Here is a 144,179-nt window from a genome sequence, read left to right as displayed (position 1 = left end):
CCCTCCATGAGGACTTCAGGTAAAGCCCTCTCTGGGGTTACTTCCCTTCTCTGTCTTTTAATGCCACTAGGACCAGCTTGAGTTACTGGATCCCTGTCTCACAAAATAACTGTCCACAGTCCTCTGTTTCTGGTGCCTATTTAACATTTCCCTAAAATAGGACATGATTCTGTCAATGAATTGGTTCCAGGAGTTTTCTGTACCAGATCGGCATGCAACTTCCTTGCCTTTTCGCAAATAATCATCTCTGAAACACTATCACCTGCCATCTCTTTATCCTTGATCCACACCAGCAACAACTTCTCAACCTCTTCAACTATTTGCGGTCTTTTTTTTGGTTAGCACATTAACACCTTTCACAACATCAGCTTCCCTGATTTGTTCTTTCTTTGCCAGTCTCACATCACTCTCATACTTCTGTATTATTTCCTTCTTCACATCTATGGTGTTTCTCACTTTCTTTACCACAGGAGTACCACTAGGAAGTTTCTTTGGGCCCATGGTAGCTTATTTCACAGTCCGACAAGCACTAAACACAATGAAATAATTGTAAAATGTTTGAATGAGAGCGCAGGTTAGTGTTCACTCAAGCATCAACAAAGCCAGACTGGCTCACTGTGCCTGCGCAGGAATGCGGACAGAGCGGGCTGGCAGACAGGTCCGGTACCCGGCAGTCCGAAAATAGGGGCGCGTTCGATAATAGGGACAAAATTGGTTCAAAAAAAGGGTTCTATTTTTGAAATGTTCGATAAGTGAAACGTTCGAAATTTGAGGTTCCACTGTATCTATAATTAAGCCTTAAGAAAATTGTAAATATTAAACCTATGGTTCTTGACAGTCTTTTTGAAACAAATGTGAGCTTTCTATACATGTAAAAAATAAACATTCACAAAGTATGAATTCACATGGTAAAAACTAACCAAGGAAAAAATATTTAAATATTAATCTATATTTCTTGACCAATCTTTAACAAAAAATATATGGTCTATGTGCTCAGTACATACATATAATGAACATGCACAAAGTAATGAATTTGTTAAAAAAGCTAAGAAAAAAATTATTTTAAATAATTCACGTTTGAATATTTACCAGGAGTATGACTGCAAATCAATGCTGATAAGTATTGTTAGGTTGATTTTAGTTCAGAATTAAAAGACTGAATGTCACGTTAATTCATACGAATATTTCTAACACAAGATAAAAAAAAATAGATATATAAACAGACTCCTCACTTACTGACGTACTTGTTTACCGACACCTTGCACTTATGATGGGATCTCTGACCAGTATGCATACCTAAATAATGTATATTAGAGCTGATTTCCTCTATTTTGTTTATTACAATATACAGTACACTACTGTATAAACATTTAAGAATATACCAGAAATATTATAAATGGTACAAAGGTGACACTTAAACAATATCAAAGATGGCTGACACAAACTCACTACCATTATAGTATGCTCCTCACTTAGCGATGAATTTGTTTATCTATGTGGTCTTAGGAATGGAACTCCATCGTTAAGTGAGGAGAGGCTGTACAGTAAAACCTCTTATTAATAGATTTCAATAATTTTGGACAAAATAATTAGCGTGACAAAAGCTCTAATTATCAGACAAAAGACAAAAGTCCATAATATTGTATTTTGTCCATTGTGATAGCATCTAGTTGTCTTCTCGTGTACTGAGCCACTAACTCCAACGTTTATCTGGTATGGGCAAATAAAGAGGAGTTTTACAGTTCCTCTTTATCAGCTAACTATATGAAAACCACCTGTTCTCTTTTTTGAATCGTGAACACTTCCAAAACAAAATAGACTTACTCTCGATATCTGTAATTCTCCCTATTTCACACTTATACTCGCCCAAATGACTGTAAACATAAAATTCCTAATACTGTATAGTTATTGCCTGATTAATCTTAAGTTAGTCCAAAGTTTGCCAGAATACTCTACCAATATAGGAGCTTTTATAAATTCAGTGTATCATGTCGAGATAAAACCATTCCCATTAATAACTAATACTGTTGTATGTTTTGTACTACCCCACTATTATCAATCTAATTAATGATAATCACTTCAATTACCTAACTTTCACATCAGTATACAATAACGTATATTAAAATGTACTACACCATAACCTGAGCCAATACAGAGTAAGAATTAGGATTAGTCTGCCCAAAATGCCTAGGCATGCTAGTGGCTTTCCTTGTAATTATATTTTATAATATGTAAACCACGCATTGTAAGCTTTGCAAGGAAATAAACATTTTCATTTTCATTTTCACCATTATCAATCATGACAGTTTACCCCTCATCTCTCCTCCATGAAAATGTAAGTAAAATTACTGCAAATTATCTAGAACACCCCCTTCTGTTGATTAGTCTGTTAATAAGAGGTTCCCTTGTATTTTAAGTTTGGTGTGATCTAAGTATATTAAAACAGCTGAACAAACTCACTTTGCCCTCTGTTGTGGGTATGCTGTGTGGATGTATAGTCAGGTAATGAAGCTTCCGACGTTTTTCTAATATTTTGGCTCCAACATCTGCCCAAGTCCTACACACAGACCGAAATCTTGATACCTCTCGGAAACTTAGGTTCTCAAAAATGTTCTTAAAAGAAAGATCATAGATAAAATCTTATAAGTATATGCATACTTGCAAGAGATAACTGCAGTAATATAGCTATAATAACTTAAGAGTGTAAAGAACAAAAAGGCACAATATCTTGACTGGAACAATACACAAATAACCCAAATATAAGAGAGAAGATTACTATGACATTTCAATCCAACTTGGACCATTTACAAATTCACACCAGTATATATAGGTGAGGGAGACAGGGATGAGACTAAGAGAGGAAGAAAAGTAGTGGTGGTAGTGGTAAGATGGGTGGTGGTGGTGGTATAGTAGTAGTATAGCAGTAGTAGTAACAGTAGTAGTAATAGTATAGTAGTAGTAGTAATAGTATAGTAGTAGGATAGTAGTTTTAGTAGTATAGTAGTGGTATAGTAATAGTATAGTAGTAATAGTATAGTAGTAGTATAGTAGTAGTATAATAGTAGTCGTATAGTAGTAGTATAATAGTAGTAGTATAGTAATAGTAGTGTAGTAGTAGTAATAGTAGTGTAGTAGTAGTAATAGTAGTATAGTAGTAATAGTATAGTAGCAGTAGTAGTATAGTAGCAGTAGTAGTATAGTAGTATAGTAGTAGTAGTAGTAGTAGTATAGTAGTAGTAGTAGTATAGTAGTAGTATAGTAGTAGTAGTAGTAGTATAGTAGTAGTAGTATAGTAGTAGTAGTAGTAGTAGTAGTATAGTAGTAGTAGTAGTAGTAGTATAGTAGTAGTAGTAGTATAGTAGTAGTTGTATAGTAGTAGTACAGTAGTAGTATAGTATTAGTACAGTAGTAGTATAGTATTAGTACAGTAGTAGTAGTAGTAGTATAGTAGTACAGTAGTATAGTAGTACAGTAGTAGTATAGTAGTAGTACAGTAGTAGTATAGTAGTACAGTAGTAGTATAGTAGTACAGTAGTACAGTAGTAGTAGAAAAAGTGAGGGTTATTTGCATACTGGGTAATTAGAATGTGCCTACTTTAAAAAGGAAACTGAACAAATACAGTAAGTTTTAGTAACCTGAGTCTTATAGCAATAATCATAAACTATTGTTTTATTAAAATAGTACAGCTGTATAGTAATAATTAACAAGACATTACATTATTGTTTAATTAAGAAAGTAACATAGTAATACCTAACTGTACCTAACTTATAAATTGTTTACTACCTCACTGTCAAGATTAAAGGACTACAATGGAACAAGATTAAAGTACCACAATGGAACACGATTAAAGTACCACAATGGAACACGATTAAAGTACCACAATGGAACACTATTAAAGTACCACAATGGAACAAGATTAAAGTACCACAATGGAACACGATTAAAGTACCACAATGGAACAAGATTAAAGTACCACAATGGAACACGATTAAAGTACCACAATGGAACAAGATTAAAGTGCCACAATGGAACACGATTAAAGTACCACAATGGAACACGATTAAAGTACCACAATGGAACACGATTAAAGTACCACAATGGAACAAGATTAAAGTACCACAATGGAACACTATTAAAGTACCACAATGGAACACGATTAAAGTACCACAATGGAACACGATTAAAGTACCACAATGGAACACGATTAAAGTACCACAATGGAACACGATTAAAGTACCACAATGGAACACGATTAAAGTACCACAATGGAACACGATTAAAGTACCACAATGGAACACGATTAAAGTACCACAATGGAACACGATTAAAGGACCACAATGGAACAAGATTAAAGGACCACAATGGAACACGATTAAAGGACCACAATGGAACACGATTAAAGGACCACAATGGAACAAGATTAAAGGACCACAATGGAACAAGATTAAAGGACCACAATGGAACAAGATTAAAGTACCACATTGGAACACGATTAAAGTACCACAATGGAACAAGATTAAAGTACCACAATGGAACAAGATTAAAGTACCACAATGGAACATGATTAAAGTACCACAATGGAACACGATTAAAGTACCACAATGGAACACGATTAAAGTACCACAATGGAACAAGATTAAAGGACCACAATGGAACAAGATTAAAGGACCACAATGGAACAAGATTAAAGTACTACAATGGAACAAGATTAAAGGACCACAATGGAAATAAGACAGACAGTCCTAATTGACAGACTTTTTTAGGTTATCCTGGGAGGTTAACCTTCCTCCAGGTTAAAAATTCCAAGAAAATCTTATCTTGCCTTGCATACTTCACATACATTAAAACCATGGAGAAGCACTAAACCCAAAAGTTATAAAGTGCTGCCCTGCTTGAAAATTATTATTATTATTATTATAATGGGGAAGCACTAAACCCATAGGATTATACAGCACCTGTGGGAGGGGGGAATGGAAGGTATTCAGGCTTAATGCAGGGAACTGGAGCACAGATCCAATTCCCTAGATCAAGAGCCCCTCACCAGCATCAAGGAACCCCCTTTGAGGGGTTGAAAATTAGTAACACTAACTACTTGTTCTCGACTTGCATATTTATCTCCTGAAGATATAAGAGTAATAAGTCAAAACACTGGCATTTTTTCCCTTAAGTTTATTTAGGCACAGGTACACTAAGTACAATTATCATATAGTGCAGATTACCAAGAATAACCCCAAAAAATGTCAAAGTGACTTATTTTGAATTTGTGCATGGGGCTCAACAACAATTAACCATCTCAGACCACTAATCACCCAACAAAAGGCTGCAGTCAGAATGATAAATTCCCACTACAGACAGCACTCCACCAATATTCAAAACTCTAAACCTACTCACCATACAAAACATCCATACTTATTACTGCACCTACTACATACATAGAACACTTAACTCTGACATAAACCCTCCCCTCAAACATCTCCTTACCAACCTCAACAGAACACATGACCATAACACAAGGCACAGATCACTCTTTAATGTTCCTCGTGTCCATCTCACACTATGCAAAAACTCAATGCACATAAAAGGCCCTAAAATCTGGAATTCATTACCTGTGAATATAAAAGAATCACTGTGTTTATAAATTCAAGTCTCTTCTCAAAAACCACTTACTCACCCACAACTAAATAAATACTGATTAACTGTATCTCAAACTATGTTTTTTGTAATTACATTACCATTCTACTGAATGCTCAGTAACTCATCAAATATGCTACAAATTTGTACAACTATAATGTCTCTTATTTGAAATATTCATTTGTACTTCATGTTGTAATTTGTTTACTGTAATTTTTCCACTGAATATATCATTGCTTAGTTAATCTTAAGTTAATTTTAAGCCTGACCATAATGCTCTGCATACAAGGGACTTTTGCCATGTACACTCAACCACTGTATTCTTTTGTACAACTATGTATCATGTCCAAATAATAAATAAATAATAAATTAAATAAATAAACAAATTTCCACTGGGGTCCTTTCCACTTAGCGTCGTGTAATTTTAATATACAATGTGCGAGTTTACTGAGACTTTTTTTATATTTACAACATACCTGAGTGAGTTCCCATGATCCTGAGAGTAAATTACCAATCTGACAAGAACTGTCTGAAAAAGATGTTGCAGAATTCATGATTGTCAGCAACAACATGCACAACACCTTGTTATTGTTGTGGGTTATAGGGCCACTTCAACCAACGTTGTATTGGCTCATCTTTATGGGAATCAAATATTGCTTAAATCTGGGTGTTAATTGCAAAGGTAAAGTAGTTCTCATGAAAATAAATACGGGAACAATTGTTTTCAATTAGGTTAGGTGGATCTTTCGTCTAAATTCTGGTAAAGCCGAATAACTTTACTCTCTCTGAGTGAGTAACCGGCCTCTCCTATGTCATAGAAACCTAAAAAAAAATGGAGTTGAAGAATGATTCTGCGCCCTTTTGTGTGTCCAGATATTAAATGCAAATTGAGTAGACAAAGTCAGGGCCATACACTGGAACAATGTATCTTAGAGTATATTAATATAATATCTTCATTTATTACAAGTACATGTACAAGGTACACAGTCCTAGCTGACATCAATGACGTACTACTATATATAAAGCCTCTTGTTATGCTGAGCATTTCAGGCAAATTAGGTCAGTTTTGTCCCCAGGATGCGACCCACACCAGTCCACTAACACCCAGGTACACATTTTACTAATGGGTGAACATGGACAACCAGTGTAAGGAAACACGCCCAGTGTTTCTACCTTTGCCGGGAATCGAACCCGGTCGGTACCCTCAGCGTGTGAAGCTAGAACTTTTACCACCAGGCCACGGGCTTTAATTAATTATACCGCCTGAGCGGCTGTTAACTGTGTACCCGGAGCAGTTTATGATGTCAGTGGTATCACAGAAGACTATTACAAAGGTCACAAAGGGTCTTATTGGACAACACTGAACATAGTTACATCACAATAAACTATACTACAGTCAATTTATTTATTGCATTTTCTTCGTTTAAATAATGTACACAATACAGTATGAAGATTAAAAAAATATCCTAATACCGCTAAAAAAAATAGTCAATATTGGGTTTAGAACAAAATCGAGAACAACGTCCAGTATTGGGCCCCTACTTAAACAAGATGGGTCCTACACAGATGACAGCAAGGAAATGAGTGAGCTACTCAAGTCCCAATATGACTCAGTTTTTAGCAAGCCGCTAACCAGACTGAGAGTCGAAGATCAAAATGAATTTTTTATGAGAGAGCCACAAAATTTGATTAACACAAGCCTATCCGATGTTATCCTGACGCCAAATGACTTCGAACAGGCGATAAATGACATGCCCATGCACTCTGCCCCAGGGCCAGACTCATGGAACTCTGTGTTCATCAAGAACTGCAAGAAGCCCCTATCACGAGCCTTTTCCATCCTATGGAGAGGGAGCATGGACACGGGGGTCGTCCCTCAGTTACTAAAAACAACAGACATAGCCCCACTCCACAAAGGGGGCAGTAAAGCAATAGCAAAGAACTACAGACCAATAGCACTAACATCCCATATCATAAAAATCTTTGAAAGGGTCCTAAGAAGCAAGATCACCACCCATCTAGAAACCCATCAGTTACACAACCCAGGGCAACATGGGTTTAGAACAGGTCGCTCCTGTCTGTCTCAACTATTGGATCACTACGACAAGGTCCTAAATGCACTAGAAGACAAAAAGAATGCAGATGTAATATATACAGACTTTGCAAAAGCCTTCGACAAGTGTGACCATGGCGTAATAGCGCACAAAATGCGTGCTAAAGGAATAACAGGAAAAGTCGGTCGATGGATCTATAATTTCCTCACTAACAGAACACAGAGAGTAGTCGTCAACAGAGTAAAGTCCGAGGCAGCTACGGTGAAAAGCTCTGTTCCACAAGGCACAGTACTAGCTCCCATCTTGTTCCTCATCCTCATATCCGATATAGACAAGGATGTCAGCCACAGCACCGTGTCTTCCTTTGCAGATGACACCCGAATCTGCATGACAGTGTCTTCCATTGCAGACACTGCAAGGCTCCAGGCGGACATCAACCAAATCTTTCAGTGGGCTGCAGAAAACAATATGAAGTTCAACGATGAGAAATTTCAATTACTCAGATATGGTAAACATGAGGAAATTAAATCTTCATCAGAGTACAAAACAAATTCTGGCCACAAAATAGAGCGAAACGTCAAAGACCTGGGAGTGATTATGTCGGAGGATCTCACCTTCAAGGACCATAACATTGTATCAATCGCATCTGCTAGAAAAATGACAGGATGGATAATGAGAACCTTCAAAACTAGGGAGGCCAAGCCCATGATGACACTCTTCAGGTCACTTGTTCTATCTAGGCTGGAATATTGCTGCACTCTAACAGCACCTTTCAAGGCAGGTGAAATTGCTGACCTAGGAAATGTACAGAGAACTTTCACGGCGCGCATAACGGAGATAAAACACCTCAATTACTGGGAGCGCTTGAGGTTTCTAAACCTGTATTCCCTGGAATGCAGGAGGGAGAGATACATGATTATATACACCTGGAAAATCCTAGAGGGACTAGTACCGAACTTGCACACGAAAATCACTCACTACGAAAGCAAAAGACTTGGCAGACGATGCACCATCCCCCCAATGAAAAGCAGGGGTGTCACTAGCACGTTAAGAGACCATACAATAAGTGTCAGGGGCCCGAGACTGTTCAACTGCCTCCCAGCACACATAAGGGGGATTACCAACAGACCCCTGGCAGTCTTCAAGCTGGCACTGGACAAGCACCTAAAGTCAGTTCCTGATCAGCCGGGCTGTGGCTCGTACGTTGGTTTGCGTGCAGCCAGCAGCAACAGCCTGGTTGATCAGGGGCTGATCCACCAGGAGGCCTGGTCACAGACCGGGCCGCGGGGGCGTTGAACCCCGAAACTCTCTCCAGGTAAACTCCAGGTAGTCTCTTGAAAATCAATTCAGTCATCAATTCGACGCAAAATATGGATACAATCTAAAGATTTCAGATATCATATTATTGACAATGAAGTGCATTGTCATATCGTGTAAGGTCTGCATGGAGGTGTCTGACAGGTTAGGTACAGTGTACCAGTATATGGCCGCTTCTGCCCACGCATTACATTGGTATCTATATAAACCGGAATGCCAAAGATACTTATAGCTTAACCTAAGCCTAGCAGTATCAACATCCTGAAATCTTCTATAACTTATTCTATAGATATTTTCAGCCTGACACATTTCATTATGATGATCCCTTTTCTAATAATTTGTGTATATCTGTGCCTTCTTTGTAATAAGTATTTTATAATATGTAATAATATCTTACAATATGTAAACCCCACATTATAATATTAACAGAGAAATAAAGAATTTTAATTTTTAATTTTTAATTTTAACAGGAGAAAAAGGCGCCGTCTGGTTGAATCCTTTATACACAACTTTTCTTGTATGAATCTTAGTCGTGGCTTCGTCTCTGTAGATACCTTCCTTTCCCACTACATTGTTAACTGCTCCAAACAATAATACCCAGCCCAAAAGTGTTTGCATGTGTACTCATCTATATGTGGGTGCAGGGGTTGAGTCCTACCTCATGGCCCCTCCCTTCAGCTTGCCAGATTCACTCCCTTCTAGCCTCATGGGTCCTATCGTACCTACTCTTAAAACTATGTCTGGAGCATGTGTGTGTACTCACCTATATATGATTGTAGAGGTAAAGTCTCAGCTCCTGGGCCCACCTCTTCGCTGGTCGCTGCAAGGTTCCCTCTCCACCTATGTATAGATCCTTCCTCTACCACTTCATTTTCCAGATCGTTCCATTTCAGTTTCCTTCTTGTCAGGTAGGCTTTGATCTATTGTAGTGTTTTCTCCTGTTCCTGCTGTTCTCCTGTTATCAAAAGAGAGGGATGGGTAGATGCTATCTACCCATCCCTCTCTCTCCAGTCTGACTTCTGTTACCTTGTCGTAGAGCTCCATTAGGTTTGTGAAACAGAATTTACCGTCCCTTAAGCCGTGCTAGTTGTGTATGAGCCCACTTCTTTCTAGGTGCTCCATCATTCTTCTCTTGATAATCTTACCAATAATTTTTGCATTATGCATGTCAGTGACACTTTTTTGTAGTTTAACGGGACCTGTCTGTCCTCTTTCTTGAAAAATGAGACATTTGCCGACTCCCGCACCTCTTGCAGTTGGACGTGTTGAAGGTTGTTGCTAGAGGCACAACCAGTACCTCTGATCCCTCTCTCGTGACCTACGTGTGTGGGTCACCTATTTGTGTACTCGCCTGTGTATGGATGCAGGGGTTGATTCTCAGTTCCTGGCCTTGCCTCTTAACTTACCTCTTCACTCCCTCTTAGCGTCGTGGGCCCTGTCGTACTTACTCTTAAAAATTATGTTTGGAGCCTGACTCCACCACTTCCCTCACCAAGATCATTCCACTTCCCGACCACTCTGAGGCTGAAGAAATACTTCCTAACATCCCTATTACAACCCAGGAGTCCAAATGGCCTGTTATCCTGGATGTAAAGGGAGCAAAATAAACACAGCAGAATTTTTTTGACTTGTATTATCCTTCACCAATTTAGAACAGAAGTATGTACACTATATACACTATGTACAGCGATAGGTATTATTGCACTCCACGGTAAGCAAGGCAGAACAGAAGCCACTAGAGAGCAGACCGTGCTTCAACCAGCTCTAGAATGGGAATAACAAGGGCAGACAGGAGAGTGGTATCCACATAACCTCTGCGATTGCCAAAACCATCTTATTGGCTGGAACCTGGGTACTGGTTGAACGACGGGGCCCCATCGTCAACCCTCAGTTCCCTGGTTCGCTGGCTGGGGGAGATAGCCTGTAAACGAGGGTGTGTACATCCGCCGAATAAAGGTTATGTACTCTTTGCATGCCACAATCCCTGTAGCTCATCTGTGCCTTTAACTTCCAACAGTCACCGAGTTTCCACTTTTCACCTCTCAACCTCCCACGTCTCAAACAGCCTCTTACCTTTCAAACAACCTCTCACCTCTCAAACAACCTCTCACCTCTCAAACAACCTCTCACCTCTCAAACAACCTCTCATTTCTCAACCTCTGGCCTCTCAAACAACCTCTCACCTCTCAACTTTCATTAGTTATCACTGTCACTGTGACTTTATTACAGTTTCTCACAATATCGTTTATTTAATATCTCTGTTATGTACCCCATACCCATCCTGTAGGTGGTAGTCAAAACGTTACAGATGTACATAATGGGTCCAGGGACTGTGCCTCAACATTACAGAGGTACATAATGGGTCCAGGGACTGTGCCTCAACATTACAGAGGTACATAATGGGTCCAGGGACTGTGCCTCAACATTACAGAGGTACATAATGGGTCCAGGGACTGGACCCCAAAGTTTTTATAGCTAAACCAGTTACATTGGTAATGAACTATTTACTTGTTTATGTTTGGTTACAATCAGTCATAAAAACTGAGAGTAACTTACATGTGGTTTTGAATTATTTATATTACTTTTTATTTTAGCTAGGAAAATGATAGGATGGGTAATGAGAACCTTCAAAACTAGGGACGCCAAGCCCATGATGGTTCTCTTCAAATCACTCGTTCTCTCTAGGCTGGAATAATGTTGTACACTAACTGCCCCCTTCAAGGCTGGCGAAATTGCTGACCTGGAGAGTGTACGAAGAACTTTCACGGCACACATAAGTACGATAAGGCACCTAAATTACTGGGAACGGTTGAAGGCCCTTGATCTGTATTCCGTGGAACGCAGGCAAGAGAGATACATGATAATATACACTTGGAAAATCCAAGAGGGATTAGTACCACACTTGAACACGAAAATCACAGGTAAACTCCTATGAAAGCCAAAGACTCGGCAGGAGATGCAACATTTTCCCAGTGAAAAGCAGGGGCGCCACTAGTACACTGAGAGACAACACAGTAAGTGTTCGGGGCCTAAGACTGTCCAACTGCCTCCCAGCATACATGAGGGGGATTACCACTAGACCCCTGGCTGTCATCAAGAAGGCACTAGACAGGCACCTAAAGTCAGTACCTGACCAGCCGGGCTGTGGTTCGTCCGTCAGTTTGCGTGCGGCCAGCTGTAACAGCCTGGTTGACCAGACGAGGCCTGATCTCAGACCGAGCCGCGGGGGCGTTGACCCCCGAAACCCTGTTCAGGTATACTTCAGATAGATCTACCTGGAGTTCATTACCTTGTACCTTGTTCATCTATCAAAATTTTGGGGTACAGTCCCTGGACCCATTATGTACCTCTGTAATCCTTTGACTGCTACCCACGGGATGGGTATAGGGTGGAATATAAATATATTAAACTAACTAGCTTACTGTTCCGTTCATTTTGCAAGTAGGTACCTGGGTGTTAAGGGACTGGTGTGGGTCGCATCCTGGGGAACAAGATTAAAGGCCCACAATGGAAATAAGACGGACAGTCCTCAATGACGCAGTCTTTCTTGGGTTATCCTAGATGGCTAACCGTCCGGGGTTAAAAATCCTAACAAACGCTTATCTTAATATTGCTGCTGAGTGTAAAGACGTTAAGAGACAATACAATAAGTGTCAGGGGCCCGAGACTGTTCAACTGCCTCCCAGCATACATAAGGGGGATTACTAATAGACCCCTGGCAGTCTTCAAGCTGGCACTGGACAAGCACCTAAAGTCGGTACCTGACCAGCCGGGCTGTGGCTTGTACGTTTGATTGCGCGCAGCCAGCAGTAACAGCTTAGTTGATCAGGCTCTGATCCACTAGGAGGCCTGGTCACAGACCGGGCCGCGGGGGCGTTGATCCCCGGAACTCTCTCCAGGTAAACTCCAGGTATATATTACAATACTCTGAGGTAACAGTTCTAGTTCCGTTGATTCTCCCTCTCAGGTTCCTGCAGGAGTTAGGTTAGGTAAAGTTCGTCAGGAAACAGGACAAGTGTTTCCTGACGCGGGTCTTAGTTATGTGATGAACCACAGCCGGAGCTTTTGCTCATCTACCCGAGGCCTTCTACTGGCTTACCGGTCCAGCAGGAGTGTGCAGTATTTTTATTTAAGGACACAGTATACAATCTACATGTTGTTATACATAAAACTTAACAAAAAAACCTCAACACTGAGAAAAAACAAGCCTAACTAGGAATGAAACAGAAGAACCTACACCTGAGCATTCCTTAACAAAAAAAGCTACATAACAAAACCTGTTACACTTATGCATATTTTGTACAAAACTTTATATACAAAACATTAAGTATACACCAAAACATTTCTCATACAATTATTTTGTATAGTAACATATTACGTACATAGATTCTCGAAAACTAAAATCTCCTGACAATGTTTTCGAGGAGACTAAATCGTACTCCCCACACCCCATATAACCCAAATACACATCATATTGAACTTTGCATACTCTAGAATAAATGATAAACAAGAAATTTTTTCTAAGATGTGTGCCTCCTCCCATCACCCACCAGGTACACAGTATGAACAGGTGAAATATACCCTTAATCCGTGTGTATATACGTTCCTACCTCATTAACTTCCCAACAGGAAGGAATACTGAATAGGGCAATGTACAATGCCCACTCTCGTACACAGAACATCTAACATTGACAAAGTTAAATATACAGGAAATACATGAGCCTGATGCACGCAGGCACCTCGCCCGTACTACAGTTGTTAAATAGGATAGGAATCCTAACAATAGTCTCTGGGGCAACAAAAACAAACCCCGCATCTTTTACAACAAATAATTCTTCGCTCATTATTTCCTTAAAAATTTTGTTTGGTCCGTCTTTGAAAAGTATCGAAAGGACGCCTTGGCGAACCCACAGAATCAAGAAAATCTTACCAAAAACCTCCACCTCTCTCACAGAAGCCCCATTTCAATAACCGAACACCCCACCCACACACACAGACTCTCACACAGACACGCACACACACACCACACACACACACACCACACGCAACAACACACACACTCAACACACACACTCAACACACACTCAACACACACACTCAACACACATACACACACACACACACACACGCCTGACGACACTCAACCACAAATAGGTGACAAATAGGTGAGTACACACACAAACAACACAACACAAACACACACACACACACACACACACACACACAAACACACACACACACACACACACACACACACACACACACACACACACACACACACATACAACACACACATGTGCCTAGGACACACACACACACACACACACACACACACACACACACACACACACACACACACACAAAGGCCTTCACACAGACAGGCCTTACATCATGTTATCTCACATACACCACTGGAGCATCCACCATCTCTTCTCTTCCTTACTACAATCATCTCCAAGTACTCATCACTCACCTCCGGAAGCCAACCCCTTGCTGCCTTTCCCCGGCACCAACTGTAGTAGTCGTGCCACAGTCAGTCCCCGATAACTCTCCGGAAAAAGAGCAACCCACTGACCCCCATATAAGCTCCTATTCCTACCCACCGACCTATAAAAACTCGCCGCTAAGGCCTTGATCCTGACATTACCCCCCACCTCCCTCATTCCCCAAGAAACATACAAAAAATCAACCATTATATACCTTAACGCCCTCGCTACCTCATTAGACACTCCTCCCACGTCTAAAAGTAAAGCCCTAAGGACCCCCACCCTTCCCCCTTCCAATAATCCAAAAACACCCCTCAACCACACCCTTACATTTTCCAAAAAAGGACAAAAGTACACCACATGGAAAGCATTTTCCACGTCGCCACAATGCACACATGAAGCATCACTCACATATCCCATCTGCCTCAACACCTGTTTTGACGCCAATGTCCCCATGAGGAATCTGTAGACCACTTCTCTCACCCTTGCTGGCATTCTTAGCTTTCGAAATTCCTCCCATATTACCCTCCAATTATATGTGGGGAAGACAGCCACCCCTTGCAGCGTCTCCCGATGATACTCTACTCCCACCAGCCTCCCTATTCGCAAATGACGCACATCTCGCACTCTTAACATATACCTCAACATATCCTCACACACCTCCAGGTCCCTCCCACTCCACCAACAACGTAAGTCCCGCATCACCTCCCCCACACGCCGCCCCCTGACCCCCCCCCCGCACTGAGGTATCTCACCTTGACGTATAATGCCCTCACCCTGGGCCCCAATGCCAACAAACTCAATCTCCCCTGATGCACCCTAGTCATTACTATATCACGTCCCAACCACGCCCTCCCATAACCCCATATATACCTTAATGCCCTCCTCTGTATGTCTGTTACATCACAATTTCTCAAGGGATATACTGCCGCCGCTCCCCAAACCTTACTGTATACCGACGAATTCACAATCACAGCCCTTTGGTGCAACGTAACATCTCTGGCCCGAAGGCCACGTAGCCTACCCACTGCCCTGTCCCTAACTGCCTCTGAATTAATCTTTCTACTTTCCTGCCTGTCCGCTGTGTACCAAATCCCACAAATCTTAATCCGTTCTACTACATTCCATCCAAACTCCTGACCCAATCTCCCGCCTACGAAGGTGCTCACCTCTAACAACATCGACTTGCTTTTGTTTACCCTCATTCCTGTTACGGCCCCAAACTTCTCGATGACTCTAGCCACCCTTGAAAAATCCTCCCTTCCACTAAGCCACTAAGTAAGATCGTCGTATCATCAACGTAACCCACAACCCCCCCATCATTCCCCTCAACCCCCTCCCCACACAACTCTCGGTCTACAAGCTCATAAAATGGGTTCTGAACACAAGCAAATAATAGCTGTGAAAGTGGGCAACCCTGCCGCAAACCCCTCTCCATACGAATCCCAGAACCCAACCTACCGTTCACCTGCACACGCATGATCGCCCCCGCATACAATGCATCCACCCACCCTACCACCCTGGCACCAAAACCCAAATCACACAAACTCTCACGCAAAAACACCCTGTCCACACAATCATACGCATTCTCCCAATCAACCCCTAGAACCCCCCCCCCTCCACAGCCCTCTAAGAAATCCCTTATGCGCCCGTGTCCATCCCGCATACTCCTCCTTGGAATCCCAAACTGACCTCTGTGTAAAAGCGCTCCGAGAACTGCCTTCATTCTATTCCCTAGAATCTTTGCGAATACCTTATAGTCTGCGCACATTAAGGAAATTGCCCGGAAAGCACTCAGTGCCCACGCCCCTTCCTTCTTTGGTACTAATACTACTATGCCTGTACGTTGTGACTCACCCATTCTCTTTCCATCTAGCATATTTTTCAAAACCCCAACTAAACAATGCCTCATGCACCCCCAATGAGCCCTATAAAAGTCAATAGGCAAACCGTCAATGCCTGGCGCCTTACCCGTATTCATGCTGAAGACCGCATCTGCCACCTCAGCCTCACTAATATCAGCCTCCAACCCCACCCTATCCTTTTCTCCTATAGCCTTATGAACCCCCCTACCGAAAGACGCCTGCCAGGCGCCCCGCCTCCCACCTTCTCTCCATTTTCTCCTGAGCCATTCACCTGCATAAATGCTCATACTCTCAGTGGAGATGAGGACCTCACCTTCCGGGTAATCCCCCACTCCCGCACTAGTCTCTAACTGCAATAACGTGGTCACTCTCCTACGCTCCCTAAACTTACGCAGCACATACCCAGTCGGTTTATCCCCCCACAACACATCGTCCAACCCTGAACGAAAACGTATCGCGTCAAAACGTTCATTATGAATCTCCTCAATCCTACCTCGAAGCAGTGCTATATCTTCCCCCTCCCCACCCCCCCTCCCGTAACATGCCTGCAACTGTCCCTCCAAATAATTCTGCAAACCATATCTCCATCTCGCTTCCTCACGGCCCTTGACTCTATAAAAATTCGCGATCCCAGGTTTCGCCCGCAACTCCCACCATTCTACAAGCTCCATAGCCCGATCCCTATCTCCCCAAAACCCATTCCACCACTCATCAAATCCCATTCCCCCCCCCCTTCCCCCCGAGCAGCCGCACATTCAACTTCCAATAGCCGGGGTAAATATGCACGGCACCTTCCCACGACAGATCCACTATCACTGCCCTATGGTCCGAGAAACCCACATCAAAAGTCTGCACCCTCCCGACCTCCAAACCCTTCATGACGTAAATCCTGTCTAGTCTTGCAGCATACCCCTTGCGAATGAACGTGTGCTCCACCATATAACCTCCTCCCCCTGCAACATCTACGACACCCACGTCCCTCAACACATCCCTCAGAACACGTAATACACAACCCGCCCCCCTCGGTTCAACATCCTGGCCCCGAATTACACAATTCCAATCCCCACCAATAATCGTGATGGCAGGCAATCCCCGCAGATGGTACAATAAGTCTTCCCTCACAAAATCCGCTTTTACTCGTGTATTGCTCGACGCCGGCACATACACTCCTATGAAACATGCCCTTCTATCACCCCATACACCATCTACCCGCACAACCCTCCCCCCTGCCTCCTCCCAACCCGTGACACGCAAGGGGCTGGTCTCCTTAATCGCTATCGCCACCCCCCCTTTCAACTGCCAAGCACAACTAACGTACAACTTATACCCATGCAACAACAACTCACTACCAATCTTATGATTGTGTTCCTGCAAGAAACACACATCCACCTGGAACCTACGTAAGAACCATACTAACCACACAGTTTTGATCTCAGCCTTGAGACCGTTCACATTTAGAGTGACACACCTGAAATTTATAAGAACGGCGGCTTCCCTCTATGCCTCTGTGGCTTGCCTACCATCCCTTTTCCTGTGCGTCGACCCGACGCCTCACCAGACTTTCCCCTGGCTCCCTCCCCACCTTTTACCCTTTCACTACAGAAATCAGGATCCACTAGATCCTTTTGGTCCAGCAACTCCTCATCCTTTGCCCAAGCTTTTTTGCCCGGCCTCTGCCCCGGCGTGAGTACCTCCTCGGCCTCAACCGTGCCAGCAGGCCTTTTCCTAGAACCACTACCCACACACATGTCTTCATCCGACAAATGCTCCTGATGGACCTCCACCTCCACCACTTGCTCTAAGCGAGTTCCACACAATGTTTGTACCACAGACTGCTGTTCCTCCCTCACATCAGCCTCGGCAGCACTTAAGGTGGAGGTCCCCGACCCGTCCAAAAAACCTCTCAACACGTCCTCCAGTAAATCTTCCTGAGGACCATCTTTCCTTCCTGATGGAGCCCCCGACGGTCCTGTCTGCTCCCCCGAGCCTACCGGGAGTGTAACACAGGTACCGACCGTCGGTACTTCCCGATCAACCTCTTCACTCCAACGACCACTCGTCCCTGCTTCCTCCTCTCCCAACTCAGGCATCAACTCACAAGGCCGCTGCTCCACTGCCAACGTACCAGGAGCCCTGGTAGGCTGCCTCCTAGGACACTGTGCTGCCATATGGTCGTAGGAGCTACATAATCGACAGGTCCTTCTCTGGCCGGCATAGTGTACAAAGACCTGCGTCCTGGAATCCACTAGCATGACGTAGGACGGTATAGGCCTAGCCAACGTCATTTTGAGGGTATAAGAACCCTCAGGTCGTCCCTCATATGGCCCATCTTTCCATACTCCCATCGTAGCCGAATGAACTTTACCATAACTGTTGAAGACCTCCTGTATACTATACGCAGTCGCCTCGAAAGGGACGTTTCTCACCTTCACCCACGTATAGTACCTAGATACGTCGTGCAAGACGACGTCCACTGCCGAATTCACAGTCACCTTCCTCTCCTGGTACTCGTCAACAAGTCTGTCGTAGACGCCGGTACGATTCAGTTTCAGGAATACTCTGGTCATCCCATTTAAGGCTACACCATATACTTCATCGTTGGGGACACCATAGACGTCTCTGATGATAGCGGGTAGCAATGTATTCATCGTTTCTCCAGTGAGCGTGCCACGTACCAGCTGTATACAAACAGTGTTGATCCGCTGACCCACTCGATACGCCATTTTGCCTTCCAGTTGCTAAAGGTCACCACCAGAGGGCAGGTGTAGCTACTAGGCGTGCGTCCTCTCTCCCCGGAGGTCGAGAGACGAATATGTTATGAAGGTGTCTGGGAAAAGAAGTCATATTCTATTAAACTACCATAGGTTAGGTTAGGTTAAGTTAGTCTCTGACTTCTTTTGTGACCTTTTTTTCTGAAGGTGGTCATAAGTTTACATAGATACAATACTAACTATAGCAGTCAGTACAAAAATACAAAAAAAGTCATTTTCATGAACATATACTTACAATAATAACTTGGGGGATGTGATTTTTTTTTTAATCTTTATTTACTACAAGTACATGGTCCTAGCTGACAACAATGACATACTACTACATAGAAAGCCACTTGTTATGCTGAGCATCTCGGGCAAATTAAGTCAGTGTCCCAGGATGCGACCCACACCAGTCGACTAACACCCAGGTACCCATTTTACTGATGGGGAACATAGGCAACAGGTGGAAAGAAACACGCCCAATGTTTCTACTCTGGCTGGGAATCGAACCCAGGCCCTCGCCGAGTGAAGCGAGAGCGTTAACCACCAGGCCACCAGAGCCCTTGTTATGGCTGGTGAAGGTTGTAAAGTTATTCTGCCTAAACGTACATCTCTAGTACTTGTTAATAGTTTAAATATGCATGGAAACTTAAGATCAATTTATACCTAAGAAATTAAATAAGTTAACGTTCTTAAACAATGAATGTAAATGGACTGGTTGGACGAGTTGAACACCCGGCAACACTGTCATGATAACATGTAACACCCAGCAACACTGTCATGATAACAGATGTAACACTGCATGTAACACCCAGCAACACTGTCATGATAACAGATGTAACACCCAGCAACACTGTCATGATAACAGATGTAACACTGCATGTAACACCCAGCAACACTGTCATGATAACAGATGTAACACTGCATGTAACACTCAGCAACACTGTCATGATAACAGATGTAACACCCAGCAACACTGTCATAACAGATGTAACACTGCATGTAACACCCAGCAACACTGTCATGATAACAGATGTAACACCCAGCAACACTGTCATGATAACAGATGTAACACCCAGCAACACTGTCATGATAACAGATGTAACACTGCATGTAACACCCAGCAACACTGTCATGATAACAGATGTAACACCCAGCAACACTGTCATGATAACAGATGTAACACTGCATGTAACACCCAGCAACACTGTCATGATAACAGATGTAACACCCAGCAACACTGTCATGATAACAGATGTAACACTGCATGTAACACCCAGCAACACTGTCATGATAACAGATGTAACACCCAGCAACACTGTCATGATAACAGATGTAACACTGCATGTAACACCCAGCAACACTGTCATGATAACAGATGTAACACTGCATGTAACACCCAGCAACACTGTCATGATAACAGATGCAACACCCAGCAACACTGTCATGATAACAGATGTAACACTGCATGTAACACCCAGCAACACTGTCATGATAACAGATGTAACACCCAGCAACACTGTCATGATAACAGATGTAACACCCAGCAACACTGTCATGATAACAGATGTAACACTGCATGTAACACCCAGCAACACTGTCATGATAACAGATGTAACACCCAGCAACACTGTCATGATAACAGATGTAACACTGCATGTAACACCCAGCAACACTGTCATGATAACAGATGTAACACTGCATGTAACACCCAGCAACACTGTCATGATAACAGATGTAACACTGCATGTAACACCCAGCAACACTGTCATGATAACAGATGTAACACTGCATGTAACACCCAGCAACACTGTCATGATAACAGATGTAACACTGCATGTAACACCCAGCAACACTGTCATGATAACAGATGTAACACTGCATGTAACACCCAGCAACACTGTCATGATAACAGATGTAACACTGCATGTAACACCCAGCAACACTGTCATGATAACAGATGTAACACTGCATGTAACACCCAGCAACACTGTCATGATAACAGATGTAACACTGCATGTAACACCCAGCAACACTGTCATGATAACAGATGTAACACTGCATGTAACACCCAGCAACACTGTCATGATAACAGATGTAACACCCAGCAACACTGTCATGATAACAGATGTAACACTGCATGTAACACCCAGCAACACTGTCATGATAACAGATGTAACACTGCATGTAACACCCAGCAACACTGTCATGATAACAGATGTAACACTGCATGTAACACCCAGCAACACTGTCATGATAACAGATGTAACACCCAGCAACACTGTCATGATAACAGATGTAACACCCAGCAACACTGTCATGATAACAGATGTAACACTGCATGTAACACCCAGCAACACTGTCATGATAACAGATGTAACACCCAGCAACACTGTCATGATAACAGATGTAACACCCAGCAACACTGTCATGATAACAGATGTAACACCCAGCAACACTGTCATGATAATAGATGTAACACTGCATGTAACACCCAGCAACACTGTCATGATAACAGATGTAACACCCAGCAACACTGTCATGATAACAGATGTAACACCCAGCAACACTGTCATGATAACAGATGTAACACCCAGCAACACTGTCATGATAACAGATGTAACACTGCATGTAACACCCAGCAACACTGTCATGATAACAGATGTAACACCCAGCAACACTGTCATGATAACAGATGTAACACCCAGCAACACTGTCATGATAACAGATGTAACACTGCATGTAACACCCAGCAACACTGTCATGATAACAGATGTAACACTGCATGTAACACCCAGAAACACTGTCATGATAACAGATGTAACACTGCATGTAACACCCAGCAACACTGTCATGATAACAGATGTAACACTGCATGTAACACCCAGCAACACTGTCATGATAACAGATGTAACACTGCATGTAACACCCAGCAACACTGTCATGATAACAGATGTAACACTGCATGTAACACCCAGCAACACTGTCATGATAACAGATGTAACACTGCATGTAACACCCAGCAACACTGTCATGATAACAGATGTAACACTGCATGTAACACCCAGCAACACTGTCGTGATAACAGATGTAACACTGCATGTAACACCCAGCAACACTGTCATGATAACAGATGTAACACCCAGCAACACTGTCATGATAACAGATGTAACACTGCACGTAACACCCAGCAACACTGTCATGATAACAGATGTAACACTGCATGTAACACCCAGCAACACTGAGTGGTCACGACAGCTCAGACCTAACACCTCAACACTGGCAGTGTTCACCCCACAAATCAAGGACCTGGATTCACTCTGAGGTGAGATGAGACGTGTGGTCAATTCTCCTAACATTACTCCCCATGTTCACCTAACTTTATATATATATCCAGGTCTCTAGGAGTTAATCGACTACCGTGGGTTGCATCATGGGAAAGGGCCTAAAGACACAATGGTTGGCTTCCATGGGTTATGATGTTCAATAGCCTGAATAAAGTGCTTTTATAATTTTCTTATCTACACATAGTATAAATTATCATGTCTTCTCATCATCTACTAACATTTCCTAGACTTTCGTCTCTTATGTTCTTCTTATATTCATGAACTTCAGCAAGGAATATACAAGAGAAAAACCGGTTCAGTAGCTGGGCACTCAGACGTAATGCAGTTGTTTTTCTCCAGATGAAGTGTGAACAAACTGGCAGTAGCTGGGAGGAGGACGATGCTCGCCTTCATCTTGCTTAATAATAATAATAATAGTAGTAATCTTTATTTCTAGAAGTACGTGTACAAGATATACAGTCCTAGTTGACATCACTCACAAACTACTATGGAGAAAGCCCCTTGTTATGCTGAGCATTTGCGGCAAATTAGGTCAGTTTTGTCCCAGGATGCGACCCACACCTGTCGACTAACACCCAGGCACCTATTTTACTGTCTGGTGAACATGGACAGTAGGTGTCTTAAGTAAACACGTCCTAATTTTTTCACCCATACCGGGGATCGACCCCTAGACCTGGGTGTGTGAACAGAGTGAGCTAGCATTCGACCGAACCATAAAAACAAATGTGTATTATAGAAAAAAGGTTCTACAACTTTTTTGTGTGAGTGTGTGTTTCTGAAGATGACAAATATTATAGTGTGTATGCTAGAGTGAGTTCAGTAATGTACCACTCAGAGGCTGGACTCCACATTTGGGTGATCAATGTTGACATTACTGCTGAACGTAATAACAGAGTGCTCGCATCACTGCTAAATGTAACGAGATAAAATAGGCAGCCGAGTGTTCATATTACTATAACTAGAGATGTAATATTAGAGAGACATGCGCCAGCAGTGTTGGGAGTATTCATGACTAGTGTTATTATCATGGTTAGGAATAAGTAGTTTTACAGTGAATAATTTTGTCAGTTGGTCCTGCAGGATGTACTGTGCAGAGTAGCAAGCAGAGTACAGGTGATGACAGCCTGACCTAAACCTTGTATGACTCACCTGGGGAAAAGAACTAGTCAAAATGACCATTGACTTCCATTGTTTTTATTTCGATATTCAAATCTTAGTTGTTTCCTATCCTGTGTGGCTGTAGGTGTTGCTGACCTGTGCTCATCTGTGTGTATGTACACACCTAGGTGTCCTTACCTACAGAAGTCTCCATAAAGCTGAGCCCCCGCATAGACTGTATATATAGTTTTTTTTAGATTTTGCCACCGAAGTGGCTAGTTTATTGTGCACCCCATATCCATCCTGTGGACGGTAGCGCGAGAGCGTATAGATACACAAAAGGCTCAGGAACTATGCCCAAAGGGTTAACAGGAATACATATGGATTTATATCTACATATCTATAGTTCACTTATCTGTTACAAGCAAATTTAGGAAATTGGTTTAGTATATCTGGTATCTTATTTTCATTAATAAGATATCTTGACATGTCATATAGGTTATTATACTGTCTGTCTCTGTATTCCTCAATAAGTGGACAATTAAGCACATAATGTTCAAGACTGATCACATAATTTGCATTTAGTTTGATCATCATCTGTGTGTCTTCCAAACTGCCAGAAGTACTTGTAACCAAGCCTAAGCCTGGCCACTACAACATCAGTCAGTACTTGTAACCAAGCCTAAGCCTGGCCACTACAACATCAGTCAGTACTTGTAACCAAGCCTAAGCCTGGCCACTACAACATCAGTCAGTCTGTTCACATTGCACGTTGCTCCATAAACATACTTATCTACGTTCATGTTATCATAGTGGGTTATAGATCTACTCAGGCTTCTAACTGCATTCCTATAACAATCATTTTCATTATTTACCTCTCTCCTAATATTATTCCTAATGCTAGACACAGTTATACCAAAGTTATATTCTACACTCTCCTTCTGGGTACTCTTCTTGGCTAACTTATCAACTTTATCATGAAGGAGCAACTGTACATTAATTCCTTTGTCCCTGAGTTTTGAGTATCTATGCCTGGCTTCTCCAATGAGCATGTTGTTGGAGTCATTATATGTCAAGAGCCTTCAATGATGACATAGAATCAGTAAAGATGCTAGAGTCAAGCTCAGTGTTATAAGTTATATGTAGTAACAATCCAAAAGTAATATTTTTTGGGAAATTCTAACTGCTGGCGAGTCAAATGACGCACCAATGGTCTAGCAACCTCGCCATCCATATTTATCAAGGTGCTATGGCAAAAACTGATACTACAAGCCAGCCAGGTAGGTAGCTAGGTTGGTACCAGGTACGTTACCAGGTAGATAGCAGAGAACGGGTGTGTCAGGTAACGAGTCTAGTGTAGCCTTGTGGATCCCACATTCCTCACTCAAGGTATTCACACTTAAGTGGAACCTCGGTGTCCTTCATGTTATGTTGGTAAAAAGCACTTTACACACTGACCAAGTGTACACTTGCTCACGCCACCAGTACACATACACTTGCTCACACCTTCACCACACACACACACACTTGCTAACACCTCATAACGCCTACATTTACTTACACCCTCAAAATGAGAGGCCAACACCTCCTTTATACAATTACTTTTTGTTATTACTTTAACGGGGAAGCCCTAAACCAGTAGGGATCGTATAGCGCCTAGGGAATGGGAAGTAATCAGGTTTGATCCAAGAAAAAGTACTATTAAGCCAGACCCTCTTATGCCTTTTACCATATACACATGTATAAAGAGAGAAAGAGAATGTTTATGAGTTTCAGTCTGTCCAATTTATGAGTTAGTCGATTTTTTTTATTTTGCTTTGTAGTTTTATATAGGCCAGGGTAGTGGCACACTCGTGTACAGCAGAAGATGCATTTGTATTAAAGACTGAGTGCAGGCTTGGACTGTACGGAGTGCAGTGTGGGTCTGTGTATTTGGGCTTTAGGTCTGTATACTGAAAGGCAACAGCGGCACTTCTCCGCTCCATGGAATATTACCCCATTCCAAACAACTTTTCCCCCCCCCCCCCCCCAGAAAAAAAAATACTTCTTAAATCACATCTAAAGCTTCGTCTTGAAGCCAAACAGGATGCCTTCAGCTGTGTCAGTGACTTAGTCACACAGCACACTCTCACAAAAATCCATTGGTGCAGCTGGTGGTGCTGTTGTTGTCATACACAGTGATGGCTCTCATAAAGAAATTGGAGCACGCATCAATAACCGGGCCTCTACCCTTCAAACAGAACTGTTTGCCACACTCCTTGCACTCTGCGTCCATGTATCTAAGCTTGACACTTTAATAGTAACTGATTCTCTATCCATAAATGCTCTCGACTCTCAGTATCAAATGTGACATGATTGTGTCAGAAGCCAGACACAGGTATGGTAGGACTGTGGACAGTGGTAGTCGGAGTGCACATGCTGTGGATTCCGTCTCACACTAGTCTTCATATGCAAAACAGAAATGATGAATTAGCTAAGTCATATGCCTTCATACAGGAAGTATACTACAATCTTGGGCGGTCAGTTAGCAGTTTGAGAACAGTAATACGACAAGAACTTCAGCTGAACTTTATTGGCTTAAGACTGAGAGAGACTGACACCAGTCAGTCTATCATCAATCAATCATGCAGGAGGAGCCACATGTCTATGGTGCATCCAATAAAATAAGCAGACTCTTAGATGTCACTACCGCCCGGCTCCGGCTGGGTTACAAGTTAAATCACCACCACCAGATGTAGACCAAACGAAATGTAAACTTCGCCAGATGGACTATTGTCACACCCGGCGTCATTATGTACTGGAGTTCGACATAAGAACATAAGAACATAAGAACCATGGAACACTGCAGAAGGCCTACTGGCCCATGCGAGGCAGGTCCAAGTCTCCTACCGGCTTAAGCCAATGCACCCAACCTAGTCAGGTCAGGTCACATTGACTTAAGGGAGGAACACGGCAACCGACCTGGTAGCACAAGCTATCAGGTCTAACTCACACCCACCCACATCTACTCATGTATTTATCCAACCTATTTTTAAAGCTACACAACGTTCTGGCCTCTATAACGGTACTTGGGAGTTTGTTCCACTCATCCACAACTCTATTACCAAACCAATACTTTCCTATATCCTTCCTGAATCTGAATTTTTCCAACTTAAAACCATTGCTGCGAGTCCTGTCTAGGCTAGATATTTTCAGCACACTATTTACATCCCCTTTATTTATTCCTGTCTTCCATTTATACACCTCAATCATATCCCCCCTAATTCTACGTCTTTCTAGAGAGTGCAGTTTCAGGGCCCTTAGTCTATCCTCATAGGGAAGGTTTCTGATACATGGGATCAACTTTGTCATCCTCCTTTGTACATTTTCCAGAGAATTTATATCCATTCTGTAATACGGTGACCAAAACTGTGCAGCATAATCTAAATGAGGCCTAACCAAGGATGTATAGAGTTGAAGAACAACCTGAGGACTCCTATTATTTATGCTTCTTGATATGAAGCCAAGGATTCTATTAGCTTTATTGCGAACACTTATGCACTGTTGTCTTGGTTTCAGATTACTGCTAACCAGAACTCCTAAATCTTTTTCGCAATCCGTAATATTAAGATCTACATTATTTAGTTTATATGTGGCATGGTTATTGTCCTGTCCAACATTTAGAACTTTGCATTTGTCTATATTAAACTGCATCTGCCACTTCTCCGACCACTGCATCAGTCTATTCAAATCTTCCTGGAGTGCTCGAATGTCCTCGTCAGAATGAATTCGACGGCCTATTTTGGTGTCATCGGCAAACTTGCCGATGTCGCTCTTTATGCCCTCATCTATGTCGTTTATGTAGATTGTGAACAGCAGGGGGCCCAACACTGACCCCTGTGGAACACCGCTCGTGACGCTTCCCCACTCTGATTTCTCCCCATTTATGCAAACTCTCTGCTGCCTATTTGTCAACCATGCCTCTATCCAGGAAAAAATTTCTCCTCCTATTCCATGTGCTTTAATTTTCCTCAATAGTCTCTGATGTGGGACCCTGTCAAAAGCCTTACTGAAGTCCATATACACAATATCATATTCATTACCATGATCTACCTCAAATACCTTAGTGAAAAAAGTTAATAAATTCGTAAGGCAGGAACGCCCCTTTGTAAAACCATGCTGAGATTCGTTGATTAATTTATGCTTTTCAAGGTGGCTACGAACTGCCTCGGCAATTATTGATTCCATAAATTTTCCCACTATGGAGGTTAGGCTTATTGGTCTATAGTTCGAAGCTAAGGACCTGTCACCTGTTTTGAAAATAGGTATCACATTTGCCATTTTCCACTTATCTGGCACCATGCCAGTTTGTAGTGATATGTTGAAAAGATTAGCCAAAGGTGTGCTAAGCTCCTCTTTACATTCCTTTAGAACCCTTGCATACAGTTCATCAGGGCCTGGGGATTTGTTAGGTTTTAATTTATCTATTTGCTTAAGGACCATGTCACTTGTGACCCTAATAGTGCACAGTTTATTATCGTCCTGTTCTACATAATTTATCATTACTGGAATATCGCTGGTATCCTCCTGTGTAAAAACTGAGAGGAAGTATGTGTTAAAAATTCTACACATTTCCTTATCACTGTCAGTGAACTGACCCGAGGAACTTTTGAGTGGGCCTATCTTGTCCCTGATCTTACTTCTGTATACCTGAAAGAATCCTTTTGGGTTAGTCTTCGATTCTCTTGCAACTTTAACCTCATAATCTCTTTTTGCTTTTCTAATTCCCTTTTTTATTTCTCTCTTTAACTGAATATATCGATTTCTCAATTGCCCCTCTCCTCTTTTGATTTGCCTATATATGCCTTTCTTTTGACCAATCAGATATTTTAATCTATTGTTCATCCATTTAGGATCATTTTTGTTTGATCTGATTTCCCTATTTGGAACATAATTTGACTGAGCAGCTAGAACTATGCCCTGGAAAGCATCATATCGGCAACCATCACCACCTACCTGACCCTTAGTCAGGTCATTCCAGTTCAGCCCACCTAAGTAATTTTTCAGTCCTATGAAATCAGCCAAGCGAAAGTCAGGGACGGAGACTTGATTGCCATTATTAGGGGAATTCCATGATATATTAAAACTGAGTGATTTGTGATCACTTTCCCCAAGCTCATCATTAACCTCAAGATTATTAATTAGTGTTTCCCTACTGGCAAGAACCAAGTCAAGGAGGTTATTTCCCCTAGTTGGCTCTGTCACAAACTGTTTTAAAAAACAATCCTGGATCGTATCAAGAAAGTCACCTGACTCTAAATTTCCTGTCAAATTGCTCTAGTCAATCTGTCTATAGTTGAAATCTCCCATTAGCACAACATTTTCGTATGTAGATGCCTTACGAATTTCGTCCCATAGAAGTTTACTGCACTCCCTATCAAGATTTGGGGCCCTGTAAATCACACCCAAAATTAGTTTTTCTCGGCCCTCGAGAAGCTGTAACCAAACAGATTCAGTGGCTGACGCTTCTAATTTAATATCTTGTCTAACACAACAATTTAAATTATCTCTGACATACATCGCTACTCCACCACCTTTCCTGTTGACCCTGTCAGTGTGGAATAATTTATAGCCTTGTATGTGACATTCAGAGGGCATCTCTCTATCTTTCAGATTGAGCCAGGTCTCTGTTATAGCAATAATATCTATGTTTCCTGCACTTGCAATTAATCTTAGCTCATCTATCTTATTTCTTACACTCCTGCTATTAGTATAGTAAACCTTAAGGGAGCTAGTCCCTTGCTGCCCTCTGCTGTCCCCCTTTGTTTGCTGACCTGATCTATTGTCTTTATTGATAACTTCATGCTGAATGCCTTTTATACATTTACTGTTTCCAACCCAAGTGTTGCAACTTGCTTGTTTCCCACACACACCCATACCTCTATCTTCCATCAGTTTAAAATCATAGGCATTTCACCAATGGCCTTCTCAATCGAGTCTGCAAGTGCTACCACCCCAGCCCCAGAGAGATGTACCCCATCCCTTGCATACATATCATGTCTGCCATAAAAGTTGTTCCAGTTGTCAATGAATGGGATTGCAAGTTCCTTGCAGTATCTGTCTAGCCAGCAATTTACACCAATTGCCCTAGACAACCATTCATTTCCTACTCCCCTTCTAGGCAAGATGCTACATATGATTGGGATCCCTCCCTTAGACTTAATAAAATCTATAGCTGACCTGTACTTATCTAGCAGCTCTTCTCTCCTACCCTTCCCAATATCATTTCCACCAGCACTGAGACAGATAATGGGCTTGTTCCCATTACCTGACATGATATTATCCAGCCTGTTGACAATGTCCCCAACACCAGCTCCAGGGAAGCACACTCTATCTCTCATCTTCTTATTCCTATTACAAAAAGCACGGTCAATATACTTGTAACTTGTTCAGCTGTCAAAACTTTATGTACCTCTGTAACTTGTAACTTGTTCAGCTATCAAAACATTATGTACCTCTGTAATCGTTTGACTTCCGTCCAAAGGACAGGCATGGGGTGCATAGTAAACATATTAAACTAAAGTCCGTAATACTGAACTGTCGGACTCAAGGACCTCAATAAAACTAAGTCCCTTATTTTGGGTTATCCTAGGTAAGTTATACACATTATGTAAGACATTTGTAATCATTCACAGAGCGTGTGATTGTACCGGAATGAACTTAATTAATGAGCTACGGGACTATGGAATATGATTGTGGGGCCAGTGTGTGAGTGGCTGCTAAATGGTTTATAGAAATATTGAGATATTAAGGTGAGGGGAACAACAATGGCCTGTGATGTTAGCATTGATATTTTTCATGCTGGTCCTCTTTAATAAATCCTTCATTAATTTGTGTTTCGCTAAGACTCCTTCCAAAGCAACACAAGGACAAATACAAGATAAGCGTTCGGCATAATTTATTTTAGTTCGACTTTGAAGAAAATGTGCTTAACTGTAAGAGTTATTTTGACCATTACCAGTGACAATACAGATTATAAAAGAAGAACAAATTAAGTGGAAGGTAGTAACTGTTGACTTTAAAAGTCAATGGATCTGAAAGGACATTCGGCAAAAATTAAGTGGAATTCTCAAATGATGGTCATTTTTGTGTAAGGTGGTTGTGGCATAGTTGGCTCCATCAGCTTCAGAAGACACCTCCGAACTCTTGGAAACTAGTGCAGCAGTAGTACTGGTCGAAGTAGGGGCTACGACACCAGAACCTACACCCACGGAAACCAAAATCGGGACGGTAGTTGTAGAACCGGTTGTGCCAGCCAGGGTGAAGTCTGGGGTAGTGGGCCTGGTTGAAGTGCTGAGCCTGGGTCACCACCACAACCATCCCCACCAACAACAACACTAACATCAACTTCTCAAACATGACCTGAAACACACATAATAAAAGTTATTTTGTTAATCATTATAGAAATAGATTAGAATAATAAATCATTTAAATTTGTACATTATGTTCATCTAAACTCAGATCACTACTGAAAGAGGAACAAAACAGTATAACTGTTGTATATTCATGGTGAAGCACTAAACTCGTAAGGGTCATACAGGTCAGTATCATTACGTTATATCTCTGCCCGAAATGCATTGCATGCTATTGGCTTTCTTTTGTGCCTACAATATTTTGTTATATGAAAACTACAATACGTGTATACTGCAGAAAAGAAATACATTAGTTGTATGACCTCTTGAAGTGGAATAAGTAAGATACGAGGTAATCATCACAATGAGGTACAGTATGAACCTTGATAATAGATACCGGCTTAAAATGAGTGTGTACATGTAGAAAATCCTAGTTTATGGATGGGTAAAAAGGCATGGGCTGCAGGGCAGGGACCTCCCCCAGCTTGAGGGCCTCCAGGGGCTGCAGGGCAGGGACCTCCCCCAGCTTGAGGGCCTCCAGGGGCTGCAGGGCAGGGACCTCCCCCAGCTTGAGGGCCTCCAGGGGCTGCAGGGCAGGGACCTCCCCCAGCTTGAGGGCCTCCAGGGGCTGCAGCACAGGGACCTCCCCCAGCTTGAGGGCCTCCAGGGGCTGCAGCACAGGGACCTCCCCCAGCTTGAGGGCCTCCAGGGGCTGCAGGGCAGGGACCTCCCCCAGCTTGAGGGCCTCCAGGGGCTGCAGCACAGGGACCTCCGCCAGCTTGAGGGCCTCCAGGGGCTGCAGCACAGGGGCCTCCGCCAGCTGAAGAACGTCCAGGGGCTACAGCACAGGGGCCTCCGCCAGCTGAAGGACCTCCAGGGGCTGCAGGGCAGGGACCTCCCCCAGCTTGAGGGCCTCCAGGGGCTGCAGGGCAGGGACCTCCCCCAGCTTGAGGGCCTCCAGGGGCTGCAGGGCAGGGACCTCCCCCAGCTTGAGGGCCTCCAGGGGCTGCAGGGCAGGGACCTCCCCCAGCTTGAGGGCCTCCAGGGGCTGCAGGGCAGGGACCTCCCCCAGCTTGAGGGCCTCCAGGGGCTGCAGGGCAGGGACCTCCCCCAGCTTGAGGGCCTCCAGGGGCTGCAGCACAGGGACCTCCCCCAGCTTGAGGGCCTCCAGGGGCTGCAGGGCAGGGACCTCCCCCAGCTTGAGGGCCTCCAGGGGCTGCAGGGCAGGGACCTCCCCCAGCTTGAGGGCCTCCAGGGGCTGCAGGGCAGGGACCTCCCCCAGCTTGAGGGCCTCCAGGGGCTGCAGGGCAGGGACCTCCCCCAGCTTGAGGGCCTCCAGGGGCTGCAGGGCAGGGACCTCCCCCAGCTTGAGGGCCTCCAGGGGCTGCAGGGCAGGGACCTCCCCCAGCTTGAGGGCCTCCAGGGGCTGCAGGGCAGGGACCTCCCCCAGCTTGAGGGCCTCCAGGGGCTGCAGGGCAGGGACCTCCCCCAGCTTGAGGGCCTCCAGGGGCTGCAGGGCAGGGACCTCCCCCAGCTTGAGGGCCTCCAGGGGCTGCAGCACAGGGGCCTCCGCCAGCTGGAGGACCTCCAGGGGCTGCAGCACAGGGGCCTCCGCCAGCTGGAGGACCTCCAGGGGCTGCAGCACAGGGGCCTCCGCCAGCTGGAGGACCTCCAGGGGCTGCAGCACAGGGGCCTCCGCCAGCTGAAGAACGTCCAGGGGCTGCAGCACAGGGGCCTCCGCCAGCTGAAGGACCTCCAGGGGCTGCAGCACAGGGGCCTCCGCCAGCTGAAGGACCTCCAGGGGCTGCAGCACAGGGGCCTCCGCCAGCTGAAGGACCTCCAGGGGCTGCAGCACAGGGACCTCCGCCAGCTGAAGGACCTCCAGGGGCTGCAGCACAGGGACCTCCGCCAGCTGAAGGACCTCCAGGGGCTGCAGCACAGGGACCTCCCCCAGCTTGAGGGCCTCCAGGGGCTGTAGCACAGGGGCCTCCGCCAGCTGGAGGACCTCCAACTTACAGTTTACTGATGTTTTGGAGAATTTTGTTTCCAAGAAATTACATAAAGCAAATGTTTGAATTTTAATTGTGGATAGCCTTGTAAAAATAAATTTAATATTTCTTTAACTATTTCTCGATTTGAAAATATGAGTGTGGCTCGTAGTGCCTATAATCCAGGGACCTACAAAATGTTAATCCGGTTCTTCCTGAACTCCAGTTATTTGAACATGAGGAATTTGAATATATTTTCAACACTTCATAAAATTATATTGTCAAGTTACTTAGTGAGATACCTATTAATTTGTCCTGCAGATAAATTAAAGTATGAAATAGAGACAATATGAAACGATTTAACAAAATCTTTTTTTTTAATATAATCAGCTGTAGCTATCTATGAATAAATATCTGAAGTGTAAAGGACACTTGTCAATACTCAATAACCCACATGGACAGAAACTCATGAGATTAATTGATATGTATATTTAGATCCCATTGTGAGATCCTCTTCATTATGACCTCTTAAACATTATGGTCGTAATCATGTACATGACGAAGCACAACACTTGTTCTAATATCCTTTTTGTGATCATATAAAAGCATGTTCAACCGTCTCCCAATTTCTCATACAGATTTTTTTTTCAACACACCGGCCGTATCCCACCGAGGCAGGGTGACCTTTTTAAATTTAGTAATTTATACAGGAGAAGGGGTTACTACCCCCTTGCTCCCGGCATTTTAGTCGCCTCATGACAAACATGGCTTATGGAGGAAGAATTCAAATATACTGATACTATTATCAAACATAACTCGCTGTCATTTGGATTATTAACTGACTAAGCTATTAATAGTGTTACAGTTTCTATATGCTGTGTTTAGTGTTTGGTTATTATTATAATAATGCTTCTATATGGTACACTGATGTTTACTCAGAGACAAAAGTCTTGTTTCTTTCAACTTTCCATTATAAGGTAATACTAAACATTTGCTAAAGTCTTTAAGGTGACAGTGTGAACTTGATAAAACAAATTCTGGCAGTAGAAATGAGCTTGTGAGATACACCACTGTAGATAATGTAGATTATTCAAAATATTATGTTTTTTATATTTTATTATCATCATCTATGTAGCTTGGGTGGCACACACGATAAGCTCTTAGGAATATCATTGAAGCCATACCACGGGTGGGGATTGAACTAGTAACGAATGAGTCGTAAAACTCCAGGCCAGTAAGCTACTGGTCCAGCTGGCTAATCTGTGTGACTGTGAGGGAAAAGTTCAATAGATAGGAGTAGAGAGGGAGTATATAGTAACAATAGTTTCATTGCCGGCTACTTGTTAAGGTAGGGTCAGTCCAGCTCCTGCTATTCCCGCCTTTTTTTCCCCACCCCGAAAGTGATAGTTTGCTTGCCGGCTGCTTGTTAATTAAGGTAGGGTCAGTCTAGCTCCCGCTATCCCTTCCCCTCCTTCTTCCCCCCCCCCCGAAAGGTGACGTGTGGGGCTCCGGTCCAAACAGTAATCACTAGACTCACAGCTCCCAGCACTACTGTAAGTACATGCCTGCCTTGTATTCTAGTGGATTTATTGGTTGAAAGCTTCACTTTTGACCAATAATAAACTTAGTCCTTTCAGTCTTGCTCTAGGTTGACTGTTGTAATAATCACCACATCTTTTAGGTATTGTACTTATCATGGAGAGTGATTTCTTAAGCAGTGGGTAACCTGTCTATCTTTCCAGCTTGGATGACAGAGAGGGTCACCTGCCAATCAACGAGTAGAACTGATGGAGATGGACTAACGTCCTGAGACTTCCCCATTTTGGATTTAATTACCTGTGCACCTGTATGAAATTGCAGGACGTAACCCCTCATCATTGCAGCGGTAAAGGACCTGCTTTCCTGTCATCGGGATATAATATTCAAGGCTATACTGTGAAGAACAAGCCAGTGGGTTGTAACCAACACCTGCGACCCCCCCTCCCCATCATCATCATCGGCAACGGCTACGATTTCAACACTCAGTGTCACCAACACCAGACACCTCTACATATATTAGTGTTGAATTCAGTTATCATTTATATTTTTCATTTTTCATTTTCTTTAATGTAGGATTAATATTTCATATTTAAGTGTTTTATATTTTATATTTTCTATATAATAAAGTGTTTATGTTTGTCTGTTATTATTTCTTTTTCTATTCATTAATTTTCCTGAGGAGGAGCCAGCCTTGGTAATACTGTCTGAAGTTGTTACAGGGCTGAGTAAGCCTTCACAGTGACTCTGATGGGTAAGTGTTATACCCCTTACAGTAATTATCTGTTATTACACATACACATTTCAAATTGCACCATAGTGGTTGTGTCACTTCCCTTTTGTATCCTACCTCTCTTCCCCCTCCCATCCTTTTCCCATATTTCTATCCTTATCCATCCTTCTTCCTTACCCTTCTTACCAAAGCTCTGGTCGTAAGTTCAAGTTCCAGCTGTCTACAGTAAGATTCATCCAACTAGGTATATTTATATACCATAGTGAGGTTAGCACAGGCACCACTGTGACCACAAATGCAAGTTTTTACAGATGACTCTCCCGCCACCGTGGCTGTGACGAACTCTAGCTCTAGTCCACTCAATGCTGTTATCATGACTCACGAAATCATAATGACACGATTACAAAGAAACCATACCACTGGTGGAATTGAACCCGTGGCGAGGTTACGTGCTGGCCTGGAGTTTTACAGCTAACTCGCCACGAGTTTTAACCCTCGCCCGTAGTATGGTTCGTTTGCAATAGTGTCATTACGATTTTGTGGGTCAGTATCATCGTTTTAGGGATTTGACATGCTGTTGGAGTATGAACAAGGTAACATAAGGGATTCAGGGAAACCAGTTAGCCGGACTTGAGTCCTGAAGGTGGGACGTACAGTGCCTGCACTCTGAAGGAGGGTGGGATTGCAGCAGTTCAGAGGATAGTTTAAATGGTCTGGCAAAATAAATATTAAATGCATCACTCTACCATGGTGGGAGACGGCCGGTTTGACGAAAAAAAACAAGAAAAAAAAAGATCAAACCACAAAGAAGTGTCGTAGGAGTTTTATCTACAAGTACCACTGCCATTATAAATAAAGTAAAGAAAGAGGTATACATAAACGAGTGTCTTACCAAAAAATGTCAGAACCTCCTGTATAGAGTCAGAAAACTTAAGCGAGAGAATAATGACACAATACACCAATGCTTCACAAGGGATGGGAAAATTCTAGTTAGGAAAACAAATGTAGGTCAACTGTACACAATCACGAACGAGAATGATCTATCACGATTTCTCAGGGATACTAATCTTACAGAGAATAACTGAACAATGTCCTACCTAAAAGCCTACGTAGTGCAGTGTACGTTTTGCTCCATTATTGTTCAAATTTCATTGTACAATCTCTTAGTAATTAAATAATCAACTACCTCATTTTTGTGATTTTACTAGTAAGCATAAGTCACCTTATGTGATTTTCTTATTTACTATTGTTCGCTTAAACATTAGCTGAATTGATACTTTCTCTGTCCATATTACTACCTCATATTTTTTTAAATACTGTCAATTGATATTACTTACTAAAATTAATAAATATCATTTTTACTAAAATTTCAATTTACTCTTAACATTTTTGACATTTAATAACCATTACTTGTCTAATTACCTTTACCTGTTTTAATACCACATTTACTATCCTAGATTACTCTTAACTACCTTGTACTGCCATATAACCTCAAGTATAACTACCAGTGCAATATTGATTGAAATAAACATTACTTTTTCACTTTTTTGTAATCATTATTACTTACTAAAATTTTATTAAACACCATATTTACTACCAGTCAATTTTACTTTTGTACATTAAACATTATTTTATACTTCCCATAACATTTTGTTGCCAAATTTTCAAGTTTGTATATTCAACCCCAACCTTTATATTATCCCTTGTACCTGTGTACCTGTGTACCTGGGTACCTGTCTACCATCTTACTATCATATTATAACCAAGACATTACCATTGTTATTTTTTTACTATTATTCTTTTGGTACTTTAATTGTGAATTTTATTTTGTCAATTTAAATCTAGTTATAATCTTGATCTTGTCAACAACCTATACCAGACTCTAGTGCAATTGCAAGTACCATATCAAATTGTATTTTTATATTATAAGTTTATATTATAATTCCTACCATCTGTCCATTTAACTTTGCTTACCATTACTTAATTTTAGTCCCTTATATATTTTCTCCTTTATTTTAGCTTTATATAACTACCCTAGTTTATATATTCACAATTGTTAAAATAATCAAGGTGCTATTCTCAGGTGCTAAAAGTAGAATAAGTTCACAATTTTGCCATTATATTCCAAAGCTCATTTATTTGATTACCACTTTATTGTTCACCACAACCTATATTAGTCCCTTTTATATTATAATTTTATACTATAATTCTAACTTTAAAAAATTACCTATTCCCAAGCTCCACTATTTGATCATCACTTTATTTGTATTAGTCCCTTAGCTCATTATTTTACATTTGTTAAATAATCCAGGTGCTATTTTTTAGCTTAAGACTATTTACTTTGTTTTATACTTAATTCAAACTATAGATTCACTACAAATCTTATGATTACAAGCATTGATCCTGATACCAACCTCTTATTTAATGACTTAAATGAATCAAACAGTTACTGTAATTACTACACTGCAGAACAATCAAAGGCACTTCTCAGTGCCAACAACAACATAACTATCTTTAACTACAATATCAGATCTTTAAGCAAGCATTACGATGACCTCATAGCATTACTAAATTCCTTACATGCCAATATGTCCATCATTACACTAACTGAAACCTGGCTAAAGCCTGATAGTACAGATGTCTATGCCATTCCTGGTTACACAGCCATACACAACTGTAGGCCAGACCAACAAGGGGGTGGCACAGCCATATACTACTCAGACCAACTAGAATGTATCACTAATACTTGCACAAGGGATGAACATGGGGAATATATAATAGCTAAATTCAAATCCAAGTACCTACAAAAACCTCTCACATTGATAAACATCTACAGAGTTCCACAGTCAAACATTAGCCAATTTAGTCAAAATCTAGGAAGTATGATAACTGATGCACGCATGAACAAAGATCACTTACTACTCTCAGGTGACTTCAATATAAATCTCCTGCAAGACCAGGACCCACACGTTACTGAATTCACAAACACAATGAGTAACTGTATGTTACTACCAACAGTAACAAAACGTACAAGAGTTACAGAGACTAGTGTTTCCCTACTTGACCACATCTGGACCAACACCATATCCCCTTTAAAATCAGGCATAATTACAGATAATACCACAGACCACTACCCTACTTTCCTCATAACAACTCTTGGTAAACTACCCCAAGACACTACTAAAGTCACCTTCAGACTTCACAATGAGGCAGCCATTAATAACTTCACAACAGCAATAGCAAACATTGATTGGCACACTGAGCTAGAAACCTATACAGATATTGACGAATGTATTAATAATTTTCTAAAAAAAAACCAATACCTCTATAACAAGCACTGCCCTAAAAAAACTAAACAGATGACAGCAAAGAGACTGAACAGTCCCTGGCTAACACCCAGCATTCTCAAATCCATAAATACAAAACACCAATATGAAAAACAGTACAGAATGGGTCACATAACCAGAGACCAAACAAAACGTTACTCGTCAATCCTAACCAGCCTGATAAGAAGGGCAAAAAAATTGTATTATGAGAACAGATTATCCAACTTACGAGGTGATATAAAAAAGACCTGGAAAACCCTATCAGAAATTCTGGGAACAAAAAAGATATCACGAAATAGCGAAATAAAATTAGCAAAATCAGATGAACCCCAACTCCCACCAACAGAAACAGCAAACAGACTCAATGATTTCTTCTCCACTATAGGACAAAACCTTGCCAATAAAATCCCAAGCTCAGATACCCCACCAAATGACTACCTCACCGGCAACTACCCGAACACACTGTTCCTAGCTCCGACTAACCCATACGAAGTCTCCCTTATTATCAACGCACTAAAAAACAAGGCAGGAGATTTAAATACCTTACCACCCTTTATATACAAAAAAGTGTCACAAGTGCTATCACCAATCATTGCAACACTCTTTAACAAATCCATTGAATCCTCCACCTTCCCTACAGTACTCAAAATAGCAAGGGTCACCCCGATCCACAAAGGAGGAGACCAAACAGAGTTGAATAACTATAGGCCAATATCCAACTTACACCCTCTCTCAAAAATCTTCGAAAAATTAATTCATAAACGAATCTACTCCTACCTTATCTCCCAAAACATACTCAACCCCTGCCAATTTGGATTCAGGCCTAATAAAAATACTAATGATGCTATTATACACATGCTAGAACATATATACACTGCAATAGAGAAAAAAGAAGTCCCACTGGGGATCTTCATTGACTTACGTAAAGCTTTTGATACAGTTGACCATGACTTGCTCCATGTAAAATTGTCACACTATGGTATAAGAGGGCACTCCCTCAACTACCTCAAGTCATACCTCAGCAACAGAAGCCAATATGTGTACGCAAATGGGGCAAACTCTTCTGCGCAACCAATTACAGTTGGTGTCCCACAGGGAAGTGTCCTTGGCCCTCTTCTCTTTCTCCTATACATAAATGACCTTCCAAATGCTTCGCAATTACTCAAACCCACACTATTTGCAGATGATACTACATACGTCTTCTCTCACTCGAGCCCAGTCACGCTAGCCAATACTGTAAATACCGAATTACAGAAAATATCTACCTGGATGAGGACTAACAAACTTACACTAAACGTTGACAAAACCTACTTCATTCAGTTTGGTAACAGAGCTACAGATGTCCCTCTTAACATAATGATAAACGGATCACCTATCACAAAACTAACAGAGGGAAATTCTTAGGAATCCACCTTGATAATAGACTCAAATTTCATACACATATACAACAAATTTCTAAGAAAATTTCCAAGACTGTAGGCATACTATCGAAGATACGGTACTATGTTCCACAGTCAGCCCTCCTGGCCCTATATCACTCTCTTATTTACCCCTATCTCATCTATGGAATTTGTGCATGGGGCTCAACAACAATTAACCATCTCAGACCACTAATTACCCAACAAAACGCTGCAGTTAGAATGATAACAAATTCTCTACAGGCAGCACACTCCACCAATATTCAATACACTAAACCTACTCACCATACAAAACATCCATACTTATTACTGCACCTATTACATACATAGAACACTTAACTCTGATATTAACCCTCCCCTCAAACATCTCCTTGCCAACCTCAACAGAACACATGACCATAACACAAGGCACAGATCACTCTTTGATGTTCCTTGTGTCCATCTCACACTATGCAAAAACTCAATGCACATAAAAGGCCCTAAAATCTGGAATTCATTACCTGTAAATATAAAAGAAACACTACCTGTTTATAAATTCAAGTCTCTTCTCAAAGATCACTTACTCACCCAAAACCAAATAAATACTGAATAACTGAACCTTATAAATTGTATATCTTAAATGTTTCTCACAATTATATCACATAAATGTTAAACCTAAAACCGAATCTAACTTTATTATTTTTTAAATACACTACCTAACAGAATCCTTCATATGACTGAATGCAACCACATGACCTGTCTTTGTAATACTCACTTGTGCTTTATAGTAATCTGTTTACATTAATGTTTTATCACTGATTTCATCATTGCTTATTTAATCTTAAGTTAATTTTAAGCCAGCCCGTAATGCTATGCATAGTATAAGTGGCTTTGGCATGCTGCTCTTATCTGTATTTTTTTGTACCTCTGTATGTGTGCTCAAATTGGAAATAAATAAATAAATAAATAAATAAGCAGGTTCGAAGTCCTGGGAGTCGCCCTGAATCGTTCTATGTCACCACAGAAGGTTATTGCACTCCTTGTAGTTCATTGTTCACCACACAAGGTTATTGCACTCCTCGTAGTTCATTGTTCACCACACAAGGTTATTGCACTCCTCGTAGTTCATTGTTCACCACACAAGGTTATTGCACTCCTCGTAGTTCATTGTTCACCACACAAGGTTATTGCACTCCTCGTAGTTCATTGTTCACCACAGAAGGTTATTGCACTCCTCGTAGTTCATTGTTCACCACAGAAGGTTATTGCACTCCTCGTAGTTCATTGTTCACCACACAAGGTTATTGCACTCCTCGTAGTTCATTGTTCACCACACAAGGTTCTCTTGCTGCTAGAAGTAAACTTTTAAATGTTCTGTAGCTCTTGAAGCTATTGCTTGTTTGACGTTATCCTCAACGCCCAGAGATAGTATAGGCTGACAGATTACATTACATTTTTTAAAACCCATCTTGTGTGATGGAGTTCGGTTTGAAAACTATTCTACCCGATGGATGTGTTAATATTTGATCTAATATTGTAAGATGTATAGATTAGGCTTGAAGTTCCTGAACCTGTACTCCCTGGAACGCAGGCGAGAGAGATACATGATTATATACACCTGGAAAATCCTAGAGGGACTAGTACCGAACTTGCACACGAAAATCACTCACAACGAAAGCAAAAGAGTCGGCAGACGATGCAACATCCCCCCAATGAAAAGCAGGGGTGTCACTAGCACGTTAAGAGACCATACAATAAGTGTCAGGGGCCCGAGACTGTTCAACTGCCTCCCAGCATACATAAGGGGGATTACCAAAATACCCCTGGCTGTCTTCAAGCAGGCACTGGACAAGCACCTAAAGTCGGTACCTTACCAGCCGGGCTGTGTCTCGTACGTTGGATTGCGTGCAGCCAGCAGTAACAGCCTGGTTAATCAGGCTCTGATCTACCATGAGGTCTGGTCACAGACCGGGCTGCGGGGGCGTTGACCCCCGGAACTCTCTTCAGGTAAACTCCAGGTATGTAATGAACCTTTGTTCATCTGGTGGACTCTGGGTCATCATGGTACAGGTGTAGAGGCATGAGGTTCTCATCTGGTGGACCCTGGTTCACCTGGTGGACCCTGGTTTTCACCCGGTGAACCCTGGTTCTCACCTGGTGGACTCTGGTTCTCACCTGGTGGACCCTGGTTCAACCAGGAGTTTACCTGGAGAGAGTTCCGGGGGTCAACGCCCCCGCGGCCCGGTCTGTGACCAGGCCTCCTGGTGGATCAGAGCCTGATCAACCAGGCTGTTGCTGCTGGCTGCACGCAAACCAACGTACGAGCCACAGCCCGGCTGATCAGGAACTGACTTTAGGTGCTTGTCCAGTGCCAGCTTGAAGACTGCCAGGGGTCTGTTGGTAATCCCCCTTATGTGTGCTGGGAGGCAGTTGAACAGTCTCGGGCCCCTGACACTTATTGTATGGTCTCTTAACGTGCTAGTGACACCCCTGCTTTTCATTGGGGGGATGGTGCATCGTCTGCCAAGTCTTTTGCTTTCGTAGTGAGTGATTTTCGTGTGCAAGTTCGGTACTAGTCCCTCTAGGATTTTCCAGGTGTATATAATCATGTATCTCTCCCTCCTGCGTTCCAGGGAATACAGGTTTAGGAACCTCAAGCGCTCCCAATAATTGAGGTGTTTTATCTCCGTTATGCGCGCCGTGAAAGTTCTCTGTACATTTTCTAGGTCGGCAATTTCACCTGCCTTGAAAGGTGCTGTTAGTGTGCAGCAATATTCCAGCCTAGATAGAACAAGTGACCTGAAGAGTGTCATCATGGGCTTGGCCTCCCTAGTTTTGAAGGTTCTCATTATCCATCCTGTCATTTTTCTAGCAGATGCGATTGATACAATGTTATGGTCCTTGAAGGTGAGATCCTCCGACATGATCACTCCCAGGTCTTTGACGTTGGTGTTTCGCTCTATTTTGTGGCCAGAATTTGTTTTGTACTCTGATGAAGATTTAATTTCCTCATGTTTACCATATCTGAGTAATTGAAATTTCTCATCGTTGAACTTCATATTGTTTTCTGCAGCCCACTGAAAGATTTGGTTGATGTAAGCCTGGAGCTTTTCAGTGTCTGCAATGGAAGACATTGTCATGCAGATTCGGGTGTCATCTGCAAAGGAAGACACGGTGCTGTGGCTGACATCCTTGTCTATGTCGGATATGAGGATGAGGAACAAGATGGGAGCGAGTACTGTGCCTTGTGGAACAGAGCTTTTCACCGTAGCTGCCTCGGACTTTACTCTGTTGACGACTACTCTCTGTGTTGTTAGTGAGGAAATTATAGATCCATCGACCGACTTTTCCTGTTATTCCTTTAGCACGCATTTTGTGCGCTATTACGCCATGGTCACACTTGTCGAAGGCTTTTGCAAAGTCTGTATATATTACATCTGCATTCTTTTTGTCTTCTAGTGCATTTAGGACCTTGTCGTAGTGATCCAATAGTTGAGACAGACAGGAGCGACCTGTTCTAAACCCATGTTGCCCTGGGTTGTGTAACTGATGGGTTTCTAGATGGGTGGTGATCTTGCTTCTTAGGACCCTTTCAAAGATTTTTATGATATGGGATGTTAGTGCTATTGGTCTGTAGTTCTTTGCTGTTGCTTTACTGCCCCCTTTGTGGAGTGGGGCTATGTCTATTGTTTTTAGTAACTGTGGGACGACCCCCGTGTCCATGCTCCCTCAACCAGTGGACCCTGGTTCAACCAGTGGACCCTGGTTCACCTAGTGGACCCTGGCTCGAGCTCTTACAAGCCCATGTTGACGCTAGTGACAAATATAGTCTTGACTGCCGTCTTAGCTCAGGTGTCGCCTGACTGTTGACTGCTTCCTAGAATGAACTGTTTGACATGTGGTGCAATGTTGAAGTTTTCTCGTGATCCACGGTGTCCAGTGACATGTGGTACAATGGTCTTCCCGTGTTCCATGGTGTTCAGGCACATGTGGTACAATGCTGAAGTCTTCCCGTGTTCTACGAAGTCCAGTGTGTGTGTGTGTGTGTGTGTGTGTGTGTGTGGTGTACTCAACTCTATGTACTTACCTATATGTGATTGCAGGGATCGATTCACAGCTCCTGGTCCGGGCTCTTGGCTGTGTGCACGTGTTTTGTAGCTCCTTCTTGGTATCTCCTTGTTCTGTCTCCCTCTTTCATTATCATCCTGGTGTTCCGCTTAAGGCAGAATTTACTACAATGTGTGATAAATGTGTTGCTGGTATTTTTAACTCCTCCGTTCGTGAGTTCTTGTATTCTTGTGGTTGATCTACGAAGTTTCAAAGGCTAGCGACTGCACGACGGTCATTTAAGGCTGTATTTTTTACCTGTACACCATGGCCAGGACAGTAATAATAATAATAATAATAATCCATGTTAAGTGCTGAGGCAGTGTGGGTCATTCAGAGCAAGACGTGGTGGAGGCTTGATTCACCGTCTGCTTCGCCACATAGACGAGCTTCCCATATGTACTTACTAGGCAGATTGACCATTGCCAGGAGAAAGTACAAATCTAGCAATTTCTAGCAATCATGGCTAGGAAAACAAATGCATCCATTTATGTCTCCTGGACTTCTAGCAACCATAGCTAGAATAACAAATGCATCCATCTATGTCTCCTGGACTTCAGCTGTAGCAACCAAGGCTAAGAGAACATAGGAATCCATGTCTCCTGATCTTTCAGCATCCCCCTGTGTTTACCTGGCCGCCCGTCACACACTGAGAACTTCTTTTCCTACTATGCGCATCTCCTTCCTGCTTATTCCCTCACAACACCCCGTCCTCCAAATTAAACGGAGAGCATCGGTTTACCGACAATTTAAGGAACCAACACTATGCCCTTCCCAGTCAGACATAACCGATTTATATGATTTCTTTGTTGGAGATTCAAACAGTATCCCCTTTCAAGCCAGACGTAGCTAATTTATTTGATTTCTTTATAGGAGGTTCAATATTGTGCCAATATAGCGAAATCTGGGTTACTTAGCTTAATTTAAAATAACTGTTTGTGAATTTAGAATTTAGAAATATGCTGATTGCAATACGAATACAAACGATAAAGATATGCGGATGAATTGCCCAGAGAGGCTGTCGTGTACCTATTGTTGAAGTCACAGCAGAGGGCCAGGTGACAGAATTCAAATTTAATATGATATTGATCTTGATATACCAAAATCAATCAAGGAAGAACCGGCTTGAAGGGACGTCGTTTAACTACACAATGTACTAGATTCATAATGTGTAGATGTACAGGTCACTCAACAAGCTTTTGTTGAGACTTCGGCTCTGCTGAGAGTTTTATCAAGTCAGGAACTGATGGAGTCCGACAGTGTGCCCTTTAGAGCTTGGAGTCTACCTAGAGGGTGTTCCGGGGGTCAGTGCCCCCGCTATACATTTTCTTTGCAACTACAGATTAGCCAGGAATGTGTGTACTAGCTATGAGTGTGTATGCTAGATAGGAGTGTGTACTAGCTAGGAGTGTGTGCACTAGACAAGAGTGTGTATACTAGCTAGAAGTATGTATATTAGCTAGGAGTGTGTATGCTAGATAGGAGTGTGTACTAGCTAGGAGTGTGTACTAGACAAGAGTGTGTATACTAGCTAGAAGTATGTATATTAGCTAGGAGTGTGTACGAGCTAGGAGTGTGTATGCTAGCTAAGTGTGTGTGTGTCCGGCGCTAACAATTCCTAATTCTTTATGCTGTATTTTCTGTTTCAATACAGAATCTAATTTCGGTTAGAAATACTTTTAGAATGCGGCAAGAGATTTCCTAATTGATTTTTCAAAATTGCTTCAGAATGTTATGCTCAATGTTAACAGGTGTGTCAAAGCAGAGAGAGAGAGAGAGAGAGAGAGAGCACGAGCACTACCGTCAGGTATTATTAATAGGTTTCCTGTGGTACACAACTCAGGGTCAAGCAAAGGTAAGTCTTCCTCGAAAACCTGATATGATGGCCAATAGCTGTTTTCTGCCGCTATATCGAGTAGTGCTATTTCTTTTTTAACATTTAGTGTTTTTGGTTACAATTTAAATTTCATACTTATCTGCACTTTTCGGTATATATATATATATATATATATATATATATATATATATATATATATATATATATATATATATATATATATATATATATATTCTCTTTGCTGACGACACTGCTTTTGGGAGATTCTGAAGAGAAGTTGCAAAGGTTGGTGGATAAGTTTGGTAGGGTATGTAAAAGAAGAAAATTAAAAGTGAATATAGGAAAGAGTAAGGTGATGAGGATAAAAAAAAAACAGGTAGCGAAAGACTGGATCTCACATCGGAGGGAGAGAGAATGGAGGAGGTGAATGTATTCAGATATTTAGGAGTGGACGTGTCAGCAGATGAGTCTATGAAATTTGAGATGAATCATAGAACTGACGAGGGAAAAAAGGTGAGTGGTGCACTTAGGAGTCTGTAGAGATAAATTCTTTATCCATGGAAGCAAAGAGGGTAATGTATAAGAGTATGGTTATACCAACACTCTTATATGGGTGTGAAACATGGGTGGTGAATGCTGCAACAAGGAGAAGGCTGGAGGCAGTGGAGATGTCATGTTTGAGGGCAAAATACATTTAGTTGCATTAGGTTAATTTAAATTGCATTTGTTATAAAAAGGTTAGGTAAGTTTTCTAAGGTTCTCTTGCTACAAAATTATTAATTTTTACATTAACATAAATGAAAAAATATATCTTTAAATGTATAAGAGAAAATTTCAGAAAGAACAATTATAAATAAGTTCTTGGTAACTGACCAGTTTAACGTATTTGGCACAACACACACACACACACACACACACACACACACACACACACACACACACACACACACACACACACACACACACAGGAGCTAGGACTCGACCCCTGCAACCACAAATAGGTGAGTACACACACACACACACAAACACCCACACACACACATATATATATATATATATATATATATATATATATATATATATATATATATATATATATATATATATATATATATATATATATATATATATATATATATGAACACTGATCTCTGGCTGAAGGAGAGTCTCCTTCAGCCAGAGATCAGTGTTTGTGTATATTTCGCATGCTCTCGCGAATTCCTTGCATATATATATATATATATATATATATATATATATATATATATATATATATATATATATATATATATATATATATATATATATATATACCTGGAGAGAGAGTTCCGGGGGTCAACGCCCCACGGCAAAACAACCACTGTGAAAGGATAGTGAAATTCCAAGCGCTTTCGCGACTTATCACATTATCAAGGAACTATAAAGACAATTCATCAAAGGAAGGCGTATAAAGGGTTGAGACAACACCCTCGGGTGTCGTCGCGCGTCAGGTTGTTGCTTTGTTGTGAGATGTGATGGTGAGGTGTGGTCTAGACCCTTTATAGGCCTTCCTTTGATGTATTGCCTATATAGTTCCTTGACAATGTAAGAAGTCACGAAAGCGCTTGAAATTTCACTATCCTTTCACAGTCCTTGTTTAGCATTTTCTGAGATCACTTGTTTACTGTCATATTATTGCATATATATATATGTATATATATATATATATATATATATATATATATATATATATATATATATATATATATATATATATATATATATTATTTATTAACACACTGGCCGATTCCCACCAAGGCAGGGTGGCCCGAAAAAGAAAAACTTTCACCATCATTCACTCCATCACTGTCTTGCCAGAAGGGTGCTTTACACTACAGTTTTTAAACTGCAACATTAACACCCCTCCTTCAGAGTGCAGGCACTGTACTTCCCATCTCCAGGACTCAAGTCCGGCCTGCCGGTTTCCCTGAATCCCTTCATAAATGTTACTTTGCTCACACTCCAACAGCACGTCAAGTATTAAAAACCATTTGTCTCCATTCACTCCTATCAAACACGCTCATGCATGCCTGCTGGAAGTCCAAGCCCCTCGCACACAAAACCTCCTTTACCCCCTCCCTCCAACCTTTCCTAGGCCGACCCCTACCCCGCCTTCCTTCCACTACAGACTGATACACTCTTGAGGTCATTCTGTTTCGCTCTATTCTCTCTACATGTCCGAACCACCTCAACAACCCTTCCTCAGCCCTCTGGACAACAGTTTTGGCAATCCCGCACCTCCTCCTAACTTCCATACTACGAATTCTCTGCATTATATTCACACCACACATTGCCCTCAGACATGACATCTCTACTTCCTCCAGCCTTCTCGCTGCAACATTCATCACCCATGCTTCACACCCATACAGGAGTGTTGGTAAAACTATACTCTCATACATTCCCCTCTTTGCTTCCAAGGACAAAGTTCTTTGTCTCCACAGACTCCTAAGTGCACCGCTCACCCTTTTCCCCTCATCAACTCTATGATTCACCTCATCTTTCATAGACCCATCCGCTGACACGTCCACTCCCAAATATCTGAATACATTCACCTCCTCCATACTTTCTCCCTCCAATCTGATATCCAATCTTTCATCACCTAATCTTTTTGTTATCCTCATAACCTTACTCTTTCCTGTATTCACTTTTAATTTTCTTCTTTTACATACCCTACCAAATTCATCCACCAACCTCTGCAACTTCTCTTCAGAATCACCCAAGAGCACAGTGTCATCAGCAAAGAGCAACTGTGACAACTCCCACTTTATGTGTGATTCTTTATCTTTTAACTCCACACCTCTTGCCAAGACCCTCGCATTTACTTCTCTTACAATCCCATCTATAAATATATTGAACAACCACGGTGACATCACACATCCTTGTCTAAGGCCTACTTTTACTGGGAAATAATCTCCCTCTTTCCTACATACTCTAACTTGAGCCTCACTATCCTCGTAAAAACTCTTCACTGCTTTCAGTAACCTACCTCCTATACCATACATCTGCAACATCTGCCACATTGCCCCCCTGTCCACCCTGTCATTCGCCTTTTCCAAATCCATAAATGCCACAAAGACCTCTTTAGCCTTATCTAAATACTGTTCACTTATATGTTTCACTGTAAACACCTGGTCCACACACCCCCTACCTTTCCTAAAGCCTCCTTGTTCATCTGCTATCCTATTCTCCGTCTTACTCTTAATTCTTTCAATAACAACTCTACCATACACTTTACCAGGTATACTCAACAGACTTATCCCCCTATAATTTTTGCACTCTCTTTTGTCCCCTTTGCCTTTATACAAAGGAACTATGCATGCTCTCTGCCAATCCCTAGGTACCTTACCTTCTTCCATACATTTATTAAATAATAGCACCAACCACTCCAAAACTATATCCCCACCTGCTTTTAACATTTCTATCTTTATCCCATCAATCCCAGCTGCCTTACCCCCTTTCATATATATATATATATATATATATATATATATATATATATATATATATATATATATATATATATATATATGTCGTGCCGAATATGTAAAACTGGTCAATTAGAAAGAACTCATTTAAAATTAAGTCCTTTCTGAAATTTTCTCTTATACGTTTAAAGATATATTTTTTTCATTGATCTTAATGTAAAAAAATTTAATTTTGCACCAAAAGGAACTTAGAAAACTTACCTAACCTTATTATAACAAGAACAATTTATTTTAGCCTAACCCAACTAAATATATTTTAGATTTGTTTACGATAATTTAATACTAAACAAGCACAGTGAAATATATTTTTTTTCGCTAGGTTTAGAATGATTTTGGCGAAATTATTGCATACACAAATTTTCACTTGTCCTATATGGCAAGATGAGCGTTGCTATTTAAGCCAAGATCGCAAGTTCTGCCTATTCGGCACGACATATATATATATATATATATATATATATATATATATATATATATATATATATATATATATATATATATATATATATATATATATACATATATATATATATATATTGGGTTTCTAGTGGTTTCGATAGGCAGTTTTTCAGGAAACTTGTAGCTCACTTTCCCCAGGGGCCGTGGGTCTCTGATCCAAGTAGGACACAATTCTGATGGACCAAGTTCCTATACTTGTTGAGCTTGCATTCTTCCCTGCAATCAGCAGCGCCACTCTGCTGGCTGGATGCTGAACTGAATGTAGTGTCGACTAAAGTACATGACGATGTTCAAACCCACACCAGCAGCCAACCATTCTTCAAGGAATATAGTGAGACTTCACTGATGCAGATTGCTGGCATAATGCTGGACACACGAAATCATAATAACACGACTGTAAACAAATCACAGAACGCGAGGGACTGGAACCCATGGCAAGTGAATCCTCAGACTCACAGGCTAGTGTGTTAATGTTAATGCACTGGCCTGTGAGTTATAGGACTCACTTGCCATGGGCTCAAGCCTCACCTATTCCGTGATTTATAATGCTGGACAGTAATGATTTCCTTTTCGACTGCACATTGAGTTGTGGCAGAATTTCTCTTGATCTCGTTGACTTCTTTGTGTTTAGCATGTCATCCTCTGGCGCTCGCGCAGCTGAGACTATGAAGACCATTTTGGTCACCTACCAATTTTCCACAAATACACTTATACTCAGTTTGAACTGGAGCAGCAAGGTGGAGAACTACTGAAATGCAGAGAGATTGCTCGTTGATACGTGTGCCAGTTGCTGAAATAAGAACTGCTAGAAAAAATCACCAGTGATGTGTAATCACAGCTAAAATACAGGTTCTTTCCATTTGGAAGCTCACCCTTTCCATAATCGAGACAGAAGTCTCAGCTAGATTATTTGTGAACCATAATTTCAGCTGGTCTTGCTGTCAGAACATGAAAGTATCCCACTGACTGATGCTTCTAGTATAGCTGAGGTTGGCCTTTCCTGCTGACCTACCTGTATGTTCTGGTAACTTACTTCATTGATATATTGGATCAATACACAAATAACCTGCACGTAGGAGAGAGAAGCTTACGACTACGCTCAGAAGTTTTTCCAACACTGATTTTAGATGAGGATCGTACCCAGTTTTGGGTTTTCAAATTATATGGAGCATCGTAAAATATAAGGTAGTTTAGGGTAGGATAGATATCTAATGAGAAGACAGAAGGTATCTTGGACATCGATGTTTCCTATCTTCGTTTCCAAGATTTTACAATTTCATAAAATAAATAAAACTACTACAATGCTTTAAGTCGCTAAATCCTAACACATGCAACGTAAAAGAATTTAATCTAATAACAATATTGTATGCTAGGCTATTGTCCTCAAGTGCCCCAAACATTGTTCGTTGAAGTGATTCCGCAACACCAGTACCAATATTGTCAAGCATTACTCGACGTTTTAAGATGGAGTTTCTTGAGGACAGCGCCCTACACCGGGAGTATATAACTAGCAGCAGGAGAGCAGCCACCACAATTTCTCACACACACTGACGACAACATGGTAAGATCAAGTTAACACTTCACAACATAGCATAATCTTTAACACAGCTGAATAATTGAATACTCTTTCAGTAATTTACCTCTGAGGGAAGGTGGTTTGATTCCTGCTTGGGAGCTCTTGACTCAAAGAATCGGACGAACCTAATTTCCTCCCATTCCGCAGATACTGTATGACCCTTACTATGTGACCTCTGTAAAAAATATAATAATTTAGGTAATTTAAAAACAATCTGTAGAGCCTTACTGGGTAAACCTCCATCAAAATGTAAAATTTTATTCGTAACTGACCCAAAATTTAGAAAGAGAACCTGGGTTACTTTTCGCGACTTAATTAGGTCAAAGATGACCCGAAACCTCATCTACTTTTTGTTTCATTTTGCGAGTTAGTTGTGAACTGTTGCAGCCTGGGGAATGTGACTTGAATTCTTCTTTAACCCTTGAAAAGAGCTGCCTTTGGTGCTGGTGAAGGGTTCTTGATCCAGTGAATTAAAGTTGCTCTACCGCTCTTTGTATGAAACTGTTTCTCATTCCCGGCTGCTGTACGACCTTTATGCTTTCTCATGAATATAAAAATATATATTTCACTTTACCTCTTCTATGACTACCATTTCAATTGTTGCAGGTCGCCATACAGATTACAGCGGTTGCTCTGCTGGCCTCCTTCATGGTTGCAGCCGCACATGTAGCCAGTGCCCGCAGCCTTGGTTCTGACGGCCATATTACAAAGGTGGTCGGAGTGGACGTTGTAGCGGGTCGTAGCGGTGGCTTCAACACTGGTACAAGTCGTGGGGTTGGCGGGGCGTTTGTCGCTGGACCTGGAGTAGGCTTCAGGGGTGTGACTGTGGGAGACGGTCAAGGTGGGGGACTTGTGGCTGTGGGAGACGGTCGAGGTGGGGGACTTGTCGCTGTGGGAGACGGTCAAGGTAGGAGACTTGTCGCTGGATCTGGAGGAGGTTTCGGGGGTGTGGCTGTGGGAGACGGTCGAAGTGGGGGACTTGTCGCTGTGGGAGGCGTAAAAACTGGCATCAGAAGGGACGGTCTTGCAGTGGGTGCTGTCAAGAGTAGTTTTGGAGGTACAGGTTTAAGGGGTGGCCAAAGAGGCACAGCTTTAGGAGGTGGGTTTGCTGGCGCAGTTGTAGGAAAAAGTCTGGGAAGCTCAGCTGCAAGTAGCGGGTTTGGAACTGTTATTAAAGATGGATTTGGCGGTGCAAGTATTGCAGGCGGCTATGGAAGTTCAACCGGCGGAGGTGGTTTTGGAGGCGGAGCTGTGAAACATGGGTTTGGCGGTGCAGGTTTTGGAGGTGGCTTTGGTGGTTCAACTACAGGTGGCGGTTTTGGAGGTGGTGCTGTAAAGGAAGATTTAGGAGGTGTAGCTGTTGCAGGAAGATTCAAAGGAGGCTATGTAAGCAGCGTGGCTGGTGGTACTGCCCACTGTCTCCATCGCTGCTAGACTTGGTACTCCACAGTGCTGACAGAACGGACTCCGTGTCACCGGTATGTTCTACAAAGTTCTTTCATATTTAAAACAATTTGCTTTCTCTTTGGTTAATGGGGGTTTAAATAAATCTTATCAGCTACACTAAGGCTATTAAGGCTGCACATACTGTGGAGGGAGACTACACACACACACAATACCACACTGTGGAGAGAGACTACACACACACACAATACCACACTGTGGAGAGAGACTACACACTCACACAATACCACACTGTGGAGAGAGACTACACACACACACAATACCACGCTGTGGAGGGAGACTACACACACACAATACCACACTGTGGAGGGAGACTACACACACAATACCACACTGTGGAGGGAGACTACACACACAATACCACACTGTGGAGGGAGACTACACACACAATACCACACTGTGGAGGGAGACTACACACACACAATACCACACTATGGAGGGAGACTATACACACACAATACCACACTATGGAGGGAGACTACACACACACAATACCACACTATGAAGGGAGACTACACACACAATACCACACTATGGAGGGAGACTACACACACATAATACCACACTGTGGAGGGAGACTACACACACACAATACCACACTGTGGAGGGAGACTACACACACACAATACCACACTGTGGAGGGAGACTACACACACACAATACCACACTGTGGAGGGAGACAATACCACACTATGGAGGGAGATTACACACAATACCACACTATGGAGGGAGACTACACACACACAATACCACACTGTGGAGGGAGACTACACACACAATACCACACTATGGAGGGAGACTACACACACACAATACCACACTATGGAGGGAGACTACACACACACAATACCACACTGTGGAGGGAGACTACACACACACAATACCACACTATGGAGGGAGACTACACACACACAATACCACACTATGGAGGGAGACTACACACACACAATACCACACTATAGAGGGAGACTACACACACACAATACCACACTGTGGAGGGAGACTACACACACACACAATACCACACTATGGAGGGAGACTACACACACACAATACCACACTGTGGAGGGAGACTACACACACACAATACCACACTATGGAGGGAGACTACACACACACAATACCACACTATGGAGGGAGACTACACACACACAATACCACACTGTGGAGGGAGACTACACATACACAATACCACACTATGGAGGGAGACTACACACACACAATACCACACTGTGGAGGGAGATTACACACACACAATACCACACTGTGGAGGGAGACTACACACACACAATACCACACTATGGAGGGAGACTACACACACACAATACCACACTGTGGAGGGAGACTACACACACACAATACCACACTATGGAGGGAGACTACACACACACAATACCACACTATGGAGGGAGACTACACACACACAATACCACACTGTGGAGGGAGACTACACATACACAATACCACACTATGGAGGGAGACTACACACACACAATACCACACTATGGAGGGAGACTACACACACACAATACCACACTGTGGAGGGAGACTACACACACACAATACCACACTATGGAGGGAGACTACACACACACAATACCACACTATGAAGGGAGACTACACACACACAATACCACACTGTGGAGGGAGACTACACACACACAATACCACGCTGTGGAGGGAGACTACACACACACAATACCACACTGTGGAGGGAGACTACACACACACAATACCACACTGTGGAGGGAGACTACACACACACAATACCACACTATGGAGGGAGACTACACACACACAATACCACACTGTGGAGGGAGACTACACACACACAATACCACACTGTGGAGGGAGACTACACACACACAATACCACACTGTGGAGGGAGACTACACACACACAATACCACACTGTGGAGGGAGACTACACACACACAATACCACACTGTGGAGGGAGACTACACACACACAATACCACACTGTGGAGGGAGACTACACACACACAATACCACACTGTGGAGGGAGACTACACACACACAATACCACACTATGGAGGGAGACTACACACACACAATACCACACTATGGAGGGAGACTACACACACACAATACCACACTATGGAGGGAGACTACACACACACAATACCACACTATGGAGGGAGACTACACACACACAATACCACACTGTGGAGGGAGACTACAACCTTCTCACCACCAGACAAGAATACTTTAATCCCCATAACAGAGATTAAAGTAAATTCCCAGATATATACACTGATAGACATACATCTCTGTGTATATATTGTGTTTCTCTCTTCTACATTGTTCTCCGTTCCTTGTTTTCCACCTACATCTCTCTTCTATACATCGAGTTAGTTTTAGTTTAATATGTTTGTTATGCACCCCATACCCATCCTGTGGGCGGTAGTCAAAAGATTACAGAGGTACATAATTGGTCCAGGGACTGGACTCCAAAGTTTTGATAACTGAGCAAGTTACAGAGGTAATGAACTCACAATTTACAAAGGTAATGAACTCACAATTTACAAAGGTAATGAACTCACATCGAGAAATGTTAGTTTGCACCAGTGAGTGATTTTATTTTAAGTATTGTTCATTTGTCGATTTGTTTATAAATACATTTTTTTAAATATTCTACAGTTATCATGTCATAAGATTTTGTCAGTAAATTGAATAATCTTTTTAAAACAATAAATTCCCCATCAGACATGCCTGAGGATGTTTGTAATTTAATTAAAATACGATTTTATACTGAAATTTATTAAATAATGGTAGAGTTTTTAACATAAACTTTATTTTTGGCTTTTGCAGCCCAAGATATTTCCAGCCGGTCTTCCTAATTTTTTTTTGAGAAATCTCGAATCTAATACCATAAATGATCCTAAATTGTGACATACAAGAAACTGAAAAACTTGTGAATTATTATATAAAGTTTATCAAGGAACTGATAATAAATGAACAATTCATATAAAAACGAAAGTTGGTCTTCATTATGTGGTATAATTGACCTGAAGCGCCACTCTTAACTTATCAATTATGTTCTTATTAATATACGTATGACTGTGGATCAATCATCTAAATATTGCTCTCCAGAATGTGGATTATTTGTGTACATTATAATGGTGCACCTGCTAAAAAATGTATTAACATTGTGTTATTATAAATCTGAGTGCTGATTATTATTGTCTGTTAGTTTTTTTGGGTGTTATTAACATAATGTAGCATCTTTGTTAACAAATATATTCTGCCCTTTTACCTTTAATTTCTACAAAAATTATGACTGAAATAACAGAGTTTAATATTAAGGTCATTATTGTGAAAATCTTAGCCTATAAAGCCTCTGTCATATGCTTTAATTATTGAAATAAATTTGCATCAATTATACCTTTGGTTTATTTTCCTAAAGTAGATTGGTTAATGGTGTTTAAAGCTTATTGACTCCATTAGGGTTATTAAGGCTACAAGTAACCTTTTCACCACTCAGCTCACACACTGAGGTCTGTGGTTTAATCCCCAGTACTGGTGGAAACATTAGGACGTGTTTCCTTAAGACACCTGCTGTCCATGTTCACCTAGCAGTAAAATAGGTACCTGGATGTTAGTGGACTGGTGTGGGTCGCATCCTGGGACAAAATTGACCTAATTTGCCTGAAATGCTCAGCATAACAAGGGACTTCTCTATAGTAGTATGTCACTGATGTCAGCTATGGTCTGTATACCTTGTATATGTACTGGTAGTAAATAAAGATTATTATTATTATTATTATTATTATTATTATTATTATTATTATTATTATTATTATTATTATTATTATTATTATTATTATTATTATTATTATATACGCTTGGAGATGTACACCTCTTGGTGTATATATCTTGTGTCTAAATAACTCCAGTGTTTTTTAAATAAAATTTTAACGCATGTTACTTCATTTGTATTTTTACTTGTGTTTCCAATATTTTTCTAAAACTGTATTAGAGTAGAATCAGGGGAAAAAAACGGAAAAAAATGTAACCGCTGAAAAAGAATCTTCCGTGGGAGAGATAATGGTAGTTAACTAGACTAGTAATTCAAATTCAAATTCAAAGTTTATTCTCTATAAAGATTACAATGTTGAATTTACAGAATTTGGTTGTTGTGTGGTTTACATGTAGTTAAATAATGATTACAGAGAGTACCACTAGAACGCCTAGCATGGCTAGGCATTTCGGGCAGGTGTACAGTACTTAATGGTAGTGGCTTTACTGGGTTATCCTGGGTTACTAATCCAGGTTACTAGCCACTGGGGGCTAACTTCTAGCTATCTGTTTACTAACTGGTGAAAAATAATCAGTAAATGTTGAGAGACTTGCACATATGTCTCGCCCGTCACAATGTTGAACATGGGTGTTGCTAGTTCACAGATGAACGCTGCGTCACTAAGCTACCATTGTTCTTGCAGCCCCCACTATGTTGCATGGGTTATCCATTACTGCAATAAAAATAGTAGTTTGCATAACCTTAATTTTTAAAGGGGTGGACAGGTAAGCCAGCAGAAGGCCTCGGTCAGGTGACTAAAAGCTGGAGCTTCGGGGTTATCATGTGACTAAGATCCGTTTCAGGAAACACTTGTCCTGTTTCCTGACAAACTTTACCTGCTGTAATAAATGTTTTCACAATTATAAATAAGTTTTTTACTCTAGCAAACAATCATAATCAAAGGCTTTTAGTTCAACTGCTCAAGGATTATAAATGTATTTAATATTAAGCAGGAAACTGAACCAAATTAGGGCATAATATGTCACCTCTTCACATGCAGAAATGTCACATTTATATTGAGATAAATTGTGAAAATTATTATTATTATTATTATTATTATTATTATTATTATTATTATTATTATTATTATTATTATTATTATTATTATTATTATTATGTGAACGAATCACCTGCAGGAGGTTTACAGGGCATCACCCGAATTATTACCTGGAGTTTACCTGGAGAGAGTTTCGGGGGTCAACGCCCCCGCGGCCCGGTCTGTGCCCAGGCCTCATTGTGGATCAGGGGCTGATCAACCAACCTGTTACTGCTGGCTGCACGCAATTCAACGTACGAGCCACAGCCCGGCTGGTCAGGTACCGACTTTAGGTGCTGGTCCAGTGCCTGCTGGAAGACAGCCAGGGGTCTATTGTAATCTCCCTTATGTATGCTGGGAGGCAGTTGAACAGTCTCGGGCCCCTGACACTTATTGTATGGTCTCTTAACGTGCTAGTGACACCCCTGCTTTTCATTGGGGGGGATGTTGCATCGTCTGTCAAGTCTTTTGCTTTCGTAGTGAGTGATTTTCGTGTGCAAGTTCGGTACTAGTCCCTCTAGGATTTTCCAGGTGTATATAATCATGTATCTCTCCCGCCTGCGTTCCAGGGAGTACAGGTTCAGGAACCTCAAGCACTCCCAGTAATTGAGGTGTTTTATCTCCGTTATGCGCGCCGTGAAGGTTCTCTGTACATTTTCTAGGTCAGCAATTTCACCTGCCTTGAAAGGTGCTGTTAGTGTGCAGCAATTTTCCAGCCTAGATAGAACAAGCGACCTGCAAGTAATTTGGGTGAGGTTAGTTTAATATATTTATTTTGTATACCATACCCATGGTGTGGGCGGTAGTCAAAAGATTATAGAGGTACATAATGGGTCCAGGAACTGGGCCCCAAAGTTTTGATAGCTGAACAAGTTACAAAGGTAATGCACTCCAGGTAGATCAGGTCACAATCATGACAAAGGTATTTACAGATTACAGAGGTACATAATGGGTCCAGGGACTGGGCCCCCAGAGTTTTGATAGCTGAATTAGGTACAAAGGTAATGAAGTCACAAGTTACTAAGGTAAAGAATCCTGTAAGTAAATTTACTTACTTATGTTTAAGTGGGACTTAGTCACAGTATGTCACCGAATTGCAACTCCTTCGACTGCCCACTTCCTCACTACTCTCACAAAAAGTTAGACCTGACATTAAGAACCATGTCTTTTTACATCTGCTGTCCATGTTAATATAGTGTGGAAAATTAAAATTACCTGGATGAATCTCATTAGATACCTATCAGTAATTTTTTAAAAGTAACGAAGATAATTATTCTTTATCAAGGTTATAGAGACATGTAGGAATTTTAGGACACCTAGGTCACAAAAAATGTCCTCCTTCGATACCTACTGTCATATCTCGACAAGTCACTCTGGACCTATATTAATTTCAAATGAAATATACATCACCAGGAATTCTGGTAAACATTAATATAAATATGTAGACTGTATATCAAATTTAAAAAGTGAATACATATTCATTGAAGGAGAATTTATAATAATAACACTCACCAATTTGTCTGGAGATTACTTAGAGTGTCATACTCAAACCCCTGCCTAAATATGAAGAAAATACTGGCCAGAATTCCAACATAAATAGACATCACCTGGGGTAATTTTATCCTGTTCTCATCTAATTACGGAGTCCTGTCCAGTCACCCAATTCTCACGTTCTGCAGGACTGCAAATCCAACAATTTCGGCTCCTATTTGAGAGGTTTTAAGCACAATATAACCTCTAGAGCGACGAAAATTCTTCCGATTCTTCCTCACGTTTCTCTTGCCCAGTTCAAAACAATGGTGTCTCTCCCCAGTGACGCTCACCAATTTCGCTGGTTCTTTATTTATTTACAAATTATTTTTTATTACCTACAATATATTCCATCAATTTACATACAAAATACACTGTATTTTCGGAAGATATACAGTATTTTCCACATATAGCATCACATAGTTAACTGAGAGTTATAGTCTTCTTACGCATGCGGTGCCTCGTGGCCTGATCGCTAACGCTCTCGCTTCACACGGAGAGGGTCTGCGTTCGATTCCCAGCGCGGGTAGAAACATTGGGCGTGTTTACACCGGTTGTCTATGTTCACCCATCAGTAAAATGGGTAACTGGTGTGGGTCGCATCCTAGGACAAGGGCCTAATTTGCCCCAAATGCTCTGCATAACAAGGGGCTTTCTATATAGTAGTAAGTCATTGATGTGGAAAATTGCATTTATCTGAATGTATCATTATATACATAACAGTAAATGAACATAGATAATTATTATTTATCAGTTAGACAAGTAGGAATTTGGGACACCTAGGTCGCAAAATGTCCCCCTTCGATACCTACCACTGTCATATCCACAAGTTGCTCTGGACCTATTAATTAAATGAATTATACATCTCCAGGAATACTGGTAAATATATAAATTTGTGGACTGTATATTAAAATTAAGAAAAGGATTATATATACACATATTTATATAACAGAAGGAAAATATCTTAATATCACTCACCAATTTGACTGGAGATTAATGTGTATCATACTCAGAAAACCTCACTGTCTATCTGTGAAAATAACATTGGCCAGGTTACTACATAAGACTTATCTGAGGTTCCTGGAGCTGTCTTGTCCAGTCGTCTGATATCTCAAGTTATGCAGAAATGCACATCCAACAATTTCGCCTCCTATTTGAGAGGTAGCCCAATTTTAACCTCTAGAGCACGAAAATTCCTCCCATTACACCAACATTTCTAATCCAAATTCAAACAAAATGGCGACTGACTCGCCCAGCCGCAGGTTTCCCATTTTCGGCAACATAAGATAAGATAAGATAAGGTTTCGTTCGAATTTTTAACCCCGGAGGGTTAGCCACCCAGGATAACCCAAGAAAGTCAGTGCGTCATCGAGGACTGTCTAACTTATTTCCATTGGGGTCCTTAATCTTGTCCCCCAGGATGCGACCCACACCAGTCGACTAACACCCAGGTACCTATTTGCTGCTAGGTGAACAGGACAACAGGTGTAAGGAAACGTGTCGAATGTTTCCACTCGCCGGGAATCGAACCCGAGCCCTCCGTGTGTGAAGATAAGATAAGATAAGATTTTGTTCGGATTTTTAACCCCGGAGGGTTAGCCACCCAGGATAACCCAAGAAAGTCAGTGCGTCATCGAGGACTGTCTAACTTATTTCCATTGGGGTCCTTAATCTTGTCCCCCAGGATGCGACCCACACCAGTCGACTAACACCCAGGTACCTATTTGCTGCTAGGTGAACAGGACAATAGGTGTAAGGAAACGTGTCGGAATTTCCACCCGCCGGGAATCGAACCCGGGCCCTCCGTGTGTGAAGCGGGAGCTTTAGCCACCAGGCCACCGGGCCACCATACTTCTTTTAAAAATACAATATAAGGCATCTATTTACCTATAAATTACCGTATTTCCGGAAAATATATACAGTATTTTCCACAATTGATGTCAGCTATGGCCTGTTGTATACCTTGTATATGTACTTGTAGTAATAAAGATATATTATCCATGTTTATATAACATCACATAGTTAATGGGACACGATCAGCATAGTCTGACTTTTCTGGGGGTTATCCTAGGTAATTATCACATATGTTAAACTATGTTTGATAATTACACTTATGTGTACTTGTACCTAAATAAACTTGCTTGCTTATAATCCTGGCCTCAACACGTGTATAACAGAGTTTACCACTAAATTTTAAGTTTTCGGTTTTAACTTCTTTAGTTTTTAAGAAAACTGCCTTTAGATATAACTATTTTATTATCTTTTATTGGTCACAGTAGTTAACATACACCTAGTGTAGCAAGTGAGGTAGTGGAGGCAGGAACCATACATAGCTTTAAGACGAGGTATGATAAAGCTCATAGAGCAGGGAGAGAAAGGACCTAGTAGCACTCATGAAGAGGCGGGGCCAGGAGCTGAGTATTGACCCCTGCAACCACAATTAGGTGAGTACACCTATGTGTTCAGATTTATTTATTTCTATTGAGATGCTTTTGATTTACAAAAGCGAACAAACTCCTATATATATTTATTTATTAACTTCTAGGTAAACAGGGGCAAGTAAGTTTATTCAGGTACAGGTACACATACTGTTACATAGATTATCATACATAGTAGCATGTGTGTAAATTACCTAGGATAAACCAAAAACCCGAGGAAATATTATATATATCATCGACACCATGCCTAACTCTTCTAGGGTAGGGTAGGTGCCTGAGCCCGAGCCTTTAGCTCATAAGACTGTCATTCCCATTAACCCCCTTGTGGCGGGGATGGCAGACCAGAGAGGCCTAGCTTGTGGCTAGGCCTGGGGACAGTTAGTCCCAAAGATGAGGAGGTACTTGTGCCTCCTCCCATGGGAGACTTAGGTCTCAGACACTCCCTAAAGAGGGAGCCAAGGCCGGGCCACCATTTGGAAAAGGCCCGGGCCGGGAGAATACCGGCTAATCTTTAATAATAATAATAATAATAAATAAATAGTATATTTTAGTTTCCAATCCCTGCTAGTGCATCTTCGGGGTCTTGCGAGACATGTATGCTTAGGGGCTACCAAAGTAAGGTCTCTTGCAGGTAAATCATATCACGGCTTAAACTGCGAATCTTAATAAATGATTGTGTATTTTTAAGTGTCTCAACTTGTCATACTAGTAGCGGAGTAATTCTACGTTCAAACCTTTGTTTCTCGACTGTCACCAGTGGAAATAAGTCTGACTTTTTTTGGGTTATCCTATGTAATATACACTATGTATGATAATTGTACTATGTACCTGTACCTAAATAAACTTGCTTACTAGTCCCGCAGCTGATCCATCATTCAGCACCCATCCATCACTCGCTACACCTACCCATCCATCACTCGCTACTCCTACCCATCCATCACTCGCTACACCTACCCATCCATCATCCATCACTTGCTACACCTACCCATTCATCATCCATCACTTGCTACACCTACCCATCCATCACTCGCTACTCCTACCCATCCATCACTCGCTACACCTACCCATCCATCACTCGCTACACCTACCCATCCATCACTCGCTACACCTACCCATCCATCACTCGCTACACCTACCCATCCATCACTCGCTACACCTACCCATCCATCACTCACTACACTTATCCATCCATCACTCGCTACACCTACCTATCCATCACTTGCTACACCTACCCATCCATTACTCACTACACCTACCCATCCATCACTTGTTACACCTACCCATCCATCACTTGCTACACCTACCCATCCATCACTCACTACACGCAAGTTATACTTTTGTATCAGTCAAATCACATATTACTCGGGTAGATAATTTCCAGTAGATCCTTCATGTGTTAGCTCAAATCACCGACCAGTATGTTTTAAATAAGTGACCCACTGATCAGAGCAGATCGACTGGTCCGAACCCTTGACTGGTCCGATCCCTTGACTGGTCCGAACCCTTGACTGGCCCGAACCCGGGACTGGTTTCAAACAGTTTCGTTGGACAATAAAGCAGACTGTAAACTGATGGGTTTGTAGGCGCCCTTATAAACACAAACATTAAAAATCAGGAACGTGAAGGTAAGCTGTCCAATATACAAAAGAGTTAGAAACAGAAATACAAATAGCTAGAGCTTCATTTAAGGTTATTAATATAATATTCAAGAGGTTGCTAGTAGAATTGCAGTAAATCAACCATTCAAATCATTATGAAGCTGTGTGTAGTCTGTGGTCAGTCAAACAAACGGGCTTCCACATGGATAAATTGTCATTTTTGTGGAAATTGGTGTCACGCTCCTTGTGCAGATATCCCAGAACTAGCTACAAGCAGTATTAAAACAGAGAAGTGTTTTTGGGTATGCCCAAATGAGGAAAATCTGTGGACTAAAATCACAAGGGTATTAAAAGAGGATAACATCAAAGCTGCTTTCATAGAAAACCTGGAAGCTTTCTACAACAGATGGGAACATAAAAAGTCTGGGCTGAATGGTACTGCCCTTGATACTGGCCATGTAGTCACAAACTGTAAGGCTGGAGGTGATGTCCTGGTAGTCAGTAAATGTGGGGCTGATAGTGCTGTCCTGGGAGACAGTAATGGTGAAGCTGGAGGTGCTGTCCTGGGAGACAGAAATGGTGAAGCTGGAGATACTGTCCTGGGAGACAGTAATGGTGAAGCTGGAGATTTTGTCCAGGTAGTCGGGAATTATACGCAGGAAGGAATACATATAAATGACCTCATAGAGGACAGGAGCCATAGTAGGGAAACAAGTGTAGTCAAAGATAAGATAAAACCAATATTGCAAACTAGAAATACCGCAGGAAATAGCAAACAAGAGGACTCCAATAGCAATAGTGAGGATAAATTACCAAAAACAACTGGTGGGAGCTCCATTGTTGGTGCTAGGGAGGATAGGAATAAGACAGGGAAACATGCACCAACAGGGAATACAGTCACAGAAACCCAAGGCAAACGGAAACCAAGCCTGTGCACATACTATGCACTTGGTATCTGCTGGCATGGGAAATCTGGAAAAACAGATGGGACATGCAACTATGACCACCCTAGAAAATGTCATGCCCATATGACAACAGGAAAATGCAAACTCCCTTCCTGTAAGCTTTTTCACCCTGAAATGTGTACCTCTTCAGTACAGGAAAGACTGTGCTATAACTTAAATTGCCAGGCATACCATCTAAAGGGGACAAAAAGATACAAAACATCCAGGCCATGGGAAAACCTGGGTAGCCACAGCCACTCAAGAGGGAGAGGTTTTTTAGTGCCAGGAAGGAAAAAAAACTGGCAGGAAATGGCAGAAATCGTACACCAAATCCAGTCATTCCTGGAGTGGAACCACAGTCGATGGCCTCCACTCCAAACCAACAGATACAGATACTAATGCCGGAAAAAAAATCCCCCCCCAGTACCAACAATACCACCAGTCCGATAACATTCTTCTTTGCAAATATACAGGGTCTAAAGCCAGCAACAAACAACAAAATACCTTTCATCCGTGGACTGCTTGCAGAGGCAAAGGCAATGTTCGCGGCTTTCACTGAGACCCACATAAAGGATCACTTGGACAACGAAATATGGATCCCAGGTTACAACCTATACAGATGTGACAGAGTGAACAGGCAAAAGGGGGGGTTGGCCTGTACATTGCAGAGTCACTTGTTTGCACAGAACTGCTTAATGCCTCAAATGACGTAGTGGAAGTTTTAGCAGTAAAGGTCGAGAACCAAAACCTAGTCATTGTGGTAGTCTACAAGCCTCCGGATGCAACATCCCAGCAATTCCAGGAACAGCTGTTAAAAATTGACCACTGTCTGGAAAATCTTCCAGCTCCTGCACCCAACATCTTGCTCCTGGGGGATTTCAACTTAAGGCACCTAAAATGGAGGAATATAGCAAATAATATTGTTGCAGTAATAACACCAGGAGGCAGCTCTGATGAAAACTCACACTCACACGAGCTTTTAAATCTCTGCACAAAATTCAATTTAAACCAGCAAATAATAGAGCCTACTAGACTGGAGAATACACTAGACCTCATCTTCACTAACAATGATGATCTGATAAGAAATGTCACCATATCAAAAACAATATACTCAGATCACAACATAATTGAGGTTCAGACATGTATGCGTGGAGCCCCAGACCGACAAAATGAGACTAGTCACGAGGGAGCATTCACCAAATTCAACTTCAATAACAAAAACATAAAGTGGGACCAAGTAAACCAAGTCCTAACCGATATAAGCTGGGAAGATATACTAAGCAACACAGACCCAAACTTATGCCTAGAACAGATTAACTCGGTGGCACTCGATGTATGCACAAGGCTTATTCCTCTAAGAAAAAGGAGGAGTAGATGTAAAATAGAAAGAGACAGGCGCTCCCTTTACAGGCGACGGAAAAGAATAACAGAGCGGCTAAAAGAGGTCAATATATCTGAAATGCGCAGGGAGACACTGGTCAGAGAAATAGCAAGCATCGAACTTAAGCTAAAAGAATCCTTTAGGAGTCAGGAATCGCGGGAAGAACTAAAAGCCATAAATGAAATCGAAAGAAACCCAAAGTATTTCTTCTCCTATGGCAAATCAAAATCGAGAACAACGTCCAGTATTGGGCCCCTACTTAAACAAGATGGGTCCTACACAGATGACAGCAAGGAAATGAGTGAGCTACTCAAGTCCCAATATGACTCAGTTTTTAGCAAGCCGCTAACCAGACTGAGAGTCGAAGATCAAAATGATTTTTTTATGAGAGAGCCACAAAATTTGATTAACACAAGCCTATCCGATGTTATCCTGACGCCAAATGACTTCGAACAGGCGATAAATGACATGCCCATGCACTCTGCCCCAGGGCCAGACTCATGGAACTCTGTGTTCATCAAGAACTGCAAGAAGCCCCTATCACGAGCCTTTTCCATCCTATGGAGAGGGAGCATGGACACGGGGGTCGTCCCTCAGTTACTAAAAACAACAGACATAGCCCCACTCCACAAAGGGGGCAGTAAAGCAACAGCAAAGAACTACAGACCAATAGCATTAACATCCCATATCATAAAAATCTTTGAAAGGGTCCTAAGAAGCAAGATCACCACCCATCTAGAAACCCATCAGTTACACAACCCAGGGCAACATGGGTTTAGAACAGGTCGCTCCTGTCTGTCTCAACTACTGGATCACTACGACAAGGTCCTAAATGCACTAGAAGACAAAAAGAATGCAGATGTAATATATACAGACTTTGCAAAAGCCTTCGACAAGTGTGACCATGGCGTAATAGCGCACAAAATGCGCGCTAAAGGAATAACAGGAAAAGTCGGTCGATGGATCTATAATTTCCTCACTAACAGAACACAGAGAGTAGTCGTCAACAGAGTAAAGTCCGAGGCAGCTACGGTGAAAAGCTCTGTTCCACAAGGCACAGTACTAGCTCCCATCTTGTTCCTCATCCTCATATCCGACATAGACAGGGATGTCAGCCACAGCACCGTGTCTTCCTTTGCAGATGACACCCGAATCTGCATGACAGTGTCTTCCATTGCAGACACTGCAAGGCTCCAGGCGGACATCAACCAAATCTTTCAGTGGGCTGCAGAAAACAATATGAAGTTCAACGATGAGAAATTTCAATTACTCAGATATGGTAAACATGAGGAAATTAAATCTTCATCAGAGTACAAAACAAATTCTGGCCACAAAATAGAGCGAAACACCAACGTCAAAGACCTGGGAGTGATTATGTCGGAGGATCTCACCTTCAAGGACCATAACATTGTATCAATCGCATCTGCTAGAAAAATGACAGGATGGATAATGAGAACCTTCAAAACTAGGGAGGCCAAGCCCATGATGACACTCTTCAGGTCACTTGTTCTATCTAGGCTGGAATATTGCTGCACTCTAACAGCACCTTTCAAGGCAGGTGAAATTGCCGACCTAGAAAATGTACAGAGAACTTTCACGGCGCGCATAACGGAGATAAAACACCTCAATTACTGGGAGCGCTTGAGGTTTCTAAACCTGTATTCCCTGGAACGCAGGAGGGAGAGATACATGATTATATACACCTGGAAAATCCTAGAGGGACTAGTACCGAACTTGCACACGAAAATCACTCACTACGAAAGCAAAAGACTTGGCAGACGATGCACCATCCCCCCAATGAAAAGCAGGGGTGTCACTAGCACGTTAAGAGACCATACAATAAGTATCAGGGGCCCGAGACTGTTCAACTGCCTCCCAGCACACATAAGGGGGATTACCAACAGACCCCTGGCAGTCTTCAAGCTGGCACTGGACAAGCACCTAAAGTCAGTTCCTGATCAGCCGGGCTGTGGCTCGTACGTTGGTTTGCGTGCAGCCAGCAGCAACAGCCTGGTTGATCAGGCGCTGATCCACCAGGAGGCCTGGTCACAGACCGGGCCGCGGGGGCGTTGACCCCCGAAACTCTCTCCAGGTAAACTCCAGGTAAACACCTACCCATCCATCACTTGTTACACCTACCCATCCATCACTCACTACACCTACCCATCCATCACTTGTTACACCTACCCATCCATCACTTGCTACACCTACCCATCCATCACTTGTTACACCTACCCATCCATCACTTGCTACACCTACCCATCCATCACTTGTTACACCTACCCATCCATCACTTGCTACACCTACCCATCCATCACTCACTACACCTACCCATCCATCACTTGTTACACCTACCCATCCATCACTTGCTACACCTACCCATCCATCACTTGCTACACCTACCCATCCATCACTCGCTACACCTACCCATCCATCACTCGCTACACCTACCCATCCATCACTCACTACACCTACCCATCCATCACTCACTACACCTACCCATCCATCACTCACTACACCTACCCATCCATCACTCACTACACCTACCCATCCATCACTCACTACACCTACCCATCCATCACTCACTACACCTACCCATCCATCACTCACTACACCTACCCATCCATCACTCACTACACCTACCCATCCATCACTTGCTACACCTACCCATCCATCACTCACTACACCTACCCATCCATCACTTGCTACACCTACCCATCCATCACTTGCTACACCTACCCATCCATCACTCGCTACACCTACCCATCCATCACTTGTTACACCTACCCATCCATCACTTGCTACACCTACCCATCCATCACTTGCTACACCTACCCATCCATCACTCGCTACACCTACCCATCCATCACTTGTTACACCTACCCATCCATCACTTGTTACACCTACCCATCCATCACTTGTTACACCTACCCATCCATCACTTGTTACACCTACCCATCCATCACTTGTTACACCTACCCATCCATCACTTGTTACACCTACCCATCCATCACTTGTTACACCTACCCATCCATCACTTGTTACACCTACCCATCCATCACTTGCTACACCTACCCATCCATCACTCGCTACACCTACCCATCCATCACTTGTTACACCTACCCATCCATCACTTGTTACACCTACCCATCCATCACTCACTACACCTACCCATCCATCACTTGTTACACCTACCCATCCATCACTTGTTACACCTACCCATCCATCACTTGTTACACCTACCCATCCATCACTCACTACACCTACCCATCCATCACTCACTACACCTACCCATCCATCACTCGCTACACCTACCCATCCATCACTCACTACACCTACCCATCCATCACTTGCTACACCTACCCATCCATCACTCACTACACCTACCCATCCATCACTCACTACACCTACCCATCCATCACTTGCTACACCTACCCATCCATCACTTGCTACACCTACCCATCCATCACTCACTACACCTACCCATCCATCACTCACTACACCTACCCATCCATCACTTGCTACACCTACCCATCCATCACTCGCTACACCTACCCATCCATCACTTGTTACACCTACCCATCCATCACTTGCTACACCTACCCATCCATCACTTGCTACACCTACCCATCCATCACTCGCTACACCTACCCATCCATCACTTGTTACACCTACCCATCCATCACTTGCTACACCTACCCATCCATCACTTGCTACACCTACCCATCCATCACTTGCTACACCTACCCATCCATCATTCACTACACCTACCCATCCATCACTTGTTACACCTACCCATCCATCACTTGCTACACCTACCCATCCATCACTCATTACACCTACCCATCCATCACTTGTTTACACCTACCCATCCATCACTTGTTACACCTACCCATCCATCACTTGCTACACCTACCCATCCATCACTTGCTACACCTACCCATCCATCACTTGTTACACCTACCCATCCATCACTTGCTACACCTACCCATCCATCACTTGTTACACCTACCCATCCATCACTTGCTACACCTACCCATCCATCACTTGCTACACCTACCCATCCATCACTTGCTACACCTACCCATCCATCACTTGCTACACCTACCCATCCATCACTTGCTACACCTACCCATCCATCACTTGTTACAGCTAACCATCCATCACTTGCTACACCTACCCATCCATCACTCACTACACCTACCCATCCATCACTCATTACACCTACCCATCCATCACTTGCTACACCTACCCATCCATCACTTGTTACACCTACCCATCCATCACTTGTTACACCTACCCATCCATCACTCACTACACCTACCCATCCATCACTTGCTACACCTACCCATCCATCACTTGTTTACACCTACCCATCCATCACTCACTACACCTACCCATCCATCACTTGCTACACCTACCCATCCATCACTTGTTTACACCTACCCATCCATCACTCGCTACACCTACCCATCCATCACTTGTTACACCTACCCATCCATCACTCGCTACACCTACCCATCCATCACTTGTTACACCTACCCATCCATCACTCGCTACACCTACCCATCCATCACTCGCTACACCTACCCATCCATCACTCGCTACACCTACCCATCCATCACTCGCTACACCTACCCATCCATCACTCACTACACCTACCCATCCATCACTTGTTACACCTACCCATCCATCACTTGCTACACCTACCCATCCATCACTTGTTACACCTACCCATCCATCACTCGCTACACCTACCCATCCATCACTCACTACACCTACCCATCCATCACTTGTTACACCTACCCATCCATCACTCGCTACACCTACCCATCCATCACTTGTTACACCTACCCATCCATCACTTGCTACACCTACCCATCCATCACTTGTTACACCTACCCATCCATCACTTGCTACACCTACCCATCCATCACTTGTTACACCTACCCATCCATCACTTGCTACACCTACCCATCCATCACTCGCTACACCTACCCATCCATCACTTGTTACACCTACCCATCCATCACTCACTACACCTACCCATCCATCACTCGCTACACCTACCCATCCATCACTTGCTACACCTACCCATCCATCACTCGCTACACCTACCCATCCATCACTTGTTACACCTACCCATCCATCACTCGCTACACCTACCCATCCATCACTCGCTACACCTACCCATCCATCACTTGCTACACCTACCCATCCATCACTTGCTACACCTACCCATCCATCACTCGCTACACCTACCCATCCATCACTTGTTACACCTACCCATCCATCACTTGTTACACCTACCCATCCATCACTTGCTACACCTACCCATCCATCACTCGCTACACCTACCCATCCATCACTTGTTACACCTACCCATCCATCACTTGCTACACCTACCCATCCATCACTTGTTACACCTACCCATCCATCACTCGCTACACCTACCCATCCATCACTCACTACACCTACCCATCCATCACTTGTTACACCTACCCATCCATCACTCGCTACACCTACCCATCCATCACTTGTTACACCTACCCATCCATCACTTGCTACACCTACCCATCCATCACTTGTTACACCTACCCATCCATCACTTGCTACACCTACCCATCCATCACTTGTTACACCTACCCATCCATCACTCGCTACACCTACCCATCCATCACTTGTTACACCTACCCATCCATCACTTGTTACACCTACCCATCCATCACTTGCTACACCTACCCATCCATCACTCGCTACACCTACCCATCCATCACTTGTTACACCTACCCATCCATCACTTGTTTACACCTACCCATCCATCACTCGCTACACCTACCCATCAATCACTCGCTACACCTACCCATCCATCACTCGCTACACCTACCCATCCATCACTCGCTACACCTACCCATCCATCACTTGTTTACACCTACCCATCCATCACTCGCTACACCTACCCATCCATCACTCGCTACACCTACCCATCCATCACTTGCTACACCTACCCATCCATCACTCGCTATACCTACCCATCCATCACTTGTTACACCTACCCATCCATCACTCACTACACCTACCCATCCATCACTCGCTACACCTACCCATCCATCACTTGCTACACCTACCCATCCATCACTCGCTACACCTACCCATCCATCACTTGTTACACCTACCCATCCATCACTCGCTACACCTACCCATCCATCACTTGTTACACCTACCCATCCATCACTCACTACACCTACCCATCCATCACTCGCTACACCTACCCATCCATCACTCACTACACCTACCCATCCATCACTCGCTACACCTACCCATCCATCACTCGCTACACCTACCTATCCATCACTTGCTACACCTACCCATCCATCACTTGTTACACCTACCTATCCATCACTCGCTACACCTACCCATCCATCACTCGCTACACCTACCCATCCATCACTCGCTACACCTACCTATCCATCACTTGCTACACCTACCCATCCATCACTTGTTACACCTACCCATCCATCACTTGTTACACCTACCCATCCATCACTTGCTACACCTACCCATCCATCACTCGCTACACCTACCCATCCATCACTCGCTACACCTACCCATCCATCACTTGTTACACCTACCCATCCATCACTCACTACACCTACCCATCCATCACTCGCTACACCTACCCATCCATCACTTGCTACACCTACCCATCCATCACTCACTACACCTACCCATCCATCACTCGCTACACCTACCCATCCATCACTTGCTACACCTACCCATCCATCACTCACTACACCTACCCATCCATCACTCGCTACACCTACCCATCCATCACTTGCTACACCTACCCATCCATCACTCGCTACACCTACCCATCCATCACTTGCTACACCTACCCATCCATCACTAGCTACACCTACCCATCCATCACTTGGTACACCTACCCATCCATCACTCGCTACACCTATCCATCCATCACTTGTTACACCTACCCATCCATCACTCGCTACACCTACCCATCCATCACTTGCTACACCTACCCATCCATCACTCGCTACACCTACCCATCCATCACTTGCTACACCTACCCATCCATCACTCGCTACACCTACCCATCCATCACTTGTTACACCTACCTATCCATCACTCGCTACACCTACCCATCCATCACTCGCTACACCTACCCATCCATCACTCGCTACTCCTACCCATCCATCACTCACTCACACCTACCCATCCATCACTTGCTACACCTACCCATCCATCACTCACTACACCTACCCATCCATCACTCGCTACACCTACCCATCCATCACTCGCTACACCTACCCATCCATCACTTGTTACACCTACCCATCCATCACTTGCTACACCTACCCATCCATCATTCGCTACACCTACCCATCCATCACTCGCTACACCTACCCATCCATCACTTGCTACACCTACCCATCCATCACTCGCTACACCTACCCATCCATCACTCGCTACACCTACCCATCCATCACTCGCTACACCTACCCATCCATCACTCGCTACACCTACCCATCCATCACTCGCTACACCTACCCATCCATCACTTGCTACACCTACCCATCCATCACTTGCTACACCTACCCATCCATCACTTGTTACACCTACCCATCCATCACTTGTTACACCTACCCATCCATCACTCGCTACACCTACCCATCCATCACTCACTACACCTACCCATCCATCACTTGTTACACCTACCCATCCATCACTTGTTACACCTACCCATCCATCACTTGCTACACCTACCCATCCATCACTTGTTACACCTACCCATCCATAACTTGTAACACCTACCCATCCATCACTCGCTACACCTACCTATCCATCACTTGCTACACCTACCCATCCATCACTTGTTACACCTACCTATCCATCACTCGCTACACCTACCCATCCATCACTTGTTACACCTACCTATCCATCACTCGCTACACCTACCCATCCATCACTTGTTACACCTACCCATCCATCACTCGCTACACCTACCCAACCATCACTCGCTACACCTACCCATCCATCACTTGGTACACCTACCCATCCATCACTCGCTACACCTACCGATCCATCACTTGCTACACCTACCCATCCATCACTTCACTACACCTACCCATCCATCACTTGTTACACCTACCCATCCATCACTCACTACACCTACCCATCCATCACTTGTTACACCTACCCATCCATCACTTGCTACACCTACCCATCCATCACTTGTTACACCTACCCATCCATCACTCACTACACCTACCCATCCATCACTTGTTACACCTACCCATCCATCACTTGCTACACCTACCCATCCATCACTTGTTACACCTACCCATCCATCACTCACTACACCTACCCATCCATCACTTGTTACACCTACCCATCCATCACTCACTACACCTACCCATCCATCACTTGTTACACCTACCCATCCATCACTCACTACACCTACCCATCCATCACTTGTTACACCTACCCATCCATCACTCACTACACCTACCCATCCATCACTTGTTACACCTACCCATCCATCACTTGCTACACCTACCCATCCATCACTTGTTACACCTACCCATCCATCACTCACTACACCTACCCATCCATCACTTGTTACACCTACCCATCCATCACTTGCTACACCTACCCATCCATCACTTGCTACACCTACCCATCCATCACTAGATACACCTACCCATCCATCACTCGCTACACCTACCCATCCATCACTTGTTACACCTACCCATCCATCACTTGCTACACCTACCCATCCATCACTTGTTACACCTACCCATCCATCACTTGTTACACCTACCCATCCATCACTTGTTACACCTACCCATCCATCACTTGCTACACCTACCCATCCATCACTTGTTACACCTACCCATCCATCACTTGTTACACCTACCCATCCATCACTTGTTACACCTACCCATCCATCACTCACTACACCTACCCATCCATCACTTGTTACACCTACCCATCCATCACTCACTACACCTACCCATCCATCACTTGTTACACCTACCCATCCATCACTCGCTACACCTACCCATCCATCACTCACTACACCTACCCATCCATCACTTGTTACACCTACCCATCCATCACTCACTACACCTACCCATCCATCACTCACTACACCTACCCATCCATCACTTGCTACACCTACCCATCCATCACTCACTACACCTACCCATCCATCACTTGTTACACCTACCCATCCATCACTTGTTACACCTACCCATCCATCACTCACTACACCTACCCATCCATCACTTGTTACACCTACCCATCCATCACTCGCTACACCTACCCATCCATCACTTGTTACACCTACCCATCCATCACTCACTACACCTACCCATCCATCACTCGCTACACCTATCCATCCATCACTTGCTACACCTACCCATCCATCACTCGCTACACCTACCCATCCATCACTTGTTACACCTACCCATCCATCACTTGCTACACCTACCCATCCATCACTCGCTACACCTACCCATCCATCACTTGTTACACCTACCCATCCATCACTCGCTACACCTACCCATCCATCACTTGCTACACCTACCCATCCATCACTCGCTACACCTACCCATCCATCACTTGCTACACCTACCCATCCATCACTCGCTACACCTACCCATCCATCACTTGTTACACCTACCCATCCATCACTCGCTACACCTACCCATCCATCACTCACTACACCTACCCATCCATCACTTGTTACACCTACCCATCCATCACTCGCTACACCTACCCATCCATCACTTGCTACACCTACCCATCCATCACTTGCTACACCTACCCATCCATCACTCACTACACCTACCCATCCATCACTTGCTACACCTACCCATCCATCACTTGCTACACCTACCCATCCATCACTTGTTACACCTACCCATCCATCACTCGCTACACCTACCCATCCATCACTCACTACACCTACCTATCCATCACTCGCTACACCTACCTATCCATCACTTGTTACACCTACCCATCCATCACTCGCTACACCTACCCATCCATCACTTGTTACACCTACCCATCCATCACTCGCTACACCTACCCATCCATCACTCACTACACCTACCCATCCATCACTCGCTACACCTACCCATCCATCACTTGCTACACCTACCCATCCATCACTTGCTACACCTACCCATCCATCACTCGCTACACCTACCCATCCATCACTCACTACACCTACCCATCCATCACTTGTTACACCTACCCATCCATCACTTGCTACACCTACCCATCCATCACTCGCTACACCTACCCATCTATCACTCGCTACACCTACCCATCCATCACTCGCTACACCTACCCATCCATCACTCGCTACACCTACCCATCCATCACTTGCTACACCTACCCATCCATCACTTGCTACACCTACCCATCCATCACTCACTACACCTACCCATCCATCACTTGCTACACCTACCCATCCATCACTTGCTACACCTACCCATCCATCACTTGTTACACCTACCCATCCATCACTTGTTACACCTACCCATCCATCACTCGCTACACCTACCCATCCATCACTCACTACACCTACCCATCCATCACTTGTTACACCTACCCATCCATCACTTGTTACACCTACCCATCCATCACTTGCTACACCTACCCATCCATCACTTGTTACACCTACCCATCCATCACTTGTTACACCTACCCATCCATCACTTGCTACACCTACCCATCCATCACTCGCTACACCTACCCATCCATCACTCGCTACACCTACCCATCCATCACTCGCTACACCTACCCATCCATCACTTGCTACACCTACCCATCCATCACTCGCTACACCTACCCATCCATCACTTGCTACACCTACCCATCCATCACTCGCTACACCTACCCATCCATCACTTGTTACACCTACCCATCCATCACTTGTTACACCTACCCATCCATCACTCACTACACCTACCCATCCATCACTTGTTACACCTACCCATCCATCACTCACTACACCTACCCATCCATCACTTGTTACACCTACCCATCCATCACTCACTACACCTACCCATCCATCACTTGTTACACCTACCCATCCATCACTTGCTACACCTACCCATCCATCACTTGTTACACCTACCCATCCATCACTTGTTACACCTACCCATCCATCACTCGCTACACCTACCCATCCATCACTCACTACACCTACCCATCCATCACTTGTTACACCTACCCATCCATCACTCACTACACCTACCCATCCATCACTCACTACACCTACCCATCCATCACTTGTTACACCTACCCATCCATCACTCACTACACCTACCCATCCATCACTCACTACACCTACCCATCCATCACTTGTTACACCTACCCATCCATCACTTGTTACACCTACCCATCCATCACTTGTTACACCTACCCATCCATCACTCGCTACACCTACCCATCCATCACTCACTACACCTACCCATCCATCACTTGTTACACCTACCCATCCATCACTCGCTACACCTACCCATCCATCACTTGTTACACCTACCCATCCATCACTCACTACACCTACCCATCCATCACTCGCTACACCTACCCATCCATCACTTGTTACACCTACCCATCCATCACTTGCTACACCTACCCATCCATCACTCACTACACCTACCCATCCATCACTTGTTACACCTACCCATCCATCACTTGTTACACCTACCCATCCATCACTCACTACACCTACCCATCCATCACTCGCTACACCTACCCATCCATCACTTGTTACACCTACCCATCCATCACTTGCTACACCTACCCATCCATCACTTGTTACACCTACCCATCCATCACTCACTACACCTACCCATCCATCACTTGTTACACCTACCCATCCATCACTTGCTACACCTACCCTACACCTACCTACCTATCCATCACTTGTTACACCTACCCATCCATCACTTGTTACACCTACCCATCCATCACTTGTTACACCTACCCATCCATCACTTGCTACACCTACCCATCCATCACTTGTTACACCTACCCATCCATCACTTGTTACACCTACCCATCCATCACTTGTTACACCTACCCATCCATCACTCACTACACCTACCCATCCATCACTTGTTACACCTACCCATCCATCACTTGTTACACCTACCCATCCATCACTCACTACACCTACCCATCCATCACTTGTTACACCTACCCATCCATCACTCGCTACACCTACCCATCCATCACTTGTTACACCTACCCATCCATCACTCGCTACACCTACCCATCCATCACTTGCTACACCTACCCATCCATCACTTGCTACACCTACCCATCCATCACTCACTACACCTACCCATCCATCACTTGTTACACCTACCCATCCATCACTTGTTACACCTACCCATCCATCACTCACTACACCTACCCATCCATCACTTGTTACACCTACCCATCCATCACTCGCTACACCTACCCATCCATCACTTGTTACACCTACCCATCCATCACTCACTACACCTACCCATCCATCACTCGCTACACCTACCCATCCATCACTTGTTACACCTACCCATCCATCACTTGCTACACCTACCCATCCATCACTCACTACACCTACCCATCCATCACTTGTTACACCTACCCATCCATCACTTGCTACACCTACCCATCCATCACTTGCTACACCTACCCATCCATCACTCACTACACCTACCCATCCATCACTTGTTACACCTACCCATCCATCACTTGCTACACCTACCCATCCATCACTTGCTACACCTACCTATCCATCACTTGTTACACCTACCCATCCATCACTTGTTACACCTACCCATCCATCACTTGTTACACCTACCCATCCATCACTTGCTACACCTACCCATCCATCACTTGTTACACCTACCCATCCATCACTTGTTACACCTACCCATCCATCACTTGTTACACCTACCCATCCATCACTCACTACACCTACCCATCCATCACTTGTTACACCTACCCATCCATCACTTGTTACACCTACCCATCCATCACTTGTTACACCTACCCATCCATCACTCACTACACCTACCCATCCATCACTTGCTACACCTACCTATCCATCACTTGTTACACCTACCCATCCATCACTTGTTACACCTACCCATCCATCACTTGTTACACCTACCCATCCATCACTTGCTACACCTACCCATCCATCACTTGTTACACCTACCCATCCATCACTTGTTACACCTACCCATCCATCACTTGTTACACCTACCCATCCATCACTCACTACACCTACCCATCCATCACTTGTTACACCTACCCATCCATCACTTGTTACACCTACCCATCCATCACTCGCTACACCTACCCATCCATCACTTGTTACACCTACCCATCCATCACTCGCTACACCTACCCATCCATCACTTGCTACACCTACCCATCCATCACTTGTTACACCTACCCATCCATCACTCACTACACCTACCCATCCATCACTTGTTACACCTACCCATCCATCACTCACTACACCTACCCATCCATCACTTGTTACACCTACCCATCCATCACTTGTTACACCTACCCATCCATCACTCACTACACCTACCCATCCATCACTTGTTACACCTACCCATCCATCACTTGTTACACCTACCCATCCATCACTTGTTACACCTACCCATCCATCACTTGTTACACCTACCCATCCATCACTTGTTACACCTACCCATCCATCACTTGTTACATACCCACATCACTACACCTACCCATCCATCACTTGTTACACCTACCCATCCATCACTCACTACACCTACCCATCCATCACTTGTTACACCTACCCATCCATCACTCACTACACCTACCCATCCATCACTTGCTACACCTACCCATCCATCACTCACTACACCTACCCATCCATCACTTGTTACACCTACCCATCCATCACTTGTTACACCTACCCATCCATCACTTGTTACACCTACCCATCCATCACTCACTACACCTACCCATCCATCACTCACTACACCTACCCATCCATCACTTGTTACACCTACCCATCCATCACTCACTACACCTACCCATCCATCACTTGCTACACCTACCCATCCATCACTCACTACACCTACCCATCCATCACTCACTACACCTACCCATCCATCACTTGCTACACCTACCCATCCATCACTCACTACACCTACCCATCCATCACTTGTTACACCTACCCATCCATCACTTGTTACACCTACCCATCCATCACTCACTACACCTACCCATCCATCACTTGTTACACCTACCCATCCATCACTTGTTACACCTACCCATCCATCACTTGTTACACCTACCCATCCATCACTCACTACACCTACCCATCCATCACTTGTTACACCTACCCATCCATCACTCACTACACCTACCCATCCATCACTCACTACACCTACCCATCCATCACTCACTACACCTACCCATCCATCACTTGTTACACCTACCCATCCATCACTCACTACACCTACCCATCCATCACTCACTACACCTACCCATCCATCACTCACTACACCTACCCATCCATCACTCACTACACCTACCCATCCATCACTCGCTACACCTACCCATCCATCACTTGTTACACCTACCCATCCATCACTCGCTACACCTACCCATCCATCACTTGTTACACCTACCCATCTATCACTCACTACACCTACCCATCCATCACTCACTACACCTACCCATCCATCACTTGCTACACCTACCCATCCATCACTCACTACACCTACCCATCCATCACTTGTTACACCTACCCATCCATCACTTGTTACACCTACCCATCCATCACTCACTACACCTACCCATCCATCACTTGTTACACCTACCCATCCATCACTTGTTACACCTACCCATCCATCACTCACTACACCTACCCATCCATCACTTGTTACACCTACCCATCCATCACTCGCTACACCTACCCATCCATCACTTGTTACACCTACCCATCCATCACTTGTTACACCTACCCATCCATCACTTGTTACACCTACCCATCCATCACTCACTACACCTACCCATCCATCACTTGTTACACCTACCCATCCATCACTCACTACACCTACCCATCCATCACTTGTTACACCTACCCATCCATCACTCACTACACCTACCCATCCATCACTCACTACACCTACCCATCCATCACTCGCTACACCTACCCATCCATCACTTGTTACACCTACCCATCCATCACTTGTTACACCTACCCATCCATCACTCACTACACCTACCCATCCATCACTTGTTACACCTACCCATCCATCACTTGTTACACCTACCCATCCATCACTTGTTACACCTACCCATCCATCACTTGTTACACCTACCCATCCATCACTCACTACACCTACCCATCCATCACTTGTTACACCTACCCATCCATCACTTGTTACACCTACCCATCCATCACTCACTACACCTACCCATCCATCACTCACTACACCTACCCATCCATCACTTGTTACACCTACCCATCCATCACTTGTTACACCTACCCATCCATCACTCACTACACCTACCCATCCATCACTTGTTACACCTACCCATCCATCACTTGTTACACCTACCCATCCATCACTCACTACACCTACCCATCCATCACTTGTTACACCTACCCATCCATCACTCACTACACCTACCCATCCATCACTTGTTACACCTACCCATCCATCACTCACTACACCTACCCATCCATCACTTGTTACACCTACCCATCCATCACTTGTTACACCTACCCATCCATCACTTGTTACACCTACCCATCCATCACTCGCTACTCCTACCCATCCATCACTTGTTACACCTACCCATCCATCACTTGTTACACCTACCCATCCATCACTCGCTACTCCTACCCATCCATCACTTGTTACACCTACCCATCCATCACTCACTACACCTACCCATCCATCACTCACTACACCTACCCATCCATCACTTGTTACACCTACCCATCCATCACTCGCTACACCTACCCATCCATCACTTGTTACACCTACCCATCCATCACTTGTTACACCTACCCATCCATCACTTGTTACACCTACCCATCCATCACTCGCTACACCTACCCATCCATCACTTGTTACACCTACCCATCCATCACTCACTACACCTACCCATCCATCACTTGCTACACCTACCCATCCATCACTCGCTACACCTACCCATCCATCACTTGTTACACCTACCCATCCATCACTTGCTACACCTACCCATCCATCACTCACTACACCTACCCATCCATCACTTGCTACACCTACCCATCCATCACTTGTTACACCTACCTATCCATCACTCGCTACACCTACCCATCCATCACTCACTACACCTACCTATCCATCACTCGCTACACCTACCTATCCATCACTTGTTACACCTACCTATCCATCACTTGTTACACCTACCTATCCATCACTCACTACACCTACCCATCCATCACTTGTTACACCTACCTATCCATCACTCACTACACCTACCCATCCATCACTCACTACACCTACCCATCCATCACTTGCTACACCTACACCTACCCCATCCATCACTCGCTACACCTACCCATCCATCACTTGTTACACCTACCCATCCATCACTTGTTACACCTACCCATCCATCACTTACACCTACCCATCCATCACTTGTTACACCTACCTATCCATCACTACACCTACCCATCCATCACTCACTACACCTACCCATCCATCACTTGTTACACCTACCCATCCATCACTCGCTACACCTACCCATCCATCACTTGTTACACCTACCCATCCATCACTTGTTACACCTACCCATCCATCACTCGCTACACCTACCCATCCATCACTTGTTACACCTACCCATCCATCACTCGCTACTCCTACCCATCCATCACTTGCTACACCTACCCATCCATCACTCACTACACCTACCCATCCATCACTTGTTACACCTACCCATCCATCACTCGCTACACCTACCCATCCATCACTTGTTACACCTACCCATCCATCACTCGCTACTCCTACCCATCCATCACTTGTTACACCTACCCATCCATCACTCGCTACTCCTACCCATCCATCACTCACTACACTTATCCATCCATCGTTCACCACCCAGAAAGCCTTGTATCAGTGTATGACCTTCACGGGTTTAGCGCCTCCGTTATTACAGGACGGAGGATCAAGCCTCCACCAGTCCATTTTAACAGAATTTATAAAATATAAATATTAAAAGCTGTTTATACACGAGTGTATTATTACTAGTCAGGGGAAAGCGCTAAACCCGTAAAGGTCATACAGTGCCTGGAGATTAAAAAGTTATCAGGTTTAATTTAAGGGATGTAGCTCTAAATCCTTGGATCACGAACCCTTCGTTCCCCTCCCGTTGAAGGGATTATATAGAAAAAAGATGACATGTTATGATGACTTAACGTAGAGTAAAATACCAGTTGTCGGTATTGGTCTCCAGTATTGTTGTTCCTTATATCTGCTTGGTGCTACACAGTGCCGGGGGAATGAGAGATAATCAGGTTTGTTCCAAGGAAAGGGAGAGTAGCTCCAAATGCTTGGACTAAGAGCCCTTCACCAGCCAATGAATGTCCTAAATTTTTGGAATCTTGTTGGAAATTTGTCTGTCTGACGTGAGGAACATGTGAATGTCCGTGTCCTCTCCGTTAATGTCATCCAAATGACTTGAGACCCGTGTCAGGAGGCACTTGCTCTGCATCCTGACAAATGCTAAAACAATAATGCTATCCGATGATGGTTGTGTCACAGGTGGAAGCAGATTTTACAGTCCGTCTTCTTAAGGCAGCATCTAACTGTTTTTAAGACAGTCAAATGGGTGACTGTTTCAGGAACCTTAAGGTGTATCATGTCAGTTTTTCCACCTCGCTCGGTGGCTACAAGTTGTCTGTTCGTCAGGCGTATCCATTTGTCGCCTTTATCTTTTATTTTTTTTTCATTGTGGTATATTATGATTTGCTATTTTTCATGGAGGACAATCAAACCTAACTTGACCGAGAAATTTTGTGAAAACGTATGTGAAAAAAATATACAAATTTTTATGAGTTTAAGAGGTAGGGTTGAGTTTTACCACCGTTTGGACTATTGACAAAGGAGCATATCCTTCTACAAGAAGTCTTGCATCCACTACACAAATAACCCGCACGTTCCTACGTTCGCTCTCCTTCGTGCAGGTTATGTGTATTGTTCTAGTCACGGTGTTGTGCCTTTTCGTTCTTGTATCCACTATTTTGCAGCTTCTCACCCAGCAAGATATTAAACCTCTATTTGTATTACTGCCAAAGTAGTATTTCATTATTAGTTTGATGGTTATCCCCGGCAAAGGTCATTTGGACACCACCAGTAGTACCACTTGCGCGACGATGTTACATCCTTCATGGATGGACCGGCTCCAATATCCGTCAAAAATAATTATGTGATATTTGTACATTTTAGCAATATATCTAAGACATCTTGTAGAGGCAAATGTAGCATGACGTGGCCATGGTAGTCGGTGAAGCAGTGAGCAACCATCCAGGGCGTATTTCACTTCCACCTCTGACATTATTATAATCATGGGGAAATGCTAAACCCGTAGGATTATACAGCGCCTGTCAAGGGGGATGGAAGGTATTCAGGCTTAATTCAGGAAACTGGACCACAGATCCAATTCCCTAAATCAAGAGCCCGTCACCAGCGTCAAGGAACCTCCCTTGAGGGGCCCACCTCTGACAGCGAATTCATGTGTGCCAGTTAGTGCTCTTCAAATGGCTTCTTGCCTTCTCGAGAAGTTCCCATAACTCTATTAAAGCTGAAGTGTGGCCGCATAGCTCATACCTAAATATATCTACTCTATGTTGCACAAGTCTCATTAATCAATTTGTTCCATGCCAAAGCACAGGTTGACTGAGCTAATGGAATATGATAGCTGTTGGCCGTATGGTGGGCTATAGCAGAGCTACCATCATCATACCAGCCAGTATGGTTTAAGTGGAGGTGCTTGTAGTATACCTGATAATTATTATTACATTCATTCATGGCGAGTAGTAATCGAGTTCAATCCAAGTAGAGCTCTAATTCCTTAGTTGAAGAGCTCTTTACGTTATAAAGTCCCAGCTCTTGAAGGAGTCGGTATGCACAGAGTATCAATGTTGATACAGTCGATATTCAAAATAATTGGCTCCCCAGTACAACCTTTATCACAATCGTAGGAAACGCTCTTATAAATCCCAGTTAGTATTAACTGGAACCATGACTACAAATTTGTATTTTGTTGTATAAAAGTTGAAAGCTGGTATAAATAAATGGAATAGTGTACTGTATAAATAATGTGCTGAGGATATATAACCAGGAAACAACTCGTAACAACTATTTTAATTATTATTATTATTATTATAATCAAAAAGAAAACAACTATTTTAAGATGGATAAATTCAGATATAGAAAGCATATAGGAAACACTTATTTATTTAATGATTTATATATAATGCCTTTGTAGAATTCATACCTTTCTAAATCATTTGTCAAGGTACAAACCCCTTAAATACCTGTAACCACCAATGATTTATCTGAAAATATGTTTATGATCAGTAAAAGACTGGAGAATATTTGTAAGACCAGTAAAAGATGGTCACGTTGAAGATGGTATAAAATACGGGTAAGTTGATAAATAAGACATATGTGCAAAAACTGGATATCTTAATTGTTGAAACGTTTCTTTATATCACTACTACACTTGCTGCCTCTGCATATGACTGAAGAGGCCTACTGTGTAGGCGAAACGTTTCAATAATAAGGATACCCAACTGTTGCACGTGTGTGTTAATCATCAAGAGAAGGTCAGTTTTGGCAGTATGTGGTCGAGGAGTTAGAACACTGAAGGAGGGACACGTGTGATGGTACAACACGTAGCAGTAACACTGGTCTTGACCAGAAATTAGAATAATGAAGTGTGGGCATAAATGTCTCATCGTAGCAGGCGTCGTAGCAACACCTGTCTTGAGTAGAAGTTAAACTAATGAGGGACGAGTACAGATGTGTCGTTGGTAGCAGACGTCGTAGGAACACTTGTCTTGAGCAGAAGTTAAGATAATGAGGGACGAGTACAGATGTGTCGTTGGTAGCAGACGTCGTAGCAACACTTGTCTTGACCAGGACAGCGAGAATCATTGCTACAGCCGATGACGACGGGGTCGCGAGAGCACTGCCGACCCACCGCCGGACATATACCTAACTTTACTGTGAACAGACATCATGGATTAACATATATTGTGAAAACATATAAGCTATTTACATACAGTATGTATTTGCTGGAGCTCATCTACAGCTGAGCAGCTTCTTTAGACCGGTGCATTTGTGTTTTATTACTGTGTATGCGTGCTTATTTGCTTACTATCGAACCAAACCAAACAAAATTCATATCTCCACATCACATTATGTTATATTCCCACGGGTTTAGATATTGTGGAAAATTTTGAATTTTCCTAAATTCAGTATGTGTAAATTTGAATAATATTATTGTATATTAAAATGTGATGCTGATCTGACCCTTCGAAAAATTTCGAGTGAAGGGGGATGTGGAACAGCGGAAAGGGAGAGAGGCGAGGACGCCATAATGAAACTGAATGTGTGTACACTGGTTGTTACAATAGTCACGTAATCAGGCGTCATCGAGGTTCAGCTGGTGTATATCGGCCTAAATCCGTCATCTAGAAATTGCTGACACGTTCCAGCTGAAGAATTGGGATAAATAGTGTGGAAAACCCTTTACAATTTGGCAACAAAGACGGAAAAACAGAGGACTGGTTCTTCCCAGAAACACCCCTTATCTAAGTGATGCTTACCCATAATGTACAATAGTTTTACGTAGGCTATCGTAAATTCTAGCTGTTAGGGTATCGTTAGGGTGTGTTCCAGTACCGTTGTCTTCCTGTGACAAATGGTAAGTTAATGTGTATAAAATTTATTGTTCTAGCTTCTAATGATATGGTTAGGAGAAAATCTTCCCTAGTCTCTGTAAAAATATTCTCATTAACCATTTCTAACAGTCAGGTCCTAAAATCATACAGTCCACATTATTTTATAATTTACCATTGCTGGTATTAATGTTTAATATTGTAATTATTAATTTATGAAGTCTAGCTTTTTGTGAGTGTGGTGATGGAGTAGACATCGAGGGAGTGACAGTTCTGCGACCTACTGTGACTAAGTCACACTTACTTCGTCCATATTGCTCGCACGTAATTTCTTGCAAGTACTTACTTGCAAATAATTTCTCATATAATTCTTATAGTCCATTACCTTATCTATTTTTTAGTAGGCTAGTCTAAATAATTTTAAAGGACTGTCAACTTCTAGGGTCATTAACACAGAATTATTCTTTGTTTTTTAACTGTCAAGTTTAATGTAATAACAACAGAAAAAAGTTAAGGATTACAGTAACATTTAATTATATATTCAGTGATAGGTTAGTCTGTTAAATTTGCAGCCTAACAAATGCACTTTAGTCACTGCACTAACATCAAAAATAAGTCAATCCTTAAAATGAAAATGAAAGTAAGACGAGTGTATACGCTGAGATATACACATCTCGAGTGTACTGTGATATCGCTGAGAAACAGTGTATACGCTGAGATATACACATCTCGAGTGTACTGTGATATCGCTGAGAAACACCTTCCTTTGTGCTGTGACATAACAACTTCAACTAGTAGGTCAACCACTTTTTATACAGCTCACAGGTTCTCTCATTCCATGTAGCTTACAGTAGTGGTAAAACTATAAATTACGGTAAAAAATATTATTACTAAGGCACAAAAATGTAGCGACAGCTACATGGTAACTATTATTAAAGAAGGTACCAAGGGTAACTTACACGCAGGTCGTGTGAAGGGGTCAGATTCATCCTCGCAGCAATACAGGTCGTTGCCAGGCCTCCTGCAGTAGTAGCGACAACCTTGGTCGTCCCCAATCATACGACCACCACCACCACCACCAGGTCTGAGTACACCACCACCACCACCAGGTCTGAGTACACCACCCACACCAGGACTTCCTATTATACCAAGATTCCCACCAATGCCAGGAAATCTGTTTCCACCGAATCCTCTGTTAGGGGGCAGATAACGGGTATCTACTTTCTGTTGTGTTGAGAAGACGACCAGGAAGGCCACCACCACCACCAGGCTTCTTAACACACCGTGTGCCTGCAACAATAATTTACATTGAAAGTTCCACCACTAGATTAACACTTTTTATTTTTTTTTTTTAGTAATTTAAGCATACATACAGAGGTACAAAAACTACAGGTAAGAGCAGCATGCCAAAGCCACTTATATGCATAGCATTACGGGCTGGCTTAAAATTAACTTAAGATTAACTAAACAATGATGAAATCAGTGATAAGACATTATTGTAAACAGATAACTATAAAGCACAAATGAGTATTACAAAGACAGGTCATATGGTTGCTTGCATTGTTGTACATTCAGTAGAATGGAGTATTCTGTTAGGTAGTGTATTTAAAAAAATAATAAAGTTAGATTGGGTCCTAGGTTTAACATTTATGTGATATAATTGTGAGTAACATTTTGGATATACAATTTATCAGGTTCAGTTATTCAGTATTTATTTGGTTTTGAGTGAGTAAGTGATCTTTGAGAAGAGACTTGAATTTATAAACAGGTAGTGTTTCTTTTATATTTACAGGTAATGAATTCCAGATTTTAGGGCCTTTTATGTGCATTGAGTTTTTGCATAGTGTGAGATGGACACGAGGAACATCAAAGAGTGATCTGTGCCTTGTGTTATGGTCATGTGTTCTGTTGAGGTTGGCAAGGAGATGTTTGAGGGGAGGGTTAATATCAGAGTTAAGTGTTCTATGTATGTAATAAGTGCAATAATAAGTATGGATGTTTTGTATGGTGAGTAGGTTGAGTGTATTGAATATTGGTGGAGTGTGTTGTCTATAGTGAGAATTTATCATTCTAACTACAAAACTTGTGCTATAGAATATTGCCTGAATATTTATGTTGGTTTTTAAAGGGATATTTCAGGGAGGTTCTTCGGGAAATACAAAAAAAAAAAAAAAAGTTTAATTTGATATGGGAGACGTTCACGAGTGACTGGGCGCAATAACAGCAAAAATAAGTTTAAATAATGTGAGCTAAAAAACTTGCCATCAACCAAAAAAAACAGTTCTTAAACACAAAAAAACTAGATCCATATGGGTCATACGACACTAAATATGTAATTCACGCTGCGTGGTTCATTATATAATTCACGCTGCGTGGTTCATTATATAATTCACGCTGCGTGGTTCATTATATAATTCACGCTGCGTGGTTCATTATATAATTCACGCTGCGTGGTTCATTATATAATTCACGCTGCGTGGTTCATTATATAATTCACGCTGCGTGGCTCATTATATAATTCACGATGCGTGGTTCATTATATAATTCACGCTGCGTGGTTCAATATATAATTCACGCTGCGTGGTTCATTATATAATTCACGCTGCGTGGTTCATTATATAATTCACGCTGCGTGGTTCATTATATAATTCACGCTGCGTGGTTCATTACATAATTCACGCTGCGTGGTTCATTACATAATTCACGCTGCGTGGTTCATTATATAATTCACGCTGCGTGGTTCATTATATAATTCACGCTGCGTGGTTCATTAAATAATTCACGCTGCGTGGTTCATTATATAATTCACGCTGCGTGGTTCATTATATAATTCACGCTGCGTGGTTCATTATATAATTCACGCTGCGTGGTTCATTATATAATTCACGCTGCGTGGTTCATTATATAATTCACGCTGCGTGGTTCATTAAATAATTCACGCTGCGTGGTTCATTATATAATTCACGCTGCGTGGTTCATTATATAATTCACGCTGCGTGGTTCATTATATAATTCACGCTGCGTGGTTCATTATATAATTCACGCTGCGTGGTTCATTAAATAATTCACGCTGCGTGGTTCGTTATATAATTCACGCTGCGTGGTTCGTTATATAATTCACGCTGCGTGGTTCATTATATAATTCACGCTGCGTGGTTCATTATATAATTCACGCTGCGCGGTTCATTATATAATTCACGCTGCGTGGTTCATTATATAATTCACGCTGCGTGGTTCATTATATAATTCACGCTGCGTGGTTCATTATATAATTCACGCTGCGTGGTTCATTATATAATTCACGCTGCGTGGTTCATTATATAATTCACGCTGCGTGGTTCATTATATAATTCACGCTGCGTGGTTCATTATATAATTCACGCTGCGTGGTTCATTATATAATTCAAACTACTGCGTCTATCACTGAAGTGTTTCTATATTCAAGATTTATTTTTTTTTTTTACAAAATACTGTTCGACTCTTTAAGAGTTTAGCGCTTCTCCATGAACCTTGCAACACTACTACTACTACTGTTACTACTACTGTTACTACTACTACTGTTATTACTACTACTACTGTTACTACTACTACTGTTACTACTACTACTACTACTGTTACTACTACTACTGTTATTACTACTACTACTGTTACTACTACTACTACTACTGTTACTACTACTACTGTTACTACTACTATTGTTACTACTACTACTACTGTTACTACTACTACTACTATTATTACTACTGCTATTACTATTAGTACTACTACTGTTACTACTACTACTGTTACTACTACTGTTATTACTACTACTACTGTTACTACTACTACTGTTATTACTACTACTGTTATTACTACTACTACTGTTACTACTACTACTACTGTTACTACTACTACTGTTACTACTACTACTGTTACTACTACTACTACTGTTACTACTACTACTACTGTTACTACTACTACTGTTACTACTACTGTTACTACTACTGTTATTACTACTACTACTGTTACTACTACTACTACTGTTACTACTACTGTTACTACTACTACTGTTACTACTACTACTGTTATTACTACTACTACTGTTACTACTACTACTACTGTTATTACTACTACTACTGTTATTACTACTACTACTACTGTTACTACTACTACTACTGTTACTACTACTACTACTGTTACTACTACTACTACTGTTACTACTACTACTGTTACTACTACTACTACTGTTACTACTACTACTGTTACTACTACTACTACTACTGTTACTACTACTACTACTGTTACTACTACTACTGTTACTACTACTACTACTGTTACTACTACTACTGTTACTACTACTACTACTGTTACTACTACTACTGTTACTACTACTACTGTTACTACTACTACTGTTACTACTACTACTGTTACTACTACTACTACTGTTACTACTACTACTGTTACTACTACTACTGTTACTACTACTACTACTACTGTTACTACTACTGTTACTACTACTGTTACTACTACTACTGTTACTACTACTACTGTTACTACTACTACTACTACTACTACTAATAATAATAATAATAATAATAATAAAAGATAAAAAAGAATAATAATGACAATAATAATATAATAATGCATTTAATTTTGTAAATTCTATGCTCGATGCTGCGGTACTGCCAGCGTGTCAGCGTGCCTCGTTGTGCTCCGGGTTTTTCGTGTTTTCACGGTCGCTCTTACGTGCTAGAACTTTAATTTGTGTCATCAATCCTATACGATACATCCCTCTAGCGCCTGGAACAAATCTTGGGCGGAAAACATTATATACTGAGTCAAAAAAGGAGAATTAGTGTGCACTAGCAGAGTTTACTGCCAGAGGGGAATCATAGGCCTGTCCCGTGTGGAAAAAAAAAAAAAAATAATAATTGAACTTTTCATGTCAGAGGAAAGAAAGTCTCCCTGATAACATTGAGTATACATAGTGTATAGTGTATACTACAGTGGCTCCCTAGTATATTGATGATAAAGGCTAAAGTGTCATTTGAAAACAGGTGAATTTGTAAATGAAGTGATAAGCCTATAGAGGCAGGTGCCAGAAGTCGCCAGAACTTACCACAGGTCAGCTGTTTTTTAATAATCTTCCTGGCTTGCCAGTGTACTCGCATATAACTAGTGATACCAGTGATTAGCAGAATACAGTGTTGTAGTAGCAACTAACCAGTATTATAATGGTACTTAGTGGAGTGGAGTGACTTTCATTAGTTTCTTTTTCTTGAAATACGAGACGTTACTGTGAATTTCATATAACCTGTAGTTACCAGCAGTCGCAATATACACAACGAGAAGCAATTATTACTACAGAAAAAGCGTCCTTCCTCCAAAATTTGCACCAGTCAACTATAGTGATAATATAGCATTTATTGTGGTGGAGACGGAAAAAAGAAAAAAAAAAAAAAAAAAAAAAAAAAATAGAAAAGCCAGATACAGCGATTGATAAACAAGGAGGTGACCGTTCGTCATTGTAGGAGCTGCCAGATATCACCGGCTCTTCAACACGCAAGTTATACTTTTGTATCAGTCAAATCACATATTACTCGGGTAGATAATTTCCAGTAGATCCTTCATGTGTTAGCTCAAATCACCGACCAGTATGTTTTAAATAAGTGACCCACTGATCAGAGCAGATCGTCTGGCCCGAACCCTTGCCTGGTCCGAACCCTTGACTGGTCCGAACCCGGGACTGGTTTCAAACAGTTTCGTTGGACAATAAAGCAGACTGTAAACGGATGGGGTTGTAGGCGCCCTATAAACACAAACATTAAAAATCAGGAACGTGACGGTAAGCTGTCCAATATACAAAAAGAGTTAGAAACAGAAATACAAATAGCTAGAGCTTCATTTAAGGTTATTAATAGAATTTTCAAGAGGTTGCTAGTAGAATTGCAGTAAATCAACCATTCAAATCATTATGAAGCCCTGTGTAGTCTGTGGTCAGTCAAACAAACGGGCTTCCACATGGATAAATTGTCATTTTTGTGGAAATTGGTGTCACGCCCCTTGTGCAGATATCCCAGAACTAGCTACAAGCAGTATTAAAACAGAGAAGTGTTTTTGGGTATGCTCAAATGAGGAAAATCTGTGGACTAAAATCACAAGGGTATTAAAAGAGGACAACATCAAAGCTGCTTTCATAGAAAACCTGGAAGCTTTCTACAACAGATGGGAACATAAAATGTCTGGGCTGAATGGTACTGCCCTTGATACTGGCCATGTAGTCATAAACTGTAAGGCTGGAGGTGATGTCCTGGTAGTCAGTAAATGTGGGGCTGATAGTGCTGTCCTGGGAGACAGTAATGGTGAAGCTGGAGGTGCTGTCCTGGGAGACAGTAATGGTGAAGCTGGAGGTGCTGTCCTGGGAGACAGTAATGGTGAAGCTGGAGGTGCTGTCCTGGGAGACAGAAATGGTGAAGCTGGAGATACTGTCCTGGGAGACAGAAATGGTGAAGCTGGAGGTGCTGTCCTGGGAGACAGAAATGGTGAAGCTGGAGATACTGTCCTGGGAGACAGTAATGGTGAAGCTGGAGGTGCTGTCCTGGGAGACAGAAATGGTGAAGCTGGAGATACTGTCCTGGGAGACAGAAATGGTGAAGCTGGAGATATTGTCCAGGTAGTCGGGAATTATACGCAGGAAGGAATACATATAAATGATCTCATAGGGGACAGGAGCCATAGTAGGGAAACAAGTGTAGTCAAAGATAAGATAAAACCAATATTGCAAACTAGAAATACCGCAGGAAATAGCAAACAAGAGGACTCCAATAGCAATAGTGAGGATAAATTACCAAAAACAACTGGTGGGAGCTCCATTGTTGGTGCTAGGGAGGATAGAAGTAAGACAGGGAAACATGCACCAACAGGGAATACAGTCACAGAAACCCAAGGCAAGCGGAAACCAAGCCTGTGCACATACTATGCACTTGGTATCTGCTGGCATGGGAAATCTGGAAAAACAGATGGGACATGCAACTATGACCACCCTAGAAAATGCCATGCCCATATGAAAACAGGAAAATGCAAACTCCCTTCCTGTAAGCTTTTTCACCCTGAAATGTGTACCTCTTCAGTACAGGAAAGACTGTGCTATAACTTAAATTGCCAGGCATACCATCTAAAGGGGACAAAAAGATACAAAACATCCAGGCCATGGGAAAACCTGGGTAGCCACAGCCACTCAAGAGGGAGAGGTTTTTTAGTGCCAGGAAGGAAAAAAAACTGGCAGGAAATGGCAGAAATCGTACACCAAATCCAGTCATTCCTGGAGTGGAACCACAGTCGATGGCCTCCACTCCAAACCAACAGATACAGATACTAATGCCGGAAAAAAAATCCCCCCCCAGTACCAACAATACCACCAGTCCGATAACATTCTTCTTTGCAAATATACAGGGTCTAAAGCCAGCTACAAACAACAAAATACCTTTCATCCGTGGACTGCTTGCAGAGGCAAAGGCAATGTTCGCGGCTTTCACTGAGACCCACATAAAGGATCACTTGGACAACGAAGTATGGATCCCAGGTTACAACCTATACAGATGTGACAGAGTGAACAGGCAAAAGGGGGGGGTTGGCCTGTACATTGCAGAGTCACTTGTTTGCACAGAACTGCTTAATGCCTCAAATGACGTAGTGGAAGTTTTAGCAGTAAAGGTCGAGAACCAAAACCTAGTCATTGTGGTAGTCTACAAGCCTCCGGATGCAACATCCCAGCAATTCCAGGAACAGCTGTTAAAAATTGACCACTGTCTGGAAAATCTTCCAGCTCCTGCACCCAACATCTTGCTCCTGGGGGATTTCAACTTAAGGCACCTAAAATGGAGGAATATAGCAAATAATATTGTTGCAGTAATAACACCAGGAGGCAGCTCTGATGAAAACTCACACTCACACGAGCTTTTAAATCTCTGCACAAAATTCAATTTAAACCAGCAAATAATAGAGCCTACAAGACTGGAGAATACACTAGACCTCATCTTCACTAACAATGATGATCTGATAAGAAATGTCACCATATCAAAAACAATATACTCAGATCACAACATAATTGAGGTTCAGACATGTATGCATGGAGCCCCAGACCGACAAAATGAGACTAGTCACGAGGGAGCATTCACCAAATTCAACTTCAATAACAAAAACATAAAGTGGGACCAAGTAAACCAAGTCCTAACCGATATAAGCTGGGAAGATATACTAAGCAACACAGACCCAAACTTATGCCTAGAACAGATTAACTCGGTGGCACTCGATGTATGCACAAGGCTTATTCCTCTAAGAAAAAGGAGGAGTAGATGTAAAATAGAAAGAGACAGGCGCTCCCTTTACAGGCGACGGAAAAGAATAACAGAGCGGCTAAAAGAGGTCAATATATCTGAAATGCGCAGGGAGACACTGGTCAGAGAAATAGCAAGCATCGAACTTAAGCTAAAAGAATCCTTTAGGAGTCAGGAATCGCGGGAAGAACTAAAAGCCATAAATGAAATCGAAAGAAACCCAAAGTATTTCTTCTCCTATGCCAAATCAAAATCGAGAACAACGTCCAGTATTGGGCCCCTACTTAAACAAGATGGGTCCTACACAGATGACAGCAAGGAAATGAGTGAGCTACTCAAGTCCCAATATGACTCAGTTTTTAGCAAGCCGCTAACCAGACTGAGAGTCGAAGACCAAAATGAATTTTTTATGAGAGAGCCACAAAATTTGACTAACACAAGCCTATCCGATGTTATCCTGACGCCAAATGACTTCGAACAGGCGATAAATGACATGCCCATGCACTCTGCCCCAGGGCCAGACTCATGGAACTCTGTGTTCATCAAGAACTGCAAGAAGCCCCTATCACGAGCCTTTTCCATCCTATGGAGAGGGAGCATGGACACGGGGGTCGTCCCTCAGTTACTAAAAACAACAGACATAGCCCCACTCCACAAAGGGGGCAGTAAAGCAACAGCAAAGAACTACAGACCAATAGCACTAACATCCCATATCATAAAAATCTTTGAAAGGGTCCTAAGAAGCAAGATCACCACCCATCTAGAAACCCATCAGTTACACAACCCAGGGCAACATGGGTTTAGAACAGGTCGCTCCTGTCTGTCTCAACTACTGGATCACTACGACAAGGTCCTAAATGCACTAGAAGACAAAAAGAATGCAGATGTAATATATACAGACTTTGCAAAAGCCTTCGACAAGTGTGACCATGGCGTAATAGCGCACAAAATGCGCGCTAAAGGAATAACAGGAAAAGTCGGTCGATGGATCTATAATTTCCTCACTAACAGAACACAGAGAGTAGTCGTCAACAGAGTAAAGTCCGAGGCAGCTACGGTGAAAAGCTCTGTCCCACAAGGCACAGTACTAGCTCCCATCTTGTTCCTCATCCTCATATCCGACATAGACAAGGATGTCAGCCACAGCACCGTGTCTTCCTTTGCAGATGACACCCGAATCTGCATGACAGTGTCTTCCATTGCAGACACTGAAAGGCTCCAGGCGGACATCAACCAAATCTTTCAGTGGGCTGCAGAAAACAATATGAAGTTCAACGATGAGAAATTTCAATTACTCAGATATGGTAAACATGAGGAAATTAAATCTTCATCAGAGTACAAAACAAATTCTGGCCACAAAATAGAGCGAAACACCAACGTCAAAGACCTAGGAGTGATTATGTCGGAGGATCTCACCTTCAAGGACCATAACATTGTATCAATCGCATCTGCTAGAAAAATGACAGGATGGATAATGAGAACCTTCAAAACTAGGGAGGCCAAGCCCATGATGACACTCTTCAGGTCACTTGTTCTATCTAGGCTGGAATATTGCTGCACTCTAACAGCACCTTTCAAGGCAGGTGAAATTGCCGACCTAGAAAATGTACAGAGAACTTTCACGGCGCGCATAACGGAGATAAAACACCTCAATTACTGGGAGCGCTTGAGGTTTCTAAACCTGTATTCCCTGGAACGCAGGAGGGAGAGATACATGATTATATACACCTGGAAAATCCTAGAGGGACTAGTACCAAACTTGCACACGAAAATCACTCACTACGAAAGCAAAAGACTTGGCAGACGATGCACCATCCCCCCAATGAAAAGCAGGGGTGTCACTAGCACGTTAAGAGACCATACAATAAGTGTCAGGGGCCCGAGACTGTTCAACTGCCTCCCAGCACACATAAGGGGGATTACCAACAGACCCCTGGCAGTCTTCAAGCTGGCACTGGACAAGCAACTAAAGTCAGTTCCTGATCAGCCGGGCTGTGGCTCGTACGTTGGTTTGCGTGCAGCCAGCAGCAACAGCCTGGTTGATCAGGCGCTGATCCACCAGGAGGCCTGGTCACAGACCGGGCCGCGGGGGCGTTGACCCCCGAAACTCTCTCCAGGTAAACTCCAGGTGCTCAGGTGTTCAAGTGTACACTGAGAGGCACATGTACACTGGTAGGTGAACATCTCAGGTGTTCAAGTGTACACTGAGAGGCACATGTACACTGGTAGGTGAACATCTCAGGTGTTCAAGTGTACACTGAGAGGCACATGTACACTGGTAGGTGAACATCTCAGGTGTTCAAGTGTACACTGAGAGGTACATGTACACTGGTAGGTGAACATCTCAGGTGTTCAAGTGTACACTGAGAGGCACATGTACACTGGTAGGTGAACATCTCAGGTGTTCAAGTGTACACTGAGAGGTACATGTACACTGGTAGGTGAACATCTCAGGTGTTCAAGTGTACACTGAGAGGTACATGTACACTGGTAGGTGAACATCTCTGGTGTTCAGGTGTACACTGAGAGGTACATGTACACTGGTAGGTGAACATCTCAGGTGTTCAAGTGTACACTGAGAGGTACATGTACACTGGTAGGTGAACATCTCAGGTGTTCAAGTGTACACTGAGAGGTACATGTACACTGGTAGGTGAACATCTCAGGTGTTCAAGTGTACACCGAGAGGCACATGTACACTGGTAGGTGAACATCTCAGGTGTTCAGGTGTAAACTGAGAGGCACATGTACACTGGTAGGTGAACATCTCAGGTGTTCAAGTGTACACTGAGAGGTACATGTACACTGGTAGGTGAACATCTCAGGTGTTCAGGTGTACACTGAGAGGTACATGTACACTGGTAGGTGAACATCTCAGGTGTTCAGGTGTACACTGAGAGGTACATGTACACTGGTAGGTGAACATCTCAGGTGTTCAAGTGTACACTGAGAGGTACATGTACACTGGTAGGTGAACATCTCAGGTGTTCAAGTGTACACTGAGAGGCACATGTACACTGGTAGGTGAACATCTCAGGTGTTCAGGTGTAAACTGAGAGGTACATGTACACTGGTAGGTGAACATCTCAGGTGTTCAGGTGTAAACTGAGAGGTACATGTACACTGGTAGGTGAACATCTCAGGTGTTCAGGTGTAAACTGAGAGGTACATGTACACTGGTAGGTGAACATCTCAGGTGTTCAAGTGTACACTGAGAGGCACATGTACACTGGTAGGTGAACATCTCAGGTGTTCAAGTGTACACTGAGAGGTACATGTACACTGGTAGGTGAACATCTCAGGTGTTCAAGTGTACACTGAGAGGTACATGTACACTGGTAGATGAACATCTCAGGTGTTCAAGTGTACACTGAGAGGCACATGTACACTGGTAGATGAACATCTCAGGTGTTCAAGTGTAAACTGAGAGGTACATGTACACTGGTAGGTGAACATCTCAGGTGTTTAAGTGTACACTGAGAGGCACATGTACACTGGTAGGTGAACATCTCAGGTGTTCAGGTGTACACCGAGAGGCACATGTACACTGGTAGGTGAACATCTCAGGTGTTCAAGTGTACACTGAGAGGCACATGTACACTCGTAGGTGAACATCTCAGGTGTTCAAGTGCACACTGAGAGGTACATGTACACTGGTAGGTGAACATCTCAGGTGTTCAGGTGTACACTGAGAGGCACATGTACACTGGTAGATGAACATCTCAGGTGTTCAAGTGCACACTGAGAGGTACATGTACACTGGTAGGTGAACATCTCAGGTGTTCAAGTGTACACTGAGAGGCACATGTACACTGGTAGATGAACATCTCAGGTGTTCAAGTGCACACTGAGAGGCACATGTACACTGGTAGATGAACATCTCAGGTGTTCAAGTGTACACTGAGAGGTACATGTACACTGGTAGATGAACATCTCAGGTGTTCAAGTGTACACTGAGAGGCACATGTACACTGGTAGATGAACATCTCAGGTGTTCAAGTGTAAACTGAGAGGTACATGTACACTGGTAGGTGAACATCTCAGGTGTTTAAGTGTACACTGAGAGGTACATGTACACTGGTAGGTGAACATCTCAGGTGTTCAGGTGTACACCGAGAGGCACATGTACACTGGTAGGTGAACATCTCAGGTGTTTAAGTGTAAACTGAGAGGTACATGTACACTGGTAGGTGAACATCTCAGGTGTTCAAGTGTACACTGAGAAGTACATGTACACAAACTTTTCTTTAGCCTTCGACTTGTACTTGAATCTTCACACGCTTTAATAACACGGAAAATGTGGTAAGTCACTTTTGTTTATCTTGAAAAGAAGATATTTCAGGGAATATGTAACGGGGAAGATACCAGTCTTACCATGTTGGTTGTTGATGTAAGAATGAGGAGGTGGAGGCAGACAGGCTCTTATAATGTGCGAGGTGAGGTGGGGCAGTTGTGGGAAGTCCCCGCTGCTAGGCTTGTCCCTCCTGGCTCCCTCAGGTAATCCACTAGTCTGGCTTATTGCTTATCCTCCTCTACGTCTAATTTGTCTCTCATGGGTCTTCCCAGGTAACCCACCAGCTTGGCTTAATGGGTCCCCCAGGTAACCCACTAGCTTGGCTTAGTGGGTCTCCCAGGTAACCCACCAGCTTGATGTTATCCTCCCCTGCCTTCTCACATCTTATATAACGAGCCAGCTTACAATTAACTCATATGTGGGTAATTAAGCTGGGAGACTCCGCGATGATTGAAGACTGAGCGAAACTTCGCTTGGTTTTATCTCCAAATTATAAGTTAGTTATCACATAATGTTATCCGTTTGTGTTGTATAGTGGAACCATCTTAAACGACTGGATAATACACTACCTGCACAAGTATTATTATATCAGGGTGTTTATTGTGACGGCATCCGGCCTTCTCAAGGATGTAAATAAGGCTCAGTTTAAGAATATATATGTCAGGGGAAAGACCACAGTTGAAGAACAGCAGCCACCTCACTCAGAAACAAGCTTGTCCTTCGTTGACTCACGAAACTTAGGCTATGTTTAGATTAAAATAATATCGCTCATACAGGGAATTCTGCCCGCTTTCTAGGCAGTTTTTTTTTCCATATGTGACTTTATCGATATTATTTTGTGGATGTTAGGAATAGTTTGACGGTGCAATGAATAGTTTAATATGTCGGGCGGTATCTTCTCAGGAAAGACTGGTTGTTTCAGGGCAACTTAGCCTCATGTAATTACATTAATTTTACGTCATTTCCACCTCTCAGGGAAGGGGCTATAACACCGGTGAGGGGGACTTTTGATCCAAAGCATTGGACTTACCCTCGCCTTCCTTGCCTTTAGTTTCCCAGGTGCTATACGACCCCTACGGGTTTAGATTCTCTTTGTCAAGCTTCTAATAAACTTAGAAGAACTGTTTATTTAAAGTTAGATTAGGTCATATTAAAAGATATTACATGAACCTATAAAAGTATATTTAACCCACAAATAAGTAAACTGAAAAAAGCACTGTGAGTCGCACATATATATGCTGGCTGTGTGGCTAAGTACAGAATAATTTGCTGCAGTGTGTGCTGGTTCGAATCCTGCTGTGGACATTCTTCAGGAAGTAAGAATACACAGAGGAAGGAGGCGTCATGGACCGCAGGTGTGACCTGAAGTAGGAAGATTTTTGAAAGTCTTGGTCTGGGACTTCCCCCGCTGCTGTTCACGAGGGGGACCTCTAGAAACGAGGAGAACATTGTTCACTATCTTTGTCTCTCTCTCTCTCAATATTTCTCTCTCTCTCTCTCTCTCTCTCTCTCTCTCTCTCTCTCTCTCTCTCTCTCTCTCTCTCTCTCTCTCTCTCTCTCTCTCTCTCTCTCTCTCTCTCTTTCTCTCCATTTCCTCTGGGTTAAATCTAATTACTCTACCTCGGTGGGGGACTGCCGGTGTGGTAATAAATAAATAAATAAATAAATAATAGTAATAATAAAAATTCTGCTTCTACAGGTCATGCTGTGGGCACTCTCTTTATCTTTCAAAGCTTTTAGTGGTAACTGTTACGTCTTGCTCTGCTGACCTGGTATCTCCCAGGTTATTACTACCTCTCCCGTCCACCTCCGTTTCCTCCCCATCTTTTTCCCGTCCTCCATAACTCCCCCTAACCTCCCCAACCTTCCTCCCTCTCCCTCCCCACCACATTCAAGGTCAGCTCCACCATACTCAGAAAAGCATAACATCATACACTCATAATTTTTTCCTATACACTCACACTCAAGGATATCACAAGCACCAGCTTAAATAAGATGGATAAGTTAGTTGATTAATAGGGTTTAAAGCCTATCAGCTTAACGAGGGTCATTAAGACCAAGTAACCTTTTCACCACCCGACAAGTCTACTTTAATCCTGAAACAGGGATTAAAGTAAACTCTGAGCATATACACACTAAGACAAATACACCCAAGATATTTAACTAGCCTCCCGGGAAGCATGGTAAATTTCTCGATGCCTTAGTACACTACGCCACCATGTTACAAGAGTTAGGCGCCCTCAAGTGCACTGGGTATAATACTCTTAACGCGAGCACATATGTGGCCGTGGAAAGGTACACGAACTAATTTCATTCTCCCGTTTGGATACCTGTCTCACGAGCGGTACACACACACACACACACACACACACACACATACATACACACACACACACACACACACACACACACACACACACACACACACACACACAATGTTAGATAAGAGAGTTGTGTTTGAGGTAAGTTTTGAGTGTACTGTGGTTTTCTGGGTTTCCCCGTCGTGTTGGAACTTAATCACCGGATGTTCACTTCATCATCCTGAGATAATGATGTCGTTTTGTGGGTGTTTGGATGGGGTTTAAAGCCTAACGACTACGCGAAGGTTATTAAAAGACTTCTTGTTATTTGTACTCTGAGAGATACAAAACTCTTGGTGCATATACGCTAAGCTTAAGCTACAAGAAACTCATTGTAAATATGCAGATTTAGTAAGTTTATTCAGGTATACTCAAATACAGTTACATAGATTATCATACATAGCATATTTAGGTTCATAAAATGTACATTACGTAGATTTAACCTAGGATAACCCAGTAAAGTTACACGTGATTTATTTTTTTTTTTACACAGGGTTTGACAAGGTTAAGGATCCCTAACTTTATTGACAAGCTATTTACAGGTTAAGGATTCCTAACTTTATTGGCAAGCTAAGAGCTGTTACCTACATCAGCTCATTTGAAAGCATTTTTATTGTTATGAGACATACAAGTAGGGAACAGGATGAAGTTGGAGCCATCTGTGGGCCAGCATTTTCATTTGATCAACTGACTTTATCTCGTTGACATCATTATGCTGTACAAATGTGTTCCATACTCGAGTCATCCTGAGTATGTATGATCTCAGATGGAGTGATGTTCTGGAGAAGGGTACAGCCAGAGTGAAGTTGCTGCTTTCTGCCCGTCTTGTGGCATAAAAGCTTGTTTCACGCTGTCCTCGAAGTGGATCCAAGTGTGGTATTTTGACAATATTGGCCTTGTACATAACAGTAAGGCCACCCACATCCCTCCTATGTTGAAGGTTCTGCTGAAATGACAGATCTATCCAGGATGGGTCCAGGCGAGAGATGAGACGTCTTGCTCTGTTCTCTACTCTGTCAAGCAGTCGCAGATGAGAGGGGGGGGGCAGGCAAACCAAGAAAGTGGAGCATACTCAAGGTGTGAGCGTACTTGTGCCTCGTACAGGATCTTGCAACCCCTACTGTCAAGCAGATGCGAGATACGGCGAAGTGCTGTAAGCTTCCTGGCTGCCTTGTTTGCAAGATTTACAACATGGTTCTTCATGGTTAGTTTGGAGTCAAATTTCACCCCAAGAATATCAACTTCTTCTCCAGGTGCCAACACCCTCCCATTCATCCTTACTACTGCCCCAGCATTACCATCATGGTGCCTAGAGACGATCATCATTTGCGTTTTCTCAGGTGCAAATGTTACTTGCCATCTATTTCCCCAAGCTGATACAGCTCTCAGCTGGTGATTGATGTAGCTTAGAGCAGCTGGCATTTCTTCTCTTGGATAAGTGAATGTCAGTGTACAGTCGTCTGCATATGCATGTGATTCTGGGATGAGATGAAGAAGGTCGTTGAAGTAGACATTCCATAACAATGGACCCAGCACGCTTCCTTGTGGAACACTTGCCCCAATAGGATGTCTTGCTGATTCCGTTCCATTGAGAACTACACTTAGAGATCTACCATGAAGGTAATCACTGAGGAGACATAGCGTAGAGCCTGCAATTCCCAGTGCTTGAAGTTTTGCTAAGAGGCCCTGGTGCCACACCCGGTCGAAAGCGCCAGCAATGTCCAGTGCTACCACACAGCTGACTTTGGATTCATCCAGTGACTGGTGCCACTTAGTGGAGAGGTTTAACAACAGATCAGCAGCAGAGTAACCTTTCCTGAAGCCATATTGACGATCACAAAGTAGTGAGTGGTAGTCAAAAAACTCTGTCATTTGTCTTGAGATTATTGTCTCAAGGATCTTACCAGTGATTGACAAGAGTGACACTGGTCTGTAGTTGCTGATTTCTACTCTGCTCTTCTTTTTGTGAACAGGGACTACATTTGCCTCTTTCCATAGAGAGGGCCATTTACACTGTTCTAGGCAGTGCTGAAAGATGCGAGTTAGAGGTACTGCTAGCTGGTCTGCACATCTTCTCAACAATCTTGGGCTCAACTTGTCTGGGCCCACAGCCTTTTCTTGGTCCAGCGATTTAAGAAGGAAATGCACCTCCTCCTGCCTTATTGTCACCACTGACAGTTTTGACACAGTTCTTGCAGCTAGCAGATGACACCCGAATCTGCATGACAGTGTCTTCCATTGCAGACACTGCAAAGCTCCAGGCAGACATCAACCAAATCTTTCAGTGGGCTGCAGAAAACAATATGAAGTTCAACGATGAGAAATTTCAATTACTCAGATATGGTAAACATGAGGAAATTAAATCTTCATCAGAGTACAAAACAAATTCTGGCCACAAAATAGAGCGAAACACCAACGTCAAAGACCTGGGAGTGATCATGTCGGAGGATCTCACCTTCAAGGACCATAACATTGTATCAATCGCATCTGCTAGAAAAATGACAGGATGGATGAGAACCTTCAAAACTAGGGAGGCCAAGCCCATGATGACACTCTTCAGGTCACTTGTTCTATCTAGGCTGGAATATTGCTGCACACTAACAGCACCTTTCAAGGCAGGTGAAATTGCCGACCTAGAAAATGTACAGAGAACTTTCACGGCGCGCATAACGGAGATAAAACACCTCAATTATTGGGAGCGCTTGAGGTTCCTAAACCTGTATTCCCTGGAACGCAGGAGGGAGAGATACATGATTATATACACCTGGAAAATCCTAGAGGGACTAGTACCGAACTTGCACACGAAAATCACCCACTACGAAAGCAAAAGACTTGGCAGACGATGCACCATCCCCCCAATGAAAAGCAGGGGTGTCACTAGCACGTTAAGAGACCATACAATAAGTGTCAGGGGCCCGAGACTGTTCAACTGCCTCCCAGCACACATAAGGGGGATTACCAACAGACCCCTGGCAGTCTTCAAGCTGGCACTGGACAAGCACCTAAAGTCAGTTCCGGATCAGCCGGGCTGTGGCTCGTATGTTGGTTTGCGTGCAGCCAGCAGCAACAGCCTGGTTGATCAGGCTCTGATCCACCAGGAGGCCTGGTCTCAGACCGGGCCGCGGGGGCGTTGACCCCCGGAACTCTCTCCAGGTAAACTCCAGGTAGCCAAGGAGGGTCCCTTGCTGGATCAGGAACTTGCATTTTGGTAGCAAAGTGTTCAGCAAAGAGGTCCGCCTTCTCTTGACTACTAGTAGAGGTGGTCCCATCCTGTCGATTTAGAGGTGGAATAAGTTCATCAGGCAGATAACCTTGTCTGTCCTTGACCAGGGACCACCAGGTTTTGGAGCCTACCCTACCTGATGCAAGCTTTATTTTAGTGTCCACCTCCCATTTAGCAATGGCCCAATTTTGAACATCACCCATATGCCTACAGGCTTGCCTGTGCAAGTTCCTTTTATAGGTGGTAGGATGTCTCTTATACCTTCGCCATGCTTTGTACTTAGCAGTAGCAGCCTCTCTACAACGAAAGCCAAACCAAGGCTGATCTGTAGGCTTCGTCACATATTGCCGGTGAGGAATGTGTTCTTGTTGTAGATTAAGGATGTGTCCAGCGAAGGCTTTCACTTGGTTGTCAACATCCCCTTGGAGAAGAGCATTCCAATCGGTGGTGGCGAGGTCAGAGCAAAGGGCTGGCCAATTACCTCTTTCCCATAGCCAGGTTGTGCGTGTGGACTCCTCACCTCGTTCTGTTGGGATCTTAAGTGTCGTAAAAACAGCCTTGTGGTCAGACGATCCAATGTAGCCGAGAGGTTGACAAGTGACTATGCCTTCTGCCAGATCACTCACTACTGGGTCAAGGGAGGAGCCAGAGATATGAGTAGGGAAATCAACAAAGTTTCTCATGTCAAACACTGAAAGAAGGTCATCAAAGTCCCTCTCTCTCCCTCTCATATATATATATATATATATATATATATATATATATATATATATATATATATATATATATATATATATATATAGAGAGAGAGAGAGAGAGAGAGAGAGAGAGAGGGTTGAGGCGAGCAGCAGACACCTCCACCTACCAGTAGAGAGGGTGGGGGGGGGAGCAGCAGACACCCCCACCTACCAGTAGAGAGGGTGGGGGGGAGCAGCAGACACCTCCACCTACCAGTAGAGAGGGTGGGGGGGGGAGCAGCAGACACCTCCACCTACCAGAAGAGAGGGTGGGGGGGGGAGCAGCAGACACCTCCACCTACCAGTAGAGAGGGTGGGGGGGTGGAGCAGCAGACACCTCCACCTACCAGTAGAGAGGGTGGGGGGGAGCAGCAGACACCTCCACCTACCAGTAGAGAGGGTGGGGGGGTGGAGCAGCAGACACCTCCACCTACCAGTAGAGAGGGTGGGGGGGAGCAGCAGACACCTCCACCTACCAGTAGAGAGGGTGGGGGGAGCAGCAGACACCTCCACCTACCAGTAGAGAGGGTGGGGGGAGCAGCAGACACCTCCACCTACCAGTAGAGAGGGTGGGGGGGAGCAGCAGACACCTCCACCTACCAGTAGAGAGGGTGGGGGGGAGCAGCAGACACCTCCACCTACCAGTAGAGAGGGTGGGGGGGAGCAGCAGACACCTCCACCTACCAGTAGAGAGGGTGGGGGGAGCAGCAGACACCTCCACCTACCAGTAGAGAGGGTGGGGGGGGAGCAGCAGACACCTCCACCTACCAGGAGAGAGGGTGGGGGGGAGAAGCAGACACCTCCACCTACCAGTAGAGAGGGTGGGGGGGAGCAGCAGACACCTCCACCTACCAGTAGTGAGGGTGGGGGGGAGCAGCAGACACCTCCACCTACCAGTAGTGAGGGTGGGGGCGGAGCAGCAGACACCTCCACCTACCAGTAGAGAGGGTGGGGGGGAGCAGCAGACACCTCCACCTACCAGTAGTGAGGGTGGGGGGAGCAGCAGACACCTCCACCTACCAGTAGTGAGGGTGGGGGGGAGCAGCAGACACCTCCACCTACCAATAGTGAGGGTGGGGGGGGAGCAGCAGACACCTCCACCTACCAGTACTGAGGGTGGGGGGAGCAGCAGACACCTCCACCTACCAGTAGTGAGGGTGGGGGGGAGGAGCAGACACCTCCACCTACCAGTAGTGAGGGTGGGGGGGGAGCAGCAGACACCTCCACCTACCAGTAGAGAGAGTGGGGGGGAGCAGCAGACACCTCCACCTACCAGTAGAGAGGGTGGGGGGGGGGAGCAGCAGACACCTCCACCTACCAGTAGAGAGGGTGGGGGGGGAGCAGCAGACACCTCCACCTACCAGTAGAGAGGGTGGGGGGGAGCAGGAGACACCTCCACCTACCAGTAGAGAGGGTGGGTGGGGAGCAGCAGACACCTCCACCTACCAGTAGAGAGGGTGGGGGGGAGCAGCAGACACCTCCACCTACCAGTAGAGAGGGTAGGGGGGACCAGCAGACACCTCCACCTACCAATAGAGAGGGTGGGGGGGAGCAGCAGACACCTCCACCTACATGTAGAGAGGGTGGGGGGGAGCAGCAGACACCTCCACCTACCAGTAGAGAGGGTGGGGGGGCAGAGGACACCTCCACCTACCAGTAGTGAGGGTGGAGGGGAGCAGCAGACACCTCCACCTACCAGTAGTGAGGGTGGGGGGGGAGAAGCAGACACCTCCACCTACCAGTAGAGAGGGTGGGGGGCAGCAGACACCTCCACCTACCAGTAGTGAGGGTGGAGGGGAGCAGCAGACACCTCCACCTACCAGTAGTGAGGGTGGAGGGGAGCAGCAGACACCTCCACCTACCAGTAGAGAGGGTGGGGGGGGAGCAGGAGACACCTCCACCTACCAGTAGGGAGGGTTGGGGGGAGCAGCAGACACCTCCACCTACCAGTAGAGAGGGTGGGGGGGAGCAGCAGACACCTCCACCTACCAGTAGAGAGGGTGGGGGGGAGCAGCAGACACCTCCACCTACCAGTAGAGAGGGTGGGGGGAGCAGCAGACACCTCCACCTACATGTAGAGAGGGTGGGGGGGAGCAGCAGACACCTCCACCTACCAGTAGAGAGGGTGGGGGGGCAGCAGACACCTCCACCTACCAGTAGTGAGGGTGGAGGGGAGCAGCAGACACCTCCACCTACCAGTAGAGAGGGTGGGGGGCGAGCAGCAGACACCTCCACCTACCAGTAGAGAGGGTGGGGGGCAGCAGACACCTCCACCTACCAGTAGTGAGGGTGGAGGGGAGCAGCAGACACCTCCACCTACCAGTAGTGAGGGTGGAGGGGAGCAGCAGACACCTCCACCTACCAGTAGAGAGGGTGGGGGGGGAGCAGGAGACACCTCCACCTACCAGTAGAGGGTGGGGGGGGAGCAGCAGACACCTCCACCTACCAGTAGAGAGGGTGGGGGGGCGCAGCACACACCTCCACCTACCAGTAGAGAGGGTGGGGGGGAGCAGCAGACACCTCCACCTACCAGTAGAGAGGGTGGGGGGAGCAGCAGACACCTCCACCTACCAGTAGAGAGGGTGGGGGGGAGCAGCAGACTCCTCCACCTACATGTAGAGAGGGTGGGGGGGGGAGCAGCAGACACCTCCACCTACCAGTAGAGAGGGTGGGGGGGGCAGCAGACACCTCCACCTACCAGTAGAGAGGGTGGGTGGGGGGAGCAGCAGACACTTCCACCTACCAGTAGAGAGGGTGGGGGGGGAGCCGCAGACACCTCCACCTACCAGTAGAGAGGGTGGGGGGGGAGCAGGAGACACCTCCACCTACCAGTAGGGAGGGTTGGGGGGAGCAGCAGACACCTCCACCTACCAGTAGAGAGGGTGGGGGGGGCAGCAGACACCTCCACATACCAGTAGTGAGGGTGGAGGGGAGCAGCAGACACCTCCACCTACCAGTAGAGAGGGTGGGGGGGAGCAGCAGACACCTCCACCTACCAGTAGAGAGGGTGGGCGGGGGAGCAGCAGACACCTCCACCTACCAGTAGAGAGGGTGGGGGGGGAGCAGCAGACACCTCCACCTACCAGTAGAGAGGGTGGGGGGGAGCAGCAGACACCTCCCCCTACCAGTAGAGAGGGTGGGGGGGAGCAGCAGACACCTCCACCTACCAGTAGAGAGGGTGGGGGGGAGGAGCAGCAGACACCTCCACCTACCAGTTTTTCCACACTGAACAGAAGGATAACTTGATGAAACCAGTGTTCTCTGCTGCCTGCCACAAGGACATAACACTCACCTGTTCTCTCGCTTTGGTTATCCGTTTTTTTTTTTTTTTTTTGTTTCAGTCTTTATCATATGACAACTATCGTAGTATATTTCTGCACTTTTACTGAACTTTACGCATCGTTATTGTCAGACATTCAAAATTTAAAGAAATACATTCCCACTGTAACAAAATCTCATCTTAGACCAGAATACCCAAGCAGGTTCCCAGAGCTGGATCAAGGAGGAAAATAGCGTTAGCGCAATTTTCCCTCTTGATCCCCTGGGCCACAGGTACTGTGAGGCCCCTGGGCCACAGGTACTGTGAGGCTCCTGGGCCACAGGTACTGTGAGGCTCCTGGGCCACAGGTACTGTGAGGCTCCTGGGCCACAGGTACTGTGAGGCCCCTGGGCCACAGGTACTGTGAGGCTCCTGGGCCACAGGTACTGTGAGGCTCCTGGGCCACAGGTACTGTGAGGCTCCTGGGCCACAGGTACTGTGAGGCTCCTGGGCCACAGGTACTGTGAGGCTCCTGGGCCACAGGTACTGTGAGGCTCCTGGGCCACAGGTACTGTGAGGCCCCTGGGTCACAGGTACTGTGAGGCTCCTGGGCCACAGGTACTGTGAGGCTCCTGGGCGACAGGTACTGTGAGGCCCCTGGGTCACAGGTACTGTGAGGCTCCTGGACCACAGGTACTGTGAGGCTCCTGGGCCACAGGTACTGTGAGGCTCCTGGGCCACAGGTACTGTGAGGCCCCTAGGCCACAGGTACTGTTAGGCTCCTGGGCCACAGGTACTGTGAGGCTCCTGGGCCACAGGTACTGTGAGGTTCCTGTGCCACAGGTACTGTGAGGCCCCTGGGCCACAGGTACTGTGAGGCTCCTGGGCCACAGGTACTGTGAGGCTCCTGGGCCACAGGTACTGTGAGGCTCCTGGGCCACAGGTACTGTGAGGCTCCTGGACCACAGGTACTGTGAGGCCCCTGGGCCACAGGTACTGTGAGGTCCCTGGGCTGCAGCCCCTGGAGGTCCTCCAGCTGGCGGAGGTCCCTGGGCTGCAGCCCCTGGAGGTCCTCCAGCTGGCGGAGGTCCCTGGGCTGCAGCCCCTGGAGGTCCTCCAGCTGGCGGAGGTCCCTGGGCTGCAGCCCCTGGAGGTCCTCCAGCTGGCGGAGGTCCCTGGGATGCAGCCCCTGGAGGTCCTCCAGCTGGCAGAGATCCCTGGGATGCAGCCCCTGGAGGTCCTCCAGCTGGCGGAGGTCCCTGGGCTGCAGCCCCTGGAGGTCCTCCAGCTGGCGGAGGCCCCTGTGCTGCAGCCCCTGGAGGCCCTCCAGCTGGCGGAGGTCCCTGGGCTGCAGCCCCTGGAGGTCCTCCAGCTGGCGGAGGCCCCTGGTCTGCAGCCCATAAAGCCCATGCCTTTTTACCCATCCATAAACTAGGACTTTATACATGTACACACTCACCTGCACTGCCACTGTTTTGACCACATTAATTGTTTATGTAAATCCTCCTGAATGTTCCCGTTGTTATCAGAATGTATCCTGTGTCTTATTGTTATGTCGCCATCAGTCTTGATGTCGCAGTTATTCTCTCAACTAGGTGACCGGGTCTGATCCCCATTCTCATTAATCTTCATTTACGCAAATTCTCTTGCCTATCGGTGAGCCACGTCTCGATCCAAAAGTGCGTGGAGTCCCACCAGAAAGTATCTTCGGTCCCCTGTTTTCTCTTGTATGCAAATAATATAATTAGTGGAAAACGTTGCATTATAAAAGGATCCTTTACGGTATACCAGTACTCAGCGTTCGGTAAAATGGAAGGATAGGCTATACCTAGTATGTCATTATCTGAACTACTGTAATGAAATGTTGACAACAAACTGTTTCCTGCATCTCGGGAAACCCGAGTCAGTAGGACAATCAAAAACAGGAAATATTTTTTAAGGTAATGTGTCACGAGGAGCCAGCCTCTAAGATTGCCTGAGCAGAATAGCAAGAGCTATCCTTTGATTCTTGCTTATCAGAAGAGTTAACGGTAACTAGGGAAAGTTCCTCTATAGGAAGCCGCAATGCTTATCCGCTTATGTATGCAAAGCATTATGTCAGGCTGGTCAAGGCTTGAGCCGCGGGGACGTTGATACTCGGAACGACCTGCAGCTAGGTAGGCTCTTATACAATGTTATGTTCACTGTCTACCATAGTACTTTGCTCAGGAGAAAACTGAGAATAACAAACAGCAAATTATTTAAGGCTACACTGTTAAGATTTCCTGAAAATGCGTGTAAATGTGTACGTCAGGATGTAATACAAAAGTTAAAGATGCTACAAGAGCAACTATAAATAATGTCGAGTTTAACCATACTTGGATGTGAACAGAACTTTGTAGTTCTGGTTCTGAAGTCGTGGTAGGCTAGCAGACTGCCTTCATGTACTGATCTATGAAAAGTTTTGTGCTGCGTGTGTCGTATAATTCTTAATATTTTAAACATGCCTCACAAATCACTGCCCAAAGTTTAATTTTTAAGAAATGAAGATATAGATTAAGTCAACTGCATATAATAAAAACACAGGGGGATATAAACACGCGAATAAAGAAGCAACATTCATAAAATAGTCTATAAAATTGTCAACGTGTGTCAACATTACTACTATAACAGTTACGGTTTATTTAATAAAAACCCGTGTTAGAAGACACGGAGGAAGGGTGGAGGTGAGGAGTACAGTGCCTGCACTCTGGAGGAAGGGTGGAGGTGAGGAGTACAGTGCCTGCACTCTGGAGGAAGGGTGGAGGTGAGGAGTACAGTGCCTGCACTCTGGAGGAAGGGTGGAAGTGAGGAATACAGTGAATGCACTCTGGAGGAAGAAGTGAGAAGTAGTGCCTATACTCTCAAGAAGGGGTGTTGACTGGAAGTAGTGTGTGCACTGTGAAGGAGGGGTGTTGATCCTGGAGTTTACCTGGAGAGTTCCGGGGGTCAACGCCCCAGCGGCCTCATGGTGAATCAGGGCCTGATCAACCAAGCAGTTATTGCTGGCTGCACGCAATTCAGCGTACGAGCCGCAACCCGGCTGGTCAGGTACCGACTTTAGGTGCTTGTCCAGTGCCTGCTTGAAGACAGCCAGGGGTCTATTGGTATTCCCCCTTATGTATGCTGGGAGGCAGTTGAACACTCTTGGGCCCCTAACACTTATTGTGTTGTCTCTTAACGTGCTAGTGACACCCCTGCTTTTCATTGGGGGGGGATGTTGCATCGTCTGCCGAGTCTTTTGCTTTCGTAGAGAGTGATTTTCGTGTGCAAGTCAGGTACTAGTCCCTCTAGGATTTTCCAGGTGTATATAATCATGTATCTCTCCCGCCTGCGTTCCAGGGAGTACAGGTTCAGGAACTTCAAGCGCTCCCAGTAATTGAGGTGTTTTATCTCTGTTATGCGTGCCGTGCAGGTTCTCTGTACATTTTCTAGGTCAGCAATTTCACCTGCCTTGAAAGGTGCTGTTAGTGTGCAGCAATATTCCAGCCTAGATAGAACAAGCTACCTGAAGAGTTGTTAGGTAAGACACATATGCAACAGTTAGGTATCTTTATTATGAAACGTTTCGCCTACACAGTAGGCTTCTTCAGTCAAGTACAGAAAAGTTGATATCAACTTTTCTGTACTTGACTGAAGAAGCCTACTGTGTAGGCGAAACGTTTCATAATAAAGATACCTAACTGTTGCATATGTGTCTTACCTAACAACCTGTCGGTATTTTATACCATTTTAATGTTCTACCTGAAGAGTGTCATCATGGGCTTAGCATCCCTAGTTTTGAAGGTTCTCATTATCCATGCTGTCATTTTTCTAGCAAATGCGATTGATACAGTGTTATGGTCCTTGAAGGTGAGATCCTCTGACATGATCACTCCCAGGTCTTTGACGTTAGTTTTTCGCTCTATTGTGTGACTGGAATTTGTTTTATACTCTGATGAAGTTTTAATTATCTCATGTTTACTTCATATTGTTTTCTGCAGCCCACTGATAGATTTGGTTGATGTCCGCCTGGAGCCTTGCAGTGTCTGTAGTGGAAGACACTGTCATGCAGATTCGGGTGTCATCTGCAAAGGAAGACACGTTGCTGTGGCTGACATCCTTGTCTATGTCAGATATGAGGACGAGAAACAAGATGGGAGCGAGTACTGTGCCTTGAGGAACAGAGCTTTTCACCGTAGCCGCCTCAGACTTTACTCTGTTGACTACTACTCTTTGTGCTCTGTTTGTGAGGAAATTATAGATCCATCTACCAAATTTTCCTGTTATTTCTTTAGCACGCATTTTGTGCACTGTTACGCCATGGTCACACCTGTCGAAGGCAAAGTCTGTGTGTATTACATCAGCATTCTTTTTGTCTTCTAGTGCATCTAGGACCTTGTCGTAGTGATCCAGTAGTTGGGACAGACAGGAGCGACCTGCTTTAAACCCATGTTGTCCTTGGTTGTGTAATTGATGGGTATCTAGGTGGGTGGCGATCTTGCTTCTTAGAGCCCTTTTAAAGATTTTTATGATATGGGATGTTAGCGCTATCGGTCTGTAGTTCTTTGCTATTGCTTTACTGCCCCCTTTGCGGAGTGGGGTTACGTCTGTTGTTTTTAGTAACTGTGGGACGACCCCAGTGTCCATGCTCCCTCTCCATAGGATGTTAAAAACACGTGATTGGGGCTTCTTGCAGTTCTTGAACACGGAGTTCCATGAGTCTGGCCCTGGGGCAGAGTGAATGGGCATGTCATTTATCGCCTGTTCGAAGTCATTTGGCGTCATAAAAAAATAATTTAGATCTTCGACTCTCAGTCTGGTTAGCGGCTTGCTAAAAACCGAGTCATATCGGGACTTGAGTAGCTCATTCATTTCCTTGCTGTCATCTGTGTAGGACCCATCTTGTTTAAGTAGGGGCCCAATACTGGATGTTGTTCTCGACTTTGATTTGGCATAATTATTATTATTATTATTATAATAAAAAAGAAGCGCTAAGCCACAAGGGCTATACATCGATTTGGTATAAGAAAAGAAATACTTTGGGTTTCTTTCGATTTCATTTATGGCTTTTAGTTCTTCCCGCGATTCCTGACTCCTATAAGATTCCTTTAGCTTTAGTTCGATGTTTGCTATTTCTCTGACCAGTGTCTCCCAACGCAATGCAGATATATTGACCTCTTTTAGCCGCTCTGTTATTCTTTTCCGTCGCCTGTAAAGGGAGCGCCTGTCTTTTTCTATTTTACATCTACTTCTCCTTTTTATAAAAGGAATAAGCCTTGAGGATACATCGAGTGTCACAGAGTTAATCTGTTCTAGGCATAAGTTGGAGTCTGCGTTGCTTAGTCTATCTTCCCAGCTGTGCACTGTGAATGAGGGGTGTTGATCAGGAGTAGTGTGTGCACTGTGAAGGAGGGGTGTTGATCAGAAGTAGTGTGTGCACTGTGAAGGAGGGGTGTTGATCAGAAGTAGTGTGTGCACTGTGAAGGAGGGGTGTTGATCAGAAGTAGTGTGTGCACTGTGAAGGAGGGGTGTTGATCAGAAGTAGTGTGTGCACTGTGAAGGAGGGGTGTTGATCAGAAGTAGTGTGTGCACTGTGAAGGAGGGGTGTTGATCAGAAGTAGTGTGTGCACTGTGAAGGAGGGGTGTTGATCAGGAGTAGTGTGTGCACTGTGAAGGAGGGGTGTTGATCAGAAGTAGTGTGTGCACTGTGAAGGAGGGGTGTTGATCAGAAGTAGTGTGTGCACTGTGAAGGAGGGGTGTTGATCAGAAGTAGTGTGTGCACTGTGAAGGAGGGGTGTTGATCAGAAGTAGTGTGTGCACTGTGAAGGAGGGGTGTTGATCAGAAGTAGTGTGTGCACTGTGAAGGAGGGGTGTTGATCAGAAGTAGTGTGTGCACTGTGAAGGAGGGGTGTTGATCAGAAGTAGTGTGTGCACTGTGAAGGAGGGGTGTTGATCAGAAGTAGTGTGTGCACTGTGAAGGAGGGGTGTTGATCAGGAGTAGTGTGTGCACTGTGAAGGAGGGGTGTTGATCAGGAGTAGTGTGTGCACTGTGAAGGAGGGGTGTTGATCAGAAGTAGTGTGTGCACTGTGAAGGAGGGGTGTTGATCAGAAGTAGTGTGTGCACTGTGAAGGAGGAATAGGGGTGTTGCGGTTTGGATGGTCATTGGAATTGTGATGTCCGTCTCTGTCAAGATACTTTTTATAAAGTAGTAATATATGCCAATTACCCCAATTGTTTAAGGTTAGGTTAGGTAAGTGTCAGGAAACAGGATAAGTGTTTACCGACTCGGGTTTTACTTATATAATTGTAAAATATACTGTACTCTACTTTATAGAAATACGTGAAGTTCATTTATTAAATGAAAGATGGTGAGTGAATGTTTTCTTTCTTTGGGTTACCCTACTACCATAATGGGACTAGACCGCCGTGGTAAAATAAATATTAACAAAATAAGCGATACTCCCATATGGATTATACAGCGCAGCGGTGGAAAGGGTGGTTAAAATAGGTAAGGTTTGTCAAGAAACAGGACGAGTGTTTCCTGACGCGGGTCTTAGTTATATGATGACCCGTAGTTGGAGCTTCTGGTCATCTGACCAAGGCCTTCCACTGGCTTATCCGTCCACCCCTTCAAAAATTATGGTTAGGACTCATTGTTCGTAGTAATAGTTAACAAATGAATGGATGAGTGATAAGTAGAAAATTAGTCATTCTGTAGTTGGTACAATAGCTTATGTCTTAAATGCATACATAAACAAGCAAAAAAATGTTGTACATAACAAGCTTTCTTTAGAGTAGTTTTATGCTCATAAATTAATCCTGTGTCAGCTGTAGACTGAAGTTCATAGAAATAGAGCCTGTTTTCCGTCATTCAAGAGCTGACATACTTTATATTTTAGTTAACGCTTTTAGGGATTATTCATTTTCTGTAGTGTTTAGAATGTTGATAACGCACATTCAGTAGTAACATTTTCCCCTCATTACTTGTAGCACTAAATACTTTGACAAATAACAAGTAAACTATGTATTAATTTAAAGATAAGCTCACTTTTTTTTCTGTACGTTTAACATTGTCTCACATTCTTTCTCTTTACCGGGTTATCCTTAATCCTCATAATGTACTATGTATGTATGTATGTATGTCCACAACTTCTTTGTACCCTAAAGACTATTGTAAAAAAAAACATATGGATTTGTGTAATGCGTAAATAAAAAGTATGCTTAAATAAGTTAGAAGCTGCTTGTCCTTGCATTCCCTCAGAGAAAACGACGCCAGTAGTGGCGGTGAATATACGAAGATGTGTGTGTGACAGGATGTCTCTGGAGGGCTTTAACACATTATCTTGGGTGAGTACACACCTCTTATTGTTTAAAATAGTACTATGAGTACTTAGGTAGCTCATGTGCTACCTAGAGAGAGTTACATGTAGCTGGAGACGAGTGAAAGTGTTGAAAACTCTCAGCGTCAAATGATGTTTACCACAGTCAGCTGATTTCACACCCTCATGGCTGTAGGGAGGGGCCGGGAATTTCAAATATATGTGTTAAAATGAGTATTTGAAGACTGGAGCAGCGAGTTAATGTTATGGTCTTCTTATGGGAAGATTAGACGCCCATGTTCATGTCATTTGAATACGCCAGGAAATTCCTAGTAGTGTACAATTGGCTGTAATATGTCTTGGTAGTGGTATTCTCGTGTACCAGTCATGATTACCTTGGTAATCAATTAATGTTTATACGTACTTGGTATTATACGTAATGTTGTATTTGATATTACGTAATAAATGTACGTGATATAATACGTAATATATGTATTTAACGTTTCACTCTTCAAAAACTCTGGTATGTAAACATTCAAGGACGGTATTTGTCAATATCACAGGTATTGTTCACGTATGGAATTCCATTGCAATGACGGAATTGCTGGGAAGATTTAATAGCATTTATTCGGGAAATTGCAAAAAGTTTTGCAGTTAAGTTACGTATCTTACTTATGCACAACATAAAACAATGTCCAAAAAAAAACCGACATAACGTTGGATTTTTTTAGGAATAAACTGTGGCAGAATTCACAAAGACTAGATCTCCATGATTACCGTGACTTATTTCAATTAATATGTGAATAGACTTAGTACAATATATTTTGAGCCGAGGTGTTACAATGAATATTTTGTACTATGTGTCTCACGAAATCGTAATGCCACGATTGCAAACAAACCATACCACGGGTGGGGTTTGAACCCGCGACCGTCTGGAGTTTTGAGACTCTGACCGCGGGTTCAAACTCCACCCGTGGTATGGTTTGTACTATGTGTTCTTGCTCTTATTATTGATAGTACACAAAGAACTAAACAGTAAATTTAGTGGGGGGGGGTATTTAATTTTTTCCTTATCTCCCCCGTGAATCTTCCTCCTACTTCCCTATTTAATCCTATCTCATCCCTCTTCCTCTTCCTATCACTACCAGTCCTATGATCAACAGTGTTTGCTGTGGGCATATCCTAGGTTAAGTCATCATAAAATTAACACTATCTTTAATGACTAAAATTTGTAATAATTGACGTTAAGAAATTTCTGATGTGTATATTTTGTCTCTGTATTGCGTATGATAATAATAAATAAACTAAATAAAGAAATCACTGTTATGAGTGCGCGCGCACCCACGCAGTTGACAAGGCCAGTGTTGGGTGTTGCCGCCTTCTTTGTGTCTTCAATATATACGTAGTTTTAATATAACATATTTATTCATACTGAGAATATTTTACTATATACGTATATTCCACGAAAAGTAGCATTGTGTGTGATATCTTATTCGCAACAGATAAATTTGACAAAAAAAATGTTTCCAAATTATTTCCATTTGACCCGAATTAGCAGTATGCATTTTTTTAAATTGTCGGTTATACATACGCTACATTATGCGGCTGTCCTGATGTATACAACGTGTGGCTAAGTTAAAATATGAACTGCAGAGCTTACTTTTTATACACAAATCAGTTTTTATAGGCTAAGAGCTGTTATTCCTCAGCTCCTTTCAGTCTGGCTCTAAGGTATACTACGACCCACAGCCGTCGACTAACACCCAGGTACCTACTTAATGCTAGGTGAACAGGGACAGCAGGTGTAAGGAAACATGCCCAACGTTTCCACCCATGCCGGTGGAACCACAGGTACACAGTGGGTGAGCTGAGCTCGTTCATTCCTATGTTAGGGATTAAAGGCCTAGGATAAATCTCTTGCCTTTTGGTGCCTGGTCACTTGTAAAATATATAACATCAGTGTTCAGAAACCAATAGGTGAATATAATTATCCTAGTGAGTCTAGCTAGCACAGGTAAGTATATAACAATGAATATAAAGTTTCCTAAATCAATGTCCTCCTCAATAGAGGAGCTTGGATGCTGGTGAAGGGCTCCTATTCCAAGGAAATGTACTTAGCCTCCCCTTCCTTGGATCGAACCTGATTATCTGCCATTTTCCAGGCGCTATATGACTTAGGGCTGATAAATAAGACACCTGTGCCACGCTTGGGTATCTTTATTCTAGAAACATTTCGCTAGCCAGTGGCTTCTTCAGTCTAATGCATAGAAGCCATTGGCTGGCGAACGTTTTCAGAATGTAGATACCCAAGTGTTGCACAAGTCTTACTTATTAACTTGTCAGTTTTTCTAAACCATTTATTCAAAAGGGCTTTGGAGCTTAGAGCTTCTCCCCCTCTCCCTTATTAAAATAAATACGCGATGTTGATGCATGCCAGCAAATATTTTTGCATTGTTAAATCGGTAGGAGCGGTATATAACTGTACAGATCTTCCAGACACTCACCGACTCTTGTCTCAGTTCATTCAAGTGACCCCAAGGTCCAAGGCTGCCCACGGCCCCTTCCAGGTAGACTCCCTGGGAATTAGTGTCCGGCCAAAACATCGGTTCCTTAAATTTAATCATTCTCTTAAAAAAATATTTGATTAATTATTCAATTAGATAGGTCAGTGTTATTGAAGTCATCCTAGAGTTTACAGAGCTGAAATCCAGGGTTATTTGAACTGTGATGTCTATGCACTTTTGGCAAGACTGATTTTTTTTTTGGGGGGGGGGGTGGAAGAGTTCACCTTACCTCTATAAGTGTTGGTACGTTAAAAAATAAAAGAACATGCTAGGGCCCGCTACCTAACTAACACCGAATGAAAGTCCCAGTAATTCACTGTTACAGTCTCGTTGGAGGATTTTGAGCGCATGAATGCAGAATTTTCGGTGATTATAGGAACATGAACACAGCACTCATTTAACACTCCTGCATACAACCACAATTTGGATGATAGAAGTGCAATTATCTCAAGGGTAAGAACCAGACATTTAGGAAACGTAAATGGAAGCGTTAATTAAGGAAGTCACGTTGAGTAGCACGTCGATAAATTGACGTAGTAAAATGAGGCTAGGGAAGGAGGGGAGGGGATAGGATGAGGCGTGACATGGTTGTTGGGATGAGTGACTAGGCTGTGGTGGTGGCTGGTGACCCTGGCAACGGTGGTGGTCATGGTGACGCCACGTAAACATTCATTATTTCTTCCCCCTCCCCCCACTCATCATCAAACTCATCTCCCCGACACAATTTATTCCTCATCTGTCGTTGACTCAGCATAATTATATTTACACAAGGCTATTATGTTGTGTCGTCAACTCTTTTAATATAATCACGGGGTTGCCGCTTCCCCGGAGGCAAGTTTTTTCCTGCTCGACGCTTTATTAAGAGATTTGTTATTGTAGTTTTGTGGTTTCCTTTCATGTTAATTAGTTACTACACTGCTTCTTGTATTAGTGACATGTGATTTTCCGCATATCTTGTTATTTTAACTAGTTAATATTGGGTAGGGCGATGCTAACAAAATGCTTCTGTATTGGGACTGATGAAACTAGTTATGGCGCCACGTTTATTTTATTAAATGTCGTAACTGTACGCGTGTGTCTTCCGGGATCATAAGACAGGGAGATGATCCCCGGAACGATTAGCAGAAGAGCAATTATTGACATGTGATGTGCGACATTTCCAGTAGCGGTAACTCATTTCTTTTTTCTCCGTGTTGCGTCGTGATTTTCGACTTAATGGGTGTAGCTAATTAGCTGCACTAGCAATAACACTGGCGGTGGGGAAGGGTTTCCTGGGTCCAGGAAGCCTTCCCTGGTCAGTCTCTGATGTTTGGGATGGTGGCATGCTTTAGCGTGACTGAGGCAGGAGAGAGAGAGAGAGAGAGAGAGAGAGAGAGAGAGAGAGAGAGAGAGAGAGAGAGAGAGAGAGAGAGAGAGAGAGAGAGAGAGAGAGAGATGGTTTCCCTGTTATATATTGTGGTGGTGTGATCGATACTCCAGCGTCAGGAAAGCTCTAGACTTATTGATTGATGTTCCTCTTCCTTCCTTCCTTCCTCCCTTGGCTCTCCTTACCTGTGATGTCTGATGATCCCAGAATCTTCTGCAGTTTGATTAAGATTTCTGCGTCCGATTCTTCGCCTTCCTCAGATTGATTATAAATTTCGTCTGTTCTTCGCCAGCCTCAGCTTGATTATAACTTTGATTCATCGCCTGCAGCAGCTTGATTATGGTTTCGTCTGACTGGCTGTCTGAAGTAGGGATTATGGTTTCTCCGACTGATTGTTTACCTGCAGCAGGGATTATAGTTTCTTCGTCTGATTGGTCGTTAGAGTTATTTCATGAGGCTAGACACTTGTAAGTGATTTCCCCTTTTACCGGGCATGAGTAAGTCATTACATTAAAGATCAATCAGCTGGAGAGGATGTTGTAACTTACGAGGGTGTCCTTCATAATTCTTGGACTATTAGTCTCATTGCACCTATTGCTAAGCTGCAACAACCAGATACATTTTGAACGGGAAACCCTCAAAGGTGCCCTGATGCCGGTGAGAGGCCCTTCATATAAGGCACTGGGCCTATCTTACCTTTCCTTGGATCAAGGTTTATTGCCTTCCATTCCGTAGGCGCTTATGGGTCAAGTCTTCCCGCGATTATGAATGGCAAAGATGTGTAGGCTTTAATTACCTTCTTTCTCACTGTACACTCTTCTCTAAGTTTTGCTGCATTTTTTGTCAGAACTAGCTAAAATGAATACTGGTGGTAACTTAATTAGTTAAATTGTGTGTTACTTATCAAATAGAGTATTGTCTGTTATGTACCAAGGTTTTAGAAGCGAGGCCATGACCCTAGGTACACCATGGAGATGTTCTCAATCTTACTTCATGTATCAATTAATGTTCTGTTATTATTATTATTATTATAAAAAAGAAGCGCTAAGCTAATGTTCTGTTAAATGCACTTCCTATCGCTCCTAAACAATGCTGATGACGGTATGATCCATAAATCAGGATAAGAAACGAATAACATTCTTAACGGAGTTCAAACGCTATGAAATAGACTACAACTCACATCTTTATCTAAGATTAAGATAATAACAAGCGAGCGACATGTGCCACCTATTTGTTTGTAGGGTAAACTTAACAGTTCCGTTAAATCTTGTAGATATTTTGGTGTAAACGCACCCCTTAGTAAATCACTGTACTACACTTACCTAAATGCAGAGGTAAGATAAATGCTTTCAGAACTGTTGCTGGCAACCATCCAGACTATAGTGCTTATGTTTCAAAGAATAATGAAAATGATGTACACAACTGACATGGATTATTAATTGAATATACTGTATCTATGTTAATTTTAGCTAAAGAAACATCTCTTCGGCCTTTGGAGCTAATGAAAAACGAAGCTCTCAGAATTATTATTGGTTCTCCTACAACTACTAAGGTTAATAACTTAGAAGGTAGATACTTGGTGTTAAATATTTTTTTGAAAATAACCATACACTGTCACTATAAATTTTGCTAAATGTCTAGAAGTAAATAAACACAAATACAAATGGATTGTGAAAACCTGCAGTTATAAAATCATATAACTATCAAAATAGACGAGAAGAGCATTTCACTTTTTCATTGAAGCTGTATTCATTTAATATGCATCTTAAAAGCTTTCTCAAGAAGCTCATCTCCAGTAATTTCTTTGTTAAATAAATTGAAAAGGCAACTGCCCAAGAAAATAATTGTCACCTAACAGTTAGTAAGAAGATATCACAAATTATATACACTGATCTAAAGAAGAGTTCACTGGCAGGACTCGTCTACGTTCGTTATTTCCTAGACAATAGAATAATAATTAACAGCTAAGCTCCAACACTGAATTGTTGCCATCCTAATGATTCTGAAGTTATCTTACAACAACGAGTTTGAATCCCTGATCATTACTGATTCTTTGTCATCACTGAATGCACTTGACTAGCATAATAATTAACATGCTCAGGTGTGAATATTCAAATATCAGAGAAAAGGGAATTGCAGTTCCTAAGGATTTCATCTCGCACTGCATTACTACTACTGCGTAGTGAAGCTGATACATTAGCCAAAGAGACGTACTTGGAAGGAATAAGTTGATGATAACCAGGGTCTATCCCGTCAATCATTATAAATAGTATTAGGAGAGACGTAAATAGTGAATCTGAATGTCATAGGAATGCCCCTAGAAGCCTGAGTATATCTATAACTCACTATGATAACTTGACCGTAGATAAGCACATTTACGGAGCAACTTAGTTTAAACAAAGTGATGTAACCAAGCCTAAGCTTGACTACTGCATGCACTGTACATCTGGCAGTTTTGCATACGTACAACCGAAGATCAGGTTAAATACAAAGTATGTAGTCAGCCGTGTGGTCACTTGCTGGAACGCTATATGCTTGATTGTATACTTATTCAAGTATTTGGAGATAGTGTAATAATAAGTAATATGATTTGTCAAGTTATATTATTGGTAAAAATAAGATAACAGACATTTTAAGCAAACATCCTAAATTTGCTTGTAACATGAAATATAAATTGTAAATATATACCCAGGTATACTGTTAATCATTTTAGAGTCTAATACTAAAGCTTTTTGTGTACCCATACGTTTTTGGGGTATTGTCCAGAGGATGGGCAATGGATGTATAAACTAGATAAAATTCACAGGGTGGCAATAGGGCGCACAGATAACTGTTTAAGTTACTGCTGCAGCAGTAATAAATGGTATCCGTGTGATTCCTCGCCTGGAACAGGTATTATGCGATCTTTGATTGGTCCTCTACAACAGGTATTATGCGATCTTTGATTGGTCCTCTACAACAGGTATTATGCGATCTTTGATTGGTCCTCTACAACAGGTATTATGCGATCTTTGATTGGTCCTCTACAACAGGTATTATGCGATCTTTGTCTGATTGATCTCCTGCTTTAAGGATTGTTTCATCTGCTTGGCCGCTTGTTGCAGATCGATTATGGTTTCTTCTGACTTGTCACCCGCTGAACCATTAATATAGTTCTATGTATGATTGCCTGCTACAGCCTGAACATAGTCTCGTCTGACGGTGCGATCCTGCTTAGTATGTGGTTTTGTTATGATGTCTGGTCCTGAGATGGTCAGAGTATTTTTTTTCCATTTTTTTCTTCCCTCCCTCTTTATACCCACAACCTTCATTCACAATTTCATCCCACCCCGTTCAACCTCCCTTGTCACTGGTCTTATGATGACATGCGAAAAAAGTCAGTACAGCCCACAATTGTTACAAGGATTTAAATGCCATAGAATATGGTAAGGATAATGGAGGGTGGTGGGGGAAGGAAGGATAGGGAAGCCTGAAAGATATTGAACTAGGTGTTGGGTTGATGGGAGACAAGACTAGCGGCTCTTCAAGGAGGAGAAAACAGCGGCTCTTTAAAAGGGACGAGAAAAGACTTGTGGTCCTTCAAGGAGGAGAAAAGACTAGCGGTCCTTGAAGAAGGAAGTGGAGAAAAGACTATTGACTTTCACTGTGATATGTGGAGTATAATTAAATTTTGTTAAAGATTAAAGAGTGGCAAGTAAAACTTGGACATATAACAGGTTCCAGCACTCCTACATTTGTATATTAACATAACATTTGCACACACTTGCGTGGTTGAACTCGTGATAATATATACCTGGAAGGTACGCAAGGGCCTGGTTCCAAATCTGCACACTGCCATAACATGCTGGAGCGAGGAATATAGAAGGAAGTACAAAATAAACCTAGTGAAAAGCAGAGGTGCGGTGGGCACAATAAGGGAACACTATATCAACATCCGTGGCTCCAGATTATTCAACATCTTACCAGAAGATATCAGAAACACTGCTGGAACAAGTGTAGAAATCTTCAAGAGGAAACTGGACAAGTATCTTCACCAGGTGCCAGATTAACCAGGCTGTGATGGATATGTGGGGCAGCGGGCCTCCAGCAGCAACAACCTGGTTGACCAGGCTAGCATCAGACGAACTTGGCCTATGTCTGAGCTTCGGGAGTAGAAAGACTCAAAATTCATGAAAGGCAAAGGTATATGTATGTTAGTAAATGAAACACAGACATGGGAATATTAGAGTGCAGCCCAGCAGCCCTGGATGGTGTGTAGCCTTCAGATGGTCACTTTGAGTGGTTTTTATTTTCACGAGGAAGCGTTAAAATCATGAGGATTATACTGCTCCTTGGGAATGGGATGCAATTAAGTTTGATCCGAGGAAAGGTAGGGCAGTTCTATTTTTTTTTATGTCAAGAGCTCTTCAGTAGCATCAGTGCACCCAATTTGAAGGACAGGTGAGAGCACAGAAGAAACAAGGTAGATACTGTGCATCAAGGACAACACACAAACATTGGACGGACTTCATTTTGCTTCAGAAGTCAGATAGGTAAGAAATATAACGCAGCATAGGGAATTCACTCAGTTTTGGTAACAGACAGCAGAAGTAATGTGAAGTTGATGGGCGTTGAGTGAAATTTTAAAGCCCAGTTCTAAGTTATACCTACTATCCCCAGGATGCCAAGCCCACGATGCGACCCATAACCGTCGACTGGTACCTAGGTACCTATTTACAGTTTAATTTGTTGTTGAAATATCAGTTTTGAATGTGTGCTTTGACTGCACTATGTTATTACCCCCCCCTCTCCCTGGCATTTCTTCAAGGTTTTGCATTGAGTTGTTCTAGTGTTGCTTCATACCTGAATACACATGTATTGCTTACGTGCTGGGCCGCCACCCTGGCTTAAAAATGCTCTAAACTTTTGTTTAATGACTCGAGCGTGATTCAACCCTTGTGTTTGTCCTAGCACTCACGCTCACGTGTATGTGCGTGTACGTATGTAGTTGTTATTGCGAGAGTATCAAGTATCGGCTCGTGGTCCTGCCTCAGTTACGAACGAACGGTCACAAAATTCGTGCCATATCTGCCCTATAACACCTACTCTTAAAGCTTACTTGTATGACGACTTTACCCACTGTTTTCTAATCCAATTTGTTTCTCTTCGTAACTACCTTCAATCAGAAAATTTACTTGCTGTTGTCTCTGTGACCGTCATTAGATCCTCACTCTGTTCCTTTCTTATTGGTCTCCGCCGTTTAATTAGTGTATTTATGTGAATCAAGCCATCCTAGGCCGTGACCGTGGCTCCTGGTTCTCCTTTCCCATAGTTTTTGTAAGGTGTAGTTCTTGTAATCTGTCCTAGTGGCCCGAGATTCTTCATCCTACTATCAACAGACATCAGAAATATTGCCGGAACAAATGTTGAAGTCTTTCAAGTGAAACTGGGCCACTACCTCCGCCAGGTACCAGAGCAGTCAGACTGATGGCTATGTGGGCCAGCGGGCCGCTAATAGCAACAGCCTGGTTGAGCAAGCAATCAACAAGGAAACACGGTCGAGTTGTGAAGGTAGAAAATACCCGAAACCTCTATGATAGGCCTTGCTTTTTCTTGCGCTGAATTCCAGTAGCCACTTGCACAACTATCTCAGTAATGTCAGTGTTTTTGTATCATTTTTCTGTCTTTTTCCAGTATTTCTTCTTCACATGTTTTACTATAAATTGTTATATTCATGGATAAGTGCTAAACCTTGAAGGATCATACAAGTTCTGAGGAATAGGAAGAATCCTTCAGAAGTATCTAGGCACCTGTCTTGAAGATGGATTGATAGTCCCTAGTGGAAGAAGTCTTCTCAGTAGAATTCACTTGAGAACTGGTCTCGAGGCGCCTCTGACTAGAGGAGACAGTATAACCGCATATTGCAACCCATCCTAGCAACTGCTGTATGTCACGTCTTCACATACGCTTTACAGCACGTTTCTAGGTTTAAAAACTATAAATATAAGATAGAAGGCGATTTAAAAAGTGTCGTACGAAGACAAAACGGGCACTCACTGCGCGCGACTGCAGTAAAAAGTCATATTTCGATTGCTCGACGCTCTATCAATAGTCATCCATTTGACTGTTTCACAACGGTACCATGATTCATATTATGTTTAACATACTAGTCGGTATATAACACCAGTGATATACACTTGAAGGGTAAATAGTAAGAGGCGGCAAGTTTGTCATCCACTGCACTTGTTAAATTATTTAAGCCTAGGGAACACTTCTAGGAAGTGAGGAAAGTGGTATAAATTTTCATTGTTGTACTTTGATGTTGAGGTCAGCCGTAAGAGAATATCGTGTACAACATAGCAGCTTAGAAGACATGCGATGGGCCAGCCAGGGTCTTTGGATGCATTAGTCGCAAAAGTAAACACGTGAGTGTGTTATTTCACCTCATGCAAAGTGTGTCCACTTTGTATAGACTTTGAAGAGTATCTCTTGATGTGTATGCACTGAGATTTCCATTGTATGTAAACTTGGATGGGCATTTGTACGTTAGTTTATTTTAATCCTTACATTGAATATTAAGTATTCTGACTTGGTGGTGTATAGGTGACTTGCAGCCTTAATGACTGTGTAGTCAGTAGGTTTCAGTCAGTAATATGCAGTGCTTTCTTATGAAATAATATGCAGTAACCCCAACTAAGGCAGAAAGTGTGTAGTGCTCCGTAGCAGTTACTTATAGCTTATCCATGGATTAATTTATTCATGGGGGAAATGCCTGGGATAAGACTAAGGTTTGATCCAAAGAAAACGGTAGTTCCAGTTCCTTGAATCAGGAGCCCTTCTCTAGCATCAAGGCACCGTCCCCCGTGTTATTTTTTTCACTCTCGTATACACTCTTGAAAGATAATTGTATTAGTGGTTGGTGGGGATATATTTTTTTTTGTTCGTCAGAAAATAAGTGACTTCTGACGTGAGTCATTTGATTTGTAAAGATTGTATTGGGGGGGGATCTGTAGAGCCGTGTTCGACAGACAACTTTTTAAGAGCTTGGTTACCACGGTGGACTGTTCTAGGTGAGCAGTTGCAGCTCAGAGTAGAGATTAAGGCAGTGGTTGTCAGGTGGAGAAGTGGGAGCAGCGAGAGGCAGCAGCAGCAGCAGGATTAATGTTGCAGTAATGGCTTCCCATCTGGATAATCCAGGGACACCACGAGAGCTTCTTAACCGCCACTCACTGAAGAGTCCACTTTCACTCCCACCCACTACTCACCTCTCCCATATTTTGGTGGTCTTCCCCATATTGGTCCCTCACATCTTGGTAACCACTGCTGTGGAATATATGTGGAAAATTTTGAATTTTTCGAAATTCAGCATGTGTAAATTTGAATAATATAATTGTGTATTAAAATGATGCCGATTTGACCCTTCGAGAAATTTTATGTGAAGGAGGGTGTGCAGTGGCAGCGGCAGCGGAGTTATTCAGGGGAGAAGACGCCATTTGTAATTTGCGAGTACTGGTTGTCGTGGAAAATTCAGCTAATAATACGGCATCATTGAAGCCAAATTGGGGTGTTTGGGCCTGAATTTGTAATAGAAACCCGTATTAATGTGTCCTGTTGAAGAATTGTGACAGGAAATTTGCGGGACCTCCAGAATTACATGTGGATGATGGAAGATAAGACTATGCCATCACACACAGGGAAGTGTGCCATTAGTCTTTTCATTTAGATTTTTCACTGGCCAGTGTAGGATTCTGTTTGATAGGCAGTCATTGTGGTGTAATCCATGTATAGTAATTAAGTGGTAAGTGGTAATAGGAATTTCTTTTTTAATAACACCATTATAATTTATGTATAGAAATTATATTTTGTGTACTCAGCAAGCCAAATCATATACAGTCCACATTTTAGAATTTACCATTATTGGTATTAATGATTTTTAATATTGTAATTATTAATTTAATATTAGGTCTGACTTTTTTTGAGTGATGTAGTGGGCATCGAGGGAGTGACCGTTCTGCGACCTACTGTGACTAAGTCCCACTACCTTGTTCAAATTACTTGCACGTAAACCTCATGCAGGTAATTTCTCACAATATCCTTATGACATTAACACTGTTTTCCCTTGAAAAACGACATTGAAAGATAAATGAAATAGGGTCAGATTGTAAACATTGTAGAAGATCCAGCTTAACAACACGTTGGTACGGAAGTGGAGCATCATTGTCAGTACCACGTATGGTGTTCGTATGATACACCAGGTGTGTTTACACTGTTGCACCTGTAGTCTTGACTCTTGGCGGCAAAAGTTATGATCGCGAGACCCTAAGCTGGATTAGAATCAAGCTATGAGAATAATTAAGAGTTAAATCACAGAACAGGTGGAGTTCGAATCTATGGCAGGCCAGTGTGTCATATATGGCTTCGTTTCGTGATTTGTTTTCACTCGTGTGATTACGATTTCGTAAGTCATAATTCTGAGCTGTAATAGAACTGCCAGAATTTATAACTTTTTAGAGCTGAACTCTCCTACCGTCCAGCTATTTATGACAGAGTAAACCGGTTAATATTTTTTTTTTGCAACAAAATTGTTAAGGAGTAAGGTATACAAGGATCCTAATTGGGCGATTCAAAATTGCACTTAGTAAAATACACTAGCGAATGAAAAAGTTAGACAAAGTACTAAAGGCCTAAATTACGAACTACATAATGAACTTTGTTATAGAAGAGACATGGAAAGTACACCTTGGGAGTAAAGTGATTAAATCCGTTAAGAGGGATATGCATATTATAACTTTGTTTATATAACTAGTGAAAACCTGCTGTTAACATTGTTGATGGATCATCGCTGAATGTACTTTGAAACTCAAAATTTGTTAAATATCTTGAAAAATTAATAATTGGGTATCTTCAACCCAGGTTGAATTAGTCGCCCTTGAGTTAACCGCTGAGGTTGTAAAGAAAACAGGAAACAATACGGTTTATGGGAGTCTGTCTTATTAAATTTAAATTCGAGAAATATCACTAGCAGTAAGAAAATGTAAAAAAGTTGGAAAACTTAGTAGATTATATTAGCGCGCGCATGTATGTAGTTAGTAGTAGTTAATAGTTGTCAGAGGAACTTGTCGATAGACACCTGGCCTTTTGTGTGTGAGGAGTGTGTGTACACTCGCCTATTTGTGATTGCAGGGGTCGAGTCACAGCTCCTGGCCCCGCCTATTTGCTGATCGCTATTAGGGGCACACACTTCCTGCTCTAAGAGCTCTATCGTACCTCTTCTTAAAGCTATGTATGGACCCTGCCTCCACTGCGTCACTCCAGATTGTTCCACTTCCTGACAACTCTGAAGAAATTGTGTGTGTGTGTGTGTGTGTGTGTGTGTGTGTGTGTGTGTGTGTGTGTGTGTGTGTGTGTGTGTGTGTGTGTGTGTGTGGATACCATCTCATGTTAACTTTGCAGGGAAAGTAGGAAAACGGGTTTAGAGAAGACGCTACAATATATTACTAGGAAAATACCAGTTAAAAAATAGATGAGTTCAGTAAGAGGTGCGTTAGGAAACAGTGACTGTAGATCATTACAATAGACTTGTATTAGATGAAATGCATGTTTATGCTCAGGTGGAAATAGAAGAGTAGAGGCGGTGGTGGGTAGGATATATTCAAGTTGTTTTTATATATAGTAGGTTAGTGTAGCAACTCTGAGAGGGAAGTGTAAATTGTCTCCAGAGGAGAATAAATACACATTCCCCCACACTGTCTTAGAATGTAGCAAGAGTTCAGGAATGTAGAATGTAGCAAGAGTTCAGGAATGTAGAATGTAGCAAGAGTTCAGGAATGTAGAATGTAGCAAGAGTTCAGGAATGTAGAATGTAGCGAGAGTTCAGGAATGTAGAATGTAGCGAGAGTTCAGGAATGTAGAATGTAGCGAGAGTTCAGGAATGTAGAATGTAGCGAGAGTTCAGGAATGTAGAATGTAGCGAGAGTTCAGGAATGTAGAATGTAGCGAGAGTTCAGGAATGTAGAATGTAGCGAGAGTTCAGGAATGTAGAATGTAGCGAGAGTTCAGGAATGTAGAATGTAGCGAGAGTTCAGGAATGTAGAATGTAGCGAGAGTTCAGGAATGTAGAATGTAGCGAGAGTTCAGGAATGTAGAATGTAGCAAGAGTTCAGGAATGTAGAATGTAGCGAGAGTTCAGGAATGTAGAATGTAGCGAGAGTTCAGGAATGTAGAATGTAGCAAGAGTTCAGGAATGTAGAATGTAGCGAGAGTTCAGGAATGTAGAATGTAGCGAGAGTTCAGGAATGTAGAATGTAGCGAGAGTTCAGGAATGTAGAATGTAGCGAGAGTTCAGGAATGTAGAATGTAGCGAGAGTTCAGGAATGTAGAATGTAGCGAGAGTTCAGGAATGTAGAATGTAGCGAGAGTTCAGGAATGTAGAATGTAGCGAGAGTTCAAGAATGTAGAATGTAGTAAGAGTTCAGGAATGTAGAATGTAGCGAGAGTTCAGGAATGTAGAATGTAGCAAGAGTTCAGGAATGTAGAATGTAGCGAGAGTTCAGGAATGTAGCGAGAGTTCAGGAATGTAGCGAGAGTTCAGGAATGTAGCGAGAGTTCAGGAATGTAGAATTTAGCGAGAGTTCAGGAATGTAGAATGTAGCGAGAGTTCAGGAATGTAGAATGAAGCGAGAGTTCAGGAATGTAGAATGTAGCGAGAGTTCAGGAATGTAGAATGTAGCGAGAGTTCAGGAATGTAGAATGTAGCGAGAGTTCAGGAATGTAGAATGTAGCGAGAGTTCAGGAATGTAGAATGTAGCGAGAGTTCAGGAATGTAGAATGTAGCGAGAGTTCAGGAATGTAGAATGTAGCAAGAGTTCAGGAATGTAGAATGTAGCAAGAGTTCAGGAATGTAGAATGTAGCGAGAGTTCAGGAATGTAGAATGTAGCGAGAGTTCAGGAATGTAGAATGTAGCGAGAGTTCAGGAATGTAGAATGTAGCGAGAGTTCAGGAATGTAGAATGTAGCGAGAGTTCAGGAATGTAGAATGTAGCAAGAGTTCAGGAATGTAGAATGTAGCGAGAGTTCAGGAATGTAGAATGTAGCGAGAGTTCAGGAATGTAGAATGTAGCGAGAGTTCAGGAATGTAGAATGTAGCGAGAGTTCAGGAATGTAGAATGTAGCGAGAGTTCAGGAATGTAGAATGTAGCGAGAGTTCAGGAATGTAGAATGTAGCAAGAGTTCAGGAATGTAGAATGTAGCAAGAGTTCAGGAATGTAGAATGTAGCAAGAGTTCAGGAATGTAGAATGTAGCGAGAGTTCAGGAATGTAGAATGTAGCAAGAGTTCAGGAATGTAGAATGTAGCAAGAGTTCAGGAATGTAGAATGTAGCAAGAGTTCAGGAATGTAGAATGTAGCGAGAGTTCAGGAATGTAGAATGTAGCAAGAGTTCAGGAATGTAGAATGTAGCAAGAGTTCAGGAATGTAGAATGTAGCGAGAGTTCAGGAATGTAGAATGTAGTAAGAGTTCAGGAATGTAGAATGTAGCAAGAGTTCAGGAATGTAGAATGTAGCAAGAGTTCAGGAATGTAGAATGTAGCGAGAGTTCAGGAATGTAGAATGTAGCAAGAGTTCAGGAATGTAGAATGTAGCAAGAGTTCAGGAATGTAGAATGTAGCGAGAGTTCAGGAATGTAGAATGTAGTAAGAGTTCAGGAATGTAGAATGTAGCAAGAGTTCAGGAATGTAGAATGTAGCAAGAGTTCAGGAATGTAGAATGTAGCGAGAGTTCAGGAATGTAGAATGTAGCAAGAGTTCAGGAATGTAGAATGTAGCGAGAGTTCAGGAATGTAGAATGTAGCGAGAGTTCAGGAATGTAGAATGTAGCGAGAGTTCAGGAATGTAGAATGTAGCGAGAGTTCAGGAATGTAGAATGTAGCGAGAGTTCAGGAATGTAGAATGTAGCGAGAGTTCAGGAATGTAGAATGTAGCGAGAGTTCAGGGATGTAGAATGTAGCAAGAGTTCAGGAATGTAGAATGTAGCGAGAGTTCAGGAATGTAGCGAGAGTTCAGGAATGTAGAATGTAGCGAGAGTTCAGGAATGTAGAATGTAGCGAGAGTTCAGGAATGTAGAATGTAGCGAGAGTTCAGGAATGTAGAATGTAGCGAGAGTTCAGGAATGTAGAATGTAGCGAGAGTTCAGGAATGTAGAATGTAGCGAGAGTTCAGGAATGTAGAATGTAGCGAGAGTTCAGGAATGTAGAATGTAGCGAGAGTTCAGGGATGTAGAATGTAGCAAGAGTTCAGGAATGTAGAATGTAGCGAGAGTTCAGGAATGTAGCGAGAGTTCAGGAATGTAGAATGTAGCGAGAGTTCAGGAATGTAGAATGTAGCTAGAGTTCAGGAATGTAGAATGTAGCAAGAGTTCAGGGATGTAGAATTAATATCAACTGTGTTATGTACGCACGTTGTAGTTGAGGTTGGTAACATTGTAGTTGAGGTTGGTAACATTGTAGTTGAGGTTGGTAACATTGTAGTTGAGGTTGGTAACATTGTAGTTGAGGTTGGTAACATTGTAGTTGAGGTTGGTAACATTGTAGTTGAGGTTGGTAACATTGTAGTTGAGGTTGGTAATATTGTAGTTGAGGTTGGTAACATTGTAGTTGAGGTTGGTAACATTGTAGTTGAGGTTGGTAATATTGTAGTTGAGGTTGGTAACATTGTAGTTGAGGTTGGTAATATTGTACACAAACAAAACACAAAACACAGTATTTGCTGCAGTTATATAATAGTAATTTCTGAAGGTGGTGATAATTGAATGTTTATTATTAGTTATTATTAAAGGAAAAACACTAAATCCGTACTGAAAATTGAATGTTGAAACAGCTAATAAAATGCAGGAAATGTATAGTATTGATAAGGGGTATATTAATGACTGGCAGGATGAATGACGGCTCAGTGAAATGGTTCCCTGGGTCAAAATGTTAAAATGTTAGTTACATAACTAAGGCGGCAGATGTTACTAAACTAGAAATAAATAACAAAAAGGCACAATACCGTGACTGGAACGATACACAAATAACCCGCACATAAAAGACAGAAGCTTACGACGACGTTTCGGTCCGACTTGGACCATTGACAAAGTCACAGTGTGACTTTGTCAATGGTCCAAGTCGGACCGAAACGTCGTCGTAAGCTTCTGTCTTTTATGTGCGGGTTATTTGTGTTACTAAACTAGAGCTGAAGGTGACGGGGGGGGGGGGGGAGTATGTTTGAGGCAGGTGTAGTATATGGTGTGTCAGACCTGTTGGTAGCGTGTGTGAAACACCAGCTCTACCTGACACTAGGTCACACCACTTACTGCAGTACTTGATGTTAATTAAGGCCTCCCTCATGGATTGTATCCCTCTCACATGCTTAATATTTACACCGAGGGGCTCCATGTATGTATTCAGTTTCATTCATTCAGTAGCTGTCTTGCCAAAACTCAGGAAACGTAACGATTCAAACGACTGTCTTAACTGCAGCCTCCCCACCCCTCCTTCAGAGTGGAGGCACTGTACGCACCACCTACAGGACTCCAGTCGGGCTAAATGGTTTCCGTGAATTACCTTGCTCACACTCCAACAACTCGTTAAACCATAAAAATCACTTGCCTCCATTCCTTTCTAATACTCTTATACTGTATATAATATATATAGTGTACTGGTTAAAGCACTGTGTACTTGGATACAGTGTGTGCAGGTTCGAATCCTGCTGTGAACTGAGAGATAATGTTTGTTAAAAGTGTGTGTGTGTGTGTGTGTGTGTGCGCGCGCGCGCGCGCAGAACAGTTGCAAACAGGCGATCTTAATGCGCAAGCCACATGGGGCTGTGGCTTGTTCTTTATTAAGATCACTACCATGTCTAGGGTAACATTTATTAAGGAGTACGGGAATTCGATCTACCGACCTCGCAAGTGTCGACAATTCCTCAACCAGAGACTGTACAATATACTGGGTAAGATTTTTTTTTTTAATTTCCCGTACTCTCCTGTCTGCATGTTATCGTCACGCTAACAGGTCTCCTGTTAGCGTGGGTGGTGCCGCTCTGGAAGGTAATACCTCTAGCGTGGGTGGCGCCGTTCTGGAAGGTAATACCTGTAGTGTGGGTGGCGCCGCTCTAGAAGGTAATACCTGGAGCGTGGGTGGCGCTGCTCTGGAAGGTAATACCTCAAGCGTGGGTGGCTTCGCTCTGGAAGGTAATACCTCTAGCGTGGGTGGCGCTGCTCTGGAAGGTAATACCTCTAGCGTGGGTGGCGCTGCTCTGGAAGGTAATACCTCTAGCGTGGGTGGCGCTGCTCTGGAAGAGGCTCTGGGTGAGGGAGAGGTGGCCCAGTAGAGGCCCCCTGCACACACATGCAGTTTTTATAACTATACTAGTTGCCACTTTCTATTTTTTTTCCTTTGTCCATTTATCGTTTGCGTTAACCATAGTTATGTATGGAGATTTTTGTCATGTTATTGCTAGGTGTGTGTGAGTATAACTAGGCGGGGATTAAGTCAGTATCTGTTCATGGGGGCCGCCGCACATCGATTTCGGAAAATTGGAGGATGGTGTGTGTTGGTTCAATAAAAAGGGGGTTTACGGCAACTGCTGGTGCACGCGCTCTCAGGTGAGAGCAGCACGTGGTATGTGTTTGCACGCTGCTACGTCAGTGTGACACCAGTAAGCAGTGTGATAGTGGTGATAGTAGACTCATATAGCGGTGGCAACCAACCTATCCTCACATAGTTAACTAGTTTCGGGATGCACTTACTGTTGGCAGGACGGCTGGGTAGTTTATTAACCAATACCGTTGTTCGCCTTAGTACTTACGAATTTGTTTTATAAATTCCCATACAGTATAGCATTGATACGAGAAGTCTTGAGTATTTTATTCAGTAATGGTAAGAGTTGCTTGTGGTGAGATATATGCAAGTGTGCTTGTGTTACTTGAGGGAAAAACGCGACTCATATTGTGTATGTGTTAACACCTGGAGTGAGCAGTGAGGTGGATTGGTGGGCGAATGTGTTGTAAACACAAGTGTGGTAACCAAGACTACTGGTGGCAGTGGTGGCCTCAAGCACCCAGGCCGCCCAGGCAGGGAAAGCTACACAGTGAAAGTTGTTATACGTGAGGGTGGTAGCTAGAGGCGAAGTGTGACATCGTCAGTAGCAGCAGGAATACGGCTTCATGCCTACCCAGGACTCCCTCACACAGGTACGTGGATCTTGCCATACTAAAGTGAAGATGAGTTCGCAGCGTTGTTTTTAAATCTTCGTGACTGTATTTGGATTATTAAGGTTGTAATTCACCTGTATATTAACCTCAAGAATCATTAATCTCTAAAATAGGGATTAAACTGTCATTGTGTATTATTATTATAATCAAAGGAAGCGCTAAACCTACAAGGGTCATACAGCGCCGTGTCGTTGTGCATATACTGAGATTTCCTATAATCACTTGTCAATGGAGATCACCACTCTTGTTCTTTCACTACACAGGTACTGTTCATGCAACACAAGTCAAAGTAATGCAGCCTCCAGTTCGTTCCTGAAAGAGTTGGGCATAAAACTCGTTAGGGAAATTAAGGATACGAGAGCAGGTAGTTTTCTGTTACGGCATAACATCGCTGCAATCCAGTGAGGCAGTGTCTTGTAAGGCATATGCTCAGACTTGGAGCAGCTGAAGGAAGTATTTGAAATATAATTGTTCACAGCATCACCTCCGTGCCTTGTAATAAAGTCCTTCGGACAATCGCACTGTAAACTAATAGTTAAATATACGTATATGATAGAAAAACCACAATTCAGCGAGGATAAAGAAGCAATATCACTACATCACATGGCCTCTTCAGGTGACTGAAGTAGTACACAAGTAGTGGTGGGCGCACTGCCACACAGCTACGAGCTACCTCGGCTAGACTAGCGTGTGGGACTCGATGGTTACCTGAACGCTCCTGCCGGATCAAATGTGGTGTAAATATGGCTCAATATACTGCACCCTTCACATGACTATATATAATTACGAGTTTACCGTCCCATTTGTTTGGTGGCCTCCAGGCAATCACCGCTACCCTATCCCTTGTTAATTATTGTGCAAAATAAGGCGCTTGCGATTATCCACGTTTGTGTAGTTACTTTTGATATTAACGTCTGCGTTTGTGGTTAACAAGCAGGTCTTTATCGTTCTCACAACTAACCCACACATTGAATATGTGCAGGTTAGTTTAGACAACGTCTAGGTCCGTAGTAACCTTCATCAAGTCACGACTTGAAAATAGTTCAGGACTGATCGTAATGTCGTCTAAGGATCAATCTCTAATTTGTACAGTAGTTATGATTTTTTTTTTTAATCAGTATTGTTACTTAGTATTGAGGTATATTTTAAGAAACCCTCTTAACAGACTACTCCAGCATTGATATAAAACTTGGTAATTGATACCCATAAGTTGTTTAAAAAAAAAGTGAGGAAACGCTCGGATGTATGCGCTAATGTTCGCTAAGGTTAGTCACAGAGTGACTAACCTTTATCTCCGTTGCTTCATAGTGACACCCTGACTCAGCTTCCAGCTGAGGCAGGACGTCACTCTGTTCTCTAGTAGCTCGTTCAGTCCACAACCGAAGGTACTCGTGTCGAGCCCTGGACGAAGTAGATCATTTAGGTAAATCTCTTCACATCTACTCTCCTGCAAGACTACTGTGGGTCGCATCTTGTGGGTGGAGCTGAAAAGTGCCCAGTGGTAGTAAGTCTCACTGACTTCCTGAGGCTGACAGGATCCCCCTTCCTCATAGTACGTTATATCTTAGTTTACTATCTTGTACCTAGCTAGCAGTTGACTCCCCTGGCTGCCTTCAAGAGGGAGCTGGACAAACACTTAGTACCCGATCAACCGAGCTGTGGTACGTACGTTGGACTACGTGAGGTCAGCAGTAACAGCCTGGTTGATCAGGCCCTTATCCACCGGGAGGCCTGGTCAAGGACTGGGCCGCGGAGGTGTTAACCCCCGGAACACCCTCCAGGTAGGCAGACTCCTTCCCCTCTCTCATACTATATCTTGGTATACCAGTCGTGCCTCGCGGTGAGTGGGAGGTCAGGAAGGAAGCCGGCCACGCTAAGCACCGGTGGCGGCTCAGAGGGGCTGCATCACCACCCTTCCTTGTCTGTAAGATCACCTTCGGCTAGTGAATGGTACTTTTACCTTCCCAAGCAACTGACACATACCTTCTTAATAAATTTTACGTATTTTCCGGCATATAAGGCGCACCTTCTCCATAAAAAGTTGAAAAATTAGCCTGCGTCTTATATGCTCAAGGTCAGGCCTTGTGTTACGCTTTAGCGTAAAGTAAGGGTAATTAGCTTTTGAATATGATTACTGATTTATGATACTTCTGTCGTGCGTCTTATATGCCGGAAAATACAGTATCACGCTGACACTTTATTTACAAAGAAAGGGGGAGAGGGTTCGAGTCCCACCCGTTCTGTGGTTTCCTCTCGAATCTTCATGAATAATTAACCATGTGCAACATCTGGATACCTTTACGTTCAGAAATTTGGCCATCCAGTGGCTCAGTACAGTATATGGGAGAGTCCCACCTACCAGTGAATGTCTTAGTCTGATACACGTCTTCCAACTCCTGTATATAAGCACTAATTATCCTGCCTCCACATTTTCTCATGTAACATTTTAGTCAGCATATTCCCAAGTCTAAAGTAAGTCATAACTACAGATATCAAGTCTAAAATACCTACAGTGTATACAAGGCATTTCTTACATTTAACAAGTAGGGGACCCCACCTTCCCTCTCTTCTCATAGTACGTAGGAGACCCCACCTTCCCTCTCTTCTCATAGTACGTAGGAGACCCCACCTTCCCTCTCTTCTCATAGTACAGTACATCTTGGTGTGTCATCTTGTACCTGGTTTAAATTATGTTAGTTTTTCGTGTGGTTGTATTCATCTTTGTAGTGTCAAAATTCCTGGCTAACATCGTCCATCAAAGTTGTTTGTAAATTTTACAAATTTGTTGTGTTATCTTATTCATCCATACTTGTGTTGTAAGTTACTGGCAGTTGAAGGTTGTTGCTTGGTGTCATCCAAAATAGTAATTACTGATTGTTTTATGTTTGGTAGTGAGGTTTTGCTGCCTAAGTTAAAGATTGGTGCTCTGGAGTGTGCAGCATTCAACCTCCTCCTCCTCCAGAGTAACCCCTTACCTCTCCGTGTAAGTACTGCCACTCCAGTTCTTTCCTGTTCATCTCTTCACCTCTTTTTTCCCACCTAGTTCACACTTCATCAATCTCTTACCTGCCTCTTACACCCTCTCCTACTCCCAACCTCCCTACACTCTTCTCACCTCCCCAACTCGCACTTCCATCACCCCTCACCTTCCCCTCCACCCCTCACCCTCCCCTCCACCCCTCACCCTCCCCTCTACAACCTTATCATTAGCAAGGACCAATTTCCCTCACGCGCTGACATAATGACCTTAACGCCTCGTCTAATTAGACTGAGGTCGAAACTGAAGTGTGTGTGTATGTGTATGTGTGTGTGTGTGTGTGTGTGTGTGTGTGTGTGTGTGTGTGTGTGTGTGTGTGTGTGTGTGTGTGTGTGTGTACGTATTCACCTAGTTGTGGTTGTGGAGGTCGAGTCACATCTCCTGGCCCCGCTTCTTCACTGGCCGCTACTAGGTCACTTCCTGCTTCATGAGCTTTATCATACCTCTTGCCTCCACTACATCACTTCCCAGACTATTCCACTTCCTGACAACTCTGTGACTTAAGAAATAGTTCCTAACATCCCTGTGATTCATCTGAGTCTTCAACATCAACTGTGACCCCTTGTTGCTGTGTCCCATCTCTGGAACCTCCTGTCTCTGTCCATCTTGTCGATTCCTCTCAGTATTTTATGTCGTTATCATATCCTCCCTATCTCTCCTATCCTCAGTGTCAAGTCGATTTCCCTTAACCTCTCCTCGTAGGGCATGCCCCTTGTGTGTGTGTGTGTACTCATCTAATTGTGGTTGCAGGGGTCGAGACTCGGCTCCTGGCCCTGCCTCTTCACCGACCGCTACTAAGTCCTCTCTCCCCCTGCTCCATGAGCTTTATCATACCTCGTCTTAAAACTATGTATAGTTCCTGCCTCCACTACATCGCTTGCCAGACTATTCCACTTCCTAACTACTCTATGACTGAAGAAATACTTCCTAACATCCCTTTGACTCATCTGAGTCTTCAGCTTCCAATTGTGACTCCTTGTTTCTGTGGAACATCCTGTCTCTGTCCACCTTGTCTATTCCACGCAGTATTTTGTATGTCGTTATGTCTCCCCTGACCTTCCTGTCCTCCAGTGTTGACAGACCAATTTCCCTTAACCTTTCTGGAACTAGCCTTGTTGCAAACCTTTGCACTTTCTCTAATTTCTTGACGTGTTTGACCAGATGTGGGTTCCAAACTGGTGCTGCGGACTCCAGTATGGGCCTGACGTACACAGTGTATAAAGTCTTGAACGATTCCTTACTGAGGTACCGGAACGCTATTCTCAGGTTTGCCAAGCGCCCATATGCCGCAGCAGTTATCTGGTTAACGTGCGCTTCTAGCGATGTACTCGGTATTATACTCATTCCTAGGTCTTTCTCCTTGAGTGAGGTTTGAAGCCTTTGGCCTCCTAGCCTATACTCTGTCTGCGGTCTTCTTTGCCCTCCTCCGATCTTCATGACTTTGCATTTGGCGGGGTTAAATTCTAGGAGCCAGTTTCGGGACCACACATCCAGCTTGTCCAGGTCTCTTTGTAGACCTGTCTGGTCCGCATCTGATTTAATTCTCCTCATTAACTTCACGTCATCTGCAAACAGGGACACTTTTGAGTCTATCCCTTCCGTTATGTCGTTCACATATACCAAGAATAACACTGGTCCCAGGACTGACCCCTGTGGGACCCCGCTCGTCACTGGCGCCCACTGTGATACCTCATCACGGACCATGACTCGCTGTTGCCTCCCTGTTTGGTATTCTCTGATCCATTGCAGTGCCCTTCCTGTTATACGTGCCTGTTCCTCTAGCTTTTGTACTAATCTCTTGAGGAACTGTGTCGAAGGCCTTACAGTCCAAGAAAATGCAGACAACTCACCCCTCCCTCTCACTTCTTACTTCAGTTACCTTGACATAAAACTCTAGTAGGTTTGTGAAACAGGATTTGCCTTCCATGAATCCGTGCTGGCTGTCGTTTATAACCTTGTTCTGCTCCAGGTGCTCTACCACTCTACTCCTGATAATCTTTTCCAAGACTTTGCATAGTATACATGTCAGTGACACTGGTCTATAATTTAGTGCTTCATTTCTGTCTCCCTTCTTAAAGATGGGGACTACATTTGCCTTCTTCCATACTTCAGGTAGTTACCCAGTTTCAAGGGAAGTGTTGAAGATTTTGGTTAGTGGCACACGTAGTGTCCCTGCTCCCTCTCTAAGGACCCACAGAGAGATGTCTGGTCCCACTGCCTTTGAGGTATCAAGGTCACTTAGGAGCTTCTCCACCTCCTCCTCAGTTGTGTAATTCATCCAACACTTGTTGGTATATCCCTTGTTGCTGTACGCCACTGTTTTGTCTCCCCGTTGTCCCTTCAGCCTCCACTGTAAATACTTCCTGAAATCTCATGTTGAGCTCCTCACATACCTCCTGGTCGTTTCTTGTGAGCTCTCCACCTTCTTTCCTCAGCCTGGTTACCTGGTCCTTGACTGTTGTCTTCCTCCTGATGTGGCTGTAGTTTCGAGTCAGACTTGACTTTCGATGCTATGTCATTTTCATACTGCCGCTGCGCCTCCCTTCTTATCTGTGCATACTCGTTTCTGGCTCGTCGATTAATCTCTTTATTCTCCTGAGTCCTTTGCCTTCTGTACTTTTTCCATTCTCTAGAGCACTTAGTTTTTGCCTCCCTGCACCTTGGGGTAAACCAAGGGCCCGTTCTGTCCTTCCCATTATTTCTGTTACCCTTGGAAACAAACCTTTCCTCTGCCTCCTTGTATTTTGTTGTTACAAAGTCCATCATTTCGTTTGCTGATTTTCCTACCAACTCCTGTTCCCACTGAACCTCCTGCAGGAAGGTCCTCATTCCTGTGTAGTCCCCCCTTTTATAGTTTAGCTTTTCCCTTTCTACTCCTGTTACCCTCTCCACTTTTAGCTCCACAATGTATTCAAAGCTCATAACTACGTGGTCACTAGCTCCAAGGGGCCTTTCGTATGTGATGTGCTCAATGTCAGAGCTACTCAGGGTGAACACGAGATCTAGTCTTGCTGGTTCATCCTCCCTTCTCTCTCTGGTAGTATCCCTAACATGTTGGTGCATGAGATTTGCCAGCACCGCGAACGTACGTACTTATCTATTTGTTTTTGCAGGGGTCGAATCATACCTTGTGGTCGTGCTAGCGCGCACGCGACCATACAAGATTAAATTTTGAATTCTTTGAAGAAGTGAACGCAGAGGTAATAACAGATGGGGGGGGGACGATAGGTGAAGACCGAGTTCAGAACAGAAGACTGAATTGACGAGAATTTCTGAATACAGTACAAGTGAAGAGAGAACCGTGAGGAAGGTCAGCGAATGAGATAATAATCTGGCAGGAAATTAGGGCAGTGCTAAGGAGAGGAGGATAAAGAATTTAAATAAGTGGTTCAGAGAACCCACAGGTTGATAAATTAGACACATGTGCAACACTTGGGCATCTTTACTGACGAAACGTTTCGCCACACAGTGGCTTCATCAGTCCATACAAAGAAGGATGGTGAAAATCAGAAGGAGTTTGAGGTAATCAGTCCCTCAACCTGGAGTCGATGTAATCAGTCCATCAATCTTGAAGACTGAGGGACTGATTACCTCACACTCCTTCTGTATGCCATTCTCCTTTGTATGGACTGATGAAGGCACTGTGTGGCGAAACGTTTCCTCAGTAAAGATACTCAGGTGTTGCACATATGTCTAGGATATAGAAATTTAACCTGACGACATGATAGAAAAACCAGGGGAGACATGATACACGCATTGAAAATATTCAGAGGACATAATGGTGTAGACAGGGATAGACCGAGAGGCGGGAAACCTGTACAGCAGGGCACAGTTGTAGGTTAAAGTAGTAGATGAGCCACAGGGTTGTCAGGAAGTGCCTCTTTGACCTGAGGGTTGTCAGGAAGTGTCTCTTTGGCCTGAGGGTTGTCAGGAAGTGTCTCTTTGGCCTGAGGGTTGTCAGGAAGTGTCTCTTTGGCCTGAGGATTGTCAGGAAGTGTCTCTTCGGCCTGAGGATTGTCAGGAAGTGTCGCTTTGGCCTGAGGGTTGTCAGGAAGTGTTTCTTTGGACTGAGGGTTATCAGGAAGTGTTTCTTTGGACTGAGGGTTATCAGGAAGTGTTTCTTTGGCCTGAGGGTTGTCAGGAAGTGTTTCTTTGGCCTGAGGGTTGTCAGGAAGTGTTTCTTTGGACTGAGGGTTATCAGGAAGTGTTTCTTCGGCCTGAGGGTTGTCAGGAAATGTCGCTTTGGCCTGAGGGTTGTCAGGAAGTGTCTCTTTGGCCTGAGGGTTGTCAGGAAGTGTCTCTTTGGCCTGAGGATTGTCAGGAAGTGTTTCTTTGGCTTGAGGGTTGTCAGGAAGTGTCTCTTTGGCCTGAGGGTTGTCAGGAAGTGTCGCTTTGGCCTGAGGGTTGTCAGGAAGTGTCTCTTTGGCCTGAGGGTTGTCAGGAAGTGTTTCTTTGGCCTGAGGATTGTCAGGAAGTGTTTCTTTGGCTTGAGGGTTGTCAGGAAGTGTCTCTTTGGCCTGAGGGTTGTCAGGAAGTGTCTCTTTGGCCTGAGGGTTGTCAGGAAGTGTTGCTTTGGCCTGAGGGTTGTCAGGAAGTGTTTCTTTGGCCTGAGGGTTGTCAGGAAGTGTCTCTTTGGCCTGAGGGTTGTCAGGAAGTGTCTCTTTGGCCTGAGGATTGTCAGGAAGTGTTTCTTTGGCCTGAGGGTTGTCAGGAAGTGTTTCTTTGGCCTGAGGGTTGTCAAGAAGTGTCTCTTTGGCCTGAGGGTTGTCAGGAAGTGTCTCTTTGGCCTGAGGGTCGTCAGGAATTGTCTCTTTGGCCTGAGGGTCGTCAGGAAGTGTCGCTTTGGCCTGAGGGTCGTCAGCAAGTGTCGCTTTGGCCTGAGGGTCGTCAGGAAGTGTCGCTTTGGCCTGAGGGTTGTCAGGAAGTGTCGCTTTGGCCTGAGGGTTGTCAGGAAGTGTCGCTTTGGCGTGAGGGTTGTCAGGAAGTGTGTCTTGGGCCTGAGGGTGGCCAGGAAGTGTCGCTTTGGCCTGAGGGTTGTCAGGAAGTGTCGCTTTGGCCTGAGGGTTGTCAGGAAGTGTCGCTTTGGCCTGAGGGTTGTCAGGAAGTGTCGCTTTGGCCTGAGGGTTGTCAGGAAGTGTCGCTTTGGCCTGAGGGTTGTCAGGAAGTGTCGCTTTGGCCTGAGGGTTGTCAGGAAGTGTCACTTTGGCCTGAGGGTTGTCAGGAAGTGTCTCTTTGGCCTGAGGGTTGTCAGGAAGTGTCTCTTTGGCCTGAGGGTTGTCAGGAAGTGTCTCTTTGGCCTGAGGGTTGTCAGGAAGTGTTTCTTTGGCCTGAGGGTTGTCAGGAAGTGTCTCTTTGGCCTGAGGGTTGTCAGGAAGTGTTTCTTTGGCCTGAGGGTTGTCAGGAAGTGTCTCTTTGGCCTGAGGGTTGTCAGGAAGTGTCTCTTTGGCCTGAGGGTTGTCAGGAAATGTTCGTTTGGCCTGAGGGTTGTCAGGAAGTGTTTCTTTGGCCTGAGGGTTGTCAGGAAGTGTCTCTTTGGCCTGAGGGTTGTCAGGAAGTGTTTCTTTGGACTGAGGGTTGTCAGGAAGTGTTTCTTTGGCTTGAGGGTTGTCAGGAAGTGTCGCTTTGGCCTGAGGGTTGTCAGGAAGTGGAATGACCTGGATGAAGAAGTGGGGGCAAAACTTCACATATACACTAGTGTTTAGAGGATGGGAAGTAAACACAACAATTAGGAAGTCGAAACCCGGGACCAGAAGCTGAAGCTCAACCCATGTAACCACAGATTGACGAGGACACATGTAGACAAAAAAATCACACACACACACCACAAACTCACTCTCTCTCTCTCTCTCTCTCTCTCTCTCTCT

The 144,179-nt window shown here is 43.4% G+C and overlaps 4 protein-coding genes across 5 annotated transcripts in view; 2 read left to right on the top strand and 2 right to left on the bottom strand.

Moving 5' to 3' along the window:
* Window positions 1-6,262, bottom strand: part of LOC128704437 (uncharacterized) — a 23,280-nt gene extending 17,018 nt beyond the window's left edge. The window contains exons 1-2 of the mRNA XM_070102953.1: window positions 6,109-6,262; window positions 2,461-2,613 (exon numbers count right to left, since the gene is read on the bottom strand). Of these exons, the coding sequence (XP_069959054.1) occupies window positions 2,461-2,613; window positions 6,109-6,204 (249 nt within the window). The 5' untranslated portion in view covers window positions 6,205-6,262. The remainder of the gene's footprint in view (window positions 1-2,460; window positions 2,614-6,108) is intronic.
* Window positions 6,263-51,290: 45,028 nt separating this feature from the next.
* On the top strand, window positions 51,291-56,291 carry LOC128704245 (uncharacterized). The gene is made up of 3 exons (XM_053799291.2): window positions 51,291-51,411; window positions 52,033-52,904; window positions 55,721-56,291. The coding sequence occupies exons 1-2, from the start codon at window positions 51,409-51,411 to the stop codon at window positions 52,858-52,860; spliced, it is 831 nt and encodes a 276-aa protein (XP_053655266.2). The 5' UTR covers window positions 51,291-51,408; the 3' UTR covers window positions 52,861-52,904; window positions 55,721-56,291.
* A 28,768-nt stretch (window positions 56,292-85,059) lies between these two features.
* LOC128704244 (uncharacterized) lies at window positions 85,060-99,442 on the bottom strand. The gene is made up of 3 exons (XM_053799290.2): window positions 99,302-99,442; window positions 87,572-87,902; window positions 85,060-85,935 (listed from the first exon to the last, which is right to left on the bottom strand). Exons 1-3 carry the CDS (start codon window positions 99,302-99,304, stop codon window positions 85,781-85,783), a joined length of 489 nt encoding a protein of 162 aa, XP_053655265.1. The 5' UTR covers window positions 99,305-99,442; the 3' UTR covers window positions 85,060-85,780.
* A 16,627-nt stretch (window positions 99,443-116,069) lies between these two features.
* The window catches only part of LOC128704241 (rootletin), a 504,072-nt gene continuing 475,962 nt past the window's right edge, over window positions 116,070-144,179 (top strand). The window contains exon 1 of one of the 2 annotated variants that reach the window (XM_070102946.1): window positions 116,070-116,148. In XM_070102946.1, the coding sequence (XP_069959047.1) occupies window positions 116,116-116,148 (33 nt within the window). In that variant the 5' untranslated portion in view covers window positions 116,070-116,115. Of the gene's footprint in view, window positions 116,149-134,750; window positions 135,258-144,179 lie in introns of those variants that run through there. The other variant, XM_070102947.1, reaches the window with a different exon arrangement.

Source organism: Cherax quadricarinatus, chromosome 84 (genome assembly GCF_038502225.1).
Source record: "Cherax quadricarinatus isolate ZL_2023a chromosome 84, ASM3850222v1, whole genome shotgun sequence".
NCBI classification, from domain to species: domain Eukaryota; kingdom Metazoa; phylum Arthropoda; class Malacostraca; order Decapoda; family Parastacidae; genus Cherax; species Cherax quadricarinatus.
The sequence above is the reverse complement of the archived record's forward strand: the minus strand, read 5'-3'. Positions and strand labels throughout refer to the sequence as shown.

What these genes read in the sequence shown, in the direction of transcription:
- LOC128704244 (XM_053799290.2), bottom strand. An exon ending in CCCCTTCACACGACCTGCGT is followed by an intron (nt 85,936 to 87,571) that starts GTAAGTTACCCT and finishes GTCTGTTCACAG; the next exon opens with TAAAGTTAGGTATATGTCCG.